The sequence below is a fragment of the Thunnus albacares genome, chromosome 5, assembly GCF_914725855.1.
Source record: "Thunnus albacares chromosome 5, fThuAlb1.1, whole genome shotgun sequence".
Taxonomy (NCBI): domain Eukaryota; kingdom Metazoa; phylum Chordata; class Actinopteri; order Scombriformes; family Scombridae; genus Thunnus; species Thunnus albacares.
The window spans coordinates 14,620,506-14,742,401 of record NC_058110.1 but is presented as its reverse complement, the minus strand read 5'-3'; the positions used below and the strand labels follow the sequence as shown (position 1 = coordinate 14,742,401).

General features: G+C 39.3%; 8 protein-coding genes across 17 annotated transcripts; 4 read left to right on the top strand and 4 right to left on the bottom strand.

Moving 5' to 3' along the window:
- Positions 1–2,642: 2,642 nt before the first annotated feature.
- On the bottom strand, positions 2,643–11,721 carry edn3b (endothelin 3b). Its single transcript, XM_044352033.1, has 4 exons — positions 11,270–11,721; positions 10,924–11,137; positions 7,870–8,028; positions 2,643–6,511 (listed from the first exon to the last, which is right to left on the bottom strand). Exons 1-4 carry the CDS (start codon positions 11,391–11,393, stop codon positions 6,457–6,459), a joined length of 552 nt encoding a protein of 183 aa, XP_044207968.1. The 5' UTR covers positions 11,394–11,721; the 3' UTR covers positions 2,643–6,456.
- An 8,189-nt stretch (positions 11,722–19,910) lies between these two features.
- ttll9 (tubulin tyrosine ligase-like family, member 9) lies at positions 19,911–24,513 on the top strand. 2 transcript variants are annotated; one of them, XM_044351830.1, is made up of 14 exons: positions 19,911–20,060; positions 20,491–20,537; positions 20,624–20,716; positions 20,800–20,878; positions 21,021–21,206; positions 21,354–21,422; positions 21,556–21,646; positions 21,774–21,814; positions 21,918–22,005; positions 22,290–22,348; positions 22,465–22,661; positions 23,140–23,253; positions 23,575–23,699; positions 23,878–24,513. In XM_044351830.1, the coding sequence occupies exons 1-14, from the start codon at positions 20,046–20,048 to the stop codon at positions 23,946–23,948; spliced, it is 1,275 nt and encodes a 424-aa protein (XP_044207765.1). In that variant the 5' UTR covers positions 19,911–20,045; the 3' UTR covers positions 23,949–24,513. The 2 variants fall into 2 exon arrangements, with proteins under 2 accessions (XP_044207765.1, XP_044207764.1); XM_044351829.1 differs by having other exon boundaries at positions 19,912–20,060; positions 20,800–20,911.
- On the top strand, positions 23,961–30,607 carry ppp1r3da (protein phosphatase 1, regulatory subunit 3Da). 3 transcript variants are annotated; one of them, XM_044351832.1, is made up of 3 exons: positions 28,645–28,729; positions 28,916–28,967; positions 29,053–30,607. In XM_044351832.1, the coding sequence occupies exon 3, from the start codon at positions 29,081–29,083 to the stop codon at positions 29,999–30,001; it is 921 nt and encodes a 306-aa protein (XP_044207767.1). In that variant the 5' UTR covers positions 28,645–28,729; positions 28,916–28,967; positions 29,053–29,080; the 3' UTR covers positions 30,002–30,607. The 3 variants fall into 3 exon arrangements, with proteins under 3 accessions (XP_044207768.1, XP_044207766.1, XP_044207767.1); XM_044351833.1 differs by lacking the exons at positions 28,645–28,729; positions 28,916–28,967 and adding an exon at positions 23,961–24,046; XM_044351831.1 differs by lacking the exon at positions 28,916–28,967 and having other exon boundaries at positions 28,623–28,729.
- Positions 24,386–28,300, bottom strand: fam217ba (family with sequence similarity 217 member Ba). Its single transcript, XM_044351828.1, has 5 exons — positions 28,211–28,300; positions 27,728–28,058; positions 27,520–27,619; positions 27,300–27,364; positions 24,386–27,193 (listed from the first exon to the last, which is right to left on the bottom strand). The coding sequence occupies exons 2-5, from the start codon at positions 27,832–27,834 to the stop codon at positions 25,756–25,758; spliced, it is 1,710 nt and encodes a 569-aa protein (XP_044207763.1). The 5' UTR covers positions 27,835–28,058; positions 28,211–28,300; the 3' UTR covers positions 24,386–25,755.
- A 494-nt stretch (positions 30,608–31,101) lies between the features above and the next one.
- sycp2 (synaptonemal complex protein 2) lies at positions 31,102–51,743 on the top strand. Of its 5 annotated transcripts, none has more exons than XM_044352013.1 (47): positions 31,102–31,201; positions 31,775–31,852; positions 31,952–32,092; positions 32,181–32,312; positions 32,409–32,513; positions 32,605–32,629; positions 33,046–33,131; positions 33,236–33,330; positions 33,440–33,474; positions 33,556–33,698; positions 33,810–33,862; positions 34,163–34,208; positions 34,534–34,638; positions 34,748–34,808; positions 35,112–35,263; positions 35,593–35,667; positions 36,012–36,098; positions 36,836–36,947; positions 37,657–37,805; positions 37,957–38,025; positions 38,408–38,471; positions 38,588–38,633; positions 38,768–38,847; positions 38,993–39,429; positions 40,190–40,317; positions 40,422–40,458; positions 40,536–40,606; positions 40,700–40,745; positions 40,846–40,889; positions 41,004–41,064; positions 41,188–41,353; positions 41,483–41,547; positions 41,640–41,822; positions 42,530–42,703; positions 43,409–43,462; positions 44,175–44,328; positions 45,076–45,380; positions 46,297–46,575; positions 46,744–46,795; positions 47,061–47,189; positions 48,109–48,302; positions 48,606–48,700; positions 49,019–49,118; positions 49,333–49,391; positions 50,554–50,632; positions 50,948–51,004; positions 51,238–51,743. In XM_044352013.1, the coding sequence occupies exons 2-47, from the start codon at positions 31,802–31,804 to the stop codon at positions 51,307–51,309; spliced, it is 4,953 nt and encodes a 1,650-aa protein (XP_044207948.1). In that variant the 5' UTR covers positions 31,102–31,201; positions 31,775–31,801; the 3' UTR covers positions 51,310–51,743. The 5 variants fall into 5 exon arrangements, with proteins under 5 accessions (XP_044207948.1, XP_044207944.1, XP_044207947.1 ...); XM_044352009.1 differs by having other exon boundaries at positions 43,409–43,567; XM_044352012.1 differs by having other exon boundaries at positions 31,103–31,201; positions 35,112–35,260; positions 43,409–43,567.
- On the bottom strand, positions 51,289–82,869 carry phactr3a (phosphatase and actin regulator 3a). 2 transcript variants are annotated; one of them, XM_044352016.1, is made up of 12 exons: positions 82,602–82,869; positions 64,185–64,349; positions 62,320–62,487; positions 61,383–61,598; positions 60,109–60,337; positions 59,630–59,880; positions 58,913–59,066; positions 54,212–54,267; positions 53,722–53,783; positions 53,375–53,515; positions 52,923–52,999; positions 51,289–52,456 (listed from the first exon to the last, which is right to left on the bottom strand). In XM_044352016.1, exons 1-12 carry the CDS (start codon positions 82,702–82,704, stop codon positions 52,441–52,443), a joined length of 1,638 nt encoding a protein of 545 aa, XP_044207951.1. In that variant the 5' UTR covers positions 82,705–82,869; the 3' UTR covers positions 51,289–52,440. The 2 variants fall into 2 exon arrangements, with proteins under 2 accessions (XP_044207951.1, XP_044207950.1); XM_044352015.1 differs by having other exon boundaries at positions 61,383–61,595; positions 82,602–82,865.
- A 1,077-nt stretch (positions 82,870–83,946) lies between these two features.
- pigt (phosphatidylinositol glycan anchor biosynthesis, class T) lies at positions 83,947–95,720 on the top strand. Its single transcript, XM_044351839.1, has 11 exons — positions 83,947–84,397; positions 85,464–85,641; positions 87,648–87,775; positions 87,952–88,052; positions 88,704–88,878; positions 89,009–89,106; positions 89,204–89,360; positions 91,084–91,284; positions 92,972–93,137; positions 93,300–93,383; positions 93,498–95,720. The coding sequence occupies exons 1-11, from the start codon at positions 83,986–83,988 to the stop codon at positions 93,745–93,747; spliced, it is 1,950 nt and encodes a 649-aa protein (XP_044207774.1). The 5' UTR covers positions 83,947–83,985; the 3' UTR covers positions 93,748–95,720.
- Positions 95,721–96,415: 695 nt separating this feature from the next.
- On the bottom strand, positions 96,416–98,139 carry wfdc2 (WAP four-disulfide core domain 2). Of its 2 annotated transcripts, XM_044351840.1 has the most exons (4): positions 97,982–98,133; positions 97,639–97,782; positions 97,329–97,466; positions 96,416–97,227 (listed from the first exon to the last, which is right to left on the bottom strand). In XM_044351840.1, the coding sequence occupies exons 1-4, from the start codon at positions 98,082–98,084 to the stop codon at positions 97,094–97,096; spliced, it is 519 nt and encodes a 172-aa protein (XP_044207775.1). In that variant the 5' UTR covers positions 98,085–98,133; the 3' UTR covers positions 96,416–97,093. The 2 variants fall into 2 exon arrangements, with proteins under 2 accessions (XP_044207775.1, XP_044207776.1); XM_044351841.1 differs by lacking the exon at positions 97,639–97,782 and having other exon boundaries at positions 97,982–98,139.
- Positions 98,140–121,896: the final 23,757 nt, after the last annotated feature.

Sequence of the window (121,896 nt, the reverse complement as noted above, 5' to 3'; positions counted from 1 at the left end):
GATGAAAGCACTGACAAAAGGAAATGAAAAGCTCCATCTGTGTTTGTTCTCCCCTGTGCACGTTATCAAAAAGGGTGGAGACGTGGAAGAGTAATTCCTTAAAAGATAAAATCATTCTCGCTGGCATCAGTACATAGGAGAGGTCATATATCACTTTTGATCTTCTCTGAATTGTGGCTGAGAAGAATTCAAGACACATTTTGGCCATGTAGATAGAGGGACTAGACAAAATAATGTTGACGCTGATCAAGGCCTTAAATAAATAAAATAAATAATAAAAAGGTTAATAAATCACCTCTGATTTCAAACTTTTTCATCTAACCTACCTGTATTTTACAAATAGATGATTTGCTTATTTGAAAGATGTCTTATTTGAACTTCACATAGCAAAGTGCTATTTGCCAGACCCATGCTTTGTAGCTGAAAAGTGCTGCTTAGATTGTGTTCTATGAAATATGCCTCAACTTCATAATCGTTTTCAATGGTGATTTATGAACTTTACTGAAAGAGCTTCAGTTCTTTCGTCTACTCCCTGTAGTCAATTATGTGTATGACTCAAAACACATTCTAAATGTCTGACTCAAAAACAACCTGGCAGGCCTTTTTAATCATCCATATCATCCACGTTTCACTAGTCAGGTTCGTCATAAATCAAAGGGTTGACAGGCTTCATTACCTTTGGGCTATACTTTGACTGCAAACGTGCAGATTTGAGGTCGGCTTTTGGTCCAAATTTTTATTGTTTACTAACATCAGGCTGGAGGTCAAGTGCACAACTGAGAATTTATCGCGAAATGAGAAAAAAGAAAAGATATTTAATATAAAAAAATATGATTACCACATCAATGTGAAATTATATTACAGGACGTAGCTCTACACTATTTCTGGAAAAGCAAAGGAGCAGAAATCCAATAAAAAAAAACATTAAAACAAGTCAGATCCCGGCTATGTTGTAACTAAAAGATACTTTAATGCATCTTCACATCCTAATTACATGTATCTCTGTTAATAAAAACATAACTGCAAAATTATTACATTATGGAAGCTGAACCAATAACCTAAAAACTGTAAAGGTAAATGGTACAAGCATGAGTTGAAATCCATGAGTACATTTTCATATCACACACCCGACCACAAGCAGTAACTAGATATTTGAGCAACCTGATAATTTTATAAATGGCACCATACACCAAATCAAGAACATAACGCACTTAAAGCAAAGCATAATAACAATGCATTTAGACTGCTTTACTGTAAACGCTAATGTTTTAAATGTAAATGTTTTATATTCCAAATCGAAAACAGAATACACAGTATGTAAAAATATCACCATGATATTCTGTGTATGGCAAGAGTAGTCATTATTATCTTTCAATTGTCAAAAGTTCACTGTATGTCACAAAAGGTCTATTCATTTAATGAACCAGAACACAAACAACAAACTGTAAGCCATGGTAGGGGTCCTGAACCTGCCGTCGCATGGTCAGGATGTCTGCACAGAAATATTTCCCAGGGTTTACTGTGGGAATAAGGCCTTACTCACTGAACGATATTATTGGTGCTCGCTGCAGAAGGTTTATACTGAGGCTCCAGGGTAGGCTTATTTAGGGTAGACTTAGCGCAACATTCCAGGATGATAGGTGGTATTAAGGCTTCAAAGGGTCCAGTTGGTCTCACGTTCTGTCTTATGAAAGAAAAGGTGTTCGTATGGCAGTATACGTAGCTTGGTGGCATGAAATATATTCTCTGATTTACAACAAAATGAATGTGTAATTTATAAAGAAGAACAACAAACAAACAAAACATTTAGCTACAGAAGAGTGGCTACAGTTACAATTCCTTTTAAAAAATTATCTCACTATCTCGGGATTACAGTCGTTTTCTTGTAATAACAGGACAATTTTCTGCTTATCCCAGGAACACAAAAAGTCGTTTTCTCCAATTAATGAGTAAATTAACCCATTATCACTAGAAAATTATATTTTTGTTTTCTCCAGATAACAAGAAAATGATCCTGTTATCGTGAAAAAAAACTTGGCTATCTAAACATAACACCATTATTAACTCGTGACCTTGTGATAACAGGAAAATCATCACAACCACAGCTGTTCTTGGTTATTGTAAATAGCTGTCGTCAGATATTACATGTCATATATCAGTTTCTGACAACTGCTGTGTGTATTCCTCATCTGTAACAAGGTAAAAATGATTATTATTTAGTTACAGCTGAATATCTAGGTGCTATATTTTGTAAAAACGATTTACCAGATGACATTTAAAATTTTACTAGATACTGTACAATGGACTGGTCCACTTAGAGAGATAAAAATATGGGATAGAACCAGAGGTAGCTTTGAGAGTTGAGAGCAAGCTTATGACTGGATATGGTGACAGTTCATTGCTCAGTAAGGGAACATGGGTTAAGTCTGGAGTGTTCACGTCCATACATTCAACTCAGCACCTCTCAGATGGCCTTGAATAAGCAATTTAAGCAAAACGAGGGTTAAAGCACCACAGCTGACCTCGTACACACCCAACAGACGATAAAACCCCAGGCTACCCAGCTGTGCAGCACACAGTACCGTTTTTTTTCCCCAGACTGGAGAAGTTGAAATAGTCCCATGAAAGAATTTTACTCGGTCTGGGTACTTATTTACGCTGTATTTATTCTGGCTGAAATTACTTTACACCAGAGGGCTGTAAATTGCAGTCAAATATAATCTACAAAACATGAAAGAATAAATATGTGCATGCTATCTATGTAAAGAACATAGTATAAATACAGAGAGTGACAAATAACATTAAAAAAGTCTTCACCACTGATAGTTAGTGGTGAAAAACAGAAAAAAAAAACACATTAGTGACTCTAGTTGATGTGCCCCAATACATCATTTGCAGAAGTCAATAAAGTCACAACTTTTTTAGTGAAGATTACATGAAATTAAAAAAAAAAAAAAAAAAAAATCAGTGGTAACAACAAAAACAGGTTCCAGTAGAACACATTAAATTGCAAGTTAAAGGGAGAAAACTAATTTCTCTTCAAAATAGAATCTATCATAGTGCATAGCAACTGTGAAAATTCACCATTACTAGCTGGGTACTGGCAGGAAAGTGACCATTAACAAAATATAAATACTAATGGTTAATTTTGAGCAATCAGAGTTTTACAAAATGTTTTTCCATACACTTGGAGAATTCTTCCCTCCATGTCTTTTCCCCTCTGTTATTTGTGTTAATGTATTAATTTGTCTCTGGATGTCACAGAACCTGGAATATTAAGATACAATTTCAAGATAGAAATATTATATTTTTTAAATGTACATAAATTCATACATACATATTATACATGCAAACATACAAAGTGAGGAGGCAACCGTTTCTGAAAGGTAATTTGTAACCATATTTTTTTCATGTGTCCCATGTACCATGATCATGATCATGATCATCATTGTCATATTTGAGTTCTTGGAGAAGAGCCTTGTCGCTGGATGCTTTAACAACACCATGAATACACCAGAAGTTCTCTAATGTTACTCACTTATATAAAAAAAATAGCCTTTATCCACAGGATTTATTCTAATTTTATATTCATGTTCAGCATGTTTGATAAAGTTACAGGTTCTTTTCATTCTATCCTCTTTCTCTCTCTCTCTCTCTCTCTCTCTCACACACACACACACACGCAAACACAAACACACACACACACACACACACACACACACACACACACTCATGCCACATGTTGTACTGAATCTACTGCATTAATATTCTTTCCATGTTATTTAAAGTAATAATGCCTTTAAACAAAAACAATTAAACTAATACATATCTTGTGTACAACGTGGTCCATTATACAGTCTTTTGTAATGTTGATCAATTCACCATCTACAGAGCCGCAAAGGAACCTATCAGGGGTAAGTTTAGATTTGCTTGGACCAGAATGACCGAGTTACTTTAGTATGAAGGCACATAATGGCACTGAAATGGACAGAATGGAAATACATTTTAGATGTCCACTTTGTGATCCAAGCTGTAGCATGCACAAAAAGGCAACAATAACTAGCTAGGATTCTCTTGGCGGTGCTTTTATTAAACGGTTTAGCAACAATGAATGCTTTTCAACAAGTGATGACATATTATTGACAAAAAATTGGGCAAATTATTATAAATATTGAAGAAAATGTAATCCCAGTACCAAACTTAGAGTGTGTTGTCTTGAAATGCCTCCTCACATTAAACTCCCTTTTCATGGAAAAGCTCTCACTGTAGATTAACCACATGGACCACAAACCAGCAGGCACTAACAAATACCACTTACTGTTGTGCTTCTCTGTTTTCTAGAGTAGACCACAGGATTTGGTGAACAGTGAACAAAAAAAGGGATAGAACACAAAAGCTTGTCTGTAATATATGCCAGGAGAACTATTTCTGCTATTAGTGGAAAATCATACAAGGTGCAAACATTTTTTATAGGATAAATAAGTAAATATTGTTTGCTCAGCATCAGTCCAAGGAACAATTTGAAAAACTGGACAGGGAAACAGAGTAGCGAAGGCACAGGAGAGAGAAACTAAAAGGATTCAATTATTGGGCAGTGGGAGGGCACATGTAGCCCCAGAAGCAAGGAACATAACCACCCGACTGTGGTGAAGCACTGCATGTTACTTTATCATGTTTAACTCTATTAGTGGCATAGCTTCATGGAATTTGACACACTTGAACCAAAGCCTGTTTAGGCCTTGGGCAATATAGTGCTTTACATTTTTTTCTTAAGCCCAAAGATTGACGGAATAAAGCGGACCATCTTGACTGAGGAGCTGTGATCTGCTAAAATGCGGCTCCCCATCAAATCAGTATGTATTTTGCATACGAGCTCTCGTTTAAAGGATAAGGCTGGCGTTATTCTGTACTTTTCTTATTGTTAATAAATCCAATGACAAGACCTAAACCAGGTCTCTCAATACTTTCCAACATCCGTCTACTCCGTCCGTGGCACTCAGCCCCAAGTCCATTCATTTCTAATGAAAATGTAAATCTGTAAAAATGAGATTTCAAAAGTCAACTCAAATATAAGTAAATAGTGCATACATTTGGTGCACTAGTGATAATTTATGGCAGTAGGATGATGTATGTGGGACTGACTGTGCTCATTTATATGTTTTTAGTAGTTTTTGGACAACAATGGAGGAAATAGCATAATGCTTTGACTACAATACAATACCGTTAGTAGGATCAATTCACTGTTATGTTTATGATATGATATGTTGAGTTGGCTTTTTGATATGGAGATTTTTGTTCTAGTGAGATTTATAGGAGAGGCTTGGCTGCCGAGACAGAGAACACTGTGTCCATTATAACAGGATATTTCTTCCATGTAAATTAAATGTTCTGAAATGTTCTCTTTTTGAATTTGTTGAACTGTACATCATGATCTGTCATGCGGCCATCCTGGTTATTATTGTCTAGTGCCTTTTAAGCTCATATGGTCTGGGCACCAAAAGGTATTTTCATGTTGTTGATGGTTGGAAACATATAGAAGATCACCAGACTTATTCTTTAACATTTAACCCCTAGCTCCAAGCTATTCATTTTAATTTTCCCTCAGTTCTCTTTGAGATGGACTAATTTGGGTTAGACCTAACAATGTGTGGTGGTTCAATTTAAAGTTTGCTCCAGTTAAAGCTGTCATACCGTATGTACAGAGTCAATGCTAGTCAGTGGTAGTGAGGTAAAAGCACAACAAATATGACTGATAGTTCAGCTGCAAAGAGCAAAAATGATATATTACTGCTGAAAGAACTGATATGAACAAAATGTCAAGCTGTCGTGGTGTGAAAGCCAGATTGACTGTAAATAGTCTCGTTAACCAAAGCTCAATAATACACCTGAGAACACAGGTAGTCATAAGATTGCCTCATTTTTTTGGTTTGCGTGTTTCGATATTGTAAGACATGATATCACAATATCATGCCTTTCTCCTACTGTCCATGGCTCCTCATGCTGCTTTCTGCTCTCCAACATTTTCGCAGAAATGTCTTTGTTGTCCTTTATATATTGATATAGCTTATCTCATTGTTTTGAAAGACAAGTCAAGTGTAGTCCACAACACTCTGTTACCAGGTATGAATACAAAGGCTTTGTCTGATCAAGCTTGATAGAAGCAAGGTCACTGGCTATAATATTATGGTGAAATTAATCCTCATGCGGCTCTCGGGAGGGAACGAAAAGGGGGATCGCCTCCAGCGATCTGTATCAAATTTGCTGAAGAGGTCTTGAAACCGCTCGGCTTGATGGAACTTGCTCCAAGAGTTATGATGCAAAGGAATGTCGGCAGTGTCAAACTCCAAAGTTCTTTCCTTGATTGTGAGCGTACCTGTGGAAGCAAGTGCGCCAAACAGAAAGTGAAGGGTCCATTCCCCCGAGGAGAAGAGGAGAAGATGGAGAGGAGTCAAACTGTCATCCAGGGCCGGGGACTCTGTGAAGATTCCTGACTGGCACAGTCTGCGGGGGGCTTTGAAGAGAACATTACATATTAAATAAGTAATATTGAATGGGTAATCCAGTGATTTAGTATTGCATCAAATCATACAGATTAAAAAAAAAAGAATGGTCAAAATCACAGCAGGAGAGGCTGAGATATCCTGACTTTTTAGTGCCTAGTATGGGTTAAGTTCCAAAAACGCTGGATTCTGCATGTCCCGTATTTGTTAGACCCTCCCTGCCTGATGAACACCCATGTCGTTCAAACTCCATGCCTCAGTTTGTAATGCAGGCTTTCTGTTAAAAATTGTAGTCTCCAAACCCAAGTCGAGATAACCCTGATGACATCATCAAGGTCCTTTTTTCAGACTTTGGACAGCTCCTCCCAGAGTCACAGAAAAAAAAAAGATCAAACAACTGTTTTCATTTGCCGACTACAAGTCCTCTTGATAAATAAATAGAAGTGTGTAGAGTACCCTTCTGAACATTGAAATATGACTACTGCACATTGCTTCTCAATAACGAGGTTTCTATCTTACAGTTTCTATGACAATTATAAAGTAGAAAAAATAGAAATACTGAATACATAGAAATCTTGCAAAGTTTTTAGATTTAGTTTTTAATTACATTTAGGTTGATTTGATTTTTTTTAAAACAATATTTTAAGGTGTTTGTCCTGGCTTTCTTTGCCCCCATGGCCTTGTCAAAAACATATGAAATAAGACTCATTTGTTCATTAGCGTGCATCTTTTCAAGAGTCTGTGCACATATTGTTTGTCTGAAAATAATGACACAGCATAAAGAGTTCTGTTTTCAAGCAAGTAAGACTTTACACGGCAAAAGCAGTTTGTCTTCATCTTTGGTGACAGCATGCAGACACAATGATGCTATATGCTGAATTTTGAACCATGATGTAACCAGTAAGCAACATGTTGAAAAACGTCAGATATTTTTTTTGTTTACAGTCTGACTATGTCCTTGAGCGAAACATGGAAGAGACAACTGACTCACATCTCATTACACCTCAATTTTATACCCTTAGTTAATGATGATAATTAAATTTTCTTTTTTTTGCAACTAATGGTTTTCCATGACAGCTACAAGTGTACAATTTAGTAAAATATAAACTAAAATATTAGTCTATATGTATTTATAACAGTAAACAAACAGAATGTAAGATCTGTTGTTTGACACTCAGAGACCCCAAATTAACAGAGAAATCCAAAACTGGCCATGCTTGATGTGTGTTCACTGTTAGCGGCCTGTTTATCAGCTCCAGTCAAGATGCTTCACTTAATAATTGGCTTGATGTGTTGATGTGTTGATACTTAATGAGAGCAGAGATTTAGAGGGACCCAGTATCATTTTTACGAAGAGAACAAGACTGACCTTGACAGACAAAAATCATGGCACTCAGGGTCTGCGTCAAGCAGAGCACACATGCAGCGGCGAGCCTTTGCCCCCTCACGTTCAGGTGATTGTCCACCAACAGCACGTCTGATTCGCTGAGGTCCTCTGTAGCTCGACATTCCATAGGGCACCGTGCGTCTAAGAAATTTAAACAAACAGAGGCCATTTATTTCAGGTGTATAATTGTTAAGAAACAGAAAAGTTTTCACTGAATCTGCCTTGTGTTTTATGTTCAGTTGCAGATTAAATGTTTTGCACATGAGCATTTGTTTTTAGTTAAGTGACCATTGGGAATGTTCAATGGAAAAACAAAGACGGCCAGAAAGATCCATGAAAATGAACAGTAAAATTGAAATATAACTTCCATAGATCAAATTTACAAAGAGACTCAGATCAGAGAGTCCATCACTGTATACTTGACAGTTCGAACCCTAATCCTCCCATCTGGATACCACTGTTGTATGTGGAGTGTCAGGTTGGCATCACTTCTCTCCATTTTCTCATTCCATGCATCTGTTAATCTGTCACGCATGTTTTTGACCAGCTGTGATGGATTTTTATCAAAAACACAAATGTGTTTGTGGCTTTAGGAGCTATAAGGTCTTAAGGAGCAAACAGGAAGGAGAATCTCTTCCATGACCAATTTTCGTATACCACGTATACCATTTGCACACAGCTTGAGGGGAAGGTCTCAACTACACTGATGGCTATGAGCTCACCCCATAGATTTGTCAGATTATGTCAGACTGCACTGCTGGTGTCCTGCCTGCTGATTCCACTGTTTCTTGTTAAACCTGATCCTACTGCCTGACCGTTTACAACTGTAAACCCGATTGACCCCTGAGAAAAAAGGCCTTTTAACCTTAAACCTGTTCACCCTGAAGTGGCTGCTTTGGGTCAGAGTTCATTCTGGAAATATTGATGTCAGCTGTCAGGACTTTCTGCTGAAACATACCTCATACACAATATGGAAAGCTGACTAAAAGCAATATCATCATAATTGTACTCTAGGGGAGAAGTCACAACAGAAGAAGGGGCCATACATGCACGCAATGGACACTTGGAAGCTACTTTCAACCACAGTCCTTCAGAACATTTGGGGTCCTTCAGTATAGGAAAGAAGTGGCTCCTTCTTGTTTACTTTCTATACTGAGATTCTGTGAAATCCCTTTATGTGAGTTTATCTTCAATCATAGTGTAGTGCTCCCAAAACATATTCAAAAACACATTCATTGTTTAAAATGAATGTTGCGGTATATGTCGATATCAGCACCACGATACCACTCAGTCTTTAAACTATGTCAATTTGTCCCAACTTGCTAAGCAGTAATAAAGTGCACTGTTTACCTGAAACAGCCAACAGCAGTCCTGGCACAAGGAGGCAGAGGAAGAAAGAATGCTTTCCTACTGTCTTGCCAAGGTTTTTAATATGAGGTTAGGAGGTGGAAGAACAAAGCACCATTCCTCAAAACAAGAAGGTGTTGGAACAACAAAGGTGTTGAAAACTATACTTTAAAGTATTGCTACTAATCTGTGGTATGCTGGGCCACATGTTGAACACACTTTGTGTAAGTGGAAACTGTGAAAAACTACTGTTTACTGTAATTATGCCAGCTAGTAACGTTCACTCTTCATAGTTCATCATCACCTTCAGAGCCAACTTAGCTGCCAAAGTCGAGTCATTGTACCTCTGTGGCGATCCAAACCTGACTGTGCTGGTGGTCCCAGAACCAACCACATTGACCAAATTACCACCTTTAGCAATAAAAAGTACCTTCATTATGTTGCCTTCCTCAGTATTTGTCCATACATGAAAGCATAAGATGTTTATGCCACAGGCCAGTTCTACCTCTACCTAAAGGGCAAGTTAATTAATCTAAATTGTGAGCAATTTAAGTCATTTCTATTAAGTGATTTGCTTTTGTTTAAGAGGAGACTCAAAGGCTACAAAAAAACACACACCACAATACCACAATAACATGTTATGGTGCAATTTCAGTGAACTGTAAACTCCCTTTGAATAAATCCAGCTCTAGTGAGTAATGAATAGAGCATTATAGTTTGGTCAGGCCCACCTTTAAGAAAATGATAAACTGGCCTATAACTCAACAGCCCCATGTCGACTGTTAACTTTGCTTGACAGATTTCTCTCTGATCTCCGTCCATTTAGCTTCACAACCTCAACACTGCAGATTAATGGTATTTCAGCTGCTTCAGGGCCTCTGAGAATTTGTCAGTTCAAGACAGGGGAGTCAAAGTAGCTTCATCTATTATCACGTTCACTGATCAAGTCTCAGTGAGGATGTACATTTGCCCCACAGTTGTGAGCACTTAGCAAGAGCATCATTATTATTATTATTATTAGATTGATATGATTGATTATTTCTGATTAGACCAAACATTCTTTTCTATTTTGGGTGTCTGGTGCATTTCATGACACAAATTCAAATGAATATATGCAACCTAATTAATAATCCTATCATCTTTCTTATCATGGTGCAGTCATTAATCTATTACTCATACACAGATACAGCTGATTCTTAATTTAATTTTGATCTTCAACTTGAAATACAACATGGACAGTGACCATCATTAAATTGCAGGCTAATTAAATAATACAGATTATGACTCATGTAGGCCATTAAGGGGATGGTAAGGGAGAGTAACAGAGGACAGAGGATGAGAAGGGGGTGTAAAAGAGAGAAAAAGCACATTGACTTTTGCAGTGATAACCTCCCTCTCTCTCTTTTTGACCTTGCAGGGTGAGTTTGTTTCTCTTGGGCTTGCCATCACTTGAACCATGACTGCGTCTGGCGCCTCGGGAGGCAGTTACTCTGGGCGTGACTTGCAACAATGTATTGGCTTTAGTGCATGAGTCCCGTATAATCTGCGTTTAAAATGGACTTAATTGCAAGTCTTTATCCCAACTGACAAAGGGGAAAATATTGTGCAAGCCGAGGCCTGCGCAGCAAATCCTGCTAGATACTTGGAGAAATGTAGATATTTTACAGTATTTAACAAAGCACGTCTTACTCAGGAGTGTTGATCCAGATGATGTCCAAATGGCAGTAGTACACGCACTCTTTATCCTTGTAAGAATAGCAGGTGCAGCGCTTAGATCTGGACTTTGCCTCCGTTGCCTCAGACAGTAAATCCGCCGGTCCCCCGGGGCCAAACACCCTGCTGGTGTCTGGGATACCTCCAGGTTTGACCTCGGATATGACTGAGGCATCGGACGTCAAGACACCTTATGTTGCACAAGAAACATGATAGAAATAGAAGCTAAGTAAGAAAATAAATAACCAAATGTGTAAATTAATAATGGGGAACAAACAGATTGATGTGAAAGTTGGTTGCAGCTTGCAAACCTGAAACGTACCTTGTAAGAGAATTAATGCCAGTACTTTGACAAGCATGATACTCGCGTGGATGGATAAAATCCTTGCCATGTCAGATATTCCCAAATGAATCATAGCCTGATGAGAATGCAGCGCACTTGTCATATTAATCCCCCACCAGCATGGAGTGAAAATCCATTAACTTCTTTGTAGATGTCCATGTGAAGCTCATCTCATATGGTCCAGACGTTAAATAACGGTTCAGAGGATGTTTGTCGCACAGTTCCTTTCATATTTATGGCTTCATGTCATAAATCCTACCTGTGACTTGCACAGTGAAGTGAGAGGAAACTGCGGTTTTCTTAAAACAAATTGCTCTCCGAACCGCAGCAAAGTGATCTTTAAGAGAAAGAGAGCAACGATGCTCTGCAAAGTCACTTCTCCTTCTAAAAGCCCAAATCAAAGATAAAGGGCTTTAGAGAGGCTTGGGTACACGCCCACACCTCCCCTCACACCCCTTCTGTCAAATGCAGTGTGTGTGTGTACTGGCATGAACTACTCTGTGTTCCTGTTGATGCATGACATGAAAAATATAATAGTTGTCTTGTTTTAAGATAGTAAAAGATGTCATTGAGCAACACTGCCCAGCACGGGCCCTTACATCATTACTTAACATTGTTATCAAATACTTCCATTTATTATAACATGCTTTCAAAACAGAAACCTTTGAATTAAAACCCCAGACAAACTCACACAAGAACAAGTAACAATATCATCAGCCCAGACACTCAAATAGGGTGGAAAACTGGATTAGGCACTCACCTGTAACCTTGACTTCACACTCCTGTTTTATATAAAAGTCAGTCTGGAACTGATCACAGCCTGACTTAAGGTTAAGATGAAGTGCTGCCTCTCAAGTTCAATAACAAAGCTTTTTGCTTAACATGCTAACTTTCAGGCTTCTGTTTTGAAATGTATAATCCAACTGATCTAGACAAACCCACCTCAAGGCCATCTACACATGGTGCTACTGCCACCCAGGAGTATGTTCCCCCTCCGTAGTCCTTGTGTAGTATGACTTTGTTTTTAGATAGAACTATAGGCTAAGCGCTGGAGTTCACATGAATATATCTGTAGCTGCTGTTTTCATTTTTTCAGGTCAGACAAATTGCAAGCAATTACAGTTAATGATTTGAGTTGGTATGTTTTGTTATAGTAATTGTGCTCATTGTTGATATACTGTAACTGAGGAGATATGTATGGTCTTACTATGTTGTTTCTGTTTGAAAAGGTGTCATAAAACAAGCAAACAAACAAAAAAATGAGTTGATATGGCAGAAATCTCTATAGTTTATTATAGTTCTCTCGGTGGATGGTGGGCCTGTTTTGATAGTAAATAGCTCTTGTCTAAACATTTTCTCAGAGACTAATGACTACAATTAATCTGTGTGGATATGTGTAGCTGTAGTCTCTGCAAATCTACATCTGCATTTTGAGGTGTTCTAGACGGGGGAACAGACTCAGGGGAGATAGACGTGTACATACTTCTCTCTCTCTCTCTCTTTTCATATATAGTAGACCCAGATGTAATTGTATGAATGATTGTGCAAATGCTTCTTGGGCACATGTGTTTCCCTGCATGACATCTTGCACAAAGGAGTTAGCAAAAGTTCTGCAGGTGAATCTGAGGGTTTGGATTCTGTTGTTGTATCTCAACATGAGGATCAAAGCCTGGCCTGTAAAGCTGGCTATCATGAGGCTGAAAAATCTGAATTTATCAAACAGGCAAAATATTAAATGTGTCGCACTCAATTCTTCAGTGCACTATTAAGAAGTAAGAACACACTTATGAGCTCAACAATTGCAACTGACCTGGCAGACCACCATAGTGCATGACAGAATGTGCAGTGCTTAAACTTAGGATTAAGAACAATCCTCTGAGGTTTAAACACAAGAACTTCTGGTTAGGATTGGTTACTGTTTGCACTTGCAGAGTTTTGAAGCCAAATGTTATAGTCTGATGAGACAAAGATCAATCTGTTCCAGTATGATGGAAAGTATGGGGGGAAAAAAGAACAGCTCATGATTTAAGGCATACCACCTCATATGTCAGACACGGAGGAGGCGGAGGTCATGCGGCAGGACAATGACCCTGAACGTGCAGCCAAAGCAACCAAAGTGTTTTATAGGACCAAACAGTGGAATGTTGTTGACTGGCCAAGTCAATCACCTGACTTCAGTCAACTTGGGCATGTGTTTCTTTTACTGAAGACCAGACTGCAGGTAAAAAGCTCACGAAACAAGCACAAACTAATTATGGCTGCAGTTAAGGCCAGGCAGAGCACCACCAGAAGAATGTATGGGTCGAAGTCGTAAATGTCAGGCATTCATAGATTTATTAGCAACCAGATATAAAATACCAATCAGATTTCAGTAAGGAACACACCCTGCTCTGCTCCTGGCAATGGGAGGGTTGTTGAACACTGACGATTCTTTTAAAGTTAAATGTTCAAATTACAGTGGGGGCGAGCAAATTACTGGTCAAATTCATTTTGAGTCTTGCTAAAAAAAATTGTTTAATTGTATTCAGCTCAATTTAATTGAGTCTTTCTGTTTGTTAATCAAACTGTGGAATGTTAGGGTGTATGCGTCTGTTTCTGAAGTGCTGTGTTCATGTACAACACACAGATGTACACTAAATGGGAACAGCTTTGGGAATTTTACTAAGATGTTGAGTGCGGATAGGGGTAGAAAATTTAAAAAAAAAGGCCAGCAGAAGATTTAATGAGAGTTTACCTGCAGCTCTACTCAGATCACTATTGTAAAAACAAACCTACCTCTCTGAGCCTCCAACCCCAATTTCCTCTCACTTTGTGTTGCCTCCTGTGCTGAACATTACTATCAAACACAACACCGCTATAAAGGACTGGAACACAAGAGGAAACATGTTACTGTGTCTCCATCACTTGTTGAAATATTTGTTCAAAAATTAACTAATAGCTATAGGGGGAAAAAATCTGTTTAAATATGAAGATTAATTATTTTCTGCTGAGCTTGATGTAGACACACTCACACCTGCACAGAGAAATTGGCGTATTTAAACATATAAAACATAAAACACATTTAAATGATACAAATATATAATGCATGGTATATAATGATGATCCAAAGTCTCTCATACAGTTTAACTTCTCATTCTCTGGCTCATATACAGTAAATGTCCTGGAGTTGTACTTTCCTACAGAGGCATCCACTAAACCTAAATCTGTCTGACTCATGACTGCCCTCTGGTTCCTTCCCAAATTCCCCAAGGCTAGGGGTTTGTGCCATACCCCAATTCTCTGGCACATTCCCCAAGCTGGGAAACAGAAAGAATTCCAGATAAATGAAGACCATATTCTGTTTTCTTTCTCCTGACCAGAGATGTGGAGACAGAATGCTATCAAAAAGTTGACTGTGTGTGGTTTAGCAGTCACATGATGTATGCATGTTTTCAAGGTATCATTTTGGGTTTTTCTGTGACAGACTTCTTACAACCTGACGTACAGTGTAACTTTTCTATGATCATGGGTGGTTATTTACTATATAGGCAGCCAAATGTTACAAAATCTCCTTGGTTTGGCATGGTTGATCAAGGCAATAAAAATGGATTAAGGGGGTGAAGCCTAATAAAAGGCCTCATTAGATCATTTTCACTTCATTCTCGTAGCAGTATACAGCACATTTTTAAGATTAATGCCCAGTACTTAAATGGTTTGCCTCACAAATTTGTTTGTTCCACAGTACTGTTTATTGGGACTGAAATAATTAAAATCCATCCTGGACCTACCAAGGTTTCTCAAAATGAAATGTCTTGTTGTTGTTTATTTCTTCTTTATTGCCCATTTGCTGCGTATCAGATTATTTTTTTTCATCCTATTATTCCCCTTGCATTACCTCAAGTAGTCAGGCATGTGGTTTCACATCATAACATACTGTATGCTCACTTTCCGCCTGCCAACATCTGTTTGTGAAGTGCTGATTATAGTTGTCCTTGATCTAGTCAGCAAAGGGAAACTCACTGCAATGGACTCCAGGCTTAACTGTGAGACATACGGGAATGTAATACATTTCAGAAGGATTCCAGCTGCCACTTTGTCCTGTTTTTCTTGGCCTCCTCTTGTGTTTTATTAGAAAACATTTTGGGTGTGCAAAGCCAGGGGATTTGCAGACTCATTATCCCTGGAGTGCTGTGGAGCTACTGAGGTAGGGAGCAGCGAAACAATAAACAGGTGGCATTAACATCTCAGAGGCCACAGATATGTAAGCCTGTTGAAATGAATCTGATGAACTGCGGTGTACAATGGTTCTATGCATCAAACAACGGCGAAAAAATCAAGTTCAAAAAGGAAGTGGATGTGATGTTGAGCCCAGTGATACCTGAAAACCTTTTTCAATATAGACAAAAGCCACACTACCTGCTCTTCATTCCTGTCCTGCCATCTTAAAGACCAAATTGAAATGTATTACTCTCTGTATCAGTGGGACAGATCTATTTAGATGTGATCTCTTCCTCACAGTTCATCATCAACATTACACTGTAAACCCTGACAGCATTAATGGAATATTCTTTGTAGTTAAGTACATGGAGAAGGTTGCGCATTGCAGCATGTCACAATAGCAGGTCTGACCTCAAGTTACATGACTTCCTGGGCACATTAGAGTGTACAGATGGCACAGCGCATATATGGACTCAGTCCCATTGCCCCTTTTACCCTCTTCATGCTTCAAAGCTTTACACTTACTTGCCTTTTCTTCCTTGTTCAAAATAAGTGGCATACTGGAGGTGTTTCCTCTGCATGTGGAGAAGGGCTTGAACAATGTACAACTCTGCAGAAAGATCTATGGCCGAGCTGAACTTTCCATCAAACAGAACATCATTCCAAGGAGGGGATTATCGCCCTAAAGTCAGCAAGATGCCTCCCTTATGAGTAACAGCTGATGCCCCTGGATCCCACAGATTTCCTGCTTTGTGGTTGCTGTTGAGGAGCATATGGTTTACCAGGACTGATGACTATCACCCACTGGAAATTGTATGACCCGCGGGATGCTTCACAGTGAGTGGAGGTATTGAGATTTATGCAAAACCCACACCGTGGTATAATCAGCATTGTCAAAGTAAGCCAGTAAAAGGGGGTCTTTCAGAGATAAACGTAGATTTGAAATGACAATCTAAATTGGACAATAAAGTTGGAATTCCACCTCAGATCCATAGAAAACACTGGCTACATGTTTGAAAGAGACAAACCCATGGGTTGATCCTGAAAAAACAGTTTCCATTCCAAAACACTGGTGATCATGGCATTGTTTTTTTCATGTTGCATAAGGACAAAAACATGAGTGGTTAGCCATAAATGATTTAGCGTAATAGGTAGAGCTACTATGAGACTGATAGAAATTCTCTGGAGGGGAGACTGCCAAACCAAAAACTGTTGCACAGACACAAATTGAGGAAATCTCCCTCAAAATAAAAAACTTTGATCCATTTGGCACATTTGGTTTAACTGATTAAGAAATACAGTTTTGCAGAGGCAGGATTTTGTAAGACATGGACTGAAAAACTAAGTTAAACTGTCATCTACCATGAAACACAAAGCGCAAGTTGAAAATCAGATTTGTAATGCTGCGCTGGTGATTAATTTGGAAACTTCTGGCAAAAGACTAACTGATTTTGAAAGACACAGCAATTTATGTAAATATTATGCAGTGAATTGAATATATTGTGCTGAATAACAAGGATGTTTGTGGTTGGCTCAAATGTTCTTTCTGCATAATGAGAAATATCTGAGTAACTGTGAGCAGCTGAGAAATTAAAACTTTTGGCTTAGATTTTCATATGATCTTTAAACACAGGCCGAAAGTTCCTTTGCACCTTCAGATGTCATCCAATTTCTAAATTGCTTTTTCATTGAGTTGATTTGTGTCCATGATGTTTAAATTAATTTTTAAGAATCTATTTGGATTTTTTTTTTGTTGCCAGTTATCAATTATTTTTAATAGATTGGATAGATTAGATATGACATGTACAGCTGATCTTGAGGAGATGGGAAGTTTTAGTGACGTTTTTTGGATATTACATTAACACACATGTACATCTCCTATGCAGCAAACGTGATAAAAGAAAAGTGTACAGTTTTCTTGCCTGAGGCCCAAGCAGATGATGTTGATGAAGTTTAAAAGAAAACTGATGCCATCTTAGAGCCAGCTGTTTTGGATATAAAATATGACACTGCCACATTTCACTTGACTTTTTGTCTGTTCTTCTTCTTCTTTGCTATAGCTGGAAATTCCTATATGTCAGCACTTAGCGGAAAATAAGTTCTTCCAGCCACATTTTATGTTTTGTAATAGCTGTAATTTCAATGAAATTGCATTAAAAAAAAAAACACTTGACACTAAAGCTTATCAGCATACTAGAGGAGGTTTTGAGACTGGTTTTGGCTTAGCTGGAGCTATTATATTATGCACTGCTGAGACGTCTGGCCTATGTTCTTTACTACTGTGGGCACTTGAGTGCCTGACCAAACCATAGATCAAAATTCATTTTAAAGCCCTCTTAATTCTTGCCTGTTCTGATTATTTATGTCAGGGTCTAAAGTGTGGTTGATTGTTTGGTTAGTGGTGGGTGGCTGAGAAAGAAAAAGGCACAGCAATCATTATAGGAGATGGTGCCCATTTATTTAGCTTTTCACAGGAATCTGACTCAGGTATAAGCTCCTTTTACAGTATTGACAACAAGATGTTTAAGACAATAAATGTAAATGTTTTTTCAGAACTGGGTATAAGATTGAGGCATTATTATATTATGCTATAGCAGTCAGAAATAGAGAATAGCAAAGTATCCCATACCCTGTACCCCAAAACCACCAGGATTTTATCACATAAACAACAACCAAAGGATCAACGATACATGTGCCAGCTAATTTTGAAGGGAAAGTAAAGCCTCCTGAAACAAGGCAAGATTCTGTCACCAAAGAAACTAAACAGATACATGTATGCTATCCATTAAGTATCAGCTGATGATGTGTGAGAGGGTGAATATGCAGGGCAGTGTGTTTTCTCATTGAGCCACACAGGGTGTTTCTCAAACTTCGCAGCAAGGGGTCAAAGTTTGTATATGACCCAACTCTCTCCACTCCAGACTGTTGTCTTTCATAATCTTCCTATCATCGTAAATCATTGGGTGTAGTCACTGTGCCATTTGTCCCTGAGGCATGTTTTGTCAACTTAAAATCATACAGAAAAATTCAATGTTTGCAACATGGCCATTGGTGTTGTCTTTACTCTAAATATGCAAATAGTGTATATTCTCTTATTGGTGGATCACATTTGGCTGTGAATACTTTAAAAATAGCCTGAGGAACAATATTAATTAATATTGTTATTTGTGTTGATTTCACAATTACCATAATAAGTTCAATATCTATGGTTAAGTCGTAGGCCAGCGGAAATAAAGCATACAGTATAATAACAGACAAATACCAGCTAGGAAGTGGACAACAAATCCCGGAAGGATTGCAGTTGCAGTTCTTTTATCTTCTTTAATTTGAAAAGTTGAAACAAATGTTGGTTTTATTTGGGCTTTAAGCCTATTTAAGTTCCATCCACATGTCAAAAACACAGATGAAACAAAGATAATACATATTAGTAGATAAGTAGATATGTTAATTGCTTTCATTAAGAAATGCATATTTAACACTGAGAGAAAAATATAATAGCCTATCAATGTTTGAGAAAAAATTGGAATGAGTGAAGTTGACCTGCAATAGGTTATAATGAGGCACCAATCTACTGTTAGATGAGGGTTTGGCGCCGCCAAGTGGCGATTTTGCAGCAAAGTTGAGGGTTGATGACATGAGATGTTTTTGCTATGATGTGTGAAGATGTAATACATTCATATGGCCAGCAGTTTATCAATTATGCAGTTTGCTAATACTGTAATAATGTTAACTCAAATCTGATGGATTAAAAACAGTTGAACTAGAATAACTGTTGTTTTAAAATGGCGATATAATTTATGAATGTTAAATAAATGGTCAATGACTGCATTTATGTAGTGTTTTTATCCAAAGGGCTTTATAATTTGCATCTCATTCACCCATTCACACTGAGCAAACCTGCAAAGCAAAAGACAAACTGACCCAATAATTGTCCTCAGTTGGGGCCGTTTGAAAACCACACAGGGTTCCAGCTATTCTTCTAAAACTGACATGTTGATATGATTTTTTTTAGCCCAATAATGGACTTTTCTCGATTATGTACTGTGTCTGTATTTAATTTGCAGCCTTCCCCGTTCTCTTGAAAAGAAAAACAGAAGCACGAATAATGACTGTAACTTGTAACTTCGATTGCTTGTGACTGCTCTTGAAAGGTGGTTTATAAGAATAAACTTCGCTTTTTAAACTGACGTACAACATTAGGTCATAATAAGGTATTTTATGGGGATAATGTCGGCTTTAATGTGTCACGGAACAGCAAATGTTTTAATCCATATTCAGGTCAGTATACATTTGTATTTTTGTATTTTAGTTAATAATATTTTCTTATCGCATTTATAATGGTTAAGTTGTTTTACGGAAAGAACGCCAGGACAATCTTCCTTTGTCACTTGATGGTGTGGTTACCATGACAACAGCTGTTGCCAAACACGGCTAAGAAGCGTTGCAGATGCCTTGTTAACTCTGCAGGCTGCTGCTAACTAGCGGTGCACTTTTAAAAAATATATATATATATAGTTACAGTAACTAACGTTACCATAATTATATTCTGTACGCACCCATGTCAAAATATAAGGTAAGTGGACAACACTGTGTTTCAGTTAAATTTTGTTTGAAGGCTTTACAATAAGCACTGATAATCGATGTGATATAGTGTTAACTAGCTTAGCTCGCGTTAGCAAAGTTCTACCTCATGAGTATCAGTTGGAAAAGTAGGCCTCTATACCTGGTTTTATTCATCTCTACCAACTGGTATACCTGGTTGGAATAATTAGCAAATTAGATACTAGGACTAGGATTAGCCTCAATTTGTGCCTGTCATATAATAATAAAAAATACATGAAAAGCCCAAACTGGGGCTATATTAAGTAGTAATCTTAGCTAGTAATTAGCAAACCAGAGGAGTTGCTAATTGATCTGTAGTTTGTAGCATTTAAGTGTTAGCTAACTTCTTGCTCAGTAGCATTTTGGAATTAAATCTTGGTTTGCTTTCTTTATCTTTGCAGACATCTGGATACAAAGGTTCATATGACTATGGCAAAACTGAGGAGCGGTGAGTGGTGTCTTAAGTTGGTTATAAGTGCTTTTAAGATGGTCACAAGTACTCCTTACATTGATTATGTTACAATGTTTCCTCAGGGAAGGAAAAAGTTGTGTGCATTACAAATGTGGCCTACTCAACACTATACAGGACGTCCTGCGCCAAAGACCAGGCTGGGTTGAAGTCAAAGAGTGAGTAGGGTTGTGTTGTCATCGCCACATCAGCTTCTCTATCGTATTTGTGGTTTGCATCTGGTATCTATTCTTTCTCACAGTGATGGAGAATGGGACTTCAACTGGTGTGATGTGGGCTGGCTCAGGGAGAATTTTGACCATTCGTACATGGAGGAACATGTAAGGATAAATCACTTTCGTAACCATTATGAGGTGAGGCAGCATTCGTCAAGCATGCTATAAACTGTAGATTTCATCATCAATAAGCACATCACTCAATTCAAAAGTACTTTTTCCTGTGTTTCTATGTTGTATGTTTCAGCTGACTCGCAAAAACCTCATGGTGAAAAACCTTAAAAGATACCGGAAAAATCTTGAGAGAGATGTTGGCCGTATGGAGGCATCTAAATGTGATTTTTTCCCCTGCACCTTTGCACTACCCAGCGAGTATCATCTCTTTGTAGAGGAGTTTAAAAGAAGCCCTGGCAGCACCTGGATCATGAAGCCGGTAAGCTAAAGTTGACCACAGATGTAATACAGTGCAATAATGTGACTTTATAAAGCAAGGCCAACTATTATGTTATGTTTAACTTGGGCTGGTATCCAAATGGCCCCAAATTGAAATGAATGAAAATTTACTGGTATGTTTATATAGGTAGCAAAATCTCAAGGGAAAGGCATCTTCCTGTTCAGGAAACTGAAAGACATCATGGATTGGAAGAAGGTAATGTGTACTGATATCATCAAATATTTTGGTGTAAATGAAATTACTAATAACAATAAATAAGGACAAACACAGACATACTACATACTGTACACACCCACATATTCAGATTGATAATATTGTGCTTACACAGGATGGCACTCGCTCAGAGGAACAGAAGGACGCAGCTCAAGTGGAAAGCTATGTGGCTCAGCGCTATATAGAGAACCCTTACCTAATTAATGGTAATGCATTGACTCAACAATGCACTTATCGCAAATCCCATTTTAAGAAATCATGGGAACAGGAGCATAAGTTAGCGAATAGAAACTTTATGATCCTTTATACTTTATATGCTTTTTCTCCCAACAGGCAGGAAATTTGATCTGAGGGTGTATGTGCTGGTCACATCAGTATGTAATGAACTTTATAAATGACAGTTTTTTTAATACAAAGTGTAAATTTTGCAGAATCTGTGAATCAGTGTGTGTGCATGTGTGCGTTTTTGTGTTTCAGTATGTTCCCTTGACGGCATGGCTGTATCGAGATGGCTTTGCCCGCTTCTCAAGCACCCGCTTCTCCCTTAGCAGTATTGATGACAAGTGTATCCTTTTTTGGCATTGTAGCATTTTATCACCATTCATTTGAATGTTGATATGTTTATGTGATAATCTGGTCCTGAGTTTTTAGTATCAATGTGCCAGTCATTCCCTTAACAAGTTGAGCCTTTGTCTAATGAAATATTCAAGCAAAGTCAGTTTTAAATAGCCTGGTTTGACCCAATTTCTCAGGCTATTGTTCCTAATTGTGTCGCTTTCATCCACATCCCCGTGGAAGGCGTGATTACGTCATTCAAGTCCCCAAATTCTCCTTAGTGCTTCTTTTCAGATATGCACCTCACCAATGTAGCTGTTCAAAAAACAGCCCCTGACTATGATCCCGAAAAGGTGTGTAATTCAGAAACTACAAAGGATAGTTATAGATCATGTTATATTTATGTCAGCGTTACTAAAATTTCTCCCCTTTAACCAATCCTTTATACCTTTTATCCACCTCTACATAGGGATGTAAATGGCAGATACAGCAGCTTCGAAGGTATCTGACTGCAAAGCACGGTAGAGAGACGGTAGAGACCCTGTTTAAAGAGATGGATAACATCTTCGTCCGCAGTCTACAGAGTGTACAAAAGGTCATTATAAATGACAAACACTGCTTTGAGCTCTATGGGTACGACATTCTTCTGGATCAGAACCTCAAACCGTAAGTGCTCCTACAGTACACATACACTGTACACATACCAACACAGTGTATCATCACCTACACATATTCACTTGCAAACATGCGCTAATTAATGCATGTGTGCTCACAGTATAAGCACAGAAAAGCAAGCAGACATGGCCTGCATTTCGACATGTTTGACTTGCCTACCTTGATGCTTAAAACAAAGCAGTAAATCTGCTGGTGTTGCCTCCACAAATAACCATAGTATGAATAACTTCATAAATCTGCATAGCGAATCTGAAAAACTGTCAGGTACGCCATAATTCTGCTGTAAATATTAACACACACACTAATGACAGTGCCTTTCTCTAATGCAAATATTATCACATTCATTCACTTGTATGTGCTTTTCTAACAGTCCTTTGAACTGTTTGCTATTCCTCATGGATTGGTCTGATGTTGCTTCAAAAGGCTAAATAAATGTTTGGTGAATGTCATCACCCTCCATCTCTTGCAGGTGGTTAATTGAGGTGAATGCCTCTCCGTCACACACACCCAGTAGTCAAGAGGATTACGAGATGAAGTGCAGACTGCTGGAAGACACTTTGAATGTTGTTGATATGGAGGGAAGGTAAAAGCCTCTTTTTCCAGAGTCAGCATGTGATTTTCTTTTATGTCACGAGGGAACGAGGTGCGAGAGCTTTCTGTCTCTCCATTCGTTATAGACATCACATGCTTTATTGAGATTCATGAATCTATAAATATTTGGAAGTATAATCTTTTGAGCCTGGCTATGGCATATTTGAAAGTGAAGAACATGGGTGGTAAGAAGCATCTTTAAAAAAAACAGTGAAACAGACTATGCCACAGCAACAACTTGCAAGGTGAATACAGTACAACAGAGGATGGATGCTGGAGCTGTGTTCTAGTTAACCGTGGTTTGTCTCATTAGGTTGTCTGGCAAGGAGAAACGGGTGGGTGGCTATGATCTCATGTGGAAGGATGGGCCTGTGTATAGAGAGGACGTCAACCTAGAAACATTTGGCAGTTCATGTTTCACTGCAAACACACACTTAGGTAACCAGACTGTGCTGCTAATGCAAACTTTCTGAGAAGGATCTTAAAAAAATTGCAAGTTAGGCACTCTTATTCATGCAAATAAAACCTTGGTATTTGATCATTTGGACATGTGAAAAAGCCTTTATTGTTCTATTATTTCTAAATACTGCAAATATACACCTGTTCTTTGTTGCAGGGTGTGTGAATGACAGGGAAAAGCAGCTTCGCCAGCTGCTAAAACCATTTCCAGGCCAGAAGAGGATTTAACCATACTTGTCATTTTGATGTCCTGCCACTATAGTACTTAGTATGGAAGACTCTGTTGTCATGGTGGCATCTGTGTGTCCGGGAGTAGACCGGCTCAGGTGAACACAAATAACAGAAATAGAAATACTTCATATGAAATGACTTCTCAGTGATGATCTGATCAGATTCTAAGCACCCAAGTTGAAATCTTAATATGCACATTAAAGTAAAACATTTTCTAACTACAACAAACCTTGTAATACTTAAAATTGCAGTTCAAATACATATACTACTGTACCATGAATTGTTTTTCTTATGAATGCAGTAATTAGCATTTAGTGACCAAATGAGCATAACTGTTTATGTTTGTGCTTTAGCAGTGTATTCAGTAGTAAAGACAGTTGTGAATTGTGCATTGTTTTATGTGTTCCTAAGAATGGTAAATAGACCAATGCCACTGGAGTGCAAAACATTTATTTCTATGCCTTACAAATACTTGCATTCAACATTGAGAAAATACATACACAATCTTTCTGCGTGCTTGTCAACATAATGTACATTTATAATAACATCACGTCTCCCGGAACCCTACCTATGGCTTTGATACTTTACATGAATATTAAGTAAAGAGGTGCAATCTGGATGTATATCACATCATTTACATTGATGTAAAGTTCCCATGAATCAAATGCACATGGTAAATCACAAGAGACAGATAAGACACTAATGTAAACACAGTGTTCTAAAGACTTCAAGTATGCGGTGGAAAATGGAGGTGATATGTATAACATTACCCATGTTACAGCCTAACAGCTATGTTTTGAAGTTCTACTGGATCACAGGACTGACCAATGGTACAGCACAGTAGATATAAGCTTACATTCTGCTCTTTTACTACATATTTCTTTTTTGTGCATGACAATGTAAACATAATAATGACAATGATAAATACAAGTCAACCACAACACTTTTCATAAATATAACTATGGTATATAAAATTTGGAAAAATATGCATTTACATTCGTAGCAAACATTACACTGTCTTCAATGATAGAAAGAGCTCAGCTCTATGCAAAATACAGTATATTATCATAGACTACAATTCAAGCTGTTCAAACATGAAAAGCCCTTGTAACCAAGAATTTTAAACCATTGCAAAGTACATCCGAAACAAAATACATTACTGCAGTATACCGCCATTTATTGCGCCTCCTTGTCAGCTAAAGATGCTATAACTGAACATAAAACATGAGGCACCAAAAAAAAAAAAAGAAACAAAGCAACATCAAGTAAAGTAAGAGCAATGAGAACAAATACATTCCAACATTAAAAACTCCACTAGTAATGGCTATGGTCATATTTGATGACTAAAATGTAATGATGAATGTTAAACTTCACTATGGATTACTGATACTGAAAGGTATTGTAGATCCTTATTTTATGCCTATTTCAACATTAGTAGCATACTGAGAGATGACTGTGCAGTGCAACAGGTTTCAGTTTACATAAAAGCTATGTTTTTTGAATCCTAGAAGTGTTCAGAGTCAAACATTATTGTATAGTTACTGTACATTTTGAATGACATATAGTGTGTATAATTCTGCTCTATTTACGTGTTATACTACACTTTGAAGTCATTGCTGTTATATCTCTATTCTAGCTGCTCAACTGGTAAGTGTTGACCTTTTGAAGGCTGCAGACCACTTGCTGATTTAGACTGCTGCACAACAGGTAGCCTATAACATGTTAGTATTACACAGAAAGCAAGCATAAGTTCAAGCTCCTGTACCAAGTAACCACTGAGTAAAGCACTACAGGTCTATAGGGGTTACTTTGCAACAAAGTGCACATTTTTTGTTTTGCCATTCTGCTTATTATTAAGTGGTGCTTTGGAGAGAGACTGCGGCTCTTTAGCAGCTCTTTTCATGGCAGATTTAGAAGCCTGACTTCCTGCTTCTGTCCTCTGCCACTCCTTCTCTACTCTCTTTGAGGTGATGACCTCTCTCTTACTAGCAGCAAAAACACGTTTCTCCGCACCAGCTGCTTTAACGCCACTGGGCTCCTTTTTAACATCTGTCTCAGAGTTGGCTCTGACACGGCTTTTCCTCACCTGACCTCTACTGTTTGGGTTTGTTCCAAATTCCTGGGGTTGCTTACGTGAATTGCCTGCAGCCTGCATGTGCCTGAGATGACTCCTTCCTGCTGAGGGGCTGACTGGGGTCTGGGCTCCTCCCCCACCCCCACCCCCACCGCCACCTTGTCCTCCTGGGCTCCTACCTTCTGTGGATGTTGCTCGGGTCTCACTACTGCTCCTCTTAGCTGGTGCACCGGGTCGGGCTCTGCGCTCAAGCAGCGGGCTTAGCCGTGAATGACGCTGGTAGGCGTAGGCAGAGCAGCTTCCATTGCACAGTGGATAGCGGATGTGACAGTGAGGGCAAACTGGAAAGCGGGAGGGCTGGTGCTGGGCAGAGGCAGGTGATGGGGGATTGTTGACAGGTGTAAATGGGAAGGCTCGCTGGCTGTGCCGCAGCCCTTTAGGGGAGTTGAGTCGGGATGGTGGAGCTGTGTGAGGCCTGGGTGGGTGAGCAGTAGTTGCAGAGGGGAAGCTCTGCGGTCTTGGACGGGTCCCAGGCGGGCGGCTGCTCTCTGCTTGCACTGTTTGGATTTGGAGCCACTCCAGCTGCAGCAGCCTCTCCAGGTACTTCTCTAAGGGCCCTACAGGCTTGGGCCGAGGGGCACCACGGCCCTCTGTGTGAAGAAACACTGCCAGCTGCCTCAGGCTCCAGCTGTTGAAGGGAGGAGGCAGAAAGTCTGGGTAACTGTAGCTAGGCTTCTCACTCTCTTCTTCATCACCCAGATTCCCACGGGGTCCTGGGAAGTCCGGGGGAAAGTCATCAGTGTTGATGACCTCAGCCCGGAGGTTGAGGTGAGGAGGGGTGCAGGGGGTGCAGGGGGAGGGCAGCACAGGCAGCCTCTCAGAGTCTGACAGATCACTGGCACTGTCAGTGTCATCATCCTTCTGGTTGTAGTGCTGGGGTAGTGTCTCTGGAGTGGGGGCTGGGGAGTGTGTTAGGGGGTGTGTTGGCATGTGTCGTAGCCCTGATATTGGGGAGAGAGGCAAGGAGAGGGCTCGCCGATTTTTCCCCATCCCCCCACGATTTGGCTGTAGCTCACTGCTGCATTGTGACATTCGTTGATTTTCCTCTTTCCTGTTCACAGATGAGTGTTTTCGGAGTTGAGGTCTCAAATCTCCCTCTTCTTCAGGGCTGTAAAGAGACAGACGAGTGTAAGGAAAAGCTGTTGGGGATTTAGGGATTTAAAGTACCCAAAGCAAAGCATCCAGTAAGAATGCAAACCCTGCTCTACACATACCTGGAAAGTTTGCTTTTATTCCATTTAGTGCCAGATTTGACCCTGACACCTTTTGACTGTGCACCCTGAAAAACAAAAACAAAAAAAGTGTGATTGTTTGATTTGTTTGAGTCTCTGAGTTTTATGGAGTAACACTGCAACACTATCTCCCCCTCCTCTCAAAGAACAATAATTTTGAAACATTATCTTTCTTTTATTTACCAGGATGCCAATTACTCACCCTCTGCACTGTTGCCACTGTGTCCTTATCCTGACCTGGTCCTGGGAGACCGTTTTTCAATTGCCCCGCACCTTTTTTCATCTTGTTACCTTTCTTTGAACTGTGGAAACATGATAGTGGCTTGTAAGGCTCGCCTTTAACATGTTTGAGGCAAAACATGACCAGTTTAAATTTGGCTAAAAATGTGTCAATGTAAAATGAGGCCTACCTGGTTGCTGGTCCGCTATTTTCAGTATTTTTTACCCGAATCTTCTCTTTGGAGACGACGCGTTTCAGTGTCGTGGATGCTGTGCGTTCCTGCATGATGGGACCCATGTTGCAGGTCGATAGAGGGGATATTCTTTTGAATCCAGAAAAATTAAATGACCCTATAGCTAAAGAACCCAACCGACATCTCGGATCTGATAATCTATTCTGAGAATGAGGCTAAAAACACCCATTTTCTCAAAAGTGCTGCAATGCATCATGCGCTGATGTCGACAGTCGGATCTCCTCTGCGCGGTAAACACGTCCTTCTGTTTTGTCGTCGGTTCGCCTCGCTGCGGAACAACAATACAGCAATTATTTTAATGAAGTGGTGACAGCAGACGTGCGTGTCTATCGACTATCATCCTCCTCGCCATTAAAAATGCAAGACGGTCAAACAGCGCATACGCTTTGTTTGGTTCGCCGTCTCTGCAGGTTTGTTTACCTGCTGCTGACTAGCTCGCCGCTTGCGTCGATCTGAGCATCAGCGTTGCATCATGGGACTTGAAGTACAGGCATATCAGTCGCTCTTTCAAACGAGATATTCAGACGCTCTTCAATGACTGCAATTGCTGTTGTTAAACAATGGCGAATTCAAACGGGGAAACGGCGAGCCCTGTTTTTGAGGAAATACATTAGAATAAGTGCATACAAATGTAATAGTTAATATTAAATTACTCAATCTCCCATGCGACGTCAGTGACATTCTGGTCTGTTTGTAGCTTCCTACTAACTGCGCGCATGTTAGCTGATCCCCACCGAGAGCACCCTTCAGATATGTATGTGTGCTAGAGAGTTGTGAAGCCGGTTTACTAGTTACAAATCAGGTCACATGATTGCCACCAATAGCGGCGACTCCATGACGCACGGAAACGCGCAGTTTTATAATACTGTAAATGGAGGATCAAGCTTTTAGGCAGCATCCTGCAGCTTATCTTTAAATAACGCTTCACATCTTTATAGGGTGAGGTGATGTCAATGTCTCATTTTATTAAATGCAATTTAGCAATGTTGTAACTGTCAGAGAGAGACAGATTGTATGCAGTCTGGCACGTACTCCCAGAGTGCACGCCCACTATCTCTTTCCTGCTGTGACTGTTTCTGTGTTATCACATGTACAGCAAAATAGTTGATCTTCTCAACTTTGCAGCAAAAGATTACGCTTTTTTTGGGTTAAAGGGGCGCACTGATGTTACAGTTGGGTCAGTATGCTTTTGATTAGAGTTCATTTTGGGGATGGAATGTTACACAATGCTAATAAATTATGTTTCACAACTTTCTTTACAGGTGAGCAGGGCACCAGTTCTCACAGAGCATGGATAGAGGGTGGTTTATTGGACGGGAGAGGATCCCCTCTACAGACTCCGAGCAGATGTCTAGCTCTCACAGTAGCTTCTCAAGGCCCTGCCGGACTATCAACCTGACTGAAATGCTGCAAGCTGACAAACCTAATGTAGTAAAGAAGCCAATTCCAATCCGCCCTCCAAAACCCAGAGCTTCTGTGCCAAGTAGACAAGAGCTCCGTCGCAGTTTTTCTTGTGAGCCTGCACCTAAACCCATAATCCGACAACGGTCTCACTCTCTGCCTCCCGCTACAGAAAAGAAGAAGCAATGCAGACATGTTGGTGTAAGGTTTGTCGACTCTTTAGGGCTCGACCTGGAAGATATCAAGCATTTCAGATCTGGAGAGGATCCATTTGTACCACACCATGTTACCTTCAGATTGTTGATGGGTGCAGAGTTGGCAGATAAAAGGCATATGGAGATATCCTTGCCATACTTAAAGCCAGCTTTTGCCCAACAACCTGGTGACCAGCCAGAATTCCTGCATCGTCTCCATGAGCAAAAAGTGTGTCTGGAGAGAGTCTTTTGTTTTGAACTGGGTGTCGTTGGAATCACCCAGGTCCTCAATTTGGACTTTAAGAAAGATATCACAGCTCGCTATTCATTTACAGAGTGGAAGAGCAGCACAGAAACGAAGGCCTCTTGGGTGTCCACCATCACCAAGACCTGGGAAGGAGAAGGGGGCCAAATCAGTTATGATACATTTCGTTTCCACCTGCCTGTTCCTCCTTTTTTGCTACCAGGAGCAGTGTTAGAGTTTGCTATCCAATACAAAGTTTGTGGGGCTGAATACTGGGACAACAATGAAGGAAAGAATTATAAGTTAGTTTGCCATAACTATAAGTTCATTGTGCCCAAAGAATGCGAGGAAAGCATGGTGCACTTCATTTAGGATGCTGACTAAAGGCAGAAAAACAATTTAGAGGACTTTATGACTGATGTCAGCAAGACCTAGTTAAAATGTATACCTGCATTGTAACATCTAATGTTCATTTTGTGCTATCAGAGGATTTCTTTGAATCAAGTTAGACTCAGGATACAGTTAACTCTGGACAAACTTAGCCAGAATGAAAATAACAAACACTAGTGCACTTAAATCTGATGCCAGCTTTTGTGCCACTGTTTTAATTCTGTGTTTTCTTTTTAAAAATTGTACTGTTTCATTTCATTTTGGCTATTTCATAAAATTGCACTTTAATGTTGGGACATCCAATGGAAATGACACCCACTAAGCATTACATAAATATACAGTGAAACTGAAATGAATGCACCTCAGTTCACTGTTTCCTCCAGCTGGGAATTTGACATACAAAATAATTTTGTGCAATGCAGGAGTTTGGTCTGCTGAATCATTTTGCTCTTTATGAAGTTTACTTTAGTAAAATGTTGTCAAACCAAATGTCCAAACCATGCAATAGATACAATGTCAATGTCTTTTATTAATTAAGAAATTGATACGCTGCTTATTTTGTTTAACAATAAAGCACAATTACACATATCAGTTTGGATTATTATCATTTGTAGCAATAGTAATGCTCTTATTGAAAGCAGAAGAAAGCAATGTATCTTCCACTAGACTATACCTCCCTTTATTAGACTCTGAAAAACTAAATCATATTCATAGTGACAACATATTCCAAAACATAGTGTCTGTCGATATTTTAAGCTAAAAGGGAATTGATTAGCTGTAATCATAATATGTAGCTCCCTAGCTCCCAGCAGAGCCATATAGAGAGATCTCTATATGGCTCTGGCTCCCAGGAGCTGTCAAAGCCTCATGGGAAATGTAGATGTTATTTCATCTTAGTGAAGGATGACGACTTGTTCAAAGTGTACAATCCTATACAGTTGTATTAACCAATTCAGCTTTAAATATGGACCGAAAATTCGAGAGACGTGTTTAACTTTTCAGAAAGATTGTTGAATTGGTCCTTAGAGAAACGAGAGGAACTGATCAGTATGGATGTTAGGGGGCTGTCTTGCGCATGCGCGATGCACTCAAAGAATTCGCGCGCTCTGTCATTTTAAAACTGTCAGAAAAACGGGTGACAGTTATTGTCAATGTCGTGTGAGGGCGTTGTTTGACTTCAGAGTAAGTAACGCTAAATCATAAGATTACTCAAATCTGATATTGTATCCCGAACTATTTTACTCATTCAGTGGTAGTTCAAACTAGTTTTTCGGGGGTTTTTTTTCGGTCAAATTGCAATAAATTATGGTTAGCTAGCAAGCGACAGTAAATTTAACGGTAGCTAGCATGAACAGCAGGTATCTTACTCCCCACGAATGAGGTCACATAATGGACTAAGTTAGATGTCAAACATAAGTTTTCTAGAAATAGTTTGACCTCATGTGCAAGACAACATAAAGCATCTAAGGTAGGTTTAACTTATGTCATTTTGACAGTTAACGCTTACCACCCAACTGAAGTCCCTCCCACTTAACTAACATTAACGTTAGTCCGTAGCTAACTTAAGTGTAACGTCAACTGAACATGGCTTTTGCTAGATGGCCTAACATAACAAACAGAACACAAATGTGTTAACTTTCACCTATTCATGAAGTTAATTCTTGTTTTTTGGGGGGATGTGGTTAGCGTTCAGATTGTTTAATAGGCCGGTTGATTGATTTGAAATTCACGTAACGTTACACGATCATTTTGAAGACAGCAGAGCCTGAGTGGCAGTAACGCATGAAGGGATCTTTCTCGGAAGGAAGAATGGCACCGAGTCAGGACACACAGGTGGGAATGCAAACTTTTAACAGCTGAGCCTAACTTTACTGTAATATATGTTTAAGCAAGAGTGAAAAATACATTTTAATGAATCATTTTCATGTGCAGTTGGAGAAAGTCATTGATGAGGTGTTCAAGAGTGGGGACGTCCAAGCACTGGATGTATTCTTGCAAAGGGACATGTATGAAGGGACCCCTGTAAAATGTTCCAAACAGTTTCTCATAAAATTAGATAAACTTATCTGCAGGGTAAGATGTAGCATAGCACGCCCACTAATATGCCAAGGTCTCTGTGATGTTGAGGTTTAATGAAACCATATCTTTATTGTTTATGCAGAGTTTGGACCAAAAAGATTTCAAATCAGCCAGTTTGGGTCTCGCCATCATCTACAAGTGTGGGAAATATCTGAAAGTACCTGGTGGTGGTCAAGGGCTGTCAGAAATAATAGCTCAAGGCTTGATCAAAAAGATAAGTATAGATCTAATTCACATGGACATACAGTGTGTGATTATTGTATAAGTAAATACACTTAGTCAGTTGTTGACTGAACCTGGTTTTGTACACATGGTACAGTGGTTTGAGAAATGCAGGCAACTGTGGATCCAGTGCGGCCCACAGTGGGATGAGACCTTGTTCAACCTTTCTGAGGACTTCTTTGAAGCCTTAATGGTGCGCTAATGTCCAACAGTAAAACACATATAATACTTTGTACCACTCATTTCATAATGTAAAAACTTTTTTTCTTTCCTCTGTGTTACAGGTGGTTCATGAAGCATGCAAAAAGGGTATGCTGTACATTTCTTGTTTTATGTGTAGTCCATCCTTAGTATGAGTGTATCGTCTTCAATTAGCTCTTGTTAGGACCCAACTGGAAATTAAAACTACCATCTTGCAATCAGTGTAATCTTAAAAACACAGCATTACTTGAATCTCTTTATTCCATTGACCGGGAGAGTGGTAATTTCTCCTCAACTAGTGTCAACATTTGTAATGTTGATCTTGTTATACCACTTTTTGACATTCTTAACATTGTTTTGAAGAAATTGTGTCCCTTACAGAGTGAGAGGTCATAGTCGCAGATTTAAATGGAAGATAGTGAAGATGAGTTTCTTGGTTTCAGCACTTTCATGATGAAGCTCAGTATAGTTTATAAGAAAAAACTTTGTCTCAGTTCATAGTGTGGCCTCTATGCTTTTTACAGGAACGTATGAAATTACTGAGTCCTTCCTGTATCCTGTTGGTCAGTTGGTAGTAGACCCCAGAATCTACATCCTTATACAAAAAGAGGTTTGAGATAGTTTTAGTATCTAATTTTTTGGAATAGCAATAAAAGCTGTCAGGCGGGTGTTGACTCACAAATTAACCTCTATTAATCTCATAATATCTCATAGGCGATTCGTAAATTTAACGTAATTCTGGACAAAATCCCTATGGAGCTTAAGAAAGAGAGGAAGATCCGAACATCACAGGAGACCTCAGATATCATGTATGTCATGCTAGTTTCCTCATAGTGAAGATCAATATTACTTATTATTTACAGTATCAACACATTCTTGAATTCTCTTAATTCTTGCTTGTTCATCATATTTATACAGGATCAAGCTGGCTGGTCAGGTATTGGAGGGCGGAGGTACATTTTTTATAAATAATACAATTTCACCCAGAACCATATTAAGACACAAAAATGTACAAAACAATCTGTTTGTGTCAGATTACGACCTGCAGACAGCCCTGATGGAGGCATTGTGCAGAATGGCGAGTCCTGACCAGAGGAAGGAGTTGGCGGATCGTTGGTTCAGCATGCAGCATGTGGCCAGTGCCTTTGTCAAGATCCGCGATTCTGAGTTTGAGACTGTAAAAACATGCAATTGATCATTTTGTTGCACTACAATGATAATATACTGTAATAATATTACAACAGTATCATAGTTATGTAGAATTTCATGTAAATGTGTCTGATTTCAGGATTGTCGCAAGTTTCTGAACTTGGTGAATGGGATGCAGGGAGACAGGAGGAGGTACACAGGAACTTCAGGGGTCACAACACAAAGCTTGCCATTCAAAAGAGCAATCTTTCTATTTAACTGTTTCACACTGTTTACTCAAGCACAATGATAGAATGAATAAGAATAACAATTATGATCATAATTGCGCAATAACATACTCGCAAAATAAACAGTGATATAATTCTTTGCCAAGGGATTTTCAATATTGTCTTTTCATTAAATCGCTATATTTGGGTCTTTGATATGACAAATCCTAGCTGACTCAACAACAGATGCACATAACTGAACAGAAATGTCCTCTCTGTATTGTAGAGTGTATTCCTACCCTTGTTTGGAGGCTTATCTTGACAAGCATGAGGTCAGTAGAAACATGATTTCTATGGTTATAAAAATGGGGAAAAAACACTGAATCTGAGTCTGACAGCACATTCAAGGCAGTTATACAGAAATGATCAGGAAGCCTTTGTCTTGATACAATTCATTCAAGTGTTAACCTAGTTTGCATGTAAGCTGAATGTTACAATCCACAATGTACTCCTAGTTAGTAGATGTGTTGAAAGGATTACTGTAAAGAGTACGATCTTGACCTGCTCTATGTGAAAAGTGCCTTGAGATGACTTTTGTTGTGATATGGTGCTATATAAATAAAAATTGATTGATTGATTGATTGGTTATGTTGTCAGCTGCTGATGCCCGCTGATGAGAAGCTGGAAGAATTCTGGATTGATTTCAACCTTGGCAGCCACAGCATCTCCTTTTACTTCACTTTGGCTGATGAAGAGGCACAGGTACCTCTAGATTAATAGTCAATTCATAAAGTTCTTTTTAAATTTACATTTACATAGCCAACAGCATGTACATCAGAGTCTAACATACAGTGGTTTCCCCTTAATGTAGGAGGGCCAGTGGGAAACGATATGTATACATGAGAATGAAGTCCAAAGCTACACTGTTACAGGTAATCAAAGCACAAAGACCACTGTATTAGTATTTACTCTCTTAGCCATTTAGCTGCAAATTTGACCCCCACAGCCAACAAAATTATGTGTAGTGTATTTTTGCCTTTTAATCGGTGAAAGAGCATAACAGGTTAAACAGTCTTCATAAAAATACTGTAATATCCACTTTTGATTTGCGTGTGATTGATTTTTTTTTTTTTTTTTTTTTAAACTTTTGTATGTGTGCTATGTATGACTTTTAAGGATCGCTCACATGTTTGTGTGCATGTGTAACACTGATATAGAGTGTTCTGTATCTCCAGAGAAGGGCAAGAGGCGAGTCTTGCAGTTAAGTCTGTCAGAAGTGGTGGTCGTGGGTGCAGTGGAAGGATCAAGTCTTACCATCTACTTCAGCTCCTCCCTGGACATCCTACAGGCTGCTCGTAGCGTCTATGGACACAGCAAAAACAAAGTAGAGAGGCTGTTGCTTATTCACTCCATCCTTATTGGGCATAATGCTAACAGTGATATTTATTCTGTTTTCTTGTTAAACCAGTATACATGACTATTACATTTCAGAGAATTTCAGGTAAAATAGTGGTATTGAGAAGAACTTGGCAACCAGTAAAAAACTATATTACATTTACACTTGGTTTGTTTTTTTCAATCATAGCAGTTCATTGTCATTAATCATTTACTAGCTTGCATAAGTTGAAACTGCCACATTCTTGCTTTGGCTCTAAATCTTAAGTGTGATTATAATTAAATTAGCGATTTGCATTAACAAGCATCTCTTCCTGTTAGGGCTTTGTAGGAAAGACCAGCACATCTGTAGTGAAGACTACAGTCAAAATTTTAATGGAGGAGAACAACTCCCAGGTAAACAGTGGTGTGTCAACACAAGGCTCTCAGTATACAGCTATGATGTGACCAGTGTGGTTATTTCAAATACCAAAATTTATTAAACTGGTGACAGTTGGGGCAGGTGCCCATTTACAGAGGGGAATGGCAGCAGTTAGGTTTGGAAATGATCAGAATACAAGGTGTAAGTTACATGACCACAGACAAAAAAATATGGTTTGTGTTTGGCTGCGGAAATAAGGTTTATATTAATGTGATATTATTGTATCAGAAGTGCTTTGAACAATTTGAAAATCTGTCATAAATGCAAACCGGTATTATAGCTTTGAGGTGTTTTTTACTGCATGCCTCCCTCCACACAGGTTGTTCCAGAAAGCCAGGTGTCCCTTGGTGAAAGTGAGAAAAATACTGCCCCCTACGTTTTACCTGCCCTGCCTGCACCTGTACAGGTGAAAGAGTTTTGTATTGCATAGTCAATCAAATATGTAGCAGTTAAGTGTAATATACACATAATTTTGTTTATGACAGTAGTTTCAGTTCCAAAGGAACATACATAACCTGGCTCTCCAGATTTTTGGGATTTTTGTGGTTACAATAGTAATAATGCTAATCCAGTCAATATATACTTAATATATTAAACGTTTTTTGATTAGTTCATTCAGTAACTTGAACACAGAACGGTGGTTTTGTCCAGTTATGACACTATTTTTGTACAAAATTATTAAATGTAACATTACAGTACATACGTAACACCAAACGATGGAGTCTTTGAGAGAAAGAGGATTAAAGATGATTAAGAGGACTAAGAGGCCAAACTCCTTTTAATTGACCTCAGTTAAGATTGTGAAGTATAATATGATAAATCAAATTTGTAACTACCATTTTTGCCATCACACAAATTGTAGTTACAAATTTGGTTATTTCATTAATTGCAACACCTAAGTCAAGAAGAGCAAAGGAACTAACTACATCAGGGTCAAGGTTTGCTGACCAGTATTTGTCAAGACACTGAATCCCTTTCGACTGCTGAATTTTTATATTTCTATTTGAAGGTGATCATGTGCTATTAACTTAATGTTGTACGAATGACATATAAGAATATTTTTTGAGTATAAAAGTTAAATTGACCATTGTAGGAGGCCATACAATAGATTCACAGACACAGCCATTCTGCTTGTCCATCCAGATCCAGACCCCAGCCAAGATGAGGATTTCAGAGTCCACCACCTTCATCAGCAGCAGCAGTGCAGGAGGAAGTGTGCATCGTGCCAGTTCCCTGTCTGCTGTCATGTCATCAAGTAGGTGACACTATAAATTGTCAAGAGGAGCTGTCACTCCAGTTCCAGTATAATTGTATTTTGTCTCTATAGTATCATCGGTTCCTTGAAATAAATTGAATTAAAAATGCACTAAAACAGTTATTAAGATTTAGCTTTTTTGCAAAGGATTCACATATATGTATGCACTGCATGTCTATTCTTTGCAAAATATGAGGTTTTGCAAATAATTATTTTGCATTAAATCTGCTTTACAAAACACTTTGGATTAAATGTTTCTGATTACATTACTGAACAAAAAGTTTGGTTTGTTTGTTTGTTTTTTTGCAACTGGGCCCTGTAGTTTGGGAGGAAACAGAGTCACATCTAGTGAGATAAATAAACTGGTTACATTACAATAAATGTATTTTTACTTTGTTGCTTTGTTGACAAATAAAGTAGAGAGAATTGCATAGTTGAGAGTCTTTAGGGATTTAGTTATGATAGTGTGTACATGAGTTAATATGTCTCCAATTGACAAATCCATCCTTAACAGCATGTCTGTTTAACATTTATCAAGATAGTTGTTATATTCACATTCACTTCTACCATATTGTTACCCAAATCATTTTAGACAATTTAGTTTAGTTTGTCTTATTTTCCTAATGTGGGTGAATATGAATTAAAGCAAAGCATGTAGATTTAACTGTTAACTATATCACAGCTCTTTTCTCCCTCTTTGACACTCCAGCTGTGGGTAAAGGGAAACCATCTCTGGAGATGGTTCATTCATGTGATAAGCAGAGCAAAGTTTACTTGGGAGAACTAAGGACATCTGCTAAGACCTGCAGTCATGGCACAACACCTGGCAGCACAAAAGCAGGCGGCATGATAGAGCAGGTATGACACATACTGAATATATACTGCACTTAACATACTACATAGGATGTGTAATGGTTCAAAATACTAAACACTGTTTTAAGCTCTGAGTGGTCACTAAACAGCAAGCCCAAAATCTGACATCACTTTTATTTAATGGTTTCTGTCTCAGTCTGATTTGTCTCAACAGAGCACAGCTTCCAAACAGGCCGTCAAGAATACAGTCGGTAAACACAAAAAGGTATAATCATCAAATTATTATGTTTGTGATAACATTACACTAGGATGAGTTTCCTGCTTTTGCACCATATTTCTGAACAGTTTTCACTATATGGGGCTATGATACACTTGAACTATGAACACAGAGGTATTGCTTTTGACTCTTCTCAGTAATTACATGTATTGGCTATTAAGATGATTCTGATGACCCCAGACCCAGGTAATGTTTGAGACTATTGTTCCCGACCATCTCACCAAACAGGATTTCTCTTCCAGCTGCCACGCAAATCATTTCTCCTGACACTCTTGTATGTATTTTTTTTTTTTAATACAGTGGAAGGAAAGGTATATTGCACAAAATATGCTATGCATTTGCATTTGTTGTCTCTGTGCTTATCCTACAGAACATACCAGTTACAAGAGCAGTAGATATGGTTCTAGCTGGACAGGGAGAAGAACAGTCTCTGGGTATTGTATTGTATTGTATTGCCACACTGACTTTGACTTTATTGTAGCCCAGAAATACAGCTACACTGTTATTCTTCAGAGACTTTTAAACCCATCACTGATCTTTTTACTTACAGAGAATGGTTTTGTGCCTGACACGCAACCCAGAACTGAGAGAAACATGTAAGCACTATAAAGAAACTCCATACTGTTTGCAAATCTTCTGTCATCAGAGTAGCCTTCCTCTGATTGGTAGTGTTGTGTGTATTGTGTACATATATTGTATATCTAAATATGCTTATGTGTTAAATTTGTAGATCTTCTAAGTGGAGCAAACTGTCAATTTCTGAAATGTTAATGATGCCTACACAGAAAATGAATTCTCTGCCAAGAACTGGTGAGCAAAGAAGCCCTAAAATATCTTCACTGTTTCTAGGACTTCACTGAATGTTGTGCAGATAAAAAGCTAGTAACAAAAACTAGGTAGTTAAATAAGAAATGTCACCAAACTTTTAAAATTAATTCTTCTTTTTTCTCTGTAGATTCCCCTTCAAGTTTGGCACAACAGCCAGAACGCCCAGCTTCTGCCCAGGGATTGTCTGTTCCAGGCTCAGGCCCAATCAAACAAAAGGAACTCCATATCAAACTCACCCAGCGCCTGCAAGAGGTCCTCAATGAGAGGAACCAAAATCCTGCACCTCAGGAGCCAGCTGCAGTTCAGAGAAAAATGTGTGATATCAGAGAGGACTCTAAAGGCAGAAGCTCTGCAGACCAGTGTGGTTCCACATTGTATACTTCCAAAGAGCAGCAGGCCCGGAGAAATGGCCTGGCCAAAAGGAAGAGCAAAGGCAGGATGTCACTAGAGGCAGATGCTGATGCAGTCAAAGCTCCAGTTAAGGCCTCCACAACCAAAGCTCTGCAGGAGAGAACACCAAATGTTAAGGTTAAAACTAACAGTGGCCTCTCAAGGAAAGAGAAGGTATGAGCTCGATAAGCTTTAAAGTGGGTATACCTGATATCTTTATGATAACAATGTATTAAATGACAAATGTAATGTGGAAGCCTCATTGGTAGTGATGAACCTACAGAGAATTATCACCCAACTCTGCAGCTCCCTCGGGTCCATGGAGGTTTAGAGGGAGTTTCAGCTCATTGTTAAGTTGTCTTCACTGTTTTGGTTCACTTTCATACCATCGTTTTTGGCTGCAGCGGGCAGCTGTTTTCAGAGAACCTACTGTACACTACACTGCTCAGCACTGAATGGCAAACAGACACGGTTAGAAACTTGCTGGTGGAGCATTTAGCAGCTAAAGAACCAGATATTTCCCTTAGGACTTGATAGGGACCAAAAACAGTGCTAAAAAAACTGAATGAAGATGAATGATGATGTTGCTCCAGAACTGCTGGATGTGTACATAAGCACATTTGTTTTCACTGCCCCCAAGTGGCCAAAAATCAGAATTGCAAGATTTGGAAATATGAGATCTGGAGCACATGGTTATAGTAAGAGCTTTTATTAAGTAGCTCTTTGGCTGTATGCTCCAGATCTCATCTTTCCAAATCCTGCCTCAGTTGTCCTGTTTACCGAAACTGGTTTAAGCTAAAAGTTGGCTAATGCACAGAGTCTCCTTCACCATTAGTTATTGCAAATCCAAGCAGCTTAATGTCCATTCTTAGGCTCTTAATGTTGTATTAGCATCTATATTGGGATAGTCACTTCTTCTACTGTATCCATTCAGAGAGATGCAGAGGCTGCAGACAGCATGGTGAAGCTCATCTCTAGCCGTTATGAGATTAACACTCAATCCACATCAAAACCTACAGCAGAAAATATCCCTCAATGCTGGATTCCTCCACTTGTCAACAGGTAAACATGATGATTGTAGGCTACATTATGTTATAAATTGGTAAATGAACAAATATCAATGCTGGAACTGTGCCACTCATTGACTGTTTGTGTTTTTGTAATAGGCCGATCTTTAATATGAACTGGCAACCAACTGCTAAAGTAAGCGATCATTACTTGATTTATAGTGAGGAGTAACTTTAACTTGATTTACTTAAGATGATCTCTGTCTGCTGTAGAGAGAAGACTTTGGATCTGTGAGCTTAATGAAATCTCATAGCAAAACGACAACAAAGTCTACGAGGCAGAGGTAATATTGTATAATTAAGCTAAAAGGTTTTAGGAACATTTTAACATTTCAGTGCATTTAGGATGAATGTAATGCCTATTCTCTTTTATACAGACAAGATATTTTTGCATTCAACATTGATGCCCCATTGAGTATTGGGGTAAATATTACTCTTTGTTAATTTATATCTTTGAATGTGTTACACCTGAGTACTCGGTATACCACTGTAGTGTTTTAAGTCTGTTTTTATTGCTCTTTAGGGAAAGGACAAAACCTTCACTAACACCTCTGCCATATCGAGCACGTAGGTCTGACTGGCCTGTGGACCATCAAGAAGTATCACTGTTGAAACACAACCATTTGTCAAGATTTTGTATTAAAATCTGTCTAATTTCTTATTACCCATGTTGTTTGGCAGTGAGATCCATGACTCCTCAATATCCCTCACCACAACCAAGACAGGCCAACCTGTGGCAAAAGTATACTTTCATTGTAGTATTATATTATAGGTATTAAAATGTTGGAGGTTGTAGAGACTCTGTGTGTGTCTACATATATAGATATAGATATTTCTCTCTGTTCTGTCACTTTGTTTGTTGTAGGAAAAGAGGTATGTGAAGAAGCACCTGTTCAGTGACACAGACACAGACTGTAACGTGACAGAGGTCAGCTGGTTGAGGGAGTCAAGTAGGAAACCCAAACCCAAAGTTACCAAATACTCCAGGCCGGTGCCCGTCAAGCCTAAAGCTCTATCACCTCATACTTCGTGTAGGCTATTTAAACCACAAAATTATGCTGCTCACAATTTTAAATTCATCACATTGCGATTCAATGTTGATGTAATGATTTGAGTAAATTAGTTTTTCCATAAACAGTATGTGCGTTCCTTCATGGCAGATGAATCCCCAGATTTACCCCCGCCCTCTCCAAAACCTGTAAAGGGCAATACCAAACCCAATAAGGTAAGGCAGTATTTGTGTTTTTTTGTAAATATGCTATAAGCCTGTGATACAATATCCCAGTCAGCCACAGTGTGTCACTGCTGTTTAATCAGAAAAAGCTTGATGTGAAGAAAGCAGCAGAGCAGCCAAAGTCAGTGAAGCCAGCAGCAGCACCCAGCAGACAACATGCAGCAGGCAGGAGGTCCCAGAGAGCTGCAGCCACCATAGCCAAGAGCTACAGAGAGCCAGACACTGATGACAGCCAGTCAGAATCAGAGAAGCGTCTGGCTCCCAAGGCAAGAGACTTATTTATTTCTTGTTTTGTAAAAAGTTTATTAATACGTACTGTGAATCTGCCCATACCAATTAGCTTTTTGGTGTTTTGTTGATAAAAGTAATGCTACAGACCAGTGTGGTCAAAGTCAGCCTGACAACGGGGAAGACGTGATGTCCAAATAGTAAAACAAATAATGATTTTTGGTCAGAAATAATGATCATTCATGCAGTGTTGCATACCTTGTTACACAGTCACAGTAGAGTGAGTAAAGTACAAACATGATGTCAAAGGAGGCCTTGTTTTGACAGAGTGCCAGTCCTCCCCACACATACACATATCTTGATCTCTCATTCTTACACATAATTAATTGCTCACAGCAAATGTGAAGCCAATTGTGTCAATATTTTGATAGTACTTGAGAAGCACTTGAGCAACAATATTTATTTAAAATAAATTTTCTCTTCAACAAGTGAATGGTAGATTGAAAGACAAGTACCTGAAGATGCTTGCTTGATGTCAAGCATCCGTTTTAATCAAGTCGTACATCAAAATTTGGATTGGCTAGACTCTGCAGCCCTACTACACAAGAGCAAAAACACTTGTGGGAGGCACTCCATGCTATTGGGAATACACACAGTTGACTACTGTAATTTTAAAATAACAGTAGTTGATTATAGTGCTGTTTCAGTTGACCAAAATCATCCTTTCTCTGTCCCCCAATAATAGTACTCCTCCACTGATCAGCTGGAAAAAACTGAGAAAACCCATGAGACTGCTCAGGTGAGGAAGAAAAAGACTGGCAGTAAACAACCAACCAAGAGCCATATGAAGCCAGAGAGCAGCCATCATAGCAGCCAGTCAGAGTCCGAATCTGTGTCAGAGCAGCCACCAATTTCCAAGGTAGGGGCCATTGAGTTTATATGTAATGTAATTATTGATCATGCCGTAAAACATCTGGTCATCTGAGTACAGCATAAAACATGCATCATATCCAACATATATCACAACATTCTCATACAGTGATCAACTTAGTTACCAACTTGCTCTATTCTGACTGATAGTCAGCAGCAGAAGGCTCTGTTTGCATGTGTTTGTGGGGTTGTTAAACTACAATTTTCCAAAAAGGCAAAACATTTATTTTATGTTACTTTAGTATGGACGTTCATAATGTTTTAATTAAGTAACAAACAAAGAAAAGTAGCTAGGGCTTATTCATCAGGTAGAATCCATCAAAAATCAACCAAAAATGTCCATATCACTATGTCAGAGCTTGTAGTGAACTCCACATATGGATGTGGTTGTTTATCCAGCATCATAAGGTTTTGTTAGAGCTGTTGAAAAGAATCACATTGGCAGGAAAACAAGGGGTGAAAATTAAAACAGCTTTTGGCAGACAACAACTGTGAAAGTTCAACCACAGGCATTTTTTCTCTAGCCAGTCAGTGCAGTACTGAGCTCTGTACAATCTATAAGAATGCTGGTTATTTTATTTGCAGTGTGAATACAGAATGGCATAATGTTTCAATGTCCTCACTGAGTCATTTTAACATCAGAGTTGTATTAATAGTTGATTGTTGCATTCCTTTTTGCTTTGCCTGCCAACAGAAATATTTTGTAGGCCAGCAGGGGAAAAGTGAGAAGACCTGTCAACAGGTTCCAGTGGTAAAGAAGAGAAAAAATACCTCCTCTGAGCAAACTGTAGATACCTATAGGAGACCGGACCGCAACAACCAGTCAGATTTTAAAAAGCCATCTGGTCTCAAGGTGGGAGCCAGTTTTCTATTTAGGTCATTCCAGTCATCACCTTTTGGAAAGTATTACACTATGTGAATTAAGCACACCTGATGATATTTGTTTATTGTGATTATTGACTGTTAACAGTCCAATTTGGAAAATACTAGTTAAATTCTGCAGAAAAAGTTATATAGACAATAATAAAAGAATTCTCACCTCATCAGACAACTTACAGATGTACATTTCAGCAGATCTTGGCAGTTTATACATTTACAAAACATGGACAGAGAATGAAAATGAGCACTATTGGCTCTTCGCATGAAACTTACCAAGCAGATGTGTAAGCAGGCGTGTTAAAACAGATGAAAGAATATACATAATCTTAATAAAATGATTGGAAAAGTGATTTTGTTGGTTTGTGCAAAATAATGTCATTTATAGAAACAATATAATATATATAATTTCTCATCAAAAGATGTTAAAATGTTAAGATGACAGCTAACAGACAGAGCTGGGCATTAAGCTGTATTGAGCTGGGAATGAACCAGGATCTGGAACATGCACATGCATGTTGTGAGCCTGAGTGGATTTAGCACTTGTTAAACATCATATATAACAGAAACACTCTGTTTTTCAGCAGCAGAGGCCAGAGAATGTTCTTCAAGAAACTACAAAGTTAAATAAGACAAATGTCATCCTTGCTCAAGAACAGAAGAATGCATTGGAGGAGTCCTGGGCTGCCCGCCAGGCGTCTTTCTCTCCGTCTCCTCCTTTTATCGAGAGGATGAGATGTAAGACTCTGTGGAAAGCCGCACATCCGCATCAGTTAGATAACAGTCATTTGACTTCTCTGACTTGTTTCATGGTGAATCAAATGGTTTATGAATTCCATCACAGGGGCCACATGTATTACTTAATAGCCCTTTTGACACTTGTTGGCTTGGTTGCTGAAACTCTTTCCCATCATTGACATACATTGCCTTTGCTTGGATTCTGCTGTAATAAATCGTAGATAGTGTTTCGTATTCACTGACTTTCTGTAGTGAAGTGTATTATCTATAACTTTACACTTAAAATTTTGACTATGGACAACAAGTGGTTTTATTATTTAATTGTTGATATGTTGCAGTTTGGTGACACTCCACAGGCAGACTGTCATTTTGTAATTTTAGCCGGAAAAATAACTCATCACTTTTGAATTTGTCAAATCTGAAATGGACATGTGTACAAAAGAATATTCTTCCCCTAAAACCCAAATTTTTGCACCAATTGTATGAAAAGCATTTACTTGACCTACTCAGTCATCAGATATCTTGTATTTACCCTTGTAAACATGTAGAACGTTCTGTGTATGAATCTACGTTTGCACAAGATGCATTTTCAAGTTTTTAAACTGTTATATAAATGACCCTATTGCTCCTCAACCTCTTAACTGTAAATTGATATGTAGAAAAGCATGTATATATTGACCTTCTACTCTGTGTTCAACTTCTGAGGCCAGCTGTTTGAACATCTGTGCTTATTTTGGATCTTCACAGCTGCTGAGAGGTCAGCCCCAACCTTGGCTTTGACCATCTCCCCTCTCCTCACCCCGCGGGGATCCCCACTCCCTGCCTCCCCCGACCCTCCCTGCCAGGACACCCCCTCGCCATTCCTGCTGCTACCCAAACCTCGCTTGACAGTCAGCAGTAAAGGAAACCTCAAGCCCTCGTTCTACGGAGCAGAAAAGAAGCGCAGGACATCCAAGACTCAGTCCATCCAGTCTTTCTCCCCTCTCCCTTCACTGACCTCCAGAGGTCAAACCCCTGCAGCCGGTCCTCCCACTGGACCAAGTGCAGTGGAGGTAAAACAGCACCTTTTTTTTTCTCCATGATGTAGGTCTCATGGATCCTGTGTTAGGGGTTAGAATTGCGTTCAGACTTTTTTAATGTAGCATATCCACATGCTCATTTTTACCCTGAATTGTAGTTAGTCAGTGGCATCTGGCATCATCTTAAAGTTGTTTAACAACTCATCTCAGAATCCATTTCTAACGGCTGGCAGGGAGTTCCCTGGTATTTATCATCTTTGAGTGATTCACACACCTTTACACTACATGGAAGTCATTGACGTCATTTGACGGTCACGTGAGAATCACTAGAGTGACATGAAAGGACGTGTGAGTTATTAGATGACTGCAGGCCTTTAAAGACAGTAACCTGGAATTTAAGGAAGTAGGTATGTGACCTGAACGTTAGTGTTTGAAATTCCCAGACCTGCTGAGAAAATGTGAGTAGCGAAAGTGAAAAAAATAACACTTGCCTCCCTCAACAACCATTTTGAGGTTCTTTCTTTAAGCAATTTTGTTATATTAAATGTCAAATTGTTCCACTCTCAACTGCTAACAATTGTTAAGCGTAACATTAGGGATCAAGCCACTGTCGGGATTGAACATGTGTCTGAAGTGGCCATTTGAGAAATTCATCATACATCATGTAATTATGTGGATAATGTTGGAATTACACATGATGATTTGGATGATTAAGTAGCAGGATTGAAATGACCTATTTAACTCCAGACAGGGCAAATAATAGTTCAGCAACTCTCCATCTGTGCCTCTTGATGTATGGTGGAAAATGTCTTTTTCATTAACTGTCACTAATCTATGACATGCATGGCGATTAGATAACCACTAAATGGGTTGCCATATTTCTTCTTCCATCATTTTCTCATCATTTTCTGTCCCTCTCCATTCTTCCATTCCTTTATTTTGTTTCCAGACAAGTCCAGTCCAGCAGCGCCTATTCTCAGCACCTCGATCTCCTTTGTCTCTGTCCACTTGTCCCCTGCTGACGTCCACATTCAATGAGCTGGACAAGCCGTCACTGCCCTCTCCTCCTCAGTCACCGTTCCCTGAAGACACCGTCAACCATGGCCGCCATCATGATTTCAATGAAGTGTCTCCAGTGTCTCGGGTGTCACTGAGCCAGTCATCAGTACTCAGTATTAGAGTTAAGGACAGCACCACTGCTAGCCTGGCAGTGTCTCAGAAAACAGAGGTAGGAAGGGCTTACGACCTATATTTCATATTTCATAATTTTATGATTATGATCAAATGGATGGACTGATGGGACCACCGAAAGACTACTAATGAGTAAATGAGTTATTGTAATTTTTAAATAGCGGTAGCCATCTAACAAATGATGGATTATTCTCCATTCTGACAGAAAACACCACCTTCAGAACGAGACCTAAAACCTGCACAGCTTCATGTCTCAGGTAAAAGCCCTTTTGTGTTCAACTTGGTCCTTGTGTCCTGGATTTCCCACTTGTTACAATCTGACCCCAGAGCAAGGTCCCCTCTGCGCCTTAATGAGGTTGCAGTTCAGAACAAAATGACATCTAATCAAATAGTCATTATAGGTACAAATTCCCTAAAACATTTAATGCGGTCAAAATGCATATCTGTTTTAGATGAAAACACCTTTGTCAAGGAACAGTTGTATTATGGGAAATGTATTATAATGTGTGGTTGTTGGTACAGGACCCAGTCGCAAGCGCCACATCTCTTTGTCCAGTAACTCTGAGGAAGATGAGAGGGATGATAGGAAGAAAAGCAAGATGAGAGGGCAGCGTTCTCCTCGGATGAGACCGAGGAAGTTGTTCAAGTCCTGTAAGACATATTAGTTGTACATAGTGAAATAGTGGCAAATTCAGTTAGTAATCACATCTCCAAATATCCTGGTGAAATAAAAACTATTGGGACGTCAGAGCCACAATGCTAATGTAAACCTGAAAACATTTGCATTACACACCCTATACAAGTATTATGAATATCACCACATTAGTTTTTTAACAACATGGGATATGAGTGCCATTGTTCTCATAAACCAATAAAACGGTTGTTTTGAATTTTCTGTTTAATATTTAAGGTTATCTGGATCATGTAAGGCATCTTGGTGATAAGTTACTTCTCTACTTACAATCATTAAAAAAGCCTCTTAAATTATTTACATAGTATTTGCCATTCAACACAGCACCAATGTACCTAAATGCAGTATCAGGTATTAAAATATGGCCACTTTTCAGTGTTTTACCTCAATAACTCCTATGTGAGATAACATGCAAATTTTCTCATTGTTTCAGCCACCAGACCTCATGCTCAGGTCTGAGCTGGGGAGAGCAAAGTAGTTTAGAAGCAGGCCAAAGGATAGAACTTTCCAAGTTACTGAGGAAGGAATATCAGAATATCAAGAATAAGTCTGTAAGAGACAAAACTCATGGCACAGGCACCCTTTTCCCCAGTTTTCACTAGACTTCACATTCAGTGTCAAGTGACATGGTGAGGAACATAAGGTTACATTGTCTTAGAATTAAAGATGGGTAATTACATGTGAAATACATTTTACGTAAATATGTGGATATTTATTTTTTTAATGACAGGCCTTCTTAGGATACCCATGCCATGAAGATGTCAATTTTATACAAAAACAATATTTGCAACCTTAGATAATATTTATTGCAGGGTTTTTAACCAGAATTTGACTCTTGAGATTGTCCTCCCAACGTATCAGTGGCTCTGTTATTCTTAGTTGCTGAGGTGTCTGCTGAAGGTGAGATGAGCCAAGTGATGTCTTCTTCCCACACGGTGAGCTCCAGTCACTGGGAGGCTGAAGTGGCAGAGGGAGACATGGACATGGATGAGGATCTGGAATTTCCAGAAATGGCCTTAAACCCAAATAACCTGTGCCAACAATTCAGCTCTGAGCTGAAGAACAAGTTCCAGGTTGGACACATACAATCACACACATTTATATAGCCAGTGAGGCAAGAGAGTATGCAGCAGTGATTGTATTACCGGCACACTACATTATGTAGATCCCCTGTTTTTGAAGTTCAAAAGACAATTAACTCCTCTGAAAATAACGTGTTACGTGTGACAAAGCAGTGACTTATGTAATTTCTCAAGACTTGACACTTCATATTTCTTGTCCACTCTCTTTTCTTAATTCTGAGCCACTGATATGTTGTTAAATTATTAAATGATGGCCTTTCTGAACCACTAACTATTACATATGTTTGTATTCAGAACCGTTCTAAGATGATGGAGGTTTACAACAAGCAGTCTTTGAAGACTGTCCAGCAACATGTCTCCTCCCTCAACATGCAAGTTACCAAATACAGGTCAGTTAGTATGTAGTTGGTGTTGCAATTAAAACACACAGTTAACTTTTCCACAAGAAATTACAAAATTAATGTGCAAATTTGAAGTTTTTAACATCAAAAATACTGCTTAGTTTTTACCTTTGATTGATGGCTGGTTGCCTACCAATGTGGTCCTTTAAGGAAAAATTAAAACACAAAAAACTTGTTAGTACAGTATGTTTAATAGGCTGTAGCTCTAGTGTTTTGTCATCCTACAATCTGGGGAAAAAAACATTTTTCAATTGCTTTTCATTTTTGATTTCCACTTCACTGGTTTATGTTCCATCCTCTGTACAGGACTCAGAGACTTGAACAGGTACAGAAGGTCCTTTTGGAAGAGATCCACAAACTGGAGCAGGATGACACTACACTGAAAAACATGGAGAAAGACCTGACTGTAGGTCACTCTGCCTCTTTCTATGTATTTCTTTCATTTTCTCTCGCTCTCTCACACAGACACTATCATTTTGTAACAATTTGAGGGAGAATGCTGAAAGTAGTATTATTAAAAAAAAAAAAAAAAAAATCTCACCGTACAGTATTCTGTCAGATGTGATTGTTATCAAATATGACGTGTTGTTGATGTGATCTGTGTGTCTATGTTCTCTCAGATGTACTGGAAAAAGCAGATTGTGGCGTTCCATTCTTACCAGGAGCAGGAAACCAGGAGGTGAATAAGAGGCCTAGTGTGTGTGTTTGTGTTTGCTGAAAGAACCATTTTGTTAAGTTTCCTTCCACACTTTGATCAATGCAGTTACCACAGGCTTAAACCCAAATACCCTGTAAACGTTTGAATAACACTCTTGTTTATTCTGTGGAACATGGATTAAAAAGCTTGACTGAAAAATACATTTTTTCCTCAGGCATATCATCATAAGCTAGATATGCACCCAAAAGCACAAGCTATTTTTTGGAGGCATGTGGCCAATTCATTTGACTAAGCTGAGTTCACTGATGTTTAGCAAGATTTCCCTCTGATTACAAAAGGCCATCCTCACTGGTATACCCAGTCATGACAAAAATATATTAAAGTCACAGTGGCGTTTTCAAATAAATGGGTGACAATGAAGTATTTAGATTCAAATTCATCCCGTCATAAGTGGCTATCTTTTTTTTTTTTATTATATGTTTTACACATAGTTATGGGTCTTTTTTTCAGCTGTAGCTTCTTTTTGGCCACTCTGCCATACAGCACAGATTTAGTGTGATTGCTTTTAGTGACTGTTGTCTTTCTGGCAAGGTCTTTCACCATATTTTGTCAGTGGTCTTAAGTTCTTTGTCATCTTCATGTCAGTTCCATCTTGACTTACTGCGGTCACATGAATGCCCAAATCTGTAGGTACTTGATAGGCTTTCAGCTTTAACAGACACTGTTAGATATATGTTTGATTCTAAATCTAATTCTAAAGACATACCAAAAAAATCGTTAAATTAACACTCACATCAAGTATTTTAACTCCACAGCTATTGTAATTGTGTCAAGTAAACCAGGAATCCTTTTCCACAAGTGCACCTTTTAAGAAATAGAGCCTTTAATGTTTAGTGTTGCCTTGCCCCCCCCTTTTTTATTTTATTATTCATTTTAAATGTATTTATTTGACAGAGACAAAGCTCATTATTGAAAAAAAGAACTGTAAGCTAGCCAGTTTGCCTAAAAGGCTCATTTTTATCTGTTGTGCTTGGCAAGATGTTAAAAAAGGGCAAACTAAAATTAGATTAAAATGACATAAATATAATTTACATTTTTCCTTTACCTTTACCTTGTGTGTTCTCTTAGCTTCTTCACCCTCTTCTTCATTCAGTTGCGTGACTGTCTCTCTCCTTCCCTCCAGAAACGAGACCCTGAAGAAAACTCTCCAGAGTAACGTGTGTCACAGCTTGGAGTACGAGGAAAGAATATTCACATCCCAGGTCTGAGCCTCAGGCCTAAACTTCACAACTAACGTCTACTATGTGCTTCATTGCTTTGCTCAAGTGTTAGACTTCTAATTAGCTGTGTAAATCCAGAGCTCAGGTAGCTTTGAGTAAAGAACATCCCTTCACACTTCATCAGTTTTTAAAAATAGAACACGTCACCTCTGCCTGTCAACCTGTCAGTTCAGTCATTTTTTGCTGAGTGGCTTTTATAATGTTTTGCTTATCTCAAGTTGTCCCCTGCTTGTTCTGAGTGTGTTTTATTCTGTGTTACCACCCCTAAAACCCTGCTGCTCTGCCTGATGTTTTCAGATGTGCCTGATAAGAAAAGACATGAAGTCAGTTCAGGACAGACTCCTCGGCGAGATGGTGAGTAGACACGACACAGATGACTCTTCAGCACGGATTAGACCAAAACAATTAGGCTGGTGTTCTCTCTCTCTTTCATTTGGTGTCCTTCACTCTGTCAGCAGGACAATGCTCATGTGAAAGCTTGTACATACCAACAGTCTTGAGAAGATTTATGACTCATATAGTGTTGTGTAAGGTTTTAAATGAAGTGTCATTCTTGAGTGTTTCTTTATGCTTTGTACCTTTTGTAGCAAGAGGGGGAGTTGAAGAGTGTGAAGAGAGGTCTGCATGCTTTGTTTTTCCCTGATGGAGCCAGGTTTTGAGTTGAACACAGTCCTGCTAAAGGTCTCTACACACTAAACAAGGTTGTGTAGTACATCACACCATGCACACTGTGTTGTGTACTTTCATTAACATTTAATTAACATTGTTTCCTTGAAGTTGAGATTTCCAGGTTCTGCTTTTAGCATCTTTCTTTAGTATCTGTATGTGTTTATTTTTTTCTGACCTGGATGTGTTGCTGTTACATGTTTATTTTTATGAGAAATGTTATAATATTCTTATATTAATTATTTTATGAGATTTATAAATTCAATGGATTTTAGTGTTCTTTGAAAGTAAGTACAGGTAATGAGCTTTTTCCATGTCTTTAATTGTGTTGGCTCTATGATTTTTTTTAATACAAATTGCTGATTTATTTATGTAGGTTAGAGAAGAACTGAAAATGGCAAACTAAAGATTGAAAATGTTAACTTTATCAATTGTTTTTAATTACCTCTTCAACTTGATTCTTAATTGAAAATAAAATTGTTTAAAAAAAAATCAGATAAGACATTCTTAAAAAAAGGCCTTGTATTTTGAAGACAAGAGTGCTTACAAAGGTATTTCTCTTTTCAGTGAAGACATTGACGGTCCCATTCAGATTGACATACTGTATGTACAGTTAATATCAAATTCATCCCCAAACCCACCTTCCCCAGACTGCACAGTCTTTACACAGTCCAAGTGACACATTATTCATCAGTTAAGAAAAGGTGAAGCTGGTCACATGCACAACTTCTTCCCACTACATGGATTCACACACCGCCTTGTCAAAGGAGTCCATGAAATAGTACAAAAAAAACAACACGGACTGAATGACAGGATTGTTTTTTTTTCCTCTACCCTCATCCTGAGAGTCAAGAGGCTCCACCAAAGTCCTCTTCCACCAGCCAGCTTCCACGTGGCGAAGTCCAGTAGTCTCCAGGACACACTGCCACAAACATTACTGTCATCTTCTCTCCCACACCCCTATTCTCATATTGATATGATCGTCAAGGGTGCTGGAAGAATGTTAAAGACACACTGAAGGCGAAAAGGCTCCAGGCTCTTTGAACTGTCACCGTTGAGCAGCTTCTAGCAGCCTCAGAAAATTTCTAAGCTCAGCATTTCTTCACAGAAGAAACTCCCCGCTTTCATGGCCGGTGGAACCTGGAGAGACAGATGTGAGGAAATGTGTGTAAGCGGAGAGGTACAAATCATGAGAGCAGAGGGCACCTTCGTCATCATACCCAGCTATGATTGCAGCTATTAATCAGTCCTGTGGGTCTATTTTTAACACGGTCATTGAATTTGCTGAAGAGCTGAACATGTAGTCTCTTCCCATTCTTCTTCTGGGTCACTGTTACATCTCACAACAAAGACCCTGTTTTGCCAAAGCTTAGCCAAGGACGCCGTGGCATTTTATCATTTCTCTCTGCCTGGCAGGTGGAGCTCTCTAGAGGACAACCCCTCCCCTACCCCCCTATTTAGAAACACCCACATCTATCTTTAGCTCCTCGGTGCTCTCTGGATGAGCAAGGAGAGCTAAATTTAGACCACCGCAGCCCAGAATAGACCACGCATGCATTCCCAAACACATACTACACACACACACTAAACACTTTAGTACACTGACCTTGTTAGGTGTTTGCTTGAGGCATGTACTTCCATCTCAGTGCTTTTGAACTCGTTCAGCTCTTTTCGTATTGCAGCCTGTGTGGGAGAGAAAAAAAGCGGCATTAGTGCGTCCCTAAGTGCATCCTGAGCCATCGGGGTGCAGCAACCTTTGAACAGCAAAGTGACAACGGGAGGAAGAGAAAATGTAATCAGCCTAAAAAAACTAAAGCAAACAGGGGATTTTGTGAGATAAGCTTGTAACAGCAACATGTGATGCTGAGTAATAGGCCACACTGTAGAATTGGGGAAATCTGTTATCAGACTGGCCTAAATAGTGAACTTGTTTTGGTGATAAGTACAAATGATTAGTGGCAGGTCATGATGGTTGACATGTGTGGCTACTATTTGAAAAAAAGTTTCTTTTCTTTCAAATATTATTCGTCTTTTCTGTGTTCCTCACTTAACACCCACCTTGTCTGCTGCTGAGAGCCGAGTCCAGGGCTTGTCTGCTCTCCTGTCATAGTCCTGAGCTTTGGCCACCTCGACATAGTCACTGAAGCGGATCAGAATCTTTCTGTCTCGCAGCTCATCTACTGTGGGCCGCTGGTTGAGCTGGAAAACAAGAAATGGGACAAACATTTATAGACAGTCTTTATGTGCTTCATGCCTACAATGGTCTTCTGGTATTATTGATATTGTTTTGCTTTCAGATACCAGAAACAAATCCCTCTAAATAAATGGAAAATTACTTAATTACTATTACTCAAAAGAAGGGTGGTACACACATGCTTCAGAGACAATATCACACAGTTTTGTACCTTTCTGTTTAGCCGCTGTTTGATCTCCCTCCTCTCCTCCTGCTCTGTCTGGTCGTTTCTCTCTGGGAAAAAGAAAACAGTCCAGTCAGAAAGGCATTCCCTATCAGCAGCTAATGTACTTTATTTTTTCATTTAAATGTTTATTTCCTGTAAATCTACACATCTATTGATTACCCTTGTATAATTAAATTAATCTAAATGTCTAAAAAAAAATGGAGTCAGATGGGCTATAACAAGTTTGTCATGTCGAGAATCTCTCAGATTCAGTCCCTCCCTCCTCTAACAGGGTTTACAGTGAGGAGAAGAAATGTGCACTCATGCGCTCTTTGCTCCTGAATAATGTAAAGTTACTACACTGTGCTATCATTAATGCATCATCTTGCCCTGTTTTAAGTATTTTTGATCAGGGCTTTTGTATATGTATTTTTAAATTGTAAACATTAGTAATCAAGGTAAGAGGCGGTAGTTTGACTGCAGAAATCTAACTTACGTTTTAGGATGTTTCGACTCTCCAGCTCCTCCACATTCGGTCTCTGGCTCAGCCTCCTGCGGAGAAACACCAAAACCACGTTTTGAACCATTTTGACTTCAACTGTCACGGTCCTATCGTCTTTAAACCGGCTGTAGTTTCTTCACTGTGCGCGTTCTCGAGAGGAATCCCCTATGTTTCCATCTCGCATCCAAACCGCGACTGTGATACTTCGGCAGAGGCGCTCCCCACATCTGGAATAGTGAAAGAACCGCAATTCTCCTGTTTGAGAATCCTCCACCAAATTATTTCTCGAGTTCAATATGATGCATCTCAAGTGCAGCTGCCGTATTGCGTTTACTCTGCACCGCCGCTGCAGCCTCCTCTACTATCCGCCACAGACTACAGGCGCTTTTGAAGTGGGTCGTGATGGGCTGCTGGGGCGCGACTGCCCCAGTCTCCCTGGTTACTGCATGCATAATGTTTAGGAGGCGGAGCCTAATAGGCTCCCACTCACGGCATCCCCAACCTCCTGAGCTACTGGCACACTCATCTTACTCACGTCGCTGCACCAGTTCATTTTATTTTTAGTCCTATAAATGATACATTTTTAAAGGGAGGGGGAATCAATTTTAAAAAGGGAATGAAATAATGAATTCAAAATGCTGTTGTATGACCTGTACAATTTATAATCTCTTCTTTACTATGTTGACAAAATATATACATTCATATCACTTTTAGTACATTTATTTCAAGCTGTTATGTTTCCTCACCATCAAAGAATTGAAAGGTCTCCAAAATCCAGTGTTTTCCCAGTGTGTGTGTGTGTGAGCATACTTTGTATAAATAATAAATGTGAGCTGCACAACAGAGCTCAGCTCCAGACAGCATGTGGCACAACCCACAGCACACCGCCAGAGGTGGAAGGGATAGAGAGGGCAAAATGCCGCCTCGCAGCTGGAGTCTCTTTATCCCCTCACCCAAACTAACCTTGGACACTTTATAGTTCTGTCCTGAAAAAAGATCAAAGTTAGGTCACACATACTGCGACCTGTACACACACGAAGTCCTTATGGCCTTGTGTGTGTGTGTGTGTGTGTGTGTGTGTGTGTGTGTGTGTGTGTGTGTACCACTGGGTAGATAGGCGCTGAATAGCTAATAAAATCATTTTAGTCTCCTATACACTGCTAAGTAGGACTTGAACAAACTTAAAACCATATTTGTGTAGCAACAGATGCCACCATCTTAACAGTAAAGACATCAGTACAAAGCATTATGTAATAAATGTTTGCCTTAGGTTTGTTTTCTGTGTCTCCTACATCAATGAAACAACGCTGGCAGAGGAATGAAAGCAGTTTCTTACAGTACAGTATGTTGTTTCAAACCCTCCCAAACACAGTTTCTGCTCAATACTGTACATTGTAATGAGTACAGGCAAGCAATCAGTCTTTGGTAATTAACACATGCATGACTAGACATCCAGGAACAGCATGAGGAATAATTCAATAGTTTGACTCCCCTTGTAAATTCTCTTCTGAGAAAGAAAGAGAACACAAACGCCAAGAAAGTCTAGAACAATTTAAGCATTTTATACATAATTTATACTCATGAATTTATACTCATGAATTTCTTCCTAATTTGCAATTGTATATTAATGAAAAACAGGAAATCTGCTTCCATTGTATCTGTTCTTTTTAGTTTACCTCCTCTGTGAGGTTCCCTTTTGGTTAAAGTGGTTTTTGATCAAATCAGATGTGTTTCAATGTTACTATCTTAAAATCTCAGGTGTGGATCAGCCCATCACGTCTCTTTTGCTTGACAACTGCTCGAAAAACAAACGGAGAGACAAAGTGTTCCCCACAGCTCTGCCAGTATTACATTTTAAATAGATGAAACAGAAAATCACTTCCAAAGCCCCAGCGAATACAACCATCCACTGTATTATTGACCTGGCCGCCGAGTTGCTTAGCAACAACACTTGGTATCTTTGAGACAATAGTCCTTCCGCAGAAATTCTCTCTTCTCCCTAGCAACACACTAATGGAGATTTCACTCTAACACACAGAGCTGTATGTGCTTTACAGAGTATCTGATGCTATTTTTAGAAACGGACCACTTTCTTTTGTTGTCCTTGTCAGTAGGCTGAAGAAATCAGATATCACACTTAATATTAAATACTATTTTGGTAGCAAAGTCAGATATTCTTCTCTGTGAGCCAAATGAATCATAAAACCTTATTAATCTGTGCCGCTCTCAGGTGACAAAAGATGGTTTATTTGGGAATATCCCTGAATGAGACAACACCCTGACTCACTGCATTTGCGTCTCACTCAACAAGCTCTACATCCGGGTACTAAGTCATTTCGGAACTAAACTAGACTTTGAAAGGTGTCCCCAGAATACCATGATGACGCATAAACACCAGTTGGCATGAGGCTTTCTATTTGTCACTCAGGAGGTTCTGCAATAATATGAGTGAGAATAGAAAATCTAACTCTGCCAGCCAAGGGAGGGATGAAAAATCCAAACAAAGGAATGAAAAACCAATGAGTGGGTGGCAGAGGCTTTCAGTCTTTTCTTTCAGTTCAGCTGCCAACCGCACAAAGAGTCAAAATTAGCCATGCCCAGCTTTCTTCCTTTTTCAAGTACAGTAGCCAACCCCCACCTGCATCCTCCCCCTATTATTTCTGCTGATATAACTCCCCAACAACACATTTGCGGAGAGAGGGGAGGGCATGGGGAAATGCATTATTAAACAGTGTCAGAAGCTAAGATTAGAAACAGCGGAGTGCGGCTGCAGCACAAGTGCCAGGCAGGGAGTCTCTAAAGATAGAAAGGTCATCCATCACTGACACAATAGATGGACAAGGTGTCATTATCCGCCATAAGTCCTGATGGCATTTTCTGCTTGATCTGCAGCAAATGTAACAGTAGGTTTTCATTGTGAGCTGCAGATAGGATGGAGAAGAGAGCCGACTGAGTGTAAGCTGGGAGTCAACAGGAGAAATCCAGAGGCGTGTGTGATGGATTGTTTTGTCATTCACTGTGAATTCCCAGTGGAAATGAGCTTTTTACCTCCAATAAGTATGCCCTTCTCTTCACCATTCAGAGCTATATTTAGCCTGGATTTCCCTCTGAAATGGTGCAGTATGCCATCAATTTATGCATATACAGTAAGATGAAAACTCATTTTCTTGCACATGCTTGATACTGTAGATGAAGTAATAATAAGATAACTTGTTTAGACCCTCAAGCTTTACAGATTATGGCAGTGATAATAATTCAGACAAACCAAAGCAGCAAACTGGAACAGATGGCTTGTAGATGTGCATAAATTTTACACAGCCTCTCAAAATGCTGGAGCTGTTTCGTTTTTTTTCCAGCCAAGTCAGCACGAAGCACATAAATGAGGCTGCCTTAAGAGTCCTTGTTGATTCTCGCGAGATCATTAATTTATTCAGTACTCGTAAAGAAATTTAAATGGTTCAAAAAAGAATCAATCAATTGAACCCAATGCTGTCTAGAACTAGATCTTTATATAGCAAACAGCTTCTCTCCCTGCTGTACTACAAGTGGAACCCCTCTGTCTTAAATCACTGACCCTGCTAGCTCTTATGCAAGCCGCAGTTGTGCTCCATCCTCGCCTTTACATAAGCTGTTTGCTTGTGAACACCTTTTCTCAAGCAACAATAAAATATTTTCTCCTAGTGAATCCAAGAATAGATCAGGGAGGCGGTATTCTTAGTTGTCTCGGAGACAGACGATAGATCTTCTTCTCTAGAAAGTGTGGGAGTCGCTCTGTGCTTGGCTGTGAGTTATTGCACAGCAGGTTATGTAACACTGTGGCATGCCCCTGTTTGATATGCTGGTGCTAAAGAACCTGTGTCTTGTGACATATTCACACACGAGACGGCTGCTGTCAGTCTTTGTATATTAGGTTTCTCAGTTGTATAAGAAAAAACAGTTGTTCTATTAATGTCCTAGCAGGGAAGCACACAGATACAAACATCAGCGGTGCGTCTTGTACAAAGAGATTTCCTGGAAGCAGCGTCTGTCTGTACTTGTTGCATTCCTGAAACTGTGAAAGTGATTGCTCTTTGTTTTTACAAGTATCCAGCAATTGGCTGAACACACACATTTCTCATGTCGAAGGATTTCTGTTTATTCCATTTGGCCTTCTCACCAGTTTGATTGGATATCCTCTTTCCACCCATGGGGAGTCTTCCCAGTGTTACTTAAAATGATTAAGTGCAAGGCTCGTATATAATAGAGCGGCTTCCCAGGATGAGGATTGGCCTTGAGCATTACACCCAAACAGTCTGCTCTGAGCAGTGGCAGATTACACAACATAAATCAAATCCATGCAAAACAATCAGATAATCCGCTTAGATGGTTCAGATTTTTTATCTCACCTCCACCTACTGCTGGGTTTTATGCAACTGAAGCAATTAAGCATATAGGTTTACCATGCAAAAGCATTACCCAGGCAGGTGTGCACCATCAATAACACTGAAATCATTATTTAACCACAGAGTGACATTAAGGGATTATACAGTAGCTTGGAAGATATTTCAGCTAGTGCAAAGAGAAGTTATCATTGATGTGATTGAAACGTTTTATATTTCTATCACAAGACAAAATTCATGATCCTAATACTGTTATTTATAATGGTTTCAACATATAAATCACTGATAGATAAGTAGGAAAGACTTCATTGCTTACTTGGCAAGTTTCATTTCAATCTGCTGGCGAATTTCTTGGCGTTCCTGGTCACTCCTGGCTGGGAAGATATTCCGGTCCTCCAACTCCTGCTTGCTGGGCCTGTTTCGTAGTTTAACTGCCAGCAGCTCCTTCCTTAGCCTGCGAGGAAGTGTGCCTGCAACAATGCATGCATGAATTAACACACTGGAAACCCAAACTCATCATCAACTTTTGTGGACTTGCACAGTGTTTGTCTTCATTTTCCTTTTCATATCCAAACAATAAGCCCCTCATCCCAAAGATGTCAGTGACCACTAAATCTCAACAATTATTTACAGCACAGTTGGAAGTATTTGGACAGGGACACTTTTTTATGTTTTTTTTTTGTTTGTTTTTGGCTGTGTGTTTTTTGTACTTGATGGGTACTTGAGTGGAGGGAAAGGGGGTCATTAGTGGCCCTAAGCTGATTTTTGTCCCAGAGCCCTTTCAGGTTTAGTAAAGCTATCCTTACCATTTTTGGAAAGAGCAGTAAGACAATGACAATGTAACAATTCCTACACTGGTCATTAAGTTTAAATGTAAACACTTGAAAGCAAACACCAGCACTTTAACCTCATAGTCAATGTTTCATCTTAAATCCAGTATACAGAAAGTACAGAGACAAAACAAGAAAATATAGGTGATTGTCTAAATACTTCAGACTGCACTGTGAGTCATACTTTTAAGCTCTTGACCCACCAGAGATGACGGACTCATTCCAGCCATCCAGGTCGGTGGGGAGGCCTGAGGTGTTGGAGAAGCACTGGTCCAGCCGCACGTTCTCCTTGTTCTCCTCCGCCTCCTTCTTGGGCCAGTCAGACCCTCCACCTCCCACACATCCACCTCCCAGAGATGATGTGTGTTGGTTCTCGGAGCTGCAGGAGCGAGAGAGCCGTCCGTCAGAGCACCACAGCCGCGGGGGTGAGCCCTGCTCACACCCTTCATGGACACTGAGGAGACACACGGAGGAGGGCAAATGTAGGTTTAATGTTGTCAGTAAACCTCATTTTAGTCACCCAGTACTTGTATCTTGTCAAAAGAGATAGAAGCTGTTCATCAATAACAGCATTAGCTTTAACATCAGACTGAAAAAGGGGACAGGTTTGGCTTTCATAGTCTCAATATGTCTGATGGAGGAAGCTTATATAAACATGTTTGGGGTCAACCTGAGGACTCACCTCTCCTGCCTGTTCTTGGAAGCGAAGGCTCTCTGCAGTTCCTCCATAATGCAGCTAGGGGGCATGGGAGGGTGCATCATATTGCCTAGATGTGGGGACCCTGAGGGGTTGGCCAGGGGCCCTCTCAGTGGCAGGGTCATTGAAGCCAAGCTTTCTGTGGCCCTGGGTGGAGGTTCCTTGGGGAGGTAGGAGTTGGGCAGGTGAGCAGGGAGCGACATGGGGCCTGAATCTGAAAGGGAGGGATGAGCAGATAAATACTGGAGGACGAATAACAGCAGCTATTTTTATTAATTTTACAAACATGTCTGTATTTTTATATGCAGGATCACATTAGATAGAGTTTATCTTACTGATTCTGAGCTGACAGGAAACACATTTACAATTCTACTTATGGGAATTAAGACTCTCCAGTCCACATGACTTGCACATCTGTGTAATATCAGAGGAAATTTGAACATCTGGAGAAAAAAATATGAACACAGGAAAAAAAATACAAACTCCACAAGTTTTTTTGCAAAGAAATGAGAGCAAATCGCTTCCAATCTGCCATCTGCAGTATATGTATGTTAATGTAAGAGTAACTTAACAACCCCTGAAACTCTTGTTTTTGCTGACCCTGCAGTGGTGTCAACGCAGTGAAACAAGGTATAAACGGCAAACTCAAACTACAGATTTCAAAAATCTGTAGTTTGTACAAAAATTAAAGGAAAAAACAATATTAGTGATGTGTTGGGCCACCAGAGCAGTTTAAATGCACTATTGCATAAACTCTACAAGTCTCTGAAACTAATTCTTCCAAAAGATATTCCATCATTTGGAGTTTTGATGATTGTGGTGGTGAGTGTAACAAGCTGTCACTTCAAAATATCCCAATAGCATATGATTTATATAATATTTATACTCATCAAACCATTCAGTGACGACTCATACCCTGTATAGAAACGTGTATTTGTTACCTTCTGTGCTGCAACTGATGATTATATTCATTGTAGATTAACCAATTATTTTCTTGATTAAATGATTATGTGGTCTGTAAAATGTCAGTAATGTCAGAACATCATGTTCCCAGCTGCAACTGGGGAGCTTGCTTTTAAAAATTTCTTAAACAATTATTTGATTATCAAAATTGTTGCCAGTTAATTTTCCATCAATCGACAAATTGATTAAGTGACTAATTGTTGCAGCTCTAGTTACTTTCCTCCTCTTACTAATCAGGTTGGGTTTTTTTGTCACCTGCGCATTTATACATATATATGGGATACAAAAGCACTCACCATCTCCAGGACTCAGCTGGGGCAAAAGTTTCGGAGGTACTTGTGGTGGGGAAGTTCCTGGAGGAATCTCCTCCTCTGGTCTTTCTTCCATCTGCTCTCCTACATCCTGCAGCCCCTCAGGTAAATCACCCGCAGGGTGCACCTCCTCGTCTCCCTCCTCATCTGTTAGTGGTATGTTCTCTTCCACCCGTTCACAATCCTGGAGAGGGGCAGCTACTGGAGGACATTAACAAAAGAGGAAAACATTTTGAAATGTAAATGAGGTAAGTAGTGTCACAAGGAATAGAAATATAATGTCACCATTGGGATGCTAAAGGTTGGCAGCTGGTGGAAACACATTTAAAAGGATGTTCAGGGTTGTTGCGCATCATTTACAGTTAGGTTATAACTGACTTAACTTATTATTATTATTATCATTATTATTATTATTTGCAACAGTTGCTCAGATTTCTATTAAATATGCTCATTGTATGTATTTATACACACCTATGGCAGATAAGAGCAGAGGCAAAGAACGTCATTTAATTGTCTTTGCTGCCCTCTAATGGCACATGCGTAGTGACATTGATTCAAAAGCAAACACTTCTTCATCTGCCAAAGCAATAGCTTTATGAATAGTGTATAATTAAATGCAAAATGAGCAAATGTAATTCAAACCTTTACTTATGATACATATTGTACATCTGGCACTAATGACATTATTTCATAACACCAACATTTTATTTTTGTAAATCTTTGATATAAGATGTCAAGCATTTTATCAAATTGATCATTTCAATCTTATACACTCTCACATTGATCTGCTATAGAGCTAGGCTGAGGCAAAAAAAAAATACTCTGCCACATAACAAATCAATTGTTCCCTTAACTGTTACTTTTGCAGGTCCATAACGACCATTGATTGGCTGACTCTGAGTAGAGTGAAGGATTATCCTACCTGGTGGGGGGTGCTCCTCCTCAGGACCAAGGTATTCTACGCTGCTGACGGTGAGGTTTGGGCTTAAAGGTCCCCCGAATCCTCCAAGCAGGAGTGTACCATCTGAGCAGCAGCCCTGGGTGGGGGAGTGTGGGTCGTGGCACAGAAGACTGCTGGATAATGCTACATCTGTGAATGGAGAGAAGTATGTGTAGCCGTCATGATTTATATATTGTGGATACACAAAGTTACATGTGAATTATCTCCCATTATAAAAAGAAATTTCTAGTTTTGATGCTATTATGTTTTCTATTGCTTAATCTCTTCTACTTCTCTCTTTTCAGACAGATGATTCAATACAGTCGCCATGAAACAGCATTTTGAGAGAATCTTGCTTCCTTGATTTTAAGTATTTCCTGTTACAGTAAATCAGATAGGAATGATTAAACAGTTTAAAGCAATACGATGACATTAATTAAGTAGTGAAAGGCTTGTTTTAGTCTGTTTATTGGCTGGAGGGTTAATTTATAACTATACTATTATATAGAACTAAAAATATAGTTTTCTAGGAATAAATGTGTGATTTTAACATGAAAAGACATGCTTGGCATTGGCAAATCTTTTTAAGTGAATATATATCATGTCATGGCAGAATAAGCTCATGAAAAAATGAGTACAGTTAAATTAGATCCATGTCTACAGCTCAACCAATCAGCATGCAACCCTTCAAGGGATCAGGTGTATAAGTGAGTAGAGTGTGTTAGAGTTAGAGCAGCTACTGGAGAGATGGACTGCAGCAGACCTCTGATGTGACAAACTGTGTTTTAGCTCAATGACATTCACTCCTTAAATCACCTTGATTCAATAACACCCTCCCTTTCAGCAAGAGGATCACATTTAGCTTTGTGTTCAGCAAATGATATGACAAGACATACTGTAGATAAACCTGCTATGACTGCTTTTAAAAGCAGACACAAGGTGACTGTGATGATCCCACTATTACTGTTGAACAACTTGCAGTGAAATTGTATTGTGACAATATGATCATATTGTCTTCAGTTGTCCAAATTAATAAGTGGATAATAATCTTTTTTTTTCTTGTGTTGTACAAAAACAGCAAGGACATAATTATCTAATTTCCTGCTACCATCTTTGTTTGGATCAGGAAACAGAGTTGCAACTTGGCTAAAAATCTTTTTTATCGTGCAACAGGCAGAATATTTATTCATCCAGATGGTTAGAAGAAGCTTTGATGATTTTGGAAATACCTTCAGAACAGTTTTTCAAAGATCGCCATGTATTTATTTTTCTGAAAATTAGATTCATAGTTCTGTGCCTCAAATGTAATGGTAATATATGAGAGGTATAAATTGGGGCTGATGTCACATATAACACTAGAACAAAGTTCATTGCATTCAACCATAATTAGTTTTTTTAATATGTGATTTTGTTTGCGTTTGCCATATTGTGGTACATTTTGACATTGGCACAATATTTTTTATTGATGTTGTGATGCTGATGTCAACCATAGAGCCCAGTCCTTGTAAGAATCAAATAACACTCATTTCAGCAACACCCAACAAAGTATGTGTCAGCATTAAACCAACAAGCAGTGATTGTTCCTTTGTACACAATATCATGCTGTACACCTCAGTGATTTCAACAAAGAATGTATTCAAGTCTTATCTGGTGTCATTATAAATTGATGAGGACTGACTTCATCAAACGGTTAGAGTATGACTTGTCACATCTTTTCGCCCACACCCTCTCGTTATTTCTTCCTAACCTAATTCATTAGAGGAGATGAGGAGCATGTGAGAGTGCCTGCATCATTTTGTCTCCCTACAACATCAATTCACCCTCCACCCACCCACCCACCATTGTACCTGTGGAACTCTGCTTGAGCTTCTCATTTTTCTTTTTCCTCCACTTCCAGGGCTTGAAGAGGCGCCCCAGGGTGGCCAGCTTGCTGTTGCGGCGAATGGGTGGAGTGTGGACCCCCGACACCAGGCAACCTGTCCTCAGCACCCTCTGCTGGTCCAACACCTCTACTACAGTGACAGTGGAGATGGAGAAGAAGCCCAGAGAAGGGTTGAGAGTTGTTACGGGAGGATGAAATGAGGTACGGAAAGAGTGGGCGGGGGTGGGGACATAAAAGAGGAGAAGGAGTGTGTTGCAGTATACAGGTGAGGATACAGAGATGAAAGAAAATCACCACATATGTGCAGAAGTAGGTGAAAGGAGAGAGAGAGAGAGAGAGGGAGAGAGAAACCAGAGCACAATTAGTATCCTCACCTTACTGAATAAACCATGATGGACTCCAAGTGCTGTGAACAGATTGAATTAGAAAGACTAATTTGATCAAGGCACACTCCCTCACGGCTGTAATTTTCCTGCGAATCCCTTCCCCTCCAGCCATACGTCATGTATCAAAATAAATATCTTTCACGGTCCAAATTTGGAGGGAACACAAGAGCACACAGATACAGAGAGCCTCATAAGACTACAAAAGATGCATTTCCCCGGAGACCAACAGGTGTGCCAGCCTCACACTGGTTTCCCAGAAACAGCATCAGACTAGGCTGCCCGGTAAAGCAGGGCTGATATTTATTGTGTCAGCCTTCTTCTCTCAAATGTACTACTCCTCTGCCACATGCATATAATCGCTGTCCTGGTTCTCACAGGATATATATCTCCTAATTGATCAGTGTTTTCAGGTGGCACAAATATCGCTGCAATATGTTCCATAATGTCACAAAACAGGAACAAAACACAGGCAGCATACAGTGTGGTTTTATTATTTCATCCCCAAAAGCTCTGATGATTCCAGCGCTCATGTCTGTCTGTTTATGTTGCTTATGTCTGACAGTGGTGGAATCATATATGCATAAGGTAATACAAACCATACATAAACATCAGAAAATATTTGAACTGGTTTAGCAAATGATAAGCAGAAACAATAAAAATTATCCAATGAAAATAAAAGCCCAAAACAACAACAACAAAGTGAGATTTGATTTTCTAATAAATTCTATTGTAGATAAAAGACATGAAAACAAAAGGAAAAGTATGCAACAGTCTATGAAGTGTGCAGTCCATGATTTTAATTTATCTATAAATTATTGTGCTGTCATTCCTGCGCCATGCACAGAGAGCCCTTTTCTCTCTTCAAAGAAAACTTGGATTTCAATGGCTGATGTCTGTGACTCATATCAAGCAAAGTGTGGGTCTACAGGTCCATGTGCACACATTGCTGCCGGTGCACCCGCATCTAGTCACACAGCGAGCCAAGGAAGAGGAAATGTACAATGAATGTGATATATTTAAGAGCCACATACGTCAATGTGACAAAACCGGATCATATCTGCCTTAAGGAGGCTGATATCTTTGTTCAAATATTCAGCTGAGGAGGCAAGGATTTGTGATGGGGGGTTGGTGTTTGAAAGGGGGAGGAGGGGGTTGCAGAGTGGCTTAGGGTGTGATGTGGAGTACAGTGATGGAGGAGGGACGGTACAGCTGACTCCTTTTCACGCTTTTTTTTTTTTTTTTTGCAGCCCCTTGCTTCTTCCCTGAAGCACATGGGTGGGAGTAGAAAGAGGGTGGTGGTAGTGATTGGGGGGAGGAGAGGAAAGGGAAGGTGAGAAACAAATAAAGGAGAATAGATGAGATGTAAGGAGTTAATTTCCAGTTTGGTATTTGTCCCTAAAAGTTCGTGGAAACAGGTCAGTTGACCATGCGCGCCCGTCTCACTGTGTCATCATCACTACTGTCACACATGCAGCGTAGCAGACTAGGCGCCGTATGCAGAATCCAGGTCAAGCTTGAAGGAAACGCACCCAGTCGCTCAGAGAAAAAAAAAAGCTTAAGAGAAGGAGAGGGGGAGCAGGAGGGGTAGAGGCGTTATGTCTGTGTGAGAGAGGGAGAGAGTGTGTGTGGAGAGGAGGGAAGGAGAGAGGAGGTGGGGTCAGGCCCGCTGCTGTTGCCATGGCGACCACATCCAGATGCTGCCGCAGCAGTGGGAGCCAGCGGGAGGAGCGAGTCAGTCTGTCGCTTAGAGGAGGGGAGGAGAGAAGATAGGAGAAGAGAGGAGCCCCCTTCACAGATACTGCCACATCTAAAGCCAGTGGCAGCACCCAGTGCATTGTGGGTAGGGGGTGAAGCCACATGGAGAATGAGATCTGTCTGCATTTTGAAAGAGGGAAGGAGATTGGGGGGTAGGGGTGTGGGGGGGACAGAAAGGGGATTCCAGGGAGAAGAGGCGAAAAAGGAGAGATGGGAGGGGGCTGTTGCTATACGGAAGAGCTTGCAGGAGAATCTCGGCTCGCCCAATCACGGAGCAGCTATTTATAATGCATATCAAGTAACTCTTCATTTTTCATAGAAGGGTGGTTGTTCACAGAAAATGACAGTAGTCTGGGTAGAGCACAGGAATTAGGTGAAAACACATGCACGCACAGGGAGATTTCTTTTATCCGCTGGATGAGGAAGCATCGAAATGTGTGTCAGATAAACATGAATGGACTACATGCACCATGTGGCGATGATATGCAATTCTAATTAATATGCTAGTGCAAATAGGATTTATTGAATCCATGTGTCATGCTGATGCAGTGGACCAATAGTCCGCTTGCTGTATGCCAGTAGTCCCCCTTTAACACACAAGCCTGTGCACACTCTAATTCCAATCAGGCCATGGCATCACGGCTTTACACGGGATACAAGATAAAATTCTCAACAGAAAACATAATATTATTCACAAACAACCTCAAGAATACAAGCAAATATAAGCTCCAAATGCTACACTCTATACTGCATTAGTGCAGTGTGAACTCAAAAATGATTTAAGATTGGAATACAGTAGGCAATATGATAATGTGACTTGGCAAGAAAACTAAAACAGAGCGCGTTTGTGTGCCACCAGGGACCACACCCCACTTAACCAGCTTGTCAGCACATTCAAGAGCATTAGATCTCTCCCCACATGTACACATTGAGCACACCCTGCCTCACAAGTGCCTAAGGTGAGCTAAGCAACTGGAATATGTTCTTCTATTAAAATATAGGAAGTCTAAAAATCAAAGGTAACTCTTGAAAAAGAGCTTTGTCAACAATGAAGCGCCAAACACCCACATTTTTTGGAGTCTCTGTTGCTCTGTGGTGACACTGACATCCACAAAGGCAAAGAATGTGAGTCAGCAATGAATACAACTCTGAATCTGTTTGTGACCTTTTTCAGATTTAGCAAATCACACTGAGCAGAGGGATAATATCAAATGAAGAGAGGTTGTATGAGGCAAAGCCTTGCTTTGCTGAATCACCTGCTAGACCGATCAAATGAGTGGGTTTGTGTTTTTAAAGCTCTCTGTAGTATTAAAACATAAATCTGAATAAGACAGCACTCCACTATTAACCTAGTTGGCACCATTTGACTGCATTACAAATACATGAAACAAGTATTTATCATGTAACATCTTATTTTTACGAGCAGATGTTTAAACCTCTCAAACACAATCAGCATTCAGATCGCTGGAATATCAATGCTGAAAAGGCCTTAGAGGACTGTCAAGTGAGTAAAAAAATACCATTTGTCCTTCAAGTTACAGTTCAACATTTTCAGCTTAAAGTGAATGCAGCCAGGTGCACTCGCATGGTAATGTTGTGGATTTTGTCAACCTAGTGGCTGACTCAGACAATTTAAAGAAATTATCCAAATCAGTTAATCATAGTTTCATTTCTTTTGCCCTGCTAGTGGATTGGCTCCGAGGATGTCTGTCGGTCAGTCGGTCAACTAGTTTGGGTCAGATTAAAATATCTCAACAACCATTAAATGGATTGCCCTGAATTTTTTTTTAACAGACATTCATGTTTCCCGGGTGATGAATCTTAATGGCTTTGGTCATCTCCTGATGCCATCATCAAATCAAAAGAAAAAAAACAACAACTTTAGGTTATGACCAATAACGACATTCAACATTCGCATCATCCTCAACTGTACAGTGTATTTAGTGCTAATTAATGTTAGCATGCTAATTTGCGAAACTAAGATAGTGAACATGGTAAACATTATACCTGCTAAACATTCAAACATTGTACCTGCTAAACATTAGCATGTTGCTGTGCTAGAGTTAGCTTTAGCTCAAAGCACGGCAGTTAGGCTGTGTCCGAAATCACTACCTGTCTTCTATATAGTGCACAACATTTACATGTTTTTTTTTGGTAATATAATTTGAGGGCATTATAGGGTGTAGTGTCTAACATGAAAACAATCCTGCAATGAAATGCATCACATTTTATGGTTGGGAAATTACAGTTGTTGGACACTACACTCATCAATTATGACACAAAATGACAATGATTAATAGGTGTCCGAAATCTGAATTTACTGCTCTCTACAGAGTAAACTACTATGCCTATACTATACAGAGTGTAGTGAACGAGGGAATGAGGATGTAATTTCAGGCACAGCGTTAGTTACTATATTGTAGCTGCTGCAAGAACCTCCAAACCAAACCCGGGTCTAATAATAATCATCGCAGCTATAATATCAGGCTGCCAACCCTTCTCTGCAGGCCCCACAGAGCCTTGGTTCCTCGCTCCAGCCACCTTGTTCCTTCAACCCAGGCAACTGACAATGTGCCCTTGAATGGACCACCTCCTTACCCGTTGCCACGCCAGCTAACCTCTTCGCTTTACCCCCCTGGCTTTACAACTGTGCTGCCATCTGTCTGTAGCCCCGCTGCCTCAGGGGCCCGGCCACAGTCAGGGCACGCAGCTAACGACTAGCAGCAAGAGAGCGAAGAGCAGAAGGGCCGAAGCCACGTAAAATGAAGAGTACAAATGAGAAAGAAAGGCTGAGATCAGGAATGTCAGTGGCAAGCTATAGAGGGATTTATTAAAGGAAAGGCTGAGAGATTAATGAACGTGTTCACAAAAAAACTCTATTCAGGCTCTAAAAAAGAACAAAGTCCACTCGACATGGACATTTATCATATTTGAAAGCCTTGCTTTATAACACTTTCTTTCTTCTTATGAGATTTATTTTGTCATTTGAAATTTTACCCTATTCACAGATTTGCATATCCAATTACCAATATTCATTCCATCAAACTGCTTCAACAATACATAAATAATAAAATTACTATTTATTCTTCTCTTCAGGACATTTTCATTATGAAATTAATTTATAACAATTCACCATAACTGGCACTGACACACTGAGGTCATGTCCTTGTTTTTCTCATTTTTCATGTTTGTCCATTTCCATTTCTCATATAACAATATAGTTCATTGGAAGGCCCACTCTAGAGCACAACATTCTCATCTAACAATATATCCTGAATTAAATTATTACTTTAAAGGAAAAAAAAAACATTTTGTACCCTACTGAGCTGCTATTAAACTTAATAAATCAGTTCTGTCCTGAACAAACCTAAGCCATCTGTGTTCCTTAGATATGTGCTGAGATGACTCATCCTAACATGAATGATGTATACTGTAACTTGTTTGGGAAGAAAACTGATTTCTGGGAAAACAGGTGTAAGGCTACATGAGTCTGCAAAGGTCAAGCCTCTAGATCATCAAAGTGATTACAGCCCAAGTGTGAAACTCCAGCGTGTGGGCGACTGGCATCAAGAGAGTGAAATGATGTCAGTGAGGCCAGCAGCCAATAGGAAATGCCTGAGGCCCTTGTTTGCTACCATATGTTGGTGTTAAGAATGAGGACTAGTGGGTGGCTTCACGTGTAAGCCTTGCTGCAGCATCAACAAGAATCTAGTTCATTCTCAGCTTCGTATGACAGACTGCTCTGTTTTCACTCATCAGTTTAGATTTTTATAAACTTTTGTGGACAGATTGGGTTGTGGCAAGAACAAACTGATTGGATTTTGGTGGTGATCGCAAGAAGGTTCTTTATGACTGTTTTGTCAAAACTGAATTAGTCGGTCATTAGCGAGTGCATATTAAGTCTTTAATATTAAAAGGGGCATTCATCTGATTTTACACATCACCATCACTTTACTCAAAGTCAGCACTACTCGGCCTGTGAAAAAAGTTATATAAAATTTTCTTTGGTTCTAGAGGGAGCTTCACCAAGTCTGAAAAAAGTGCCCCATGTGATGTCATCGGGCTAATACGGGTTTGGCTTGGAGATGATCGTTCTTTAATGGAAAGCCTTTGTTACAAACTGTCTGTGTGAAGTTTGAAAGAGTTTTTGGAGCTTGACTCATACTAAGAATCATCAGAATCATCTTTGGTTTGGTTTGTTTTGTGACCATTATTTTCTAAATCTGCATCTAGCAAATCCCACAACTTTAGTGGCACACAAAAGTTGAAATCTAATTTGAGTGTGTAAATAATCACACAAGCAATTTAGTGTAATATAATAGAAAAGAAGACAACTAAAATGGCACTGATTTGATTTTTTTTTTTTTACATTAGTCCTGACATGCATATTCCTCTCAAGTCATATTGGCTTTCTTTTATTTTTTATACAACTTGTTGATATGTTCAAATAGCTATAACAAAAAAAAAGCCATCTCCATTTTACTCAAACGATGCTGAAACTTTAGAACTCAATATCTTCAAACTATCAAGAGATTTGCCCAACACTGGTGAAGATTTACACTCTACTACTGTTTACAGTACTATATAAAACATAGATGGTGATTCTTACACACACACACAAGCACATTCACATATGACACATTTACACACACACAGACACGCCTCTGCATTTCACCCTAAAAAAGACAGGCTATCTTTGACCAACTGTGAAAGCCTCACTGCAGGTATCACATCCACCCAGTGGGCCGAAAATGTTCCTGCTAAAAGTGCTTTTCCTGTCACCCACACAATAGGGCGAACCTCAGAAAAATGTCACTCCATTCTCTCCCATTAATCACCAAAAGAAGAAGAAGAAGAAGACCCTGAATGTGTCCAAGAAGACTTCCAGTCCACAGTTAAGTTTTGGGCTACGTTCCCATTATAAGAAATCTCATCCTATTCCACCAAAAAGCTTACTTCAATCAGGTAATGGAAGTCTTGGTTCACCCTTCAGTGCATCACATTAGTCTAACAAACTGCAAGATTCATATTGACTCATTCAGCTCCTTTTATATCTTTCAAAAGTGCTGCTTGCAAAAGCTTTACTTCTGCACAGAGATGGTTAATTATAAAATTACACTTTTAGACTCTGCTGACTAAAAAGTGGCTGGTGGCCTTGTTTAGAAATACATCCCTGCAACAAAAGGTCACAGCTTCAATCCTGCAAAAGCCTATGTGTCCATAAACAGTTTTAAACACAGCCTTGAGCAATATCCTGAACTCCTACTTACTCAGTCTTTTTTAATTCCTTGAGATGGCAATACATGTAAATGTGAGCCATCATGGCTTCGGCTGGAACCTGCTGGCACCAGTTTTACGTACAGGTGAGTTATCTGGGGGTTTACAATGGGGCGTGGGTGTTTTCAGTCAGCGAGGCTAGTTATAGTTTCCAGTAGTGGAGTCAGGTGGGTGAGCAATGGTGTGTAATTTATTCCTGTTATTTCCACTGATTTAGGTCAATGCCTGAAAAATTTATATTAAGCATGCTAAGTGTGTGCATGAGAGGAGAGGGAGAGGGAGCGATAGAGCATGTGTAAATACTCCCTGCAACCCACAAAGTGTGCGAGCACATGAGTGTTTGAGTACATGTTTTTGAGTCTACACTTAATACAGAAGCCGATAGCTCAGTTCCACTGGGTCCCCCCCACTCTGCAGGGAGGAGAGCACATTGTGGTCTCCAGGCAGGAGAGACAATGGGAGGTGCACAGAGAAACAGTACAAATCCCAACTGTTAGCACTGTAATCTCCAAACAAGTTCCCACAACCAAGATGCCACTCATATTTGGATTCCCTCAAGTGTGCAGCAAGCGTGGGATGGTTTGGGCCTATTAAAACATTTTGATGTAAGAGCCCAAGCAGTTGCTTCAACTAGAACGGGGAGCTGCTACACACAACTGAGTTAAAAATAGCATGACATTTTTCACCATGTTACTGTCTAAAAAGCTACATTTATTCCATGTGCTGGATATCACATAGATCAAACTCAGCCAGGATGAACAGTGGCCATCAGCTCATTTTGTGACACCAAATACATACATACACGAGTCTGTGGGCTAACTGTCCAGTAACTTCATTTGTCATGGATATATGGATATACTTTAACAGGAAAAGACATTACATGCATGGTCGTATTTGTCATTATGGCGTGTAATAACCATATCAATAGCCATGTCATGCATATCATGCAAGACATACTGAGGACATTAACCTGACACAGCAGATGGTTTGTTACACAGAACCATCTGAGAAGTCGTCCATGGAAACTGTTTGGAAAAGGGTGTGCACTTTAAAAAAATACTAGGTAGGTAGGTGACTGGATGAACCATCTGTCTATCACCGTCTGTCACCGTCTTACCTTGCGAGACAGCTGGATTTGCGACCCTGATTGGACACAAGCGCATAAATTGAAGCCAAAATGAGTCAGTCCTACAGCAAAATCTGTTGTGAAAGCTGTCTGGGACTGACAAAAAAACTGTCCACAAAAGAGTTTGCCCAGTTACGAAACACATTCCCTTGTATGACCACACAAAGTTCCCTGCAGTCCCCCTGTGCCAGAGAGATGCTGCTGTGATGAAAAAGACATTGTCTGGTAGTCAAACAGGTTTGGGCCATATGATGAAGCAGTGTTGATGAAGAAATTGCTAGAGGCCACTAACTCATCAATAATGACCACAAATTCTGTACTAAAGGCTTGGCCACAGTTCTAATAGCAGTTTTAATGGGATTGGATTGGAGCTTTTGGCTTACATGGATGTATGGGATGATTAAATTAAATGGGATTTGTGCCTGGATCGGCACATTGTGCTTCCTTCATTAATGTGTCATTGGTACACAAAAAAAGAGCTTTGCCCGGCCTCTTTCCCAGCAGATCAAGAGCCCGGCTGAGTCGAAGCATCTGTGATCTGGGACAGACTTATCAGCACACAGAACACGGCTCTGCTCGGTTCAGCAGCCTGCTGCAATGCAAAGGCTGGTGCTGTCCATGGTGCTGAAACTCACTCTGCTATAATTCTGACTGAAGCCAAAATCACCCCACATTTGCACCTTGGTGCACTACATTTCCTTTCCACCGTTTTATTTTGGTTGTTTCTTCATGTAAAAATGAACCACTATGTAGAGCCCTCAAAAACTCTCATTGGAACAAAAATAGAAGGTTGTATCTGTAATCGCTACTGCTCAATAACCATTGGTATTCACCATGTAGGGAACTATTTTTCTATTAACTATTATCATTTAGAGTGCTGATTATTTTCTCCATTGTTTAGTCCATGAGTGTAAAACAAAATAGTAAGAAAAAATTATTAAATTATTAAAATTAAATATTTAAAAAATTAATAATTAAATTAAAAAATTCCATCACAAGTTCCCAGAGCGCAAGGTGACGTCTCCAAATTACTCGTTTCAGTCAGCCCACAGTCCAAAACTCACAGATATTTCATTCCCTCACATTGGAGAAGCTGGAACCAGAGAATGTTGGCATTTTGCATGATAAATAACGGAAACAATTAACTGATTATTAAAATAGTTGATAAGTAAGGAGTTTCATATACTGTATTATACTGATCCCCCAAACTTTTCTATGTCATATATGATAGTAAACTGAATATCTTTGGATTGTGGACTGTTGGCTGATTGAAACTAACAATTTGAATACATTACCTTGGTCTGTTTGAAATTTTAACAGACATTTTTCACAATTTTCTGACTTTTTAAAGACAAAACGATTAATCAATTAATTGAGGAAATAATTGGTAGATTAATCAATAATGAATATAATCATTAGTCGCAGCCTGGCTCTTTACCAGTGAATGAAATCACAAATGGCATAATTTTAGATTCAAGTTGAAACTGTCTTTAAAGAGCTTTTCGATGTGTAGTTGTGATCAGGTGCTGCTCATTGTTTTATTTTTTTTTACAGTGTGTTCAGTGTATTTTTGCATTCTGTGTTGTTTTGAGTTTCTTTGTGCAGCTGTGTCTATTTGTGTAACAGCTTATTATGGACAGGTGTTGAAAACTAACATACACGTGGCTTTGGTCAATGCTATGTACCAACTACTCCTTACGAAAAAAAAAGCACTAAAATATATATATATACATACATATATATATATAGATATAGAATAGAGTAACTATTGAGTGTTTATTATGTAGGGAATAGTGAATAAGTGACGAACAGAGATATTTTGAACACTAGACACTCTTTCTTCCTCACACTGAGTCCAACAACACAATGAAATGCTTCAATTAATTTCCTTTTTATGACTGTATTCCTTCTAGTACAGTTATCTGATCTGGCTATGTATTTAATTTACCATCTCCTGAGAGGCTTTGGCAGAGCTGTTCAATAATACTGTAGTGTAAGTGCCTATCAAGCCAACAAAGCCACTCTATAGAAGGCCTCATACCATTTTCCCTCATCTCTGCGGTGGTTTAACGTCTGTCTGCCTCATCACACCTTAGATACATACATGAGTTTTACCGGCCTCTGCTTCATCCTCCGTCTTTCTCACTCCATCCTTAATCTATACCTCTTTACCGCCTGTTTCCTATGTTTCTCCATCACCAATAGGAGTGTTTATCAGCGACGCGGCCCAGGTTTTCCCTCTGCTCTCTTCATCTATCTCGGATTGAATCTGGCAGGTTCGTTAAGAGAGAGGGACACTGTGGCTATGCAGGTTTGAAGATACAATACACTGATTTATGTGTGTCTCTATGTGTGAGAGAGAAAGAGAGAGAGACACCAGCAGTGCTTCTGTGAATATTACAAACTAACTGATTGGAGAAGGTGGAAATAAGAAGATGGATACAGTAGGACTTTTGATTATGATATGACTTTTGGTATTGTGTCGCACAGCCTTACAAACCAATTTGAAAGGGAAGGAAAGATGGAGTGAGATGACTGAAGAATTCTTTAATGGATAATGTGAAAGGAGGAATATGGTATTTTTGGTTAATGCTGACCATCTTCCAAAGAATAGCAAGAGAAAGAAAGAAGAAAGTTATTTATCAAGCAAAATTTTAAAACACTCTTCACTGGTTCTTGCTAATCAAATATGAAAATGTACTGATTTTCTCTTGATTTGACACGTGAATTGAAACTCTCTAGACTGTGTTGGTCAGACAAAACAATATCTGGGAAATAAGAACTGGCATTGTTTTATTCTCATTCTTTTACATTAATTTCAGTGCAAAATATGTAATACTGTTCAGAAAACGACTCTTACATATATCTTGCTTGGCAGAGATTCACTAAACGCATCGTTAAAAAAGAGTTTCCAGTACCTGCTCACAGCTCACAATAACTGAACTTAATAAATTCAACTAAATCACGATGAATGATCCATCTCAAGCTGGTTTCAGGCCTCTGCGAGTTGATTTGTCATATGTTTGTTGGCAGACAGAAATCAAAAAAATCTAACAGATGAAGGTAAAAAGAGGAATTGAGTATTTTTAGGTATTAGATCACTTTAAGGTCTACACAGGCTCCACAGAAAACTGTCCAGGTACTGGAGCTGCCGCAGAGGCTTTCCAAATCAGACCCACACAGCCACTGCCTCTTTGTTAATGGTCTCCTATAGACCATCCATCATCTCACTGTGGCCAGTTAGCAATTAGGACAACTTCTTGGCTTTCTTTCAACAAAAGCCGCCGCCTCCTCATTTCTTTCTCTCCTCACACTGTTTCACTCTTATCCATCTCCTCTCTGCCTCCCTAATTCAGCCCCCTGTCCTTTTCTCTCCATCTCCTTTTCTTCTCCTTTCCTCCAAAATGTGTCTCCACTGTTCCACAGACTCAGCGCCCAGAGGAGTTTCCTCTCTTAGCTCTTTACCCCTCACAGCATAGTGTATGCAACTTCCTGAACTCAATTTAACCTCATCTTTTAAAGGCTAAATAGCTCCATTACATACTGCCTTTTCGCCGGGGTCTCTGACAGGTGTTCAGCACTATTTGGGTCTTCATTCTCTGTACTCTGAGGGCTGTCTGTTCAACTGCCTGATTGCCTTGTTCTGGCACATTTTGCGATTTTGTTTTTTTTTCTATTGCATGAGTTTTCACAAACCTGCCTGTTCTCCTGCAGATCAGTGCACACATGGATACACACGCCAAAAACATGCAGGTGTACACACACAAACAACAGCCGCAGCAACACATGGCTCAAACACTGTCGAATGCCTAATCTGCTCCGGCATCCACAGGGACCAGGCATGATGTAGAGCTTTTGTCGCTGGCGTCATATTTGTACTCCATTTTCATGGCCCGCTGAAAGACAGTGAGGGCGTCCACAGAGAGCAGAACTCAACAAGGCGTCCAGATGCAGCTTATCCCCATTCACTACTCAGCGGCTATAGATCCACAATGTGACAGTACTGTTAGTACAACATCCAGTTATGTTACAGACAAAAAGATGTTCTTTTAGCGAGGCGTAGAAAACAATTAGCTGATGACTCAGTGGTGTTTATGTTTGTATGAATGATGTACCATATTAGATTCCATCACATTCATTTCTTTATATGGACACAGGAATCTATGACAAACTTCAAGATTCACTGAGGGGTATGGTTGGGTGATATGATGACATTTACCATTTGTATATTTGACATGGTTCAATTAATCACTTATCAATCTGGAATTTAGAACATTGATTGATGATTTGAGTCATTTATTAAGCATTTGCTGCTTTTCTTTCATTTTTCTCATTGTTAATTGAATGTTTTGGGTGATTTGACTAACCAATAAATTGATTGATTCAAGAAATGATTGACAGATGAAAAAAACAATTAAATAATAGTAAGTTGCAGCCCTAATCATAATTTAACTGAGATTTGATTTATACCATATATAGCCATGGCCTGATATGTATCACTTTCTCAGCTCACAGCTATACAGTCATTCCTTTTGTAAGATCTGCCTCCCACAGTCCCAGCTACATCAATTAATAATAAAGAGTAAAAATTTCATGATGGTAAGAGGAGATATTTTGTCAGGAAACCAGGAAGTCACTGTTAGAGTCACCAGTCTAGATGGTTAAGTGTTTCTCCTTGGCCTCTGTGGGGACCTCTGTGCATCATGGAGGGGAGAAATGAATAGCTCTCCAGTGGCTACTACTAACAGGTGGCCTTGACTGAATCACAGTCCCTTAAGGCTGACCATGACGAATGAGTCGTGACTCTGCCGTGAATAACAGCTCCGCAACTGAACATAGGAAGTAAGAACTTAATTATGCCAGGCTTGATGTAGGTGCAGGTGGTTCTTCTGAATATCAAATCTGACTACAATACAGTATATCCTGACTGTTTATCAAGATACTGTAAGCTTGGTTATGTTTGTTGTTTGAACTGTATGTGTGAACTGTATGTGTGTATGTAGCTTAACGTGTTCTTGTGTTATATTCAAAAAAAAAAAAAAATCAAAAAGAGTACAAGTTTGGGAGACTGAAAAAGATCCTGTAAATTTACTTGTCAATCCAGGTTGTATTGCGTGACTACTTGACAAATAGGAGGCCCCAAAATTCACTGTGAGTCATAAAATAGTGAAAAATACATGTCTGAATTCTCCAAACTCCAAAGTGATGTTATCAAGTGTCTCTGATCAACAGTCCAATTTATAGAGATATAAAATAGAGAAAAAGCAGTAAATCATGACATTGGAAGCTTGAACCAGTTGATTTTCCGGCACTTTGCTTGAAAAATGACTCACACAATTATATGATGATCAAAATAGTTGCCAGTTAATTCTTTTGTGGATTGAAGTGACTAATCAAGTAATTGTCTCAGATAGTCCACACAGTAGGCAGCCATTTGAAAAAATTGGGAATATTAAAACCAATATTTGCCCTCCAATAACTGATCACCCAATTTAAAGCCCATCTGAAACTGTAAAGACATGATAACTATGCTCACTTTAATGAGAAATATACAGACACAAATATTAACTTGACCTGCCTGTGTAACGATCTCCCCTCAAACACTTACCATGCTAATAAAATAGTTATTGGTAAGTACTTAGCATTCCTCAGTTCACTTTGTCCTCTTGTGTGTGGTGGTGTATTTTTGCTTAATGATACTGATACTTATACCAAAAACAGATAGTGTGATGTGATGTCACACTTAGATATTTTCAGACTTTGCTGTAATAAATGAATTATTTTCTGGTGTCCCGATTCTCACTTTTTTTAGACGGACAAACTTCTCACTTCTCACTGTTGCTCTTGCTGTTGTTTTATCAACTTACACATATGATCCACAGCTGAATGCAACAAGTTCACACCCTTTCTCTACTGTAGGGGATGTTGACAATCATTCAGATAGATAGATAGATAGATAGATATGTGTGATTGTGCTCTTTTGCTTTGCCTCTACAAGTGTACTTAGTCCTGTAACCAGCCTGCAGTCCAATAAAGTTCATCTATCTACTACACAGCAACAGTGAAAAGGCACCAAATACTGCACCACTTCCAGCTTTCCTTTATCTCCCTTTTCCACACTGTTGAGTGTACTTGACTGCCTCATTACAGGGCGGACAAAAAAGATTCTTCTAGTTCACTGCCTGTCAGCACCAGGCTGGTGTTAAGACTCTCCTTGTAAGAATTTTGTACCACCTCCCTCCACCAAGGTCTTCACTTTGGACCCTGAAGGTCTCTGTGTCCAGGTTTGTTCACCTTTAATCCCCCGATTCCACTGAAAAATTAACCTACTTTCTCAATTCTAATTCTCTGAGTACTAAAAGGCAGAGAGGGGATAAGAATATACATATTTTAAGTTGAGTAGGGTTGGTTCATTGAATACGTGTGTGAATGTATATAAGCTTAAACGTCCTTAGTATTGTTTCATGCCACAGCTCATATTCATTCAGATCTCAAAACCAACTTGCTTTTTATAATCTTATGTAAGGAATTCCTGCGGCACCAATACCATTTTGTGTACATTATTACCTATTCATTTTTAACAAAGCCTTCTTAAATGGGGAGCACATTATATAAGACCCGCTTACTCACAATTTCCCACATTTACTCATCGCCTGAGCATAAGGGAGGTATTATGTACAAGACATTGCTCTGGTTTGGGGTGAGTCATCGTCACGGCTCAATATCAGCTTTCACGGGGTTTGATATGTCTCCTTGTTCATGGGGGGGGGGGGGGGGAGGTGTGGGGGGCTCTACTTATACATGCAGTCCTCAGAGATTCTTCTGATGTCAGATCTGAGAGGATTATCCAGGTATCAGTAAGACTAGTGGAGGAGGAGGATGCGACCTAAAAAATACTGATCAGTGGGCGCTGGTAGTTATGGGTCCAAACATTTCAAGCTGACATGTGAGCAAGGATCCACCATGCTTTAGTTGCCATGATTGCAAGATGGCAAATTCCTGTAAGCTTTACGGACACTGTTCATTCGCTGACCCTGTTGTTTGACTTCCCAAGACTGCAAGGCAAAGGGGATTTTTTTCTATGAAGTGTTACAGTATTTATTATTTTGATTAAGATCATTCCTTGGAGAACCTGTTTTCACAAAATAAAAAGCTGGTCATCTGCACCTAATGCTGAAACTATTAGTCCATAAATCAAATAACTGACTGACAGGTAAAGTAAAGGACATTGACATTTTTGGGAAATATGCTTGTTCGCTTTCTACCAGAGAGTTACAGTAGATGAAAAGATTGATACCACTCTCATGTCTGTAAGTAAATATGAAGCTACCACAAGCAGTTGGTTAGCTTAGCTCAGCTTAGTACAACGACTGGAAAGAGGGGAAAACAGCTAGCCTGGCATTATCTAACAGTAGTAATGTGGGTGCATCAAAAAACATTGGACAGATTAATTGGTGATGAAAATGATTGTTAGTTGCAGCCCCACTTGCACCGGCCTTTCAGAAAAAGAGTTCCTGTTCTACTTGTCCTGAAATGTGTCCAAAATGTGTCTCTGCAAACTTCCTGCCTCATCATGCAGCTGTGTACACCTTTCTGTAGCACAGAGAAATTACAGTATGGAATGGAGCCACAGGGACAGCCCTGTCCGCAAAGCTTCAAGGTGTCCTCTCCACACCATTACCTAGGTTGAAACTCTGCAATGACTAAATGGGACTTTAAGGGAAAGTGACATTTTATTAGCAGGGCAATCTAAAGGATCATTGTCTGAACAAACTGACTAAACAAGTTTATATGCCGCTGCTCTGGATTAATGTTCCTAAATAGCTTCAAAATATACTTGTAAATCAGCAGCTCAAAGAGGACGTCTCCATTCAGTTTCCACCAGACAAACTCTCAAAGTAAAAACTTATAGCAACAGGTAAGAGATCTGAGTCAGACATGAACACTTTGAAATGTTATTTGTTGCACTTGAAAAGCGATTTAAGGAAACAGCAGTGTGCTACAGTTGCATTGAGAACTACACTGACTTATCTTTCTCTGAGAGTGCAGAGGTTATGACTACAGCACCTTCAATTCAAGAGAAAACATTGCTCTGATTCTCTGTGACAGTCAGCTGTAACTTCCATCTCTATTGACTCTTCTCTCCTGTGTTGAATAAGTGGATGAATACAGTGTCAGCCTCTGCAGCTGCAAGGGCCACTGTGTTGGGGGAAAAAGGCAGCCAAAGTAATCATTTGGCAAAGACTGTTGTCCCAGACGCTAGCGCAGTGATGATCCACACAGAGAGGGGCGGGCAATGTGTACTTTGGGTCACCAGACACTGACATTGTCCTTGCAATGACAACTGTATTTACTGTGTCTTTCATTTGCACAGTAGGCTATATTCACATCTTAGTAATGCAGTTGTGCATATTCCAGCGTTAGAGGCTGATATTGAGTGTCCCCTGATGGCTTTAGCTCTCATCACTAGCCTGGCGGATCTGCCAAGCCTCTGTGTTGTTTATTCAGGTGTGTCAAAGACCCAGTGTGACATTATCACATCCACGTATGTGTGAATTAAATCATCCATAGGAGGTTTGAATTCAGCAAGGGTCCATTAAAAATGTGCTATGGGCAGTTGATGAGAGCAGACAGGTGTGATTTCAGGGATGTGAAAAACACGGACCTCATTAGTGAACGGTTGAAAGGTGAATGACAGTCTTTTTTTTCTGAATCATTCAGTCAAGCATTCTTCATGTGCGTAAAACTCACCATGTGTGGGAGTAAGCAATGACTCTTTCCAAGCCCACACAATATGACCATAAATAGCTTGGCTTATGTAAAAAAAATCAAACCATGTATATTTTGCACTGAAGGTATATTGGTAATTCAAGAGTCAGGAGCATTTACCGCACAGCAAACACAACAAGAACCACATGAAGTTTATTTGCAGGAGTTCATGAGAAAGTGCAGAGCATGACTGCTCCCTGCTGTTCTCCTCTTATTAATGAAAGATCAATTCATTATTCTATATGCATAGCTAACACTGACTACTGAGAGATAAACTGGGACTCCATGTTGAAAAGCACACCTGCAGGATCCATGAATTGGTGAATCGATCTCTTGTGAGCGCATGGCTGCGCTAAATTGGGGAGTATTTCCACCTATAGCTCACATCACGTGGACGGCCGGGTCATTGATCATAACAGTGATCGGCTCAGTATGGGGGAAAAGGGGAGGGGGGTGGGGGGGTGTAGGGGATGTCAATAGCAGTGACAGAGCTATAGGCATACACAATAAGATGTGCATGTGCCCTTTTAAAATGCAACCTAAAGCATAAACCCATGTGCCTCTTGAATAAGGAGGGTAATGGTGGCTCAGATAAGACAACAAATACGTTTAGCCTGGCATCATGGAGCACCCATGGATGCGGATTTGGAGATGATAGATATATGCGCTGAATAGTGAGGTTTGCATCGTGCAGAGGGCAATAGATACTGTAAATATTGCTCGCGTTAAAATATTTTAAATGGCCTACACGCTGATTCCTAAATACTACTTGCAGCCATAACAACCCAATGGGCTACAGGCGTCTTTATAACGCGCAAATCTGGAGGGGCATGCAGCCATTCATAGACGCTGATATGGCACATTAATTTTCAATTTGCAGCTCCACGATTCAGTGTTACAGCCTGTGTTTAAACGTCCAAGGTTGGAAGCATACGCGCTAATTATCCCTTGGTGTCCGATGTCCAACTGTGCAAGAAAGGATGCCTTTTGGAAACCTCTGCATCGCCAAAGAAGCGGCTACATAAAAAAACACTTATGGCAAATAAATATCCAGACGCGTCTATCTTACCTGTGCCGTGAGCCAAATCGATGCCCGGTTCGGTGAGTATGTTCGGGTCACTTTGAGATCTGCCTCGTTGCAGACAGCCGTCTAGTCCATCCGATGTAGCCATGGGGAGACAGCAGAGGAATCCTGAATAAAATATTGAAAACCCCAACCAGAGGCAGACAAGGTCAGGAGGAAAAGCAGCGAGCGAGTGCAGATTTAATTCGCTCTGACAACAGCCGCTTTGAGCAACTACCAGGGAGCCATAGCTGAGCAGAAATTCCGTGTGTGTGTGTGTGTGTGTGTGTGTGTGTGTGTATGTGTGTATGTGTGTGTGTGTGTGTTTGTGTGTGTGTGTGTGTGTGTGCGCGCAATGATGTGTGGATGTGGGAGGGGTGATATGCCCCCGATGATGCCCGTCCCTGTCCAGCAACACGACAAAATATTCCACACAAGCATGCTGCATACAATGGATCTTGTACTGAATGTTTATTTTATGGCTCTTATTTGGAGCAATTATTTGGATCTTATTCAGATGTCCATATGCACCTCTTGCATGGTTTATTTTGGGTCTATTATACGCTTTATTATGGTCTTAACCAGCCCAGGTAACGCTGGAAATGCCAGATTAACTCATGCAAGCATTGTAATTAATTAATCGAGAATTCAAAAGATATTGCCCAATTGTACTATGACACTGATCAACTGACGATGTGCATTTACCATCCATACATTTAATACAGAAATAAATTAAAGGTGGAGGATGTAACTATAGGCTACCTTGTAATTTCCGTGTTGCTTCCTTTCATGTCTCTGTAACGCACAGTTGGCCCAAAACAAAGAACATTATGTGCATAAACGCGGCAGGCATATTGTTAAAAACACTATGTGTAAACCCTAAGAACAAAATCCAGGCGGTGAATGGAAAGCATCATTAAGGAATGAATAGTACCGCGTCTACATTAAAAATTACTTTTAAAATGTGTTATTATTTGTTATTAGAACATTTGATTTAAATAAAGTAGATAGTCTTTTCACGTTAGGCTTTCCACGTAAAATATAATAAAAAATCTGAGTATTTTGCTTAAAACAAAGCAGGTTCAGTGCCACAGGATTTCATACAGAGGCAGCCCATTGGCTGGTTTGACGTATGACGCGTCAACGCGGAAGTGAACCGCCACCGCCCGCGTTATTTTTTCCCCACCCGCATTCTGCGAAGACCCGCCCTACTCAGCCTCTGATTGGCTCTGATCCTGATTCTTACCCTAATCATAACCAATCACACTCCACATACATAAACCTGACCAACCTAATCAACGAATGTAGCCAATCAGAGGCAGAGTAGGGCGGGTCTTATCGGAAATCGGGTGGGAAAAAAAATAAGGCCCACCACCTCACTGGAGGAAAAATGGCAGCTCACAGATGCAGCTGCCCGGCAGTGCTGTTTATTCTTTTTAGTTTGTCGGTGTTTGTTGTCGCAGACAGTCAAGACGCGACATTAATTAATGGCCACGATGCCACAGCGCTCAATAGTCCTCAAACAGCCGCTAAAACAGCGGAACAAACGGCCGAGCAGCCCGCAGTGGAGGAGAGGCGGTGGGAAGCGACTCCAGGTGCTGCAGCAGCCGACGAACAGGACACAACACAGGGCACTCCTGCGCCTGGAGCCGAGGTTCCTCCAGAGGTTCCTCCGGTTCTGCCACAGCCTAAAGACGATTTTCAGGAGGAACTGGTCATCAGGCCGCTGCACTCGGGAGATATTTACGCCAGCTTCCAGTTCCGCACCCTGTGGCAGACAGATTTCATGAGAGGAAACAAAGGTAAAGCTAACTTATAGCAGTGAGTAAACATGCTGCAGAAATATCTTGCACCTTTTTAACCATTTTTACGGTTATACAATTAACCTGGACATTCATGTCTTCCGTTTTAATGGATAATGTTTATGTCTGTGTATTAAACAAGTCAAATATATCTGGAATTATCAATCTACTAACTCCTTAAGAACATTAATGAAGTGTTTCAAGTAAAGATACAATTCTTTTTCTTTCTTTTTTTAAAAAATAATTTAATTATTTTTTATAATATCAACATACATGAAGACTCAACAACATAACAACAAAAAACACACCATAAAACTGTCCAGAAAAGTCCAGCCCCACCCCATATATCCTTGTCCTATCATCAGTCCATCACTGGTCAGACGTCAGTGTCCCTTCTCAAAGGATTTCATTCCTGAGAGCATTGTCCTTTCATCAGTGTATTATACGTTTCAAAAGAAAGCTGATCCAAGAAAAGTCTCCACAGGTTTATGAAGTCCTGAACATTTCCTTTCAGTACAGTTAGTATTTTCATACAGAAACACATTAAAAATTTCTCTATACCACATCGTGGTAGTAAGAGGAGTGTCCTTAATCCATTTCAACAGAACACATTGTCTTGCCAAAAGTAGCAGTTTATCAAGTTGTTTATGTTATAAACAAAAATCCAGTTCTGTAAGTGGTTTCTTGATGCACTTGTTTATTTTGTTCATAACTTTTTATATAAATGATAGAAATACTAACAACATATCTCAATATATTGCAGTGCAATTCAACAGCTAGTTAAATCCTCCAAAATGAAAGTTGACTCAACACTTGAGCACCCCTAATTGAATTCACTTTGCCATTCAATGATGAGATAGAAAAACTATTTGGTCTTGAAACCACTACTGTAGCTTTAGATTTGTTTATTTCTGGACAACTGTGACAGAATACAAAAAAGCTTTAATACACAGTCCATAATGTCCACAGATGTAAATCACAGTTGTAAATCCAAATACACATCAATTATAAGTTATGTTGCTCATCATTTTCAAACCCTAACGTGTGTAATGTTATTATTTCTCAGTGTCCCACTACCGGCTGTTCCCCAAGTCTCTGGGCCAAGTTATCTCCAAATTCTCAGTGCGAGAGCTGCACATCTCCTTCACGCAGGGATACTGGAGGACCATGCAGTGGGGGCAGCCCTTCTTGCCATCTCCCCCCGGGGCTGAGCTCTGGGTCTGGTTCCAGGACTCTGTGACAGAGTGAGTACAGTCTTCTGGTGGCTGAAGAGCATTGGAGGCGAAATGAAAGTTTATCTTGAAACTAACACAATTTTGCTTATTCCTGTAGATTACTGACCCACGTTATTGTGACATCACCCTAGTACAGTTGTGCTAGAAGTTGTTTTTTTTAAATATGATTTTTAAAAATTTTAATTTAATGCCTTCCACCTTGACTTTTTGCTCATAATCTCTGACTAACTAGATATATAATACCGCAATGTTTAAGATAGTATATACTATCCTAGGATGGTGTCAGACTAACATGAAACATTAATACATTTACATACACAAGACATAAGACACAAGACACATGTACATTCATATTTCCAAGGATTAGCACGTCATTCATCTTACACATCACACAAACACTTCCTATCCCCACCCTCAACCCTCTACAAACATAACACACACACACTTCACAGTAGTTCTCTGTCATGTGTTCGCCACCGGAGTCCCCCTTCCCTTCCCAGCCATGCCACAAGTCTTATGGGGCCTCATAAATGTACTTCCATACTTCATTGAATTGCTTCTAATTGATTTTTATTGTTATCTTCAGACAATGTCTTTTCTCGTCAATCAGCCTTTTTTTTCCAGTGTTTTAAAATGAGCTTATAAACAAGGGAGGAAAACATAATCTGTCATCTCATAGGACATTTTTTCAGCACTCTGAAAAATACACAGCTCAGCTGAGAACTGAGTTTTTGTTTAGATAGGTAGAGGTTAGATAGAGATAGATAATAGATATTCATTCTTAGATTTCATCCCGCATTTTGTTCACTTTTGTACAAAACCAGAAAGAATTCATAAGGGAGCCGTGAGAGCAACACTTCACACACTGATCAGAGGAATCTGGATAAAACTTATGAATTTTAACTAGAGAGATAGAAAGTTTTAATCTATAATGGGTATCAGTGGCGAACATGAGGCTTCGGTGTCAGTCCAGAAAGATCAGAAAGATCGGAAAGATCAAAGCTTCTGTAGACTCACCATTTTGGAACAAAATCACATCACAGGAAAAAAAATCATCATTGTCGAATACTCATGTCTGACAGTAGGCTCGACAGAATACAAAGGAGCTGTAAAACAATTTGTGTTTGGAGTAGGGAAAACCTTGCTGCAACAATAGACATGCTGCTGTTATCAGGAACTAGTTGGCTTCCTTGTGAGCTTTTTTTTATACCTACAGTACTGTATTCTACCACCTCAGGCTCAAAGCAAGTTTTCTAGAAATTGGTAAAAGTCATAGGAACTGGGAAACAAGAAAAAACAGAATTAGAAATATGGTAATGTGGCATGCTGTGTGAAACTGCGCATACCAAGAAATAATTAATACCAGGATCCAAGAAGAAAATCAGAGGATGAATTCCTTGAACAAAGGCAGAAGAACACAACTCAGATGTATGTCTCTGTCTGATAAATCAGACTGCTTTATCAACCAGCGACATACAGTATGCAGAGAGTCATTTCTCCCGTGCAAATAATAGCTGGCTTGAATGTTGGAAGTCATCATTATGTTTGGCTCAGGAAAATGTTAGTTTCATCCATTATTGGAATGAGGACAGATGCTAAATATATTAAAATATCATTAAAAACCAAATGATCTTTCTAAACATAAACCGCAATCCAAAATCCAAAGAATATAGTGAAGATGACAATTTATATTTATGATTTATTTTTAACAGGAATAAAGAGGAGCTGAAATGACAACTTAAATTTTCATGTATAGTATTTTAGAGGAGAAAAATTGAAACATTTAAGTGCCCATGTTTTAAGCACAAGGAGGTGAAATAGCTTTATATTTATCCTCAATATAAATTTTACATACAATAGGCATAATCAACTGACAAATCTTTAAATAGAAATTCCCAGAAATTGATTTCAGTGCAGTTTCTTCATATGTTGCTGCACTTTTAAAGTACTTAACTGTCTTGTATGTGCTTTGTCAGCCCCTTCACCATTGTCATACTATTTTCTGGTCTTTTTAGTGTGGATGGTACATGGAAGGAGCTGACGAATGTTTTGTCGGGGATCTTCTGCGCCTCATTGAACTTCATTGACTCCACCAACACTGTTCAGCCAAGTGCCTCCTTCAAACCGCTGGGTATAGGCAATGGTACAGTGAGGCTTTTTCAGCTTAGTTCAGCACTCTCATGCCACAATCTCCCCTCTATATTTTCTAAGATTCTAACAGTGTGATCAGCTGCTCTCTAGCACGCAAGTGCTACAGACGCTGTTCACAATGCTTTGCATCACTTAGACTGATTTTGCTTTTTTCTGTTGTATTTGAAGAGACAGACCACCGCTTTCTTCGCTATGCCACCCTCCCACGAGAGATTGTTTGCACCGAAAATTTGACACCCTGGAAGAAACTCTTGCCATGTGGCTCCAAGGTGTGTGTCTCTTCGCCATTTGTGTTCTTCTGAATGATACACATACTAACATTCATAACTTGTGTTAAAAGTTACAATACCTGACATTCAGCCACTAGATGTCACACTACAGCACCAACATATCAGGATAAAACAAATATGTGTCGTTTACGCAATAAAGATGGAAAAAAAAAAGAAAGCAGTCCTGGAACCGACAGCTCATGAAACTCAGATCAAACTGTCAACCTACGCAGTGCTGATCAAATATGGATCAAGATGCTCTTACTGCATCACCTATTTCTCACCTCAGATGCTTTCAGAAACATATTTTAGTGAACTGTTTAGCTGTAATTTAAGAAAGTTTGTGACGCGGCTGCCATCGGATATGGAGTACGCGGAGGGACTCACATGCACTCACACGCACTAACATGCACGGACGGCCGGTGTGGCTACCAAAACAAAGAACAGAGAAGCTTGGATAACAACACACACAGAGGGAGTGACTTCATTCACTGCTCAGGACACCATTACTCCACTATATCTTTACACAGCAAATAATTGCTTGCTGACGTCCAGTAAGGCTGAATGTCATTTATTGCACCTTTAAATGCCCGTCACTGCAGCTAACAGTTTCTTCTTCTGTTCCTTTATGTGACCATGTTGCACTTACAGGCTGGTCTCGCTGTCCTGTTGAAGTCAGAGAAACTCTTCTACAGCAGTTTTCATTCCCAGACTGTGCACATCCGACCAGTGTGTCAGGACTGGCAATGCAAAACCACATCATGGGAGCTGAGGCAGACACTGAATGTCGTCTTTGACCTGCACACCTCTGGACAGGGCAAACGAGGTGAGCAAAAGCACCGGCATTCATCCACCATCAAGTTCAGAGTTTCTGCGGTTTATTGTGTTTGGAAGAAGAAAAGTACTATGACATCTTCCTGGATAACCCTGGTTAACTTAAACCTTTGTTCCTTCAGAGTGGTCTCTGTTCAAGATGTTCTCTCGGACCCTGACAGAAGCTTGTCCACTGGCCTCCTCCAGTAAAATATATATCGACATCACAGACAACCCTGAGGTTTGATTTAGTCACAATATTCTATCATCACACGAAGTTTAATCCTATTTCCCCAATGTTTTGTGGTGTCTAAGAGAAATTTGGTGTCATTTTGCAGGGGGAGCAGTTTGAGCTAAGCCCGGCCACAACCCTGCTCAGCCAGGCAGTGGTGCTCGGGGACAGACGAACCTTCTCTGTCTATGATTTGACCCAACATGCCACCTTTGGCAACACGCGTTCCCTCAATCTGCTAATTCGTTGGAAATCCAGTGAAGGTGAGTGAAAACAGCAGCACATTGCACAGCTTTGTGTGCTGAGCTGGACATAATCTTAATTATGTACGAAGCAAGAAGAAATTAACAAAAATGTGTCAGTTTGCATTTGTTTGTTGTAGCATTTGTTTGTCGCTACAGCAAACAATAAAACTGAGTACACCCCTGTGCAATATCACTAAAATGTTAAATGATCCAAATTTGTATCATCTTTCACTAACTGTAATATTTTTAGGGTGAAGTGTCGGGTATTTGATCTTATTTGTTATTAAAAACAAACAGGTTAGATAGACTTCATTGAAAATAGAGGCCTTAAAGTACAACCTCAATGCTACAAAAGTGAGGACACTCGTGACCACCAAATCAAAAATAATTACACCTGTGATTTCCAATTAAGACTAACTGCCTGAGCAACGTTATAAAAGAACCTGTGAACACCACAACTTTCTCACTTTTGGTCTGGGTTGTGTCTAATGCAACATGGCTCCATATGGTGAGGAATTAAAACAAAACAAGTAAGAAACCAGATTGTGAGACTTCATAAAGATGAGAGAGGGTACAAGATCATCAGTGAACAGAAGCCAAAACACAGTTGCAGCAGTGGTGTGGTCCTTGAAAAATGACGGCACACACACAATTCGCTATTTACAGAACCTTGCATTGAAAAACAGACGGTCAAGTGCATCTCGGCACAAGGATTATATGTCAGTGACTGCTCAGACAGTGCGAAGCAAAGGATATTGCATGAAGTCGACCTCCACAGACGACGTCCAAGAAGAAAATCATTGCTCACAAAAAAGATTAAACTTTGCCAAACAACACGAACAGAAGCCTGATAAATGCTGGCAGCACATTCTTTGGTTACATGAAACCAAAATAAATTTGTTTGGATCAGATGGGGTCCAGCATGTTTGGGGTGGACCTGGCCAGGACTGCATAGTGCCGACCGTGAAACATGGAGGTGGGAGTGTGCTGATATGGGGGCTACATGAGTACAAAAGGTGTAGGGAGATGACATTTATAGATGGGACTATGAATGCAAGTTTATATACCCAAATACTGAATGAAAAGATGACTCCCAGTCTCAAGAGGCTCGGCAGGAGAGGAATTTTCCAACATGACAATGATCCCAAACACACTGCAAAAATCACACAAGAGTTAATAAAGATGAAAAAAGTGAAAACTATGACCTGACATGAATACAATAGTCTTCTTTAGAGTATTTTAAAATGGAAGGTAAAGCAAAAAAAAACCCTCCAGCAAAGAGCAGCTGAAAAGAATAATCTGTGAAGAATAGCAGAACATATTTTCACAGATTTGCTCTGCCCAGGAGGATCGAATCTGGATCATGAAGCCTCACTAATGAACAGTGTGGGGGCTTTCGTTGCAGTTCGTTCTAAAATATGGACCTTTCATTATAGTTTAATTAGTCAAACATTCTGTTTTTCAAATGAATTGGCTTAATTCTTCTTGGGTTTTCTTTAAAAATAGAAACTTGAATCAAATGGACAGGATTTTTGATTACTTTTCGTGATATTGACCAGGGGTGTACTCTTATCTCTCAGTTACATCTTGTTACTGTATCTGTTCTGTTACAAACTGCACTGCTTTTTGACTTTAAACTTTACCAGTATTTTTATTGTCATGTATATCTTAGTGTCTTTACTGTAAAGTTGTTTACATAAACGACCATTAAAGCACCTTGTCTTCTACTCTCCGTCTGCAGGTGACATGCTGCGCCCCCTGCTCCACGCTGAGCGTTACGTGGCTGGTTACGGGCTGCAGACAGGAGAGATTCACACACTGATGTACAACAACCACCCTTACAGGTCATTCCCTGTGCTGCTGCTGGACTCGGTGCCCTGGTACCTTCGTCTCTACATCCACACGCTCACCGTCACCAGCAAGGGAAAGGACAACAACCCCAGTGAGTCACTTTAGGTAGCACAAATGGATGTGTGCGCACTCAAACATGCAGTAAATGTGCCAAACCCTGGAACATGCAATGGGTACTTTTTGAGATTACAGAAATCAAATAGGCCTTATACAAAGAACATTTCTCTGTAAATGTCCAGGTGCTGAATCAAAAAAAAAATTACCTCTGTACTTGATGAATTACCAATTTGTACTCCAAACATTGTACTTTTTCTAAATATGATAAAAAGAAATATTTCTAAAAGTCCATGTGAAGCAGAAATCACTTGCAAACTATTTAACCAGTTATAAATGCTGCTTTAAAGATGAGGGGCTGATTGGGGTTAACTCTACATTAACTTGTTATAAAGTTATTTTACCTAATGTATTGAATTACAAACTGTATACTGCAGGAGTCCTGCTAGAGCTGCTGCAGTATTGATTTTTTTCCTTACGGCACAAAAAAAAGCCATTCAAACATTTGCAGTAACCACCATTTAAAAAAAATAAATAATAATAATATTTTATACCTCAGATGTTATAAAATAATTGGTTCTTAAATATCACATTGGCCCGAATATAAGGTGACTCTGATTATAAGACAACCCCCTTTTCCAACACCTGTTCTTGGAAAAATACATTTTGAATATAACTTCCATCATAGTAGTTACATATTCACACAGTCTGCCAGGCTTTTGGAAACTTAAAAAGATTTATAAGACTGCCTGTTTGTGTTTTTGAGCTCCTTATCATCTGGGACAGCGGTATTTGGCAGCTTGACATATTCCGTTTCTGCAGTAGAGACGTCAGAAGACGCTTTGGACTCGTTTTCACTCGTCATGAATTTATTTCCTCCATGACAGAAAAACACGTTACATGAGTCTTCAGAAACTCCTTCAGTTTAAACTGGACTGACGAAACACTGTTAGTGCTGACTGACTCTAACACACTGACTAAAAATACACTTTAAGATGCTCGCTAGCCTAACAACCCATAATGCAACACTGCATGTAGGAGTCAGTTTTACACTGGTACTTTATCCATTCAAAAAGAATATCTGATGTTGTGAACACGTCATTTACTGGACCCCGAATATAAGACAATCCCAATTTTTCAGATGTATTTCCAGGGAAAAAAAACGTCCAATACGGTAAACTTTTCAAATGCATTTATTCCTGTATTAGTCTGTTCTTTATAGCCTCTGTAGTCTAAATGTCTGTCTGTATGTCTTATGTGTCTAAATGCCTTAGTGCGTCATTCAGCACATCATCTTTTATGTGAAGCCTGAGAGAATAACGTCCCATCACGTGAGCCTCTCACTCAGCGGTGAAGCGGTGATCAGCTTGACTCTGCATTGGGCGTGATGGGATTGCGTTACCACCTAAGTCCAGTATAAGATACTGGACATTCCCAGTTTCCTTACAGGAATCATTTCTCATTTAATTCCATGCAAATGCTTCTTTTCACCACAAGGAGGAGAACACGAGTTACATTTTCTTTTATAAAGGCTGCGGTGGAAGATATATTATTGTGGTCTATCTACTTGTTTTGGTTCTTGGTTTTTGTGTAATCAGTTTTGGAATATTATCACATTATATCATATGTATATAAAACCTTTGCAAGTCATAAAGGGTTGATGAATGTTTTAAACAGTCAATCAAAGGTATTTGAGTTAACTTATGTCTCTCCTTCTCCGCTAGGCTTCATCCACTACCAGCCATCTAAAGACCGTGTGAGGCCCCACCTGCTGGAGATGCTCGTCCAGCTTCCTCCCAACTCAGTCACTGAGGTCACTGTGCAGTTCGAGAGGGCTCTGCTCAAGTGGACTGAATACACCCCTGACCCCAACCACGGCTTCTATGTCGGGTACGTGTGTAGAGTTGTTTTCGAAACTGTTTATTTCCAGAAGTTGCGGAAAGAAGATTGACACATGTTTTAACGTTGTAAATGTTCTATGATTTTAAGGGTAGATGGTTTGAAAATCTGTTTAACTAAATTCTGACTGAAATCTATTTCTTCAACTTTTAGGTCCTCAGTCATCAGTTCTCTTGTACCAAGCATTGTCGCCATGGATACGAACGTCACTCGGGAACGCCCGCTTTTTAGCAGCTTGTAAGTATACAGTTTTCTTACTCTTGAGGAAAATGCCTGTTGTTTCTACTCATTTAAGAGTTCCTGTTGAGAAACACATTCGTCTGGAAATAAAATGATCCCATCTCCCTCCAGTTTTCCGTGCAAAGAAGAGTCCAGCTACTTTGTGCGTGTCTACACGGAGCCGCTGCTGGTCAACCTACCGACTCCAGACTTCAGCATGCCGTATAATGTCATCTGCCTTACCTGCACTGTTGTGGCCGTGGGCTACGGATCCCTCTACAACCTGCTGACCCGGAGTTTCCAGATAGAAGAGCCTAGCCCAGGACTGGCCAAACGGATAGCCAACGTCATACGCAAGATGAGAGGTGTACCGCCACTCTGAGGCGAGACACAACTTTTAGAAAGGAAGTTTTCCTTTTGGTGAAACCACTGATAAATATGTTATATTCAGGGAAGAACTGAGTCAAGCACTGGTACGAATGTTTTGGAAACTGTCAACTTTTTGGTTTCTAAATAGAAGTAGACAAAAAAATGATTTTCTTTATTAAAGTATTCGGGATAATTTCCTGTCGGCTAAGGACAAGCAAATGTAGACTTTGGATCTGGATGGAACAAAAGAGCTTTGTTATTGTTTCACAAGTAAAAAAAAAAACAAGTCTGGTGCAGTATGCTGCAGTGGTAACTGCACCAGAGTGTTTTGGCTTGGTTGTTTTTGTTTTGTGAATGTTTGAAGCCATAACTGCACCACATCATAATATAACCAGAAAGTTCTCAAGGTCATTTTGTCAAAATGAGGAAGTTGTGTTAAAATTGACTTTCTACAAACATGAGACTAATTCGGACTTACACAGCATTATGAAGCCTCAGAGCTCAGATAGAAAAAGACAACCACATTTGGTCACACACCAAACCACAGTCAGAATGTAACATTTTCTCAAACCTCAGTTCATGACAAGACATCTAATAACTGGGAAATAGTTTCCTGTGTCCAACTACAAAAATGCACAGCAGACTGAACTGGGAAACTTTATGAGACATGTCCTTGGTAAAATAGTTGCTGAGGCATTTGTATTATTGAACACATTTTTCATTAGTCATAATATATAAGAATATGCTCATAAAAACATTGATGCTGAATTTTTACCAAAAACCACAGCAGTTGTTTTTTTTTTCTTTTCGATTTTGGTTGTCCCTGAGCAGTCACATTATTTTATGAAATTATGTGTTTTGTAAAAAATGATTATTTTGCACTCATTGTTGGATGCATGCTTGAATGTTAAGGCGGTAATTTCCACTGGTGATCAAAATCCTGCACAGTATTTGTCGCCCTTACTTTTACAGCCTCAGTTCGTCAAACGCTTAAATTTCTCAAAACTGTATCTTCTTATGGTCTAGCTGTCAATATTCAGATGAGACAAAAGAGGAAGTGATAAAAATGTTGATATACACATCTGAGCTGCCTTCAGTTATTGTCATACACTCACAACAATAAGCTAGTGGTAAGGAATTTGGACTCTTTTTGCCCTGTGTTTTGCCTGTCAGGCTACATGCAGGTTACTGCCCAACTCTCTGATAGGTGGAATGTGACTGCAGGCACTAAAGAATAAAAAGAATATTTACTGCAAACTCCTCTGCATGTTAAACATTTAATCAATATTTATTACAGTCAATATTTTACCTAAAAATGCTAAAATTGAATATCAATTAAGTTAAATGTTAGATACAGTTTGGCAGTAAAGGACAGTCCTCTTACACATGCATATATAATATTTATCATACAGAGTTAACAAAATTTAAATGTGATGTTAAGGGTTGAAAATACGGCAGTTTACACAGCCTTCCTACTTAGTTATAAGACTACCATTCATTTGGAAAGCATATGAGGAGTTCATAATGTTATATTTTAGATTTATATAAATATTTAAAACACCAGAAATACCTTTGAAGAACCTTTCGTGCCCCCCCCCACCCCCCCCCCCCCCTCGGAGACCTAACCTTGTTGAATGTTAAATGCGATTGTCTGTTGGCCTCTCAGTCACTTATTTGGGTTGTTAACTTGTTCACGCATCAGTTCAAAGCAGTCAACTGTAATGGAAATGGACAGATTTTTTTTTCGGAAATATTACCATACCATGAAATAACATGCATTTGTTTTTGCTTTTTTTGTTGTTGTTTTTTTTTTTTATAACTTTTTACTAAGAACAACAACATCCTCTGCTCAGCTGCCTACAACTCCATTCTGTATTACATGCTGTGAAAAAGTGAGCAGAATGTGAATGTTTGCAGAGGTTTTGTGTGTTCGGCAAAACTTCCTTCTCATTATTGCTTTTACAATAAACTGACAAATATCTTTTATTGAAATGTCTAGCTGTGAAAGAAGGTACACCGTTCTTAACTGCACCAGAACCGGAGCTGTATTACTTCCCACTGAGTGCCCACATTTTTGTGTCAACAAACTTGGCCCCACTTCTGGCACACTCAGCGAGAACAAACACAGAAGTCTCTGTATTTTGCCGGTCACAGATTCTCACCCCTGCACGTTTGGCAACAGTGTGGAACACAAACAAAGGAAAAAGCAGCATTCCACACAAGTGATGCTCATATCTGGTCAGCTGCAAACTATGTTTTCTCTCTAAGCAAGAAGGTATACAGCCAGAGAACAACTGAACCTCTGCTGGCTCAGCCTTCAGTTTGTTTTTCAAGGACACATACCTTCAGTGATGAGTGGCTTGTCATAATTCTCATTGACATAGCCTTCACTTCAAGCACACTTTCGAGTTATACATTGAGGGGGGAAAAAAAGGGAACTTGGCTATTCATATATTTAAAAAAGATGCATTGTGATGTGGTGCAGCAATGTTGAAACCTTTGGCAGCAGATGTTCTTGGCCACATCTTTAAATAGTCTTGTTTTCTGCCAGTAAGCACTTTCCATTCTTGGCCTTATTCTTCGTTTGTTTGTGCAGCCAGGCTCTCGCCTTAAAAAGCCCATAAAGAGACACCGGTGAAACTCAAGACCTATAACCAGCGAAGTGATAAATGTACAACACATTTCTAGTTACTGGAAACATGTTTATTAGTTGAAATACAAAGAATTTCCAATAGAAAGTACAGTACATTTCTCAGCCATTTACACAGCAGGGGAAAGAATATAGTGGAATATACAGTACTACTACTAACACACAAGAACTTACTGTGACCTAAATGTTATCAACATTAAAAAAAGGTTACTTAAGTTGTAAACTAATCAAGTTAAAAGTATACAAAGGTCTTTTGAAGACAATGACTGACAATTGTTTACTGTATGTGGCCAGTTTGGCACACACCACCGACATATCCATCTCCAGTTTAGGGGTATTCCCCAAGTTGATCATTTTTTCTTTATAAAAAAGCTTTATGAGAAAAGGTTCAAAGTAAACTTTAATGGATTATCCTCCTGATTGTTTCATAACTGCAAAACATTAGGCTACTCTATACTTCTTGCTTTCCTAAACAGTGGAGCAAATACTCCATCACAATGTATTTTCAAAAAAATGATGGACAGCATAGATTTAATACCTTAAAGGATCCAAACAAATAGTCTTTGTGCAATTAATGCTCAAAAGTCGTGTCAAAATGGGATACTTTTGAGATGGACAGAGATTTAGTGAACATGATTTCTCATCGCTCAACACATTTTCTTGTTGCTTTAATAAGTTCACACATGCAGCTGAGTCGCTGGCTGTCCAATCAGCAGGGCTCGCTGCAGGCGTGGCCGCAGGTTGTCCTGCAGCATTTCTGCTCTCCTGGACACTGACCATCATGGTAGCAGTACTCAGCACACATGGGAGTTCCTTGGGGCTGAGCGCATCGACCTCGCTTCACTGTCACACCAGAGACAAGAACACACTCTGTTACAACGTGTTCAGGATCACAAAGAAAATATCACAAACACCGCAGGAGGAGTATAATGTTTATATCTAACCTGTGTATGGTGCAATGCACTCATGTCCACATCCATTGTGGCAGCATTTCTCATCATTGGGGCAGTCACTGTCATTAGAGCAAAACTCCGCACACAGCCCTGAGCCCCAACGCCTGCGAGGACACACTCCTGGCTTGGCTGAAGGGAAAGAGAAATCAGTTTATCACTGTAACAGAAAGTCTGGAAAAAGTCTGGTGTTTAAGTAGAAGAGACTGTCCATGCTTGATTCATGCTTTCAGTCACTGAGAGGAATTAACAAAAGATTTAACAGCTGTCAACTTGAAAAAAAGATCAACATTGGGGCTCATACTGAAAGCAGGAGGGACACAGACAGCTCCACAGTCAAAGACACAGCATTTGTGGTCTGCAGGACAGTCTTCATCACACGTACACCCCTTATGTGATGGGACAACGTTAAGGCGACGTGGGCAGTGGCCTGGTTTGGGGAGAGTCACTGAGAGAAAGAAGCAATGAAGCAGAAAAAGAAAACATCAGCTTAGTAACTGTGATATAGTCAACTAAGGTGTCTGGTTGTCAAAGAACTTTGTGTTGTGGAATGAAGAAGACAAACATGCATTTTTCAGAAGGAATCTGTGGATTGGTAGAGTATAAAAAACACACACAAATGACCATCTCAGTCAAAACAAACTTACCTGTTAAATTTCCATCAGATTCTGCAGCAAAAACTGAGTTAAAGTGCAGAAATGCACCAAGAGCTAAAATCAATGCACAAACTGCAGACCAGTGTTTCTCCATGTTAACTTCTTGCACGCAAGAATGTACTCCTGTTTGGACAAATATCCCAGTATACAACCTGCAGGCTTGGCAGCCCAGTCACAGCATGCTGGGTCCTTGTGCCTGTAGAGTTCATTCCCGTCTCTGTACTTCATCACTGCTGAGATTTTTGATGAGATTTGACAGCAACAGATGTTTCTAACAGAGTTTATTTAGGACTCAAGGAGGGAGGATTACTTTTTATAGGAAATTCTGTTTATCATTATAGTTTTATTTTGAAAGTTTCCAAATAGTGGTATTTTAGTTTTAATGAAATTTGAATGTTGAAAAAAGGTTTTCATTTTCCATGATGGCTTATATGCCACACACACACACACACACACACACACACAAACACACACACACACACACACACACACACACACACACACACACACAAAAGGCTAGTGGACATAATTTAGGGATAATAAGGATGACAGTTATTGTTTTCTTGATTAGGTCGTGCTAGATGATAATTATGTCAGTTTCTTTTAAGATTATAATTGTCTGTTGTTGCATTTAACTTGGTTGCATTCACTGCCCATTTTAAACCACATGACCCTTTAATTTAATCCATGATTTCAGGCTTGAGTATACAGTTTGTAACAATTTGACAAATGATTTTCCTCTAAGAGTGGTTTACATTGTATTTCGTCTTTTCAAACAATCCTCCACAGCACGGAGCGTTCTCAGTCTCACCCTGTATTGCCATCTTCTGGTATAATAAGGAGCTACATGTAAACTCTGGAGGTGGTTTAGTTCTTACTAAGACAACACAGCTGTTTTCATAACACATGCTCATATTGAGTATATGTCTTAATGAGCCATGTCTTCCAAACTGAGACAGATGGAGAACAACATGTTCAACTGTGGTGTTTATTTGCACACTGCTTGTCCAGATACTTTTACTGCAATTGTAACAATGACTTCCTACAACAACATTTGATGTTTTATGATTACTATCAAGGACAAGCAACTCAAAAGGTGCCTTTAAAGCATTCCTCATGCTTGTTAAGACAGTTTTTGAATGAAATGAGATTTGTGGACTCTCACCATTTGTGTAAATGTATAATTAGTTGTTTACACCTTTCTTATAAATCTGCTGTGAAGTGGTGCTATTGTTCTTGAGTTTAACAATGACTGAGCCTGTTTCTGCTTTCATCTTAAAACCCATTTTTACAGAAGAAGAAGAAGAAGAGAAGAAGTACTTTATTTTACAGAAGGGCCTTTCTCAACTAATATACTTTCTTTTATCATATTCAAATTTCTGTATTTATGTATGTTTTCATTTCTTTTATTGAAAGTTTTATGAGCGTGAGGAACAACGCTGGGTCCGTAAGCCATGATAATAAGGATAGGGACAAATGAATGAGATGGTGTGTTCAATTACTTTTTTTTCTCTGACAGCGTGCAGCTTTGCCTTTAGATTTCAGATGAGTCTGGCTGAGCTCCATCTCATGAAGCATACAAGTCATCCAGGTCATAATATATCCAGAAAGACTTGCTTTAGATTTTTGATGCCATTTCTAAACATCTTCAAGAATCTAAAGCAAGTTCAGTTTCCCTTGACTTGGCCCTTTCTGGATAAAAGAGAAGCCGATTCTGTGATTGTATGATTTGTTTTGAATTCAGCTATAAAAAGATTTTTATTTTTTTAGTTTTCATGTGGTCTTTCCTTTCAAGCCAGCTGTAACCAGGTACTTCTATCATAATTTCCTCATATGTTGGTATGAAACGATCTAAATAATCTGTATAAGCTGCAGTACCATTCATAGCCTCTGGGTGGGTGTCTCCACTTGAAGATCAAAGCAGCCTAGACCTGTTTCTTTTTTTTTTTTTTTAAATCTTTCACCAATCTTTACATTATATCTCACACCAGAGAAGTTTTATAATGAAACATGATTACACCTGAACCAATATCACTTCCTAACAATAGACACAATTCACTGTTCAATGTGATTATATGTTTGTTTGGGTCAAAATGATAAAAAATTCATAATAACACTTGACCAAATGTGGTCTTTTTGTGAAATACATCTTTGTGGCATCTCTCAGATGTTGCAACGTGGTGTAACTATGGAAATGTATTCTGTCTGGCTTTGATTTGATTGACAGGTATCCCTAAACCCTCAAACATGGAGAATCCAGAGGGTTATTATACAGGGTGCAGTGAGCAGTGAGGAGTAATTTTACCCCCAGGAGTAGAAAGGTCATGTAATTTACATGTCCAACTGCATTGCTTATAGAAAAGCTCAGTAGCCAATGGGATCTTAGCTCTGAGCTTTTTAAGATCTGAGATCTGTTGTTATTCTCATTTACTCTATCTGACATATATATCACTTGCAACGGTGTCTTCTGCATGTGTTTACATGTCCATGTAAACAAGGTTATTGTATTTTTATGATTTTGAGCTTTTTATTTATATTTTATATTGTATTCTCACCACACCAAAGCTCAGAAACACCTCATTTGTGCTCCCTCCCTTCCCTTTCCATTTCCCCAATGTTTTTTGTTTTTTTTCCCCTCTTGTCCTTGGGAATTCAATCATGGAAAAGTGTAGCTGGAAACCTTTCCTCTATGTATTCATGTAACAAGGCTTGGCTAGTGGGTGTTATTGTATGTCCTTGAAATGATGTAGATGCCATCAGTTTCACTGCCGGCTGTGAATGTTGAACATGTGAACGAGGTAGAAAAAGGATGGTTCAGTATGACTCTAAGTGGAAGTTAGAGCAGGTGACAACTGGATTTGTGTGAAATGGTGATTGAGTTTAAAATTAAGTGATCAGGCTCTTTTGTGGCAGATGGAAGATGGAGATGAACAATAGCAGTAATATGCTTGCATAATATAACCATGAAAATGTAAAATATGGCTGACTTAAAGCAAAAGGAAGATGTGTCAGCAGAAATTAGCATTTGGGCTTTTAAATGTCCAAGTTGACTGCAGTTTTTTAGCATGACTGCCTCTTAAAAATGCTGTATCTATCTCTTGATTGACACATTAAAGATCTAGCAGCAAATGATAAAGGAAAATATTTTTGAGGAAATAAATAATATGAGAAAAGGGCTACACTGATCATGTAGTTTAGATTACATTTTATATTAAATCAAGATAAGTCAGGTAAAACATAAGTTTTTCATAAGCAAGCAAGCAAAGTTTATTAATATGGCACCTTTCACAGACAGCAGTCACAAAGTGATTTGCAAAAAAATAAAATCAAATACAATCAAATCAAAATAAATAAAAACAAAGACACCAGATAAAATATACAAGGAGAACAGACATAAGAGACAAATGAAAAAATAAAATACCACATGCTACCCAAATGCCTGTCTGAACAGATGGGTCTTTAGCTGCTTTTAGTTAATGTAGTGTTTTGAAACCAAACACCGATTCTAGTTTGTATATTATTCTTGTGCAGTGTGAACAGAAATCTTTTGGGCCAAAGTCATATGACAAACATGATAAATGGGCATAATTCCCCACCTCGTGCTCATATTGTTTCCAGACTGACCCAAAACAAGTCTGAATGCCACCCTTTGACCTCAGCGCCCCTCCCCCCTGGGCTCCCATAGTCAATCATGTATTACATTGCGCATTAACCTGCCATTGACCTCTGTATGCTAAACCCAATTGCCATATTATCTCCACCGTAATGTTCCACTCTTAGTTATCTTCCCAGGTCTGAATCAGATTCTGTGTTCCACTTTTACCCTCAGGCATCAAAAAATGTCTCAAATGACTGCTGCAGGGGGATGTGGGGGTTGTCTCATCTAAATCACAAAAAAAAAAAATGGGATCTGAGGTAGAAGCTGCATTAGTAAAGAGGAAAGAACACATTTTATTCTGCTGCTGGTAAGAAAAGTTTTAAGCTGGGGGAAAGAGAGAGGTTATATTTTTCAATTAGAAACAGTATCTTTTTATTTAGCTCTTTAGAAAAGTCCCTTCTGACACCTGACACTTTTAATGTCTCCAATTATCACTTACTGGCTTCAGCAATTATTACTTTTGTTATTATGACCATTACGCTTGACCGATGCGCTCACAAATGTGTCTACTTATCCGGATAATACAGAGAATAATGATAATCCTGTGATAATGTTTTGAAGTCAAAATAATGCTAATGCCTCTAATGATGAAGCATGCTCAGAAATCCCTCCCCGTCATCCCATTGTCTCCCGTGGCGGAGAAAGCTGGCCCTGCAGCCCCATGGGAAATCTGTAATGTATTCAGCCAGGCCTTGGGAGTAAAATGAAAACAAATGTGGTGTAATAAAGGAGAGAAGATGAAGCGATTCTGTGATGATGCTCTCCACCAGCCTTATAAATCAAAATAAAAGTGGAGCAGGTCATATGTGCCCCCACCCTTGCTGGATACACACACATGTATACACACATATATATATATATATATATATATACATGTGTGTGTATGTGTGTACACATACATATGAATACAAAATATAGGGGTTTGTGAAAAGAGGAATACAGGGGAAGGAACAAGAAGAAAACCTGTATATCATCTATCGGAAGCAAACATAATGTGTTGTATCTTCTCAAATGAAAGATTGCTTCATGTTGCTGTGAGTTGTTTACATTTTTTTACATTTGAATGCACATGAGTCATTTCTTTATGTTGCTGAGATGTGTTTATTCTCCATACATGTGCAGTCAGATTTAGCCCAGTAATGATACATTTCTTGATGACATCTTGGGTTTAAACATCTTGGGTATTCTGACTCTCAGAAATGTCTAAATGTTTTTAGCATGCAGCTCCAAAAACAGCTGCATGTCATTTTTTGCCTTGTAACCTCTTAAAATTAAGCACTTTCTTCTTGTGATTTATCATGTTATACAATTTTTTACAGTATAAAGGTTATTTTTTTTATGCTTTCCTATCCTGTTAATGGGCCCATGACCCCTCAGATTTAACTTGCGACCCCTTTGGCGGTCTCGCCTCCTAGGTTGGGAACCACTGCTGTAATTACAGTAAACAACACTGAAGCAGATGGCAGTGGTAGTACTGGTATCCACCTGTGGGGGCTGCTGTGGTGTTAATGTACAAGCTGTATGAAACCGACAGGCCCAAACAAGAGAGAGACTGGAGGCTTGATTATGGTACAGTCACTGGTGGCAGCGCTCATTATACAGGAAATGGAAAAAAATTAAAATGGAAAAAAAAAAAAAAATCTTACTAACAGCTGGTTATCTTGGCCCAGATTTTAAGCAGGCAATTGAAGACTCAACAACAGGAGAATTAGGGTTGATTTGAAAATTGTCACCTTCATGCATACATGGCTCTGTGTGTCAGGTTTTAGGGTCAATAACAAGAGATTTCTTTAGGGTCCTTCTGCATTGTGAAATATACTAGAAGCCCCTTCGGTCTCTTTCAAACCCACAAACTTTGAAGATGGATTTGAGACTTTCTCTGACAAGGTGGCTGCTTATTACACAGATAAAGAATTGTAAACAGAGTACAATAAATAATTGATGCCTAATAAGTTGAGGGAGTGCGTACCAGGGTTCCTTTCTTTTATTATTTTCGGGCCAAGAATAGAGAAAGCATCCTGAGTTGTTTATTTCCTCCCTCCTTTCTTTCTTTTCATGTCCTTCTCATTTTACGAGCCATGAGTCAACACAGCACACGTAAATGATATTTTGACACAGAGAGCCATGAATAATGCATTTGAATTTACTTTTATGCCAGAGTTAGACCCCTCTCAGCACCCTTTCTCTCCCTCCCACTTCTCCTTTTTCTCCTCTTGGCTCCCCCCCCCCTCCCCCCTTTCCCCCCTCACCCCTCCTCTTTTTCCTCTTCCTCTCTTCACGATTCATCCTCATCCTCATCAGAGCTCAACCTCATTTCTCCTCTCTGTGCCCCTCCCTCCTTCTCTCTCCTCTTCTTCTTCCTCCTCTCTCCTCCTCCTACACCTCCATCAGACAGCAGAGGAGAGGAAACCGTACGGGGGATCAGACTCCAGCTTTCCGTCCTGAAGCTCTACTGTATCAGTATTTCTTATCCAGGTCCTGTTCAGGTGGCTGCTCGCTGACACATTTTTATAATCATGAGATCAGGAATTGGTACAGACACAGGCGAGATATTTTTTTGCAAAAGTTAGTGGGTACAAAGATGGACTCAGTGCCTTACTTATTGATTTACTACAGACCAGTGATCTGAAATAAGGTAAATAAAGTAAAAGTTAGAAAATGTCAAGGAAGACTGGTTCAACTTCAGCTTGAAGGACATTTCTTAAATTCTAAAAAGTGATGATATTGAGTGAGACATTTAATTTCTAGTCTAGTCAAGCATTTCAAAGCGGGGAAGCCTTCCTCATATATCGCTTCACACTACCTAATGCAGGCAACTGAGGTCAGGGAGGCCCTGATGAAGCCAACGGCACACATTGATTCAGTGTCTAAATTAATCATCCATAACTTGATCTGTTCCGATAAAGTCATCAGCAGCCAGCATACTGCATCATCAGTAGCAATCATTCTTCCCTGCCACGGTGCTGATGTTTAGCCTGAGGCGCATAAACTGCCAGAAACAGCCGTGTTTTAAAATAAATTAAAAACATTTATTCTGCTGCTAAATAGCTCGCTTGTAGATTTAAAAAAAAAAAATAAACAAAGAGAGTGAGGATGGAGGATGGAGGAAGTCATGCTGAAGTTCAGGGTGCTCTGACCACGACATCATCATCATCATCTCCATCATCATCTACCAGCACATCATCATCATCTTTAAGCCAAGGTCCATGTTACCTTCCTTTGTTGCTTATTTTTGCAGAAAATCTTTAGAGAAATGAGATTCAGCTTTATTTCATAATTCTTTTTCTGTGTTGGAATTTCTGCAGCTAAATATGTTGTTATCATACCGATGTCTGTACTGAGCACTCATCATCTATCATGGTATTTAGTCCTTGTAGTGTTTAGATCTGTGAATTGGGTTGAGTTGTGTCATTTGCTGTGCTGCCATTTTGTCCAGGACTCTTGCAAAAACACATACCCTTATCTCAAGAGATTATCCTGCAGGTTAAATTAAAATATGTTAAAAATGAAAGTCCCCAGGAAATGAGGACCAGCTTAATTTGATTATTTACTCATATTGTGGGAGTTCCTAAAGCTTTTTTTATGCAATGTTTTTTTTTTTCATTAAACTGTTCTCTCATTTTGGGCGGGACTCTTTCAAAAAAAAAACTCAGAGACTATCCAGATAAGATAAAGGTTAGATTTAAACATCAACACTTACCACAAAAAAAGATAAAACCTTATCATACAGCAGCGTGTGGCCAAATGTATATCACTGAGGAAGTCTTTGACATTAAAAAGTTTGGGAACCCCCTGATCCAGACCATAATCCAGATTGCGATACGAGTCGCTTGCTGCGGCCTGTAATCTACTTACCTTATACTTTTGAGTAATACAGTCTTCATCCCTCTGGTGTGAAATCTCTCTGCTGAGACGTAGCACTGAAGGAAGCAGGGATGAATAATCTGCATCATCCTCATCGTCCACAGAGTGGTTCTTCATTCATAATTTACCACCACACCCCCCACCCCCCATTACATCTGATGAAAGCCACTGACCTGAAAGTACAGAGGGAATGAGCTCCTTCAAGTATGGACTTAACATTGTGTACAGTACGTCCGTCCTGTACACGTTGCCAGCAAACATCAATAAATGAGTCCAATGCCAACATTAAGATCGTATGTCGTCTGTTCTTGTGAGAATACAACACTGACCAGGTCTCCCCACTGATAAATTATATTTGAATGTTGTAACATCAGATACTGTTAATGCACATTTATAGCTCAAATTAAAGGGATACATAGAGTGTAATTGGATGTTTCACAGTAAGATATGCAATTATTAAACTCCGGGATGTGATCAAATGTTTTAATAATCCAGTAAATTTAGACTAAAGACCACATGTGGTGCTGTTCTATAAATGAGAGGACATCAAAGAGCGCTTTCCATTCAAAGGGTGTTTTTTGCATCATCATAAATCATATGCAGCACAGTATGTATGTGTCCATGCACTATTGGAAAGTCAAATGAATTAAATGCATTTCTCAGAGGCTCTTTCCCCCCCCTGCTATGACCCAGAAACTGCATTTTCCCAGTGGTATTTGAAAAGTGCAAAGATACACAATATGCAGTTACATTTGTTTAAATTGTGATGTGCGTGTGTGTGTGTGGGTGTGTGTGTGTGTGTGTGTGTGTGTGTGCGCGCGCATGTGCAACTGCAGCCCACATTAATGGTACATTTTCTTATGGCCGTACCTTTTCCTGAGCCCAAACCTTTAGCATAATCATCCTTTTGTTGTGCTGTATGACTGGATTGCGAAAAATAATTGAAAAGTCTTAGCCCACAATAACAAGTAAACAGTAAATAAGTGCATCATCTGTTTCCCCTGCACTGAAAACACAAGAAAAAGCTCAGTTTGAATGGTGTTAATTATTTCATAAACTTTAAAGAAGATTTTTTGGGGGGTGGGGCTGCTAACATATTGTTATATAACCAGTTTCTCGGCCAAAACAAGTTCAGTGCTCCCCCTTTTCTTTCTTGTAAAACATGACCAGTTTTCACATTAAATATATAGGCTGTTTAATCGCAGCTAAATGCATTAGTCACTGTGTTGGCCCGAGGCAAGGACTGTGTTCACAGCGCATCATTTGCTGTGATATCTAAAGCTACCATATCCCTTTAAGCTAGTTTCACTGAGTGTATTTCTTGTTGCAGTTAAGTGCATATTTAACAGACTTTCTAGTTTCTCCTAGTTATTCATATCAAGCTTTTCAGAGATAAGCCAGTCTCAGAGCACAGTTTAAAGAACCCACCCCCCCACACCCAAAAAAAGTGTTAAAAAGTGGAACAAAAAAAGAGGAAGCTCCAACCCTTTCTACACTGTGCCCATCCAGTATCAGCATGAAAATCAGGGTATACTGAAAACTTCAGTGTGACTTCAACGTGCCACATGAGTCATCTGAGATTATGAGTCATATTCTACCTCAATACAACAAGAGCCCCAGCTTTAGCGCACACCTACAGACAGGGAAACTTTTCACAGAGTGAAGTTACCACCTCAGCATGCCTGCTGTCAACGACACTAAAACTGGGACAGTTGCTGTTTTGTGGAGCAGACCAAATGTTCAACAGCTGTGATTAGCTCAAGTTTAAACTGACTTTAGAGGGTAAACAATCTCTGCCGTGCTGAGGAAACAGTAAATGCCTTTGACCTTTCAAACTTTCAAAGCATTGCTTTTAGATCTTGCGTAATTTTTTAAAGCTGCTATAGGTCTGGCCTCAAGATATATTAGCACTGTGGGGGAGGTGCTGCTCCTATAAAAAATGCTATATCTATTGCTCTACATAAATAGATAGATAGATAGATAGATAGATAGATAGATAGATAGATAGATAGATAGATAGATAGATAGGTAAACAGCTGAGCATCTTGGGAATGTTAGGAAATGACAAACCATTATCCTTGTTAAGGAAGTAAAAAAAATAATTGTGAGGCTTTGTCCACTTGAATTTTCTGCCATTTAAAACAGCGCTGTAACAAAACTGCTGAAAAGCTTCATGACTGCAATGTTCTAGCTAGCTAAAATTAGCGCATGTCAGCATTTTGTCTCAGTTTACATTAACATTAAAACAACACTGAGTCTAAGTCTAACCTAGTGCTTTGTGTTTTCCCACAAAGAGCCACACCAACCTTTTTGTTTTCTAAGACATTTCTAGAATCTAATCTAACCTGTAATCTTTTTTCAGGTCCAATGACACAGACAAACCAGCGGTGGATGATGAGCATTAAAAAATAGGTGCTGTGTGAAGGAACGTCCTTTGTGCTCGGGCTTGCTGTAGTCTTCTCCTCCTACTACAATTTTAACTTTCAGTATCAACATGATACACTGTGCACATTGGAATTCATTCAGCTGTTGGAGCTTTTTCACACATACTATGGCACACAGCTTGACTTGATTGACTTTTCTTCACACATCACCATTGTCCAATAACCCAGTGATAACCACTGGTGCCTCTGACACAAGAACAGCAACGACAAACAGTACTGCTGCCTCTACTAATACTGTTATGACTGATACCTTCTTTTCCATCACATTCCTCTTTTTAGCTTAATCATTGGTGTCAATGGATACATAACTACTTAGTGAAATGTGAGAATCATATGGTTCAATATTTTGCTCCACGACTCTGTACTGAACAGGCCCCTGCTTGATACGTCACATTCATATATTGATGTCACCTGTTTTTCAACCTTGTTTTTCAGAAACCTGCATTGACATTAATCCTGATGGCAGCATAAAAACAAACCATGAGAAGGTGCAAAGCAGGAAGAGTGGGATGATGGTCAAAAATAAGGCAACATCTGCACACTCATCAAGAAGCTCGGTGACTTCAAGTACGCACACACACACACAAACACACACAACCACCCACTATCTCACGCAGCCACTCATTCAAACATGCATTTACTTATTTACTCACTTACTCAGTGAATAAAACCTAAGTGCCTTTTCTCATTCAAACTGTTGGAGCTCAAGTTTTATGTTGTTCAGAAAAACAGTTGCATAATTGTTTTGTGTTCACTTGACTGTAATACATGCATGCAAACTAGACTGCTGCTGTTCTGCAGCAGGTTAATTAAAACAGTTGGTTTGATGTTCCTTTCTCACAAAAATGAAATTGTCACAGTGAGTTACCAGTGAGTCATTTAAATTAAAAATTGTCATTTTTTTACGAAAGAAAGCCACAAAGAAAAGTAAACAGGCAGGGAGTTAAAGTTTATTCAGATGTAGTTTTGCTTGTGTTGTTCTGGTAACATGTTTTTATTTTAATATTTTATTTTGATAAATATTTGAAAAGGGACAACATAATGAATATTGTCATTTAATGAATATTGTCAATCATATTGTCATTGTCATTTTTTCATTGTTATTATCAACATCATCATCATCATCATCATAACCATCATTAGTAGTAGTAGTACTATTACAGTAACATTTTTTAATTATCATTAAATACAGGATACATACTGTAGATTCAAATACAGTTTACTTACTGCGAATATACAACAATTCATTGGGAAAACTGTGACCAGTATTGTGTTATAAATTTACAAGAATACAGTAATGAACCCCACATTTATTTCTAGTAATATTCTAGTAATATTCTAAAATACAGTAAGAAACTGTAGAAAGACTTTGCAGGCGAAACTGCTGCCAATTAATTACTGCAAATTTACAGTGAAAAGTTTTAAGAAAAGTTTTTGATAGATAGATAGATAGATAGATAGATACATACATACATACATACATACATGGAGTCTGAATAGCCTTAATGGAATTGATCTTATAAACAGCATATGAATTAAAAATTCAAATTGTTGCATGCACAATCACAAATGCAAAGACACTCAGATGTAAACACGCACTAACACAGACTCTGGACTCAGGCTTAATCAAGTAAACTTCATCTGAAGTTGCAACCTCTCTTTGAAATGGATGCATCTGTGCCATTATAGGGAAATAATTGTGGCCACTTTCATCCCCCGCGCAATTAGTCTCTCTTCTGTGAAGTCGTCAGTCAGATAAAGGACAAGAGCAGACAGAACCTTTGTCACTTTAATCATTCCTCTGTTTTTTTTCCACACTGGAATGAAATGAGTTACCCACAGTTGAATGTCAACAACTCAACGTGTCCTTCAGGCCTATTTCACATCATTAGTGCTCTTCTTTGAGGTGATACTGTGACACTACCAACCTGTGCTGCATGTTTAGGCGCATTACAAGCAGTACACACTACTGTTATGTTACTTCCAACACAGATCCTGCTTCAGATGATGATTATATTTTTATATTTCAGCAAAAAAAATATAAAAATATGATGATCATTAGGTAGTGTCAAATTATACCACTATAGGAAATAAATCAGAGTCAGAATCAGTGATACTATCATAGCTGCGTGCAGAATGTAATTATAGTTAAACACAAGTCATCAAAAGACTGTTAACTACAAAATAGTTGCTTTTGTAAAGGATAAAATAATCTTAATTTTGAAATATTGTCTAGTAGTTTATTCTGACAAGTAGCACAGGCATCCAAAACCAAAACATGACATATTTACTCCAATGCATTTATTTGACAGCTGCTCTAGTTACTTGCAAATAGAAAGATTTTACAAAACAAGATCATTTTAGAAATTAAACCACAGTATACAAATTATTTATAATCAGCAAAATATAAAAAATTTAAAGTAGCTCCACCTCAACTAACATTAGCATGAAAATACTGTTTACATTTACGGTATCAATAAAAATAATATAACAGAAGTTGTTCTTCATAATAAGTACTTTCACTTTTAATACATAAGAAGATTGATTTCAGTACTTTTACTTGTAATGTTGTTTTTTTGTGTTTAAGCACATCTGAATGTTTCCTCCACCACTCCCTAACGTCTCACTCTGTATTCTACAGCTAATCATAGATAAAGGTGAGTTATTGTTTTGTTGTGGAGCAGTTTGAAGCACACAGTCACCCTCAGTGGCACTGCGGTGAACCGCCCCCACCCCACCCCAACCCCCCCACCCCAAACCTCCCGATAAAACTGATTTGCTCTGGCATGTATTGTTTTGGAAAATAAATCAGTCGACTCTTTCCACTTCATGCACTCGTGACATCATTTGTTTCCCCTCTTAACTCAATTATTGTCACTTAGTTCATCTGTAGGGCAACAATGACCTGTAGCTACAGTATACAGGGCCCTTCCCACTCTGCAGCATGACAGAGAGAAGACTAGGAGACGGTTACGCCTTGAGCCTGTAAGTTTGTCAAAGTTAAATACAAGACAGCGTATTATCCGCCTTATTTTTCTGTCACCCAATCCTCTTTTCCCGCCCTGAAAATAAGCTTTAAGGTAATTGTGTCATTGTGTCATAAGGCACAGGAAAAATGGTAATCCATTAAATTGTATTCCATGTTCTCTGTTGCTTTTGTAGTGCAGAGCGACACCACGGGATTTTGGAAAGGTGAATTATGAATAATTGCCTTTGATCCAGAATGCCTGACGAGTAATAACATTTAATGCTATAGCTGATCAATGAAACTCAGGCCTCATGTTTTTTTATGTCAGATGAAACAGTTGTCAAGATCCAGCTTGTTTTTTTTAAAATCATATTTACAAGAGAAGTTGTGAGCCACAGAGTTGCTTAGTTTACTTTATTTTAACCTTTAACCTTTGCAGCTGTTCATCATCTGCTGAGATGTTACGTTACAGCTAGTTTGGATGCAAAAAGTCATCTTGGTGAATAATTTAGGATTAAACATGATAGGGCAGATGTTATTGAACACACACACACACACACACATTTGAAAAGGTCTTTGTTGTGTCAATTAGTTGATTAAGTATCATCTATTTCCCCGTTGCCATCGGAAACCCGATCTGTTTTTAAACGGATTCATATTACAGGGGCAGTGGAGAGCAAGAGAAAGGGGACATTTTCAATTACATGTCAGCATATTTGACTGACAGTCAGCCACCATTTGATCAGGCTTTTACTTTAATTGCTTGCATTTCATTAAGTATCATCATTTATGGTGGAATTTAATCAGTGGGGATTCAGCGACACACTGTGTGTACCCTGAAAGGCAAACAGACATCAGAATACGTTCAATTAAAGTATGAGAGGTTTTACACAAGCAGGGTATACTTGCAGCCTTGATATCAAGGTTAATTTAACTCAAAAATTAACAATATGTTGGTGTTTAATTAGCACACAACACTTAATTTAACATTTAAAGATTTTATTTATTAAAGCTGTATCAGCTCAGCATGGACAAACAACTGTGCAATCAACACTTGTTAAATGAAATAGTCTTAAGGTATTAATGAAAACCCAAATGCTGCAAATGAACAACGTGGCTCTCACCTCTGTGAAATTTCAAATGGTTTAAAGGACATTTTAAGTCACTACAGAGAACTGAAACCCTTTGTTTTTAAAAAGTATTTCTTCCCACACAAAATACTTTGAGAATCTTTTGGATGCCTACTGTAGATGCAATCATTTGCAGAAAGGAAGACACGAGCTGTGAAAGACAAAGACACAAAGGAGACAGAGAGCGAGCACGAGTGGGTACGAGGAAAGAGAAAAGGAGTGAGATGCAGACTTAAAAAATGGAGACAGAGCCAGAAAAGAAGCCGTGAGCTGAGCCTTATGATGAGTGCTTCAGCCCAGCAGGAAGTCTTCATCCTCCTAAATATTTAGCAAGCACCTGATTCTCAGCTGATGGTCCAGACCCGGCCATATTAGGTCAGGAACATCACAAGACCTGATCCTCCGCCACCTGTCAGAAAGACACAATTTATCAGCTTGACTCTTCCTCCATCAGATTCTCTGGTTCACCTACAGGTAGGGGAGTAATTTTGCAGGGAACCAGATTATCCCTGCAACTGAAGGAAAATATGTCACCTGTGGATTTGTAAAAAATCTTTGGTTTGCTGATCAACCACATTTGTAATCCAAAATATGAGTACAGATAATAACTGTTATGTCTGTCAGCAAAACAGTGAAGCACTCAGACTTAATTGCTTGCACACGACAGCTAATAAACCTCGTTGTGTTTTGAAAGTAAAGAGATAGATTTAAAAAAGGTAGTTGTATGACAAAAGATAATTGGATTTTAAAGGTTTTGCTTCACCACCCAAAAAACTCAAACAAGCATATTTTCCTCGCTTACCCCTCGTAGTATCTAAATATGCAGATAGTTTTGGCTTTGTTTGATTTCTTTGTCTGAGTTTTGATCTGAACTTCTTTCTACCAAAGAAATAGTCCCTTTAAAAACTGAATGTGTTCAGTGGATTATTCAGAGTAACTGGGAAAGTGTTTCTAGAAAGGCACATTGCTGTTTTTGCTGCATTTGTACACTGCTGCACAAGTTTTAAAAGGTAAAGTTTTCAATGTTTTAAACACCACAAACAAAATTCCTTTCACTTTCAATGCAACAGAGTAGAAATTGAGCAAATTAAACCAAAATTATCCACATAGCTTAATAGCACTGGGAGTATTTGAGAAAATTATTTTTTTGGGTGGGGTGAACTGACCCTTTAATCATGCCATTATTGTGATCATGTTAATTATAGTCCTGAGTGACACTCAGCTTTGGCTTGTTAAGGTTTGCACACTCAGGCCTATGCCATTCTCACCCTGTTTCATCGCAGTGCAAATCCATTCAGCTTTGGCCGAAACGCCTCCAATGAACAGAAATAGAAGACACACACAAAACCCACTGACATCGTTTCTCGGTGTCAGAAATGAGGGGAAAACCATGAGACGGTTTCATTCATCCTATATGCATGGTGGGTAAGTGGGTATTCACCTAACAGATGGACATCCTGATCTAAATTATATTCAGGTTATCCAATGAGAAGAGGGACAGCTCATCACTGATGGGCATGTTATTTGCATAAAAGTGCTGCTGTGAAAACCCCTCATTGCCTGTGACATACGCCTTCACTTCACTTTATCTAGGAATGCACAGTGCCAAAATCACAGTGACAAGACAACAGGTGTTAAAAAAAAACAGACAGAAAATGATGCAGTTCACCCCTCTTGTGCCATTTGTCTGTTTTATTTTTTCATAAACACTGCAGCTCTGAGTGCTGTTAATACTTTGTGTATCAGTTTGTTCGTGTTTGCCAGACAGTGTTCAGAAGCAGCCTCTGGGGCTTGTCTACAGTCAAACAGGCTTTCTCTTTATCGTTCTCTGTTTTCTGTCAGTTTTAAGTGATGGAAGACAAGAGTGAGGGATGTCAGCAACAAGCAGCTGTACAGGAGTGTGTCGTCTGTTGATACTGGTCTCTCCTGGCGTATGTAAGAGCTGTCACGTTTCCTCTCAATCACAAAATCGCGGGTGTCAAAACACGGAGGCAGAAATCATATTTGAAATCTTTGACCACAAACCCTCATATTCTTTTAAACCTAAAAGATGAGATAATTCATAACAGTCCTTATTATTGATTTGTTTCATTAAAATCATGTATCAGAATAACACAGTGAAATTAGTTAAAAAACATTCTCCTGTGTTTATTTTCTCAGTTTCCTTTGCTTACTCTTTTGTATCGTAATGGCAATATTTTCACAATGTTCTCCACCATCTGTGGGAATGTGATACCTTTCTATAGCTGAGTGAAAGAGGGGTGGGGGGAGGAAGTGGTGTTCTCTAATCCCAGAATCCCTCACATCGAATCATGCAAATTTGGTGCACTTTGAAGCGAATCCAGCTCCTACCATATGCAGAGTGAAAACAACAATCTATTATGCATGCATTGCACCAAGCTTATGGTAATGTTATTTCACTGCTTTTCCTATAAAGTCAAATTTGCAGATGCACAACATATCTAAAGTTTCTTTTAAAATAATATTTGTCTCATTGTGGTGTGTATTTGTGAATAACAAGCAAAGCATTTGGAGGTAGCTGCTGAGATGTGCTTGTGTCTCACTATGGAAGTGATGCTTGAAAATTGGATGGGTGATATTTTCTACTTCCAATCTGTGTCTAAGAGGTTGTATTTTTCTCGTATTCACTCTGAGTATGTTCTCATGATTCAAGTTCCTGCTCTTCAAAGACAACAACACAACTGAAAACTTCCTGCAATGCGATGCAGTTTGTTTTTCACTGTGTATGTCACTCCCATATCCCCGAGAAGCTTAGCATCCATGTCTTTGTCATGTTATTCGTCAGCAACGGACTGTGTTATCCTGTCGGTGCAACATGATAGAGTTACGGATATGCGTGAGCCACAAATAAACTTTTAATGACCAGGTATGTGTTTAAAAGCTCCCAGGCTGCTCATCACAACAAACTGTTGGGCACTCTCACATTATATTCTACAAGCCAAAGAGCTGTCAGTGCGCTTTGTTGCTCTCTGTCTATGGGTGGATTAAGAACACAACATCAATGATATTTCCATTTGTTCAATGGATAATTAGGGCCCACGACATGCCAAGAATCATTTTCCATCTTGGCTCATCCTAATTTGGGGGAGGAATCATGCAAAGTGTAATTGGCAAGACGAGATGTGACTGGTGTCTCCCAAGCGGATCCGTGCTTTGTTACAACATGCAGTTCTTAATGAAGAGACCGGCAGCTCGCTTGATTATGTTGTGTTGTAATATAAAATCATATGCATAACCAACACTGTGCAAGTAAACTAAATTAAAACTTAAGTCATTACCTGACATCTTTGTCAAGGGTGGTATTTATCTATCTATCTATCTATCTATCTATCTATCTATCTATCTATCTATCTATCTATCTATCTATCTATCTATCTATCTATCTATCTATCTATCTATCTACTATAGTTATTTGCTTACTTTGCACATGCTTGTATCTTGAGGTTTGAAGTCGTGTTTCATCTGTTTCTTTTCCCTCTGAGCAGATCTGAAAGAAGTTACTTTACTGAAAGCAACATCAGCAAGTTTGAGGCTGTCTGGGTCAGTGTGGGTGGTGTTGAAGAAGGGATGGCATGCCATGGAAGAGGACACACACACACACATACATGCAGATAAGCACACTTTGCGGTGTACCTGTGACAGTACTGTTATGAAAGATGACAGTGTGTCAACCAGTTTCTTGTTGATTATGAAACTTATTTCACACACTGAAGCACTGTTTTCCTGCCATATCGTGTGTGTGCCCAAACCATGCACATACACACTGCTGACTTGTGGAGTGACAAGTAACTACAGTAGATGTAGATGGTGGATTCGGGGTTGGTTTGAATAGGGACGCTTTAAAACACACCTTTGACCAAAGTGCATGCAGTATATACACAACACTAACACATATATTAACACAGTCGCACTCACACACCCATTATACACACAAAGCCTCAAAGCACGAGCATACACCTTATAAATCCACAGGATTTGGGGAATAAAACTGTTAACCTACTGTTGAGAGTGAGTGTGGCTCGGCAGGAGCGGCTGCATATCATGCAGGATAAGAGATGGGACGTGGGGTGGCTTTATCACTCAAACTGGCCTCATGGAGCCCAGTGCTCTCTGCCAGCCAGACTCCAAGTTATTCTATGCCAGTGGAGCATTGATTTTCCACACTGTTAGCTCACATTATTCCCCCTTTCCTCAGAGGAAAATTGCCGGGATGAAAAAAAAGGACTCCCTGTGATCGATTGGTCCACTGCGCTACTGAATTCAGGTTACAAGCTGAGGGAGATGAGGAGAGAGGGAGAGCAGGGAGGGGAGGGAGAGTGAGGATGAAGACAGTGCACAGTGGGGGGTTTGCATGTTAGTCTCATTGAGGTAAATATGGACTTGTAAAGCGAGGGCTGAGGAGGTATAGGCACAGTTGTAAAGCAACAGCAATACAGCAGTACACAGATACTTGTTTTTTTCACAGTTTTCAGCATTTTGCACTTTTGTACGTGGTATGTGACTTGTTGCTGACTGTTTTGTCACATTCTTTGCAGAGTCCTCACACAGGAGTAGAATTATGCAGTCTATCAATTAAGACATATCAAGAGTCCTTTGCTTGCTCTTTTTTTTAATGTTAATCTTTCTAAAAATATTTTTCCTTGAATTTGGCTTAATCTGGCCAGTGTTGGCTCAGTATTCACATGAAGATCCTAAAATATCTGTGAATCTGTAATCAAAGCAGCTCATTGTTTTGGCCATACACTTTTCTTTATGTAACAGCATTCCATAGTCAATTTTTCACACATTAAAGCCTTTCTGAAAAAGGCAGCAACTATTAAAAAGTACCGGATACAAAGCCAACAACTCCAATAGCAGCAGAACATAATATTTCTTTCCTTGAGGGAAAACTTGACAACAAAGACATAAGATTGAGTGTATAGAGGCAGTATTGAAATAGCATGCCATCAACAGCCAGTCACTTAGCCATTTACTATTAATAAATAATACATTTTCATTAATGTCAATGGGTCCTTCTTTATTGTGCCATCCTGCATGTTAGGTGAGCCTTTCTCTCAGCCTCTTAAGACCATTATGTTAGCAGTGATGCATATGAGCTCATTTTCACATGATGGATGTGAAGGATGCAGAGAGGCACAATGGATGGAGGATTTTATCTATGCTAACAGTGTGGCTCTGGGGATGTCTGTTTGTCGGTCAATCGGTCGGTCCACCAATTTGGTCCAGACTGAAATATCTCAACAACCACTGGACAGATGGATTGCATGAAGTTTTGTACAGACATCTGTGATGCCTTAAGAACTATTAGATGAATTGCCATGATTTGATACACACATTGTTGTAATAACTTTGATGATGCCTGACTTTTCATTTTGCGCCATTATCAGGTTCAAATTTTACCATAATTTGTCCAATAGTTTGGTTTATGACCAAATACCTGCTCAACTAATGACATCCCCATCAGCCTCACCTGTACTTTGTTTTGTGCTAAACTAATTTAATCATAGGTGTTTTAGCATTTTGCTTGTGAGCATGTTAGCATGCTAGCATGCTGGTGTTAGCATTTTTGGCACCAATATGCCTAAGTACAGCCTTGCAGAGCTGCTAGCATGGCTGTAGAGTAAAGTGGGGTCCGGGGACCCCCAGGGGTGTTTGAGGGGGTTTCAGTGGGTCCTCAGCACGAAGGGGAATAATTTATTTTCACAGAATATATGATTATTTTGGTCATGGCTTTCATACACTTTCTGTAATAAAACATCTAAAGGCATAAATCTTATCAGATGGGGGTCCATGGTGTAATTTGTGTCAGTTTAGGGGTCCTTGATGTGAAAAAGTTTGAGAACTACTGTGTTAAGTCCAGTCAAATCAGAATCTAGTTCCGTTTCCCACTTGGTACGATTCATTTGGGAAGATCTGAAAACAACAGTCGTACTGGGGTGCAGACAAAAACAGTAGCCAGGTGTGTTTTGCATGCTGGGATGTGGATGAGTGAAGTTGTGCTTGAATTATTTTCCTGTGAAAAGAAACTAAACCAAGTGGAAAACAACAAACAACAAACAAATAAGTTTATCAACTCATCCACCAATTCAACCTCTGGTTTGGTTTTAAGATAAGATGTCTGTCTCTGAGATTTCTGATGTACCATGCAAATACATTGGAGGTGAATGGTAAATGGTTTAGAAATATATAGTTCTTACCAAAACCAATATCTCTGGATAGTAAATGAACCTCATTGTGAACAGTTTCCACTTTATATAAGAAATCGTCTGTGTGAAAAATGTTTACATGGAGGAATTTATTCAGAGTAACAGGGACATTGATTCTGTAAAGAGATGTTGAGAGATGTTGTTGTTAAACTTTTTTATGTCATTTTTTGGGCAATGAAATTCCATTCAACTCCGTTGTACTGGGCTGGCGGCAAAAATCTCAGAGACATATATCTGAAAAACAAATAAAAGCCAAACTGTCTGCATGGTTAGATAGCCCTAATAATGTAATTTGGGTGACTAAAACCTGGGTTTAGATCTGTAATACTTTTTCATTTAAAATATTTTGTATTACGGGACCTGGAAGAATGTTTTCACACACTGGAGTCCTCAGTAGCCCAGCAGGTAGCCCTGAGGGAAACCCATATCTAAAGTGTACACTCATACAGCAGAAAAGGTCTTTCAATGAAAATGTGTCCACCATGTTTCTTATTTAACTGTAATATCACAACACTGCCTACAATAACATGCGTAGAGATGAGGCGGCCATACTCTGCTCAGGGTCTTGTTTGGGTTAAAAGACTTCCATAAAGCTTTGATGTTGAGTTTCCCTGTTGCCATGAATAAATCAAATCACACTATTCCTGTCAATGACGAGGCAGCTACTCCATATTTGACTGAGCAGGAGTTCCTGATGATTAAAGCTGTAATATTAAATACTGATTTTATTTTGCTGATATCAAAAAAATACACAGTGTACTGTGAGAGTCTGTGTTAAAGGCTCAATCTGTAATTTGACCTCATAGATGCAGATATATTCACCTACTTTATGAAAGAGTTGGAGTGCAAAATGAGCATTTTGGTTTTTTTTCAATAGATTTTTTACAAGCATTACTGGTGTAAACAAACCTTTAAGAGCAATACATTCATTATCGTATTGGCGTGTGTATTGACAGACCTGTCAATTAGCTGGAAGTGATAGCACATTTCAATTCTGTGTTTTGACTTTTAGTGTTGGGGTGACCCTTTTGTTTATATTTGGATTACGGATTGTACCTTTAACAGAGAAATATGTGACAGAAAACTGTAAACACTGTCTCTTAATCGTGCTTCTCATAATCAAGGGGTGATCTCACAAAAAAAAGTAAGATTTATTCAATTTACTAATTACGTTATGTAGTTTACATCTATCAACGCAAAATGAGGTTAAGTAGTTAGGTTTCTAAAAAGGTTGTTTGCTTTAAATGCTGTAAATAACCTTGTTGGAAACCAATTCTCAGTTCCAAATCCGCACCTACTGTATCATAACACTACTCCAATTATCTCTTGACATTACTAGTGCAAAATTTACATGTCATCCAGATTTAAATGGCTAACAATCTTTGTTTTCATATTTATATAAACAGGGCAATCCCTTCTTTTTTGGGCCAGAATGGGTGATAAGCATTGTCACTTTAATTACATCAAAGTAAATATTTCATATTGGCCAAATCAGATCTTGTGGCTGCAACATTCTTGTAAATGGAATTTTATCTGTAGCTCGGGACCATTAGTGGCACTGAGTTCTGAGGCAGCCTAGAGGACGGTAATTAAGTCCACTCAGCCGTGACTAAACATTTTTGACATTTTTCCTAGTCCGGAATGAACTGTCAGTGTGCAGAGAGAGTAACCATCTTGTCACTTTGTGTTTGTATAAGAATAGCAGAGAGAGAGCTGGGTGCTGCGCTGCGAGTCCGGAGTTTCATATCAGACATTTTTCATTATCTGAAAAAAAAAGGAATGAAATGCAAAAAAAAAGAGAGAAAATGGTGGTGCCTTAAACATGGGTTTGTCTGTCTATCTGTTCAGCATATGTGTGTGTGTGCGTGCGTGTGTGTGTGTGTGTGTGTGTGTGACAGAGACAGAGTGAGAAGAAGAAAGACACAGACTGTAACCCATTTCTAATTCTAAGTTATTTCATTTCACAACCGTACTGAGGGGAGAGCGGTCTAAAATACAGTAAGGGAGAGAAATTCAGAAAATGTTTCGAGCTCAGTTGATGCAAAGAAAACTAGGCCACATTTGACTTTGCTTTGTATCATGGTTTGCTGATGGATCAAAGCTGTCAGAATAGCCCAGTTTCTCATATTTATTTGGACCTTCAACTGAGGTGTGTGTGCGTTTTTGTCTATGTGTGTGTGTGTGTGTCTAAGCACATTCATTAGCAGAAACTAAGGTTGATCTCAACAAAGTTATTGCATATTGTGACACATTTTGCATCTCATTTCAGTAAGGTACCAGGGTACTAATATGTTTCTCCTCTTGTGCGTGCAGATATAATGAGTTACAGTGGTATCGAAGACAAAATCCAGAGATAACAAGGTGACTTTGAACTTGCCTCTCAGGGTATTCCACTAGCATCCTTAAGAAGAAGAAAACAACCAATGCCTTAATAGCCAATACAAGCATTCCATCAACTTTGGTATGCTTGAGTAAATTGAATACCCCTGCTTTGCCTTTTGTTCTAGAAAATGCATCAAATTGATTGAAAGAAGCAATTATGGTACCAGGGAGCGGTATTGATTTTATGAAAGTGTGCAATTACTTTAATTGGAATAACCGTGTCTCGATTAGATGTTCGTAGTAAGCTATGTTCAAAAAATGTCTGCATTTTACATAGTTGTTTTGATTTTGAGCAAATTCCATTTCCAGTGCAGCCCAACCTTTGTACCTGATTAGCCTGTTCATTTTCCTCTGTACCCATTTTCTCTGGGGATTCAAAAGACATTCAATCAACATGGGTTCAATGGTAATGAAAAAAGTCAATGGGAACATTAGTGAAAATTCTTTTCAATGTCACATGTTTGAACGATTCTTCTGCACAATACTGGATTTGATTTGTGCATTATAGCAGAGGCGCACAGCGATGTGTGCCTGTGTTTTATCCCTGAATGTGTTGGTTGCCAGGTACAATTGAAATGCATCTTCTGTTCCAGAATTACTGAGTTACACCCAGTAAAAAAAAAAAAATAAAAAAAAAAGGGGGAAAAATGAACAGTGAAGTCAAGCCTTAAATCTGGCTGCATACCATGTGACTTGACATGGAGCAACCGAATGAAAGAGAGAGATAGAAAGAGAGAAAAAGAGTGAGAGAGAGAGAGCGGGAAGAGAGAGAGAGAGAGAGAGAGAGAGAGAGCAATACCCCCATAAAACCATCTCTGCTTTCAGTTCAAATAGGTCCTATCATCTCCATGACAACAGTCGTAATGGTAACATGGAAATATATTAATGTAAAACCATGGCAACGTTCTCCAATTGAATTAAGCAGCACCTGTGCACATTACAGAAGAAGATAAAAGACAAAAGGAGCCAGCTTCTGCTTGCCAAGCAGCTGTGGCTTTCAGACCTTAAAAACCCATCTACATTTCCTGAACGCATTTGTTTTCCAATGTTTCTGTGCAGCAAATTACCATAGCGTTGAGCGTTTTTTGAGGGGTTTTCTGTCGTATTTGTGCAAACAGATGAGAAACTGGATAATTATGTTCTTTTTCCGTTGACTGTAAGCCTAGCTCCTCTGCCAGAACTGTGTAGCCAGATTAAGAGTATGTGTGTTTTATCATTAAATCACATAATGGC

What these genes read in the sequence shown, in the direction of transcription:
- pigt (XM_044351839.1), top strand. Translation starts at nt 83,986, where the DNA reads ATGGCAGCTCACAGATGCAGCTGCCCGGCAGTGCTGTTTATTCTTTTT. An exon ending in ACATCACAGACAACCCTGAG is followed by an intron (nt 89,107 to 89,203) that starts GTTTGATTTAGT and finishes GTCATTTTGCAG; the next exon opens with GGGGAGCAGTTTGAGCTAAG. An exon ending in CGCCCGCTTTTTAGCAGCTT is followed by an intron (nt 93,384 to 93,497) that starts GTAAGTATACAG and finishes ATCTCCCTCCAG; the next exon opens with TTTTCCGTGCAAAGAAGAGT.
- ttll9 (XM_044351829.1), top strand. An exon ending in TATGGCAAAACTGAGGAGCG is followed by an intron (nt 20,538 to 20,623) that starts GTGAGTGGTGTC and finishes ATGTTTCCTCAG; the next exon opens with GGAAGGAAAAAGTTGTGTGC. An exon ending in CACTGCAAACACACACTTAG is followed by an intron (nt 23,700 to 23,877) that starts GTAACCAGACTG and finishes TCTTTGTTGCAG; the next exon opens with GGTGTGTGAATGACAGGGAA.
- ppp1r3da (XM_044351833.1), top strand. Translation starts at nt 29,081, where the DNA reads ATGGATAGAGGGTGGTTTATTGGACGGGAGAGGATCCCCTCTACAGAC.
- edn3b (XM_044352033.1), bottom strand. Translation starts at nt 11,393, where the DNA reads ATGACAAGTGCGCTGCATTCTCATCAGGCTATGATTCATTTGGGAATA. An exon ending in GGCATTAATTCTCTTACAAG is followed by an intron (nt 11,138 to 11,269) that starts GTACGTTTCAGG and finishes GTGCAACATAAG; the next exon opens with GTGTCTTGACGTCCGATGCC. An exon ending in ATCTGGATCAACACTCCTGA is followed by an intron (nt 8,029 to 10,923) that starts GTAAGACGTGCT and finishes TAAATTTCTTAG; the next exon opens with ACGCACGGTGCCCTATGGAA.
- sycp2 (XM_044352009.1), top strand. Translation starts at nt 31,802, where the DNA reads ATGAAGGGATCTTTCTCGGAAGGAAGAATGGCACCGAGTCAGGACACA. An exon ending in CACCGAGTCAGGACACACAG is followed by an intron (nt 31,853 to 31,951) that starts GTGGGAATGCAA and finishes TTTCATGTGCAG; the next exon opens with TTGGAGAAAGTCATTGATGA. An exon ending in CCCTGCCTGCACCTGTACAG is followed by an intron (nt 36,099 to 36,835) that starts GTGAAAGAGTTT and finishes TTGTCCATCCAG; the next exon opens with ATCCAGACCCCAGCCAAGAT.
- fam217ba (XM_044351828.1), bottom strand. Translation starts at nt 27,834, where the DNA reads ATGGGTCCCATCATGCAGGAACGCACAGCATCCACGACACTGAAACGC. An exon ending in CAGTGGCAACAGTGCAGAGG is followed by an intron (nt 27,365 to 27,519) that starts GTGAGTAATTGG and finishes TTTGTTTTTCAG; the next exon opens with GGTGCACAGTCAAAAGGTGT. An exon ending in AATAAAAGCAAACTTTCCAG is followed by an intron (nt 27,194 to 27,299) that starts GTATGTGTAGAG and finishes GTCTCTTTACAG; the next exon opens with CCCTGAAGAAGAGGGAGATT.
- phactr3a (XM_044352016.1), bottom strand. Translation starts at nt 82,704, where the DNA reads ATGGCTACATCGGATGGACTAGACGGCTGTCTGCAACGAGGCAGATCT. An exon ending in CGATTTGGCTCACGGCACAG is followed by an intron (nt 64,350 to 82,601) that starts GTAAGATAGACG and finishes CTGTCACTGTAG; the next exon opens with TAGAGGTGTTGGACCAGCAG. An exon ending in ATTGAAATGAAACTTGCCAA is followed by an intron (nt 54,268 to 58,912) that starts GTAAGCAATGAA and finishes GTTTCTCCGCAG; the next exon opens with GAGGCTGAGCCAGAGACCGA.
- wfdc2 (XM_044351840.1), bottom strand. Translation starts at nt 98,084, where the DNA reads ATGGAGAAACACTGGTCTGCAGTTTGTGCATTGATTTTAGCTCTTGGT. An exon ending in CTGTGTCCCTCCTGCTTTCA is followed by an intron (nt 97,467 to 97,638) that starts GTATGAGCCCCA and finishes CTTTCCCTTCAG; the next exon opens with CCAAGCCAGGAGTGTGTCCT. An exon ending in GTGCATTGCACCATACACAG is followed by an intron (nt 97,228 to 97,328) that starts GTTAGATATAAA and finishes CTGGTGTGACAG; the next exon opens with TGAAGCGAGGTCGATGCGCT.